This window comes from Dendrobates tinctorius, unplaced genomic scaffold (genome assembly GCF_039654945.1).
Source record: "Dendrobates tinctorius isolate UK_male_01 unplaced genomic scaffold, ASM3965494v1 ptg000102l, whole genome shotgun sequence".
In the NCBI taxonomy this organism is placed as follows: Eukaryota; Metazoa; Chordata; class Amphibia; order Anura; family Dendrobatidae; genus Dendrobates; species Dendrobates tinctorius.
This window is the reverse complement of record NW_027361770.1, coordinates 15,328,379-15,464,656: the sequence shown is the minus strand read 5'-3', so window position 1 is coordinate 15,464,656 and position 136,278 is coordinate 15,328,379. Positions and strand designations below refer to the sequence as shown.

Here is a 136,278-nt window from a genome sequence, read left to right as displayed (position 1 = left end):
TGGACCATAGAGGACTGGAGTAAGGTAATATTCTCTGATGAGTCTAATTTTCAGCTTTACCCAACACCTGGTCGTTTAATGGTTAGAAAGAGACCTGGAGAAGCGTACAATGTCTTGCACCCACTGTGAAATTTGGTGGATAATCAGTGATGATCTGGGGATGCTTCAGCATGGCTGGAATTGGGCAGGTTAATATTTGCGAAGGACGTATGAATCAAGCCGCATACAAGGTTATCCTGGAAAGACAGATAATTCCTTATGCTCAGGCAATGTTCCCCAACTCTGAGGACTGTTTTTTCCAGCAGGACAATGCACCATGCCACACAGCTAGGTAAATCAATGTGTGGATGAAGGACCACCACATCAAATCCCTGTCATGGCCAGCCCAATCTCCAGACCTGAACCCCATTGAATATCTCTGGAATATAATCAAGAGGAAGATGGATAGTCACAAGCCATCAAACAAAGAACTGCTTAAATTTTTGTTCTAGGAGTGGCATAAGGTCACCCAAAAGCAGTGTGAAAGACTGGTGAAAAGCATGTCAAGACACATGAAAGCTGTGATTAAAAATCATGGTTATTCCACAAAATATCGATTTCAGAACTCTTCCTGAGTTAAAATATTAGTATTGTTTCTAAATGATTATGAACTTGTTTTCTTAGCATTATTTGAGGTCTGCAAGCACTGCATTTTTTTGTTATTTTGACCATTTCTCATTTTCTGAAAATAAATACAAAATTTAGTGCTTGGAAATTCAAAGACATGATGTCAGTAGTTTATAGAATAAAAGAGCAATTTACATGTTACTAAAAAATATACATATAAAAGGAAAAATCAGACAAACTAAAAATTGTGCAGTGGTCTCTTAATTTTTGCCAGAGCTGTATACACACGTGGTCAAAATTGTTGGTATTCCTCCTTTAATGACAGAAAAACCCACAGTGGTGACAGAAATAACTTGAATCTGACAAAAGTAATAATAAATTAAAAATCTATGAAAATGAACAAATGATAGTCAGACATTGCTTTTCAACCATGCTTCCATATAATTTTTTCTTAAAAATAAAACTCATGAAATAGGCCTGGACATAAATGATAGTACCCCTGATAATAATGACAAAAAAGATATGTTGTTAAATCAAGGTGTGTCCACTAATTAGCATCACAGGTGTCTACAATCTTGGAATCAGTGAGTGGGCCTGTATATAGGGCTACAGATACTCACTGTGCTGTTTGATGACATGGTGTGTATCACACTCAACAACATTGACCACAGGAAGGGAAGGAAAGAGTTGTCTCAGGAGATTAGAAAGAAAATTATAGACACACATATTAAAGGTAAAAGTTATAAGGCCATCTCCAAGCAGCTTGATGTTCCTTTGACTACAGTTGCACATATTATTCAGAAATTTAAGCTCCATGGGACTGTAGCCAACCTCCCTGGATGTGGCTGCAGGAGGTAAATTGATGACAAATCAAGGAGACAGATAATATAAATGGTAACAAAAGAGCCCAGAAAAACTTCTAAACAGATTAAATGTGAACTTCAAGCTCAAGGAACATCAGTGTCAGATCGCACCATCCGTCATTATATGAGCCAAAGCGGACTTCATGGGAGATGACCAAGGAGGACACAATTGTTGAAAAAAAATCATAAAAAACCCAGACTGGAATATGCCAAATTACGCGTTGACAAGCCATAAAGTTTTCTGGGAGAATGTCCTGTGGACAGACGAGACAAAAATGAAACTTTTTGGCAAGGCACATCAGCTCTATGTTCACAGACGGAAAAATGAAGCTTATCAAGAAAAGAACACTGTCCCTATGAAACATGGAGGAGGCTCTGTTATGTTCTGGGGCTGCTTTGCTGCATCTGGCATAGGGTGTCTAGAATCTGTGCAGGATACAATGAAATCTCAACACTATCAAGGGATTCTAGAGAGAAATGTGCTGCCCAGTGTCAGAAAGCTTGGTCTCAGTCGCAGGTCAGGGGTCTTGCAACAGGATAATGACCCAAAACACACAGCTAAAACACCCAAGAATGGCTAAGAGGAAAACATTGGACTATTCTGAAGTGGCCTTCTATGAGCCCTGACCTATATCCTATTGAGCATTTTTGGAAAGAGCTGAAACATGCCGTCTGGAAAAGGCAACCTTCAAACACGAGACAACTGGAGCAGTTTGCTCTTGAGGAGTGGACTAAAATACCTGTCGAGAAGTGGAGAAGTCTCATTGACAGTTACAGGAATCATTTGATTGCAGTGATTGCCTCAAAAGGTTGTGTAACAAAATATAATTTTATCATTTCTATCCAGGCCTACTTAATGAGTTTTATTTTTTTTTTTTAATTCTGTGGAATCGTGGTAGAAAAACAATGTCTGACTTTCATTTGTTCATTTTCATAGATTTTTGATTTATTATTATTGTCAGATTCAAGTTATTTCTGTCATTAAACGAGGGGTACCAACAATTTTGACCATATGTAGATATATATACCGTATTCTTCAGATTATAAGATGCACTTTTTCCCCTCAAATTTGGTGGGAAAATGGGGGTGTATCTTATAATGCATATATACCTTACCGGTGCCGTTGCTGAAGGCCCGCAGGCTGGGATGAGGGGGTGTCAGGTGCTGCTGCCCGGGTCTCTGATGCTGCTGCGGGGGTCTCTGATGCTGCCGGAGCTCTGCCAATATTTTGTGAAAGGCCAGAGCCCCGGCAGTTCCATGGTTTCCTGTGCACCAAGATCTCGGGAGATGAGATCTCAGCGCTGAAATCTCATCTCCTGAGATCTTGGTGCCGAGATCTCCATCTGCGTATGCGCCACTCCCGGCGGACATTTTCCTGGACTCCACCGCACAGGAAACCATAGAACTGACAATGCTGTGGCCTTTCTCAAAATGTCGTCAGAGCCCCAGCAGCACAGGAGACCCCCGCAGCAGCACCAGAGACCTTCACAGCAGCACCGGAGACACCTGCAGCAGCACTGGAGACACCCGCAGCAGCATTGGGCAGCAGCGCTGGGCACCCGCAGCACCGGAGACCCCCACAGCAGCACCAGAAACCCCCGCAGCAGCACCGGAAACCCCTGTAGCACCGCCAGACACCCGCAGCAGCACAGGGAACCCACGCATCTCCAGACACCCGCAGCATGGGAGACAACTGCAGCAGCTCTGGGCAGCAGCGCCGGACACCCTCGCAGCACTGGACACCCGCAGTGGCCCACCACACATCGGAACACCCCCTCATCCCAGCCTGCGGCCTGCAGCATCACCCCACTCCTGCCTCCTCCAGCAGCAACCCTGGGATCCTGCTTCACTGCAGCCACCACTCCTGGTAAGTGTGGCGCCCCTGAGGTTTCAGTCGCCACAGAGGTACTGCACCTTCTCCTATGGTATAGTGCCCCACCATCCAGGTAGGGTGGGAACTCCTGACCACGCTCCACACCTGCATTCCACACACAGGATAGTTCAGCGGGGCCACCTAACAGCTTCAGGCTGGGGGTTAGCAGAGCACCCCTCGTGGAACCCTGCTTCGTAACACAAGATGTGCTGGGAGGCGGGTGGAGTAAGATGATACAAAAGAGAGGGAAGAGTGAGAGTTAGAGGTCAGTTGGTTAGAGGAGAGAAGATGGGTGTCTGAGGGACGTGCTGCAGCAGGTCCCAGTGATCTGGGCTGCAGGCACGAGAAAGATCAGAGAGACTGATAAGATTGATAACCTAACCTTCCATAAGAGATAGAACAGATCGGAACGAAGGAGAACAGAAGGAAGGTGGGAAGCAGGTTGAGAAAGAGAGAGAACCCTTCCAGTGAAGAGAGCGCAAAGGCCAGGGCCCGGTCCCCGAGGTTGATTGGAACTTTATGTCCGGCAACAGACACCGGAGGAGTAGTGAGCCGCTAACGCCTTGCTCCCATCATAGACTTGGGACACAACAGCAAAACGGATAGAGAGCCGGGACGCAGTGAGGAGTCCCCGAAGCAGGCAACAGCTGTTTGTCATTCAAGTAAAGACTAGGAACACCTAGAGAGAGGCATTCCAGGGTAACTAAGTACTGGAGTGCTTCGCACCTAAAGGCGCATTGGAGGAGTCGTTCAGTAAGGAACATGTTGGCGGAGTGTGGAAGGGAGAATCCTATCCTGCCTGGAGGTTGGCTGGAGCCCTGACCTGGAGAACACAGTACGGATGCAGGCAGTTGTGTGAACTGCAAACAGTGAGGAAAGCTTTGGAACAGCATACTCTGGTGTCCTCCAGTTATTCCAGCACCACTACACCTGGGTACCAGCCTCCATACCATTCTGTGCCTCTCCTCATCCCTTGCACCTACACTGCCCTGGGACTACAGCTCCACCTGTGGGGAGCTATACCATCTCTGCTGCACCACACCATCACTCCCAGCGGATCTGTATGCAGCGTTGGCTTACCATCTTTCTTGCCAAACACCACGGGTGGCATCACGAACTACCTAATAAGCTTTAATACCATAACATCACTGCCATTGATATTGGGTGCCCATGGCCACGGACCGGGTCACCGCTGCTGTGACACTTTCCCTCCTCGACACCGGCCCGGTACCGAGTACCCCCGCTGCCCTGGGTGTGTGAGGGCGACCCATAAGCAATAAGATGCATGGATTATAAGAAGCACCACCATTTTATTAAAAAAAATCCTATTTTTCTCCTCAAAATTTGGGGTGCCTCTTATAATCCGGAGTCTTATAATCTGAAAAATACGGTGTGTATATATATATATATATATATCTATCTGGATGGGGAATATGTTAGTCGGATTTCTGCGTTTACTCAGCAGGGATCCAGATCCACACGTTCTGCACTCTCCTCCTATTTTTCCACTGCAGAGGAGATTGCCTTGCAGCAAATCTCTCCTGAGGCTAAGTCCTTCTGTCCTCTTACTGGGCATGCTCATGAGACGATCTCCCATTAGAGATCGGAAGTCATGTGCTCAGGTCCCGCTCCAGTTCTCATTGGTCCATCTCAGAGATCTGGAAGCGCGCAGAAGGTCCCGGCTGCTATAAAAGGCGTGCATGGCTGTTCTGCCATGCGCTAGTATAGACTATACTTGCTATGTGTGAATGGTGACGGATGTATGACTCTGGTGACTGACTCATTTGAAACCCTTTCCCTCTGATATTACGCATGGTGATAGAGAATTAGTTTAGTAGTCAGCGCCAGTCAGTGGCAAGCCTTAAGCCACTGTGCTCACCGCACCGCTACGCTAGCGTCCGACATCGCGCTTGCTATCTGGCTTTGTCGTCGAGCGGCAGTGTCCTACGCCGCGCTGCAGCCCTTCTAGGCGTTCGCAGCAGCGATGTCGCACACACGGTAGGTCTAGAGGGACGCAGCTCCTCTGTCTTGGGTCCTGCTCCTGTGACCAGATACCGTGCCTGCATTTACCTGAGGCCTGTGTCACTAACAGGTTCAGTGTTTTGTGTGTTTTTGTTGCGGCACCTCTGTGTGTGAGCAGAGCCCGCTCTGCACACTTCGGGTGAAGTTGAACCCGTGTGCATCATACAGCCATATTGCTTGTCTGTTGTTGTTACCTAGCAGTCTGTTGTTGTTACCTAGCAGCGGTTGTTACACCTACTGCACGGTTGACCCCGAGCGGTGAACGCACTTTATTATTTATATTTATTTAGTGCGTTCCGCCGTTCCTAACAGGATATTACCCATATAACAGTGTCAGCAGCAGATTACCCCCACCCATAACCGTGTGTCATGACCACATTTTTTGCTTCAATTTTATTTTCTATTTTCCTCCTCTAAAACCTAGGTGCGTCTTATGGTCCAATGCATCTTATAATTTGAAAAATATGGTAATCATGTTAGCGGTTTATATATACTTACATATACTTCTTTGAACTACAAGTTTAAACAAGTCATACAGGACATTTTATTGTAGTCATAGATCTCCTCATTATCTGCGATATTTTATATAACAGATTTAATGTATTGTCCTATGAAATAAAAGTGCCAAAACACGCATCAGGGTGGGCGCATCCTGGGGACCCTCTTCACATGTGCATGAGGTAATACAATGTTGGATGGCTTTTTGTAGGAATAATTGATTTACTATGTACGATTCAGAAATGCACAATATTACCACTATATAGTAGTAGTAGTAGATATACTACTACTGTTGCTGTCTAATACGAGCATGGAATATTTAATCAATGCACTGACATCCTATTTATGCACTTGCACTTTAGTACTTACCATATGCTACCTCAGATTTGCACGCTATCATTAATACTCTGATTGTATGAGTACTTCCATTTTTTGTATGTTGATATACCCTGTCATCACCTGTAAATATTTTTGCAATCAGTAGTGTCCCCTGTGTTGTGCCCCTTTTCTTTGGTATTGGTTCTCTGCCCCTTTCTTGTTTTATTGCATACTTTCCAATAAACTTCTATATTTTGTAATATCTGAACATTTTTTCGGTTCTTTTCTTTTGCTGTCTAATATACTGTGTATATAGGTGTGATACTGAAAGAGAATGGTCAGTCATAATATGCTGAACAGCCATGTTGTGCTAGCAGCCATCTTGGACAATCAACTAACTTTGCTAAAGAGCTAAGCTCTCCACAGAATGTGACCTCCGTGCCATTAGTAAATATGGATGAAGTCCAGGGAGACTAATTGGAACAGCTGCAAGGCACCGTGAAAGTTAATAAGTGGCATTATATGGTACTGAGTAATGTATATGTGGAATTTATATAGAAACCAGGACCATTGTTAGTGTTTAATGAATTATATTAGCTAAAAGGAACATGGAGTTCTATAGGATTATAAAGAGGTTTATCACAATACCCATTATTGTTGTCATGTTGTATTATTGTTTGCTTTGTTCTAAAATGTATACGCAGTATGTTGTTTCCTTTTGGCTATGTATAAAAGGCCCTTATAGTGTTGTCTGGTGCCAGACCATCCTCCACCCTACATGCTGCGCGTGTAGCTGCGTGCTTATCCTAACCTGTCTTCTGTATCTGCTCTGTTGGGCTTCTCTAATAAACCTCAGTCCTCTCTAATAAACCTCAGTCCCTTCTCAGTGTCTTCTCTGACTTTTGTAAATCTCTCAGGACTTTCTAACATTACTAATGCAATACACTGTACACCTAGTAGTTAGAGCACCCGGCAGGAGCCCATGAAATGTTCAAATACCATGTCACATTAGTGGAAACCAAAACAAAGTATGTTTTCTGTTTTACTACTTCAAGGTCATGTTTTTGGGAAAAAGTGATGCAGACTTGTTGCTGGAATAGCCAATGTACACGTGATTTGGCTCTAAGCACTGAGGTCCGCTATGCTACCCAAATCTGCTAGAATGTATGCCACATTCTTAGTAAAGAAAAACACAGTTTTTTGAGGCATTCAAAAATTACGAGTTTTTCATGTGGAAACCTTTCTTTTTTGGGGGGAGTTTCCTGTAGCGGTTTTGAGATCGTTTTGAAGAGCTTTAGCCTTGTTCACATATAGGATTTTTCTTGTGTTCTTCTTTTACGAGCATTTTTCATGCAAAAATTTGTGTTTTATAGTAACAGCAAATGTAATGTGATTTCTATAATTTCATTTACTTGGTACGTCTTATTTTCCTTACATATTTTACCTGTGGTTTTCTTTTTTTTTTTTTTTAAAAAAGCAGCATGCTGATTCTTTCAACGTTTTTTGCATTTTTTCCCCACTGAAATGAAAATGGCTTAGCACCAAAAAAAAATCTAATAAAAGCATCAAAAACAACGCTTAAAAATGTGTGTGAACATATCCTTCTCATTGAGCAGTACCTAGTTTGGAGAGGTTTACATCAGGATCCACTTAAAAGAAGTCACTTTTTTTCCTCCTCATACGAGCAGCAAAAGTGGATTACTTACAGAAATGAACAGGAAAAGCTTTCCAAACATTTTTAAAGCAATTTCTGAGAAGTATACGTCTTGAAAAAATTCTGTGAACAAAGCCTTGGGAATAAATATCACACTTGCCAATAGTTTTGATTTGGCCAAGACAGTTCAGTGAACGGGAGCAGTAAAGGGTGGGATTAGCAAAACCGTACCCAGAAGTGGGAATGTTGGGGCAGTAGCAAGTGGTCCTGACGGTTTGAATTAAATAAAACTTTTTATTTTAAATGGAAAAAAACACAACCTATTATAACAAAACACTATGGTCCTGATTCATCATTCGGGTTTTCTTAAGTGACTTTTCTTTATGTTCTAATATTTGATGCCATTTTTTTGCTCCAAATCCTAAAAACTGGGACGAGTGGGCTGATGCTTTTTTTCTTTTAACTGTTTTACGCTTTTTAGAGCACAAAATAGCGCAATTCTTTAAAATGTTGCACTTTGGTCTTGAAGAGCGCAAAAATAAAATTACAGTAGATTTTGAACTCCAATATGGTGATGAGGTATAATTGCACGATAGCTTAGCTTATAGGTTCTGCTGACACAACCTAAGAGGTATGACCATGCTGAACACAGAAGAGAGGGGACCTTAGCTGCGGAGTGAGGAGAGGGTAGTCATGCTGGGCACTCAAGATACCACACAGTTATATGGATTGTTTGTTAAACTAGGGCTCCAGCCTTCAAGAAACTACTACAACTCTCATCATGCAGTATGTATTTAAGATATTGAGTTTACATGTTAGGCTGGATTCAAACTTGTATTGGATCCTTGGTCAGAAGGCTCCGTTGTAAGCTCCACCATTGGAAGAAAAAGTGTAATATGAAACTACATTATTATTTGAATTATTTTTTGACTAAAATGACCAGCAGCCTATGAGAAGTTGAACGACATTGGACTACAGTTAAAGGGCCCATCTGTGTCTTTCTTGGGATGGATCCTTTTCCCCATTATGTTTTGTTTTTCTGCTCAATAATAGGAAAATAAAAAAGTAACTGTAAACACCTGTGAGAATTTGTCTCTACTCATTAGGGTATGTTCACACAGTGCAGATTCTCCCGTGGATTTTTCTACACAAAAACCGCAGCTCTTGGCCGAAATCCCAGGTGCATTTTTGCTGTGGATTTGCTGCGGTTTTTCAATGCACTTTTTCCTAGTGATTTGTGTGCGTTTTTGTAAGCTAAATAAAGATATGTTATTTAACACAAAAAAAAAGAAAGAATTGTGATGTCATTTCTGGTCCAACCTCCTCTTTTACGTTTGTTCAACCCACACTACATTACACACACAGATAGATAGATAGATAGATCGATAGATAATAGATAGATAGATAAATATGGGATAGATAGATAGATATAGGATAGATAGATATATGGATATATCTATCTAGCTATCTATCCCATATCTATCTATCTATAGATATATCCATAGATATATCTATAGATATTTCCATAGATAGATAGATATATATATAGATATTTCCATAGATATATCTATAGATATTTCCATAGATATATCTATAGACATATACATAGATTTATCTAAAGATACTGTATTTTTGCCGTGGATTTGCTGCGGTTTTTCAATGCACTTTTTCCTAGTGATTTGTGTGCGTTTTTGTAAGCTAAATAAAGATATGTTATTTAACACAAAAAAAAAGAATTGTGATGTCATTTCTGGTCCAACCTCCTCTTTTACGTTTGTTCAACCCACACTACATTACACACAGATAGATAGATAGATAGATAGATAGATAGATAGATAGATAGATAGATAGATCGATAGATAATAGATAGATAAATATGGGATAGATAGATAGATATAGGATAGATAGATGATAGATAAATATGGGATAGATAGATAGATGGATGGATAGATAGATATATGGATATATCTATCTAGCTATCTATCCCATATCTATCTATCTATAGATATATCCATAGATATTTTCATAGATATATCTATAGATATTTCCATAGATAGATAGATATATATATAGATATTTCCATAGATATATCTATAGATATATCTATAGATATTTCCATAGATATATCTATAGACATATACATAGATTTATCTAAAGATACTGTATATAGCCATATATAATTAAAAATACGGAAAAAAAAGTGGCATAGGCTCCCGCGCAATTTTCTGCGCCGGGGGGGAAAGCCGATGACCGGGAGCCAATATTTGTAGTCTAGGAAGGGGGTAGTACTCACGGCCCCTTTCCAGGCTATGAACATCAACCAGCAGCTGTCTGCATAGCCTTTACTGGCTATTAAAATAGGGGGACCCCCCCAAAAAAAATGACGTGGGGTCCCTCTATATTTTATAGCCAGAAAGGCTACGCAGACAGCTGCGGGCTGATATTCATAGCCTAGGAAGGGGCCATGGTTATTGCCCCCCCGGCTACAAATACCAGCCCGCAGCCGCCCCAGAGATGGCGCATCTATAAGATGCGCCAATTCTGGCACTTAGCCCCTTTCTTCCCACTCCCACGGGGTTAATGACACCTTGCTATTGGAATGTTACATTAAGCCCGGTTAATAATGGAGAGGCGTCAATAAGACACCGTTCAATATTAATCTTTTGAAAGGGTTGAAAAAACACACACATAAGAATAAAGTCTTTTAATGAAATAAAACACAACACGTTTTTCATCTTTTTATTTACAGTTGTGGCCAAAAGTATTGACATCCCTGCAATTCTGTCAGATAATACTCAGTTTCTTCCTGAAAATGATTGCAAACACAAATTCTTTGGTATTATTATCTTAATTTAATTTGTCTTAAATGAAAAAACACAAAAAGAATTGTCCTAAAGCCAAATTGGATATAATTCCACACCAAACATAAAAAAGAGGGTGGACAAAAGTATTGGCACTGTTCGAAAAATCATGTGATGCTTCTCTAATTTGTGTAATTAACAGCACCTGTAACTTACCTGTGGCACCTAACAGGTGTTGGCAATAACTAAATCACACTTGCAGCCAGTTGACATGGATTAAAGTTGACTCAACCTCTGTCCTGTGTCCTTGTGTGTACCACATTGAGCATGGAGAAAAGAAAGAAGACCAAAGAACTGTCTGAGGACTTGAGAAACCAAATCGTGAGGAAGCATGAGCAATCTCAAGGCTACAAGTCCATCTCCAAAGACCTGAATGTTCCTGTGTCTACCGTGCGCAGTGTCATCAAGAAGTTTAAAGCCCATGGCTAACCTCCCTAGATGTGGACGGAAAAGAAAAATTGAAAAGAGATTTCAACGCAAGATTGTGCGGATGTTGGATAAAGAACCTCGACTAACATCCAAACAAGTTCAAGCTGCCCTGCAGTCCGAGGGTACAACAGTGTCAACCCGTACTATCCGTCGGCGTCTGAATGAAAAGGGACTGTATGGTAGGAGACCCAGGAAGACCCCACTTCTTACCCCTAGACAAAAAAGCCAGGCTGGAGTTTGCCAAAACTTACCTGAAAAAGCCTAAAATGTTTTGGAAGAATGTTCTCTGGTCAGATGAGACAAAAGTAGAGCTTTTTGGGCAAAGGCATCAACATAGAGTTTTCAGGAGAAAAAAAAAGGCATTCAAAGAAAAGAACACGGTCCCTACAGTCAAACATGGCGGAGGTTCCCTGATGTTTTGGGGTTGCTTTGCTGCCTCTGGCACTGGACTGCTTGACTGTGTGCATGGCATTATGAAGTCAGAAGGCTACCAACAAATTTTGCAGCATAATGTAGGGCCCAGTGTGAGAAAGCTGGGTCTCTCTCAGAGGTCATGGGTCTTTCAGCAGGACAATGACCCAAAACACACTTCAAAAAGCACTAGAAAATGGTTTGAGAGAATGCACTGGAGACTTCTAAGGTGGCCAGCAATGAGTCCAGACCTGAATCCCATAGAACACCTGTGGAGAGATCTAAAAATGGCAGTTTGGAGAAGGCACCCTTCTAATATCAGGGACCTGGAGCAGTTTGCCAAAGAAGAATGGTCTAAAATTCCAGCAGAGCATTGTAAGAAACTCATTGATGGTTACCGGAAGTGGTTGGGCGCAGTTATTTTGGCTAAAGGTTGTGCAACCAAGTATTAGGCTGAGGGTGCCAATACTTTAGTCTGGCCCATTTTTGGAGTTTTGTGTGAAATGATCAATGTTTTGCTTTTTGCTTCATTCTCTTTTGTGTTTTTTCATTTAAGACAAATTAAATGAAGATAATAATACCAAAGATTTTGTGTTTGCAATCATTTTCAGGAAGAAACTGAGTATTATCTGACAAAATTGCAGGGGTGTCAATACTTTTGGCCACAACTGTAACTCCTAGATCCAAGCGACGCCCTCGTCTCCTAGAAAAAAACAAAAAATAATAAACCAACCGTATACTCCCTGTCCGACGCAGTCCAATTAATAACGAGGGACCCACGATGATCTCCCCTATAGAACAGTGAGATCAGGTGATGTCACTGCTCTATAGGGTCTCCCAGTGATGAACTGATAGGAGACAATGCCTCCTGCAGTCCATCACTGAGGTTACCTGAGTTCAGAGTCTCACTTTACAGCACTGCTGTGTGAGAATTGGGGTTAGGGTTATGGGACCTCTTTCCTGGCGGAGGGATACACAGCAGAGGATTACCTCCGCCTGTCATTTCAGTGCTGGAGCCCCTGGAGAGGGTCGTATCAGCTAATGTGGCAGCTCTCCACGGGAGATCGTCGTGGGACCCTTGTTATTAATTGGACTACGGCACAAAGGTAAATATAGGTTGGTTTATTATTTTATTTTTATTACAGGTGATCGATGGCTTCGGGGAATTAGGTGTGGCGGTGAGTACATACTCTAGGTTATGTGTTGTATGTTATATGTATGTTCTGTATGCTATATGCTCTGTATGTTATATGTTGTATGTTCTGTATGTTATATGTATGTTCTGTATGTTATATGTTGTATGTTCTGTATGTTATATGTATGTTCTGTATGTTCTGTATGCTATATGTTCTGTACGTTATATGTTGTTTGTTCTGTATGTTAACTATTGTAACTCTCTACTAATCGGTCTCCCTCTTAACAAACTCCCCTCTCCAATCCGTCCTGAATGCAGCAGCTAGGATCATATTCCTCACCAATCGTTATACCGATACCTCTACCTTGTGCCAGTCCTTACACTGGCTACCCATCCACTCCAGAATTCAGTATAAACTTATTACCCTCACCCACAAAGCCCTCCATGGCTCAGCACCACCCTACATCTCCTCCCTCGTCTCAGCCTACCACCCTACCCGTGCCCTCCGTTCTGCTAATGACCTGAGGTTAACATCCTCATTAATCAGAACCTCCCACTCCCGTCTCCAAGACTTTTCACGAGCCGCGCCAATTTTTTGGAATGCACTACCCAGGTTAGTACGATTAATCCTCAAACCCCACAGTTTTAAGCGTGCCTTAAAAACTAATTTGTTCAGACTGGCCTATCGCCTCAACGCATTAACGTAAATATCCCTGTGTGGCTCATTTCTAAATTTTTTACCATAACCAGGTTCCTCGCATCATGTTCTCACATGCTTTTTGCATTTAATAGCCCTCTGTGTCTGTACTGTTACATATTTAGACTGTTAACTGGTTCATGTAGCAACAGGAACACCCGATTCTTACACTAGGGAAGGTCCAAACCATAAAAACAATAAAAGCAATTGTTACCATCCACCTTTCATGTCTCCCCTTTCCCCTTATAGATTGTAAACTTGTGAGCATGGCCCTCATTCCTCTTGGTATCTGTTTTGATCTATGTGTTTATTGCTATGCTATAACGTCTATTGTCTGTACAAGTCCCCTCTATAATGTAAAGTGCTGCTTAATATGTTGGCACTATGGAAATAAAATTATTATTGTTATTATATGTTCTGAATGTTATATGTTCTGTATGTTATATGTTGTATGTTCTATATGTTATATGGTTTTTTTTTACAATCAACATATTAGCCGGATGATGGGACGACTACTACTGTCCCATCATTGGCTAATTTGTCACTCACTGTCAGGGTAGCAGGCATAGCCCGATGGGACTTGTAGTCCCACCGGATGATGTCTGCATACACACAAACACACATACACATACAGCACCACAGACCCCCCCCGCACACCCGCTGGACAGACCGATGACCCACGGCCAGCCCCGCAGCCCACCCGCAAGACCCCGCCAGACCCCGTCAGCCCGATGACCCCCACACAGACCCCCCCCGACAGCCCGATGAGCCCCGCAGACCCCCGCACACATACAGCCCACACACACATACCTGCACAGTCACCGCCCACACACAGACATGCACAGTCACCGCCCACACTCCACCCACTCTTCAACCCTCCCTACCTGCGGTTTTGCTGCAGATCAATGCAAGTCAATGGGTGCGGAAACGCTGCAGATCCACCCAAAGAATCGACATGCTGCGCAAATGAACCCGCAGCTAATCCGCGCTGATTTTTCAGCAGCATGTGCACAGCAGTTATTAATTTCCATTGCCTAAAAGTGTACTGTACATGACTTGTGGATCTGCAGCGGATCTGCAGAGGCAAATCTGCTGCGGATCCGCGGGAGAATCCGCACTGTGTGAACATACCCTGAGCCTGTAAATTACCTAGCCTGGGGACAAGGCAGAGCTATTCTCCCTTATGCACAGCACATTTCTGTATTATATATGTAAAACATATATTTATGACATTATTTTGATCTTGTTACTTAGTGTACTATGCATGTTTTCATTAAATACTTTTGCCAGCATTCTAGATACTTTTTAGGGCAGTTGTTTTCAAGATATTTCACTGTAATGTAATATTTTTTTATTATTTACTTGAGAACAAAGCATTTTCTGGCACATTTCTATGACAATCATACAAACAATAGCAGAACACTGGGCAGAGATTTCCAGAATCTGATAAAAAAACCAACTTAATTTCTGTTGGAATTCTGTTTCACCTGGAGCCTGAGGAGGTGTCATTGGACCTAAGGTATGACGGATTAACCCCTACACAGTCCTAGACCCATCCTAGACCATTGGGTGCTTTTACATAAACCCTAACTTTGTCTTAGACCACCAGGAATACTGGCATTAACACTTTCCCTGCCAGAGACCACCAATGACACTGAAATTAAACTCTTATCTGCAACATATTACCTGGATTTCATACATGAACCACTTTATTGCCCTAGACCTCCAGAGAGGAGCCTATTAGCCTCTTTACCATCAGTGATACAAACCATGAACCTTTCTCTGCTTATACTATCAGGGTCCCAAGCATTAACTCCTTCTTGCTATTGACTTGAAGGGATATTAACATTTTACGCTTATCTGTTCTAGACCCTTTGCATATTATCATGAAGTAATTACGAAACCTAGCTAGATGAATATCTGAAATACTTTCACATAACCCTAACCCATACAACATGTTGGAGAACAAAAAATAATCTATAATGACTTCAACAAACCACTGTTTGTAAACTGAAAGTTAATAGTTTGTTATAAATGTAGCAGATGAGATAATGTTATTCTGCATAGTCCATTTTGTACATCTGCATGTGGAGGAACCAGTTACAGTAGGTTAGGGTTATAGAGGGTATTGTGATTTGGAAACCTTAAAGATATGCAGTTTTAAAAGATCCCCCCATGAAAGCTGCCATAGCTGCCACAAGTAACCTGCATTACAGCGATACCTTAAGTAAAACACAGTGTTAACACTGGTTTAAGCATCTGACATTGTTCTGAATCTTGGCACATTATTAATGATTATATAGCCATCACATTAGTTTCATCAATACCTTCTTCGTCTGTAAAATTTTAAGTCACTACTGGATTAACATATAACATATTGCATGTTGTTCCAGCAGAAAATGACATATATGTCAAGCACAAGAGAGAGCACAATAAGTCCATATATCCCGTGTCACATCAAAAGGTTAACAAATGCAGCCTTACGGGGTTCCCATTAGCAGATAAAAGGTCAACGCAACGATCAGAAGAAGGCAAAAAGGAGAGGAGAAGGTCTGGTAGGCTGCTGAAGGCATGAAAATATCTTCATATCGGTAAATGCTGACTACATGCTCTGAAACCGGAGGCGAGTCAATATCATGCCGTGTTATTGAGCCTGAAAAAAATGGGAAATGGGTTTTTAGATAAAAGTACTAGAAACAGTATAATTAGCACCCATACATTTTTAGCAAAGCAACACAGTGATGTTTTATGAACCTCGACAATAGAACACTATATAGTAATAGTAAAGTGCTGCAAAATATATTACCGCTACAGAAATAAGAATTATTATTATTATTAAGCTGTTTTTTAGCCATTTACAGCATGTTCATAAAATATTTCAAGCTCAGTAAAAATGTAACAAAAAACACAAAAGCAGTTCCAGATGCATTATCTGAATAAGCTGTCATTTGTCTAGCTCAGAAATAACACCACTAATTCTGTTCATTTTATGGTTGATATCCTGCAATTTCCAAAAGTTTTCCCATCTGCATATTCTATCACCAAGTTTAGTTGTCTGAGCTAGTGGGTGGAGGCTATGTCCCCATACACAGTACACAGAGGAATCCTGCTCTTCTGTATCTATGGAGATTTTTAATGATCTAAATATAAAAGATGTAAAGCAAGAGGAGTCTCAAAAATGTATACAGGTTTATTATACAAAAACAGATCCTGCACAGAGATTCCTAAAAACACCCTTAACGACCGCCGATACGCCTTTTAACGGCGGTAATTAAGGCCACTTAAACCACAGCGCCGTTAATTCACGGCGCTTTGGAGAAAGTAAATAGCACCCCCCAGTGTCAGATTTTTTCCAGGGTCTCGGCTGCCGGGGGTAGCCGAGACCCCAGAGAACATGAATCGGGTCGTTTTTTACCAACCCCCCTTTTGCAATCGCAGTTATTAACCCTATAACGGTGATCGCAAAAAAAAACCGCGATTTTGCAATTTCTCTTTCCTCTGATGTGATCGCACATCAGAGCAGAGAGAAATAGGGTGCTCACCACACATCTAGATAAGCTCCTTGGGGGGTCTAGTTTCCAAAATGGGGTCACTTGTGGGGGTTTATACTGTTTAGGCACATCAGGGGTTCTGCAAACGCAACATGACGCCCGCAGACCATTCCATCAAAGTCTGCATTCCAAAATGGAGCTCCTTCTCTTCCGAGCTCTCCCATGCGCCCAAACAGTGGTTTCCCCCCACAAATGGGGTATCAGCATACTCAGGACAAATTGCACAACAACTTTGGGGGTCCAATTTCTCCTGTTACCCTTTGGAAAATAAAAAAGAGCGGGCTAAAAAAATCATTTTTGAGGAAAAAAAATGCTTTTTTATTTTCATGGCTCTGCGTTTATAAACTTCTGTGAAGCACTTGGGGGTTCAAAGTGCTCACCACATATCTAGATAAGCTCCTTCGGGGGTCTAGTTTCCTAGAAGGCATCACTTGTGGGGGGTTTATACTGTTTAGGCACATCAAGGGCTCTGCAAACGCAACATGACGCCTGCAGACCATTCCATCAAAGTCTGAATTCCAAAATGGCACTCCTTCCCTTCCGAGCTCTCCCATGCGCCCAAACAGTGGTTCCCCCCCACATATGGGGTATCAGCATACTCAGGACAAATTGCACAACAACTTTTGTGGTCCAATTTCTCCTGTTACCCTTAGGAAAATAAAAAATAATGGGCTAAAAAATCATTTTTGAGGAAAAAAAGTGATCATTTTATTTTCACTGCTCTGCGTTATAAACTTCTGTGAAGCACTTGGGGTTTCAAAGTGCTCATCGCATATCTAGATAAGTTCCTTAAGGGGTCTAGTTTCCAAAATAGTGTCACTTGTGGTTTTTTTTCACTGTTTAGGCACACCAGGGGCCAAAAGCGACATGGCGTCCAATCTTAATTCCAGCCAATTCTGCATTGAAAAAGTCAAACGGTACTCCTTCCCTTCTGAGCTCTGCCATGCGCCCAAACAGTGGTTTACCCCAACATATGGGGTATCAACGTACTCAGGACAAATCACACAACAACTGTGGGGGTATGATTTCTCCTGTTATCCTTGTAAAAATAAAAATTTTGGAGCGAAAAGATCATTTTTGTTGAAAAAAAATGATTTTTTTATTTTCATGGCTCTACGTTATAAACTTCTGTGAAGCACTTGAAGGTTCAAAGTGCTCATCACACACCTAGAAAAGTTCCTTAATGGGTCTAGTTTCCAAAATGGGGTGACTTGTTGGGGGTTTCCACTGTTTAGGAACATCAGGGGCTCTCCGAACGCAATATGACATCCGATCTCAATTCCAGCCAATTCTGCGTTGAAAAAGTCAAACGGCGCTCCCTCCCTTGCGAGCTATGCCGTGCGCTGAAAAAGTGGTTTACCCCCACATTTTGGGTATCAGCGTATTCAGGAGAAAGTGCTCAACAAATTTTGTGGTTCATTATCCCTTTTAACACTTGTGAAAATAAAAAAAATTGGTTCTGAAGTAAATTTTTTTGCAAAAAAAAGTTAAATGTTAATTTTTTCCTTCCACATTGCTTTAGTTCCTGTGAAGCACGTAAAGGGTTAATAAGCTTCATGAATGTGGTTTTGAGCACCTTGAGGGGTCTAGTTTTTAGAATGGTGTCACTTTTGGGTATTTTCTGTCATGTACACCACTCAAAATGACTTTAAATATGATGTAGTCCCTAAAAAAAATGGTTTTGTAAATTTTGTTGTGAAAATGAGAAATCAGTCAACTTTTAACCCTTATAACTTCCTAACAAAAAAAAATTTTGTTTCCAAAATTGTGCTGATGTAAAGTAGACATGTGGGAAATGTTATTTATTAAGAAATTTGTGTGATACAGCTCTCTGATTTAAGGGCATAAAAATGTAAAGTTTTAAAATTGCAAAATTTTTGCCATATTTCAGTTTTTTTCATAAATAAACACAAGACATATCGAAGAAATTTTACCACTAACATGAAGTACAATATGTTATAAAAAAAACATTCTCAGAATCAGCGGGATCCGTTAAAGCGTTTCAGAGTTATAACCTCATAAAGTGACAGTGGTCAGAATTGTAAAAATTGGCCTGGTCATTAAGCTGCAAACTGGCTCTGTCACTAAGAGGTTAATAAACACCCATTGGTACAATGTAAAAAAGGGCAAGTCTGAGATAGGCCAAGGACCCTAGCCCCACTATGATACATATAATACCTGATTCAAGCTAAATAAGAAAAACAATCAAAGATTACAAAACACTGAACGATAATCACAGATTAAATAGCAAGATGCAAAGTGCAATTAGAAGCATACATATATGCATACAATTTGTACAAAAGATCATTTTAAATTTTAAATCTTATATGAAACTGTGCACCAAAATCTCCAAAAGCGTACCCTAAATACACATATGGCCACAAATCATAGACACAAATAACAACAGTTTGTACCATACATGAAAATTATAATGCTGCATATACACTAAATAGAAAACTACTATGGACTACAGAGCAGGAGGAGGAAGCAGCAGTGCTCAATGCCAGGCAGGAACTGAAAAAGCAAATCAGATTTTAGGGTGTGTAAAAAGATAAAAAGAATGCAGTGATCCCAATGTACTATTACCTCACTACAAATCATTCAGTTTTGAGCTCCACATTTTAAAAAGGATATTGGAAAGCAAGAGTCAGTTTAAGGCTATGTGCCCACGGTGCGTGTTAAAACGCACACCAAAAACCGGACTCCTTCCCAGAAATCGCGTGTTTTTTCAGCGCGATTTCACCGCGATTTTACCGCGATTTTCGTGTGCGATATTCAAGCACTTTCCAAGCGATTTGAAGCATCGCTTGGAAAGTGATTGCCAGGTTGGTCACACTCGTCAAACATAGTGTTTGACAAGTGTGACCAGGTTTTTACTATTGAGGCCGCCTATGCGGCATCAATAGTAAAAGATAGAATGTTAAAATGCTAAAAAAAATAAAAAAATCGGTGTATATTTACCTTCCGGCGTCCCGCGCTGCATTCCCGGGCCACAGCGTTCCCAGTAATGCCTTGCGAGACCTGTGATGACGTAGTCTCGCGTTGCTATAGCGATCTCGCGAGACCGCTAGTCACGCGAGACTACGTCATCACTGGACCGTGCCGCAAGGCATTACTGGGAACGCTGAGGCCGGAATGCAGCGCGGGACGCCGGAAGGTAAATATACCCCGATTTTTTATTTTGTATTCTTTTTTTTACAGTGGTATGGTACCCAGGGCCTGGAGGACAGTCTCCTCTCCTCCACACCGTGGGTAGCAACTGCACATGAGATGCTTAACTTCCCGCATGGTGGGCATAGCCACATGCGGGCAAGTAAGCGATTCTCATGCATTCCTATGGGTGCGGAATCGCGGCAATTCTTTGTGATTCCGCACAAAAGAATGAGCATGCAGCGATTTTTTCCGTGATGCGATTCCGCCGCGGAAAAAGGCGCAGCATTAGCACAGCATGTGCGGAATGCCATAGGAATGCATGGGGGGCGTTCTGTACACGATTTTTAAACATTTTCGCTGCGTTTTCGCGCCGAAAATCGCGGCAAAAACGCTTAAAAATCGCTACGTGGGCACACAGCCTTAAAGTAGATTATTAAATGAAATGGAAGGTCTCTTCTAACATGAGACTTTTGAAAAACTAGGCTTGTTTAGCTTTGATAAAAGACACCTCTGAGGTGATATCATTTATACAGTGGGGAAAAAAAGTATTTAGTCAGTCAGCAATAGTGCAAGTTCCACCACTTAAAAAGATGAGAGGCGTCTGTAATTTACATCATAGGTAGACCTCAACTATGGGAGACAAACTGTGAAAAAAAAATCCAGAAAATCACATTGTCTGTTTTTTTTCATTTTATTTGCATATTATGGTGGAAAATAAGTATTTGGTCAGAAACAAGCAATCAAGATTTCTGGCTCTCACAGACCTGTAACTTCTTCTTTAAGAGTCTCCTCTTTCCTCCACTCATTACCTGTAGTAATGGCACCTGTTTAAACTTGTTATCAGTATAAAAAGACACCTGTGCCCACCCTCAAACAGTCTGACTCCAAACTCCACTATGGTGAAGACCAAAGAGCTGTCAAAGGACACCAGAAACAAAATTGTAGCCCTGCACCAGGCTGGGAAGACTGAATCTGCAATAGCCAACCAGCTTGGAGTGAAGAAATCAACTGTGGGAGCAATAATTAGAAAATGGAAGACATACAAGACCACTGATAATCTCCCTCGATCTGGTGCTCCACGCAAAATCCCACCCCGTGGGGTCAGAATGATCACAAGAACGGTGAGCAAAAATCCCAGAACCACGCGGGGGGACCTAGTGAATGAACTGCAGAGAGCTGGGACCAATGTAACAAGGCCTACCATAAGTAACACACTACGCCACCATGGACTCAGATCCTGCAGTGCCAGACGTGTCCCACTGCTTAAGCCTGTACATGTCCGGGCCCGTCTGAAGTTTGCTAGAGAGCATTTGGATGATCCAGAGGAGTTTTGGGAGAATGTCCTATGGTCTGATGAAACCAAACTGGAACTGTTTGGTAGAAACACAACTTGTCGTGTTTGGAGGAAAAAGAATACTGAGTTGCATCCATCAAACACCATACCTACTGTAAAGCATGGTGGTGGAAACATCATGCTTTGGGGCTGTTTCTCTGCAAAGGGGCCAGGACGACTGATCCGGGTACATGAAAGAATGAATGGGGCCATGTATCGTGAGATTTTGAGTGCAAACCTCCTTCCATCAGCAAGGGCATTGAAGATGAAACGTGGCTGGGTCTTTCAACATGACAATGATCCAAAGCACACCGCCAGGGCAACGAAGGAGTGGCTTCGTAAGAAGCATTTCAAGGTCCTGGAGTGGCCTAGCCAGTCTCCAGATCTCAACCCTATAGAAAACCTTTGGAGGGAGTTGAAAGTCGGTGTTGCCAAGCGAAAAGCCAAAAACATCACTGCTCTAGAGGAGATCTGCATGGAGGAATGGGCCAACATACCAACAACAGTGTGTGGCAACCTTGTGAAGACTTACAGAAAACGTTTGACCTCTGTCATTGCCAACAAAGGATATATCACAAAGTATTGAGATGAAATTTTGTTTCTGACCAAATACTTATTTTCCACCATAATATGCAAATAAAATGAAAAAAAAACCAGACAATGTGATTTTCTGGATTTTTTTTTCTCAGTTTGTCTCCCATAGTTGAGGTCTACCTATGATGTAAATTACAGACGTCTCTCATCTTTTTAAGTGGTGGAACTTGCACTATTGCTGACTGACTAAATACTTTTTTTCCCCACTGTATGTATAAACGTAATGTATGTAATTCTCTGTTTAAAAAGCAATGGGCCTACAGTCAATCCATATATATATATATATATATATATAGTTGTGGCCAAAAGCATTGACACCCCTGCAATTCTGTAAGATAATACTCAGTTTCTTCCTGAAAATGATTGCAAACACAAATTCTTTGGTATTATTATCTTCATTTAATTTGTCTTAAATGAAAAAACACAAAAAGAATTGTCCTAAAGCCAAATTGGATATAATTCCACACCAAACATAAAGGGACACATGTCAGATTTGAAAACTGGGGTTCTATCAGGAAGGTCAAAATGGCTTCAGCAGTACAGGTATGGAGAAGGGGATGTCTAAAAAAGGCAACCCTGTTGTGAACTCTCTCTCTGGCTTCCCTCTGGTGATTACTGAAGATAGTGGAGCTGGTCAGATTGAGAGTTCTCTTTCTGGGCTCCCTCTGGTGGTTACTGGAGGTAGTGGAGCTGATCTGATTGACAGAGGCTTGCCACCTGATAATGAGGAAGACGATTGGAGATCTGGGGTTTCTGATTGGGATTTAAGACAGCTGACTCCCTCTATCCCTGCTGGTGATTTTTTCTCTGTGCCTCCTGAGGTCTGATGTCTCCTGCTCTTTCCCTGCATGTTCAGCTAAGTGGTTCATTTGCTATTCTGTTTGCATTTGATCTGGTTTTGTTTATTTCTGCTTTGCGCGGGTCAGCTAGCTCCGGCTGGGGCTGTGCTGAATCACCGCCCATATGTTACTGCATGTGCCAGTTTGCTTTGTCCCCTTTTATATTGGTCTCTTTTTGCTTTCAAAATATACCAGAGTGCTGATATAGTGGGGGCGAAGTCGTGCAACTTCAGTGTTTTTGTGCATCAGACATGTTGGACTTTTTTCAGGGTTTTTTGCGTGATTGCAGACAGTGTCTTTCCCTTCCTGTCCTGTCTAGTCAGTGTGGGCCCCATCGTTTGCTCAGTCTATTTTTCTGCCTGCGTTTGTGTTTTCATCTTGTCTCACCGACAATATATTTGGGGGCTATCTATTCCTTTGGGGTCTGCTCTGAGGCAGTTTAGATTTCATAGGAAAAAGCAATTAGTTCCAGCTGCGTGTAAAAAATTTCTTCTTTATTTCAACATTAAAATTATGTCATCTTCATAGTATGCCATACACACGGACACGGCAACGCGTTTCGATCTGTAAGATCTTTGTCAGAGCCATAGAGATACACTGATCTCAGCTGCATATATACTGCATTTGATCCAATGACATGCACAAAAACAATCACATGACAATTAACTCATTAAAATTACATAGCAATGTACAAAATAAATTAAAATACATGTTGCAAAAGAAAAATATTTATCTTTTCAACAATAATGAAGCATTAGGTAATTTCGTTTATTTAAACCATTCGGGGATCGGACATCTAGGTGATAAATCCAAAAAGCCTCTCTTGTTAACAGGCGTCGCTTTGAATCTCCGCCGCGGAAAGGAATTTTAACCTGTTCTATTCCTTGCACTTTAAAACTCGAGATGTTTCTAGCATGGTGCCTAATGAAATGCTGCGACACAGCTGATATATTACGATTCATGTTATTCGTATTTTCAATATCATGTAGATGTTCCCTAATGCGCATCTTCATTTTTCTAGATGTACACCCTATATATGACAATTTGCAAATGGTGCAATCTATCTTGTATATTACATTAGTTGAATTACAATTAATATATTGTTTTATGGTATATTGCACTTTATTTGCCGCATCAGAAATTTTTTTTGTAACATTTGCATATCTACATGTTTTGCATTTTGTAGCTCCACATCTGAAAAAACCATTACAGGTTAACCAGGTTTTATTAGTTGTATTTTTAAGAGAAAATAAATTAGGTGATAATTTGTCTCCCAATGTAGGAGCTCTTCTCGATACTATATTAATACCTGGCTTTAATATATCTGCCAATTTACTATCTTCATATAAAATGGGCAAATATCTATTAATGATTCCCTTGATTTGTGGAAATTGGCGACTGAACTGAAAACAAATATACGGTTTCTTTCCAATAACTGTCTCATTTGCGTTGCCACCAGAAAAAATCATTTCATTACATTTTTTATTTTTTACTATTTGTTGTGCTCGATTCAAAGACCAATCTGGATACATGCGATTTTTTAATTTTTTCTTTACATGTTCCAGTTCACTATCTAGATTGCTCTCTTCACTACAATTACGTTTAACCCTTGTGAGTTCTCCTACTGGTATTGCTTTAAGGGTATGTTTATTGTGACTGCTGGTTGCATGTAAAATAGTATTCCCACTATAGGGTTTATGATGTGTTTTCGTAGAGATTATTTCCCCCTCAACACCAAATAAATCCAAATCCAAAAAAGATATATGTTCCATATTATGTTCATGCGTAAATTTAATATTATATTGGTTAGAATTTACATATGACATAAAGGCAGGTATGGCAGATACATCTCCATCCCAAATTAATAGGGTATCATCGATATATCTGCCATACCATGCCACCTGTCCATAAAAAGGATTGGAATCTGAGAAAATGAATTCATATTCCCAAAACGACATAACCAGATTTGCAAGGGACGGTGAAAATTTTGCTCCCATGGCTACTCCCTTCAACTGTAAATAATAACACTGGTTGAAGGAGAAAAAATTATGTGACATCAAAAATATTACTACTTGCAAGATATAATTGATTAAATCCATAGAGTAGTTACTAAACCTTTTTAAATGAAATTGCAAAGCTCTTATTGCTAAATCATGAGGGATACATGTATATAATGATACTACATCGCAACTCAGCCATGAATATGATGACAACCACATCTTATTAGAGAACATTTGTAACACCTGTTTAGAATCTCTAATATAGCCAGGCATCCTCTGTACAAGGGGTTGCAACAATGTGTCGACCCATTGTGACAAATGCTCATGTGCTGAACCGATGCCTGAGACAATCGGTCGCATAGGAGGAATGCCGCAGCCTTTGTGTATTTTGGGTACTCCATATATGATTGGAAGCACCGGTTTTTTCACTTGCAGATATTCTGCCTGTTTTTTAGTAATAACTCCTATCTCCAAACCTTCCATGATAATTTGATTAGTTTTATCCCTAAATTGTTCTAAAGGGTTATAATCCAGTTTCCTGTATGTCAATTCATCTGACAATAACTCAATCATTTTATCATAATAATCTCTAGAATCTAGAACCACAACTACCCCACCTTTATCTGACATTTTTATAACAATATCTGTCATTGATTTTAATTCTCTTAGGGCTATAAATTGCTTGCCGGATAGATTTTTAAATTTACTATTTTTTTGATTAAACAAAATTTGCAATTCCTTCTCCACTATATCTTGAAATCGGTCCATACACTCAGATCTCGCGTGGACCGGATAAAAATAGGGATTTTTTGTGGAAAAATTTGATGACTGGTTAACATATTCCATGTCTCTATTTTTTCTGTGTCCAAATCTTGTAAAGTTACCAATGACACCTGCTCCTGAAAGTTCATATGTAAAAATTCGTTAGTTATTATCTGAGTGTTGTCATCACATTCTCCTTCTTCATTCATTGTTGTTTGTGAATCATTCAAAAAGTGTTTTTTAACAGTCAAGTTCCGCATGAACTTATTCACATCTAGTATAGTTGTGAACAAATCAAAGTCCTGATCCGGAGCAAAGTTTAACCCCAAAGATAAGATCTCAATTTGATCTGGAGTTAAATCTCTGGATGAATAATTTTGCACATTCTTAATTACTTGGTCATATAATGCTTCTTGCGGGTAGTAATTCCTACTGCGCCTGTGGTGCTTGCGACCCCCGCGCCTCTTGCGTTTTTTGAAAAATGTTGGCCTGTGTTCACACTGGTTGGTGCATTATCATCTGAAGCACTCAAGTAATTATCAGAGGAGTCCGGGTCTGATGATGTAAAGGAAACATGCGGTTTATTAGGTCTAGCTCTTGAATATTTGCGTTTTTTATGAGCATGGCTATGTTTAAGAATGGACTTAGGAGATTTATCAAAATTAGTCCACTTGCCCCAGTCATATACTTTATTACTTGTGTAATCATTAGTATCTCGCACAAATTTTTTCTTTTTTCTGGTAATAACTTCTTCTTCCAAAGCTGAGACTTTCTCATTTATTTTTGCTATGGAAGAATCAAACCATGCCAATGTCTTATATTGCAGTATAGACGAGTTAACTGTTTCCATCTCCTGCTGAATGTCTTTCAGTTTAGACTCTTCCTGCCGAACAATCAGTTTCATTAAATTCTGAGAACAATTACTTAGAATAGTATTCCATTGCTCTATGAATTCATCCGAGTAAATTGTGGTGGGAATTTTTTTAATTCGCAAACCTCTCGGTATCATTTCTTTGCTTACATAATTGTTAAGTGTTTCATGATCCCACCACAGTTTCATTTCCTGCATACGGAGTTTTTCCAAATTATTCAGACATTCATTAAAGCCTGTAACACTGCTGTCTGGCTCTTGCTGATTAGAAAAAACCTCTGCAGCCTTTAAAGACCGATCCCTGTTCAGGTCTGTGGCCATATTAAAACGTGACCTCTGAGAATGTTATCCCGTGTAGGCAAGACGAAAATATTCTTGTATAAACAATATTAGTACTTTAGATATCCATCAATAGATAATGATCTGGGAGCAAGGCAGTCCAACCATAAATTAAAAACAAACAAAAGCCAGCTCACCAAATGTAGACCGCAGACCTCGGAGCTCCGTCTGGACTGACGTGTGATCAATAGGAAAAAGCAATTAGTTCCAGCTGCGTGTAAAAAAATTTCTTCTTTATTTCAACATTAAAATTATGTCATCTTCATAGTATGCCATACACACGGACACGGCAACGCGTTTCGATCTGTAAGATCTTTGTCAGAGCCATAGAGATACACTGATCTCAGCTGCATATATACTGCATTTGATCCAATGACATGCACAAAAACAATCACATGACAATTAACTCATTAAAATTACATAGCAATGTACAAAATAAATTAAAATACATGTTGCAAAAGAAAAATATTTATCTTTTCAACAATAATGAAGCATTAGGTCATTTCGTTTATTTAAACCATTCGGGGATCGGACATCTAGGTGATAAATCCAAAAAGCCTCTCTTGTTAACAGGCGTCGCTTTGAATCTCCGCCGCGGAAAGGAATTTTAACCTGTTCTATTCCTTGCACTTTAAAACTCGAGATGTTTCTAGCATGGTGCCTAATGAAATGCTGCGACACAGCTGATATATTACGATTCATGTTATTCGTATTTTCAATATCATGTAGATGTTCCCTAATGCGCATCTTCATTTTTCTAGATGTACACCCTATATATGATAATTTGCAAATGGTGCAATCTATCTTGTATATTACATTAGTTGAATTACAATTAATATATTGTTTTATGGTATATTGCACTTTATTTGCCGCATCAGAAATTTTTTTTGTAACATTTGCATATCTACATGTTTTGCATTTTGTAGCTCCACATCTGAAAAAACCATTACAGGTTAACCAGGTTTTATTAGTTGTATTTTTAAGAGAAAATAAATTAGGTGATAATTTGTCTCCCAATGTAGGAGCTCTTCTCGATACTATATTAATACCTGGCTTTAATATATCTGCCAATTTACTATCTTCATATAAAATGGGCAAATATCTATTAATGATTCCCTTGATTTGTGGAAATTGGCGACTGAACTGAAAACAAATATACGGTTTCTTTCCAATAACTGTCTCATTTGCGTTGCCACCAGAAAAAATCATTTCATTACGTTTTTTATTTTTTACTATTTGTTGTGCTCGATTCAAAGACCAATCTGGATACATGCGATTTTTTAATTTTTTCTTTACATGTTCCAGTTCACTATCTAGATTGCTCTCTTCACTACAATTACGTTTAAAATGTCAGATAAAGGTGGGGTAGTTGTGGTTCTAGATTCTAGAGATTATTATGATAAAATGATTGAGTTATTGTCAGATGAATTGACATACAGGAAACTGGATTATAACCCTTTAGAACAATTTAGGGATAAAACTAATCAAATTATCATGGAAGGTTTGGAGATAGGAGTTATTACTAAAAAACAGGCAGAATATCTGCAAGTGAAAAAAACGGTGCTTCCAATCATATATGGAGTACCCAAAATACACAAAGGCTGCGGCATTCCTCCTATGCGACCGATTGTCTCAGGCATCGGTTCAGCACATGAGCATTTGTCACAATGGGTCGACACATTGTTGCAACCCCTTGTACAGAGGATGCCTGGCTATATTAGAGATTCTAAACAGGTGTTACAAATGTTCTCTAATAAGATGTGGTTGTCATCATATTCATGGCTGAGTTGCGATGTAGTATCATTATATACATGTATCCCTCATGATTTAGCAATAAGAGCTTTGCAATTTCATTTAAAAAGGTTTAGTAACTACTCTATGGATTTAATCAATTATATCTTGCAAGTAGTAATATTTTTGATGTCACATAATTTTTTCTCCTTCAACCAGTGTTATTATTTACAGTTGAAGGGAGTAGCCATGGGAGCAAAATTTTCACCGTCCCTTGCAAATCTGGTTATGTCGTTTTGGGAATATGAATTCATTTTCTCAGATTCCAATCCTTTTTATGGACAGGTGGCATGGTATGGCAGATATATCGATGATACCCTATTAATTTGGGATGGAGATGTATCTGCCATACCTGCCTTTATGTCATATGTAAATTCTAACCAATATAATATTAAATTTACCCATGAACATAATATGGAACATATATCTTTTTTGGATTTGGATTTATTTGGTGTTGAGGGGGAAATAATCTCTACGAAAACACATCATAAACCCTATAGTGGGAATACTATTTTACATGCAACCAGCAGTCACAATAAACATACCCTTAAAGCAATACCAGTAGGAGAACTCACAAGGGTTAAACGTAATTGTAGTGAAGAGAGCAATCTAGATAGTGAACTGGAACATGTAAAGAAAAAATTAAAAAATCGCATGTATCCAGATTGGTCTTTGAATCGAGCACAACAAATAGTAAAAAATAAAAAACGTAATGAAATGATTTTTTCTGGTGGCAACGCAAATGAGACAGTTATTGGAAAGAAACCGTATATTTGTTTTCAGTTCAGTCGCCAATTTCCACAAATCAAGGGAATCATTAATAGATATTTGCCCATTTTATATGAAGATAGTAAATTGGCAGATATATTAAAGCCAGGTATTAATATAGTATCGAGAAGAGCTCCTACATTGGGAGACAAATTATCACCTAATTTATTTTCTCTTAAAAATACAACTAATAAAACCTGGTTAACCTGTAATGGTTTTTTCAGATGTGGAGCTACAAAATGCAAAACATGTAGATATGCAAATGTTACAAAAAAATTTTCTGATGCGGCAAATAAAGTGCAATATACCATAAAACAATATATTAATTGTAATTCAACTAATGTAATATACAAGATAGATTGCACCATTTGCAAATTATCATATATAGGGTGTACATCTAGAAAAATGAAGATGCGCATTAGGGAACATCTACATGATATTGAAAATACGAATAACATGAATCGTAATATATCAGCTGTGTCGCAGCATTTCATTAGGCACCATGCTAGAAACATCTCGAGTTTTAAAGTGCAAGGAATAGAACAGGTTAAAATTCCTTTCCGCGGCGGAGATTCAAAGCGACGCCTGTTAACAAGAGAGGCTTTTTGGATTTATCACCTAGATGTCCGATCCCCGAATGGTTTAAATAAACGAAATGACCTAATGCTTCATTATTGTTGAAAAGATAAATATTTTTCTTTTGCAACATGTATTTTAATTTATTTTGTACATTGCTATGTAATTTTAATGAGTTAATTGTCATGTGATTGTTTTTGTGCATGTCATTGGATCAAATGCAGTATATATGCAGCTGAGATCAGTGTATCTCTATGGCTCTGACAAAGATCTTACAGATCGAAACGCGTTGCCGTGTCCGTGTGTATGGCATACTATGAAGATGACATAATTTTAATGTTGAAATAAAGAAGAAATTTTTTTACACGCAGCTGGAACTTATTGCTTTTTCCTATTGATCACACGTCAGTCCAGACGGAGCTCCGAGGTCTGCGGTCTACATTTGGTGAGCTGGCTTTTGTTTGTTTTTAGTTTAGATTTCACCTTTCTTGCTTTAGGCTTAGTTAGCTCTCCAGCTGTGCCGAGGCGTCTAGAATCATCATAGGTACGCTCCACGGCTACTGCTAGTTGTGTGGATAGGATCAGGGGTCTGCAATCCGCTTAGTTACCAACCTCTCTGGTTTTCTGTGGCTTAGCCTGGGCCTGCTATCCTCCTCGGTGACCCATTCATAACACAACCCCTTAGGCTATGTGCACACGTAAGCAGAGTTTTCCTGAGCAAAACCTGACTCCTTCCCAGGAAATCCGCATTTTTATTTTTCAAATTTTTTCTGTCGTTTTTGTCGCTTTTTTTACGGACTCATTGAATATAGTTGAAAATGCGGATTTTTCCACAAAATTAATGAACATGCTGTGTTTTTTTCCGTAATGCATTTTTTTTGTGGAAAAAAACGCATCATGTACACAAAAATTGTGGAATTCATTCTAATAATGGGATTCTTAATGTATGCATTTTTAATGCGAACATGTGCACACACAGCCTTAAGGTTAAAGATTCAGCAAAGAGAAATTAGCAACTTCTAGCAGCTCAATTTTTTAACCTATCTACTAGACACAGAAAATGCCTTTGTCTCTGATTTTCACATCCTCCTGAGACTGGTGTTTGTGTGCTCTATATATCGCCTTTTTCCATACCTGTTTTTTAAATACTTTTCCACTTAATAGGAATATACCATGTGTAACCAATATGACATTGCTCTACGTTTGCCTTGTTTCCAAATTATTGACATTAAGAGGAATCTGTAGTTTTTGCTACCTGTACACCAAAATCCTACCACTGATATAAAACAGACAACTCATCCTTAAAAATAAACAAGCCCTCACACAGCCATGCTGGCGAAAAAATAAAAAATATTATGGCTCCTGGAATGTGACAATGAAAAAACAAAAAACAAATAATTTGTCCTAGAAGCCTAAAATGGGCACATCCTTAAAGAGGACTTGTCACCAGGTCAAAATTGAACAGTTTTTTTCTCATATTTTATTCCCACTGCTCTCCTGAGTTTTTTTTTTTAAATCCACTATAAGGTTCCAAAGATATGGAATCTTTTAATTAGTGTTAGTCTTTATGGTCTTTACCAGGGAAACAGTGCTCACAGGGTAATTATGCACCGCAGTCTAAAGACCCACACACCTCCAGGGAATCCTGTGAGCAACGCACCCTTATACAGATGCATTATATTATTCACACTATTGTGCCACACTAAGGTAGCCTGACTGTATGCTTTGCACTCAGGACTGTATTGCAATAGTTGACATTATATTATTGTGAAGCAGCTGTTGTTCACTTGTATTAGTGGGTTGTTCCCTGCACCTTATTCCTTGACACTTTTTATAGTGAGCAGGCTGTTCCTTGTTTACTACCCTTTTGCACATTTGCACTTTATTCTTGTTGCACTTTAACACATATGTTTATTGTTGTTCTCACATTTTGTGATCCTAATTATTTTATTTGTGAGTATTTATTAGGCACATTTTTTGTATTAAGGTTGCCCATTGGTATATAATATAAACGCTATATTTTTTTTTATGGGCTTTTCACCCTGATAACTTATTGAGATATATAATCTTGTCTATTCCCTTTGTATAATTTGTACCTACTGGGGCATATATGTGAGATACAGATTAGACTTGTTTTGGGCCTATTTTTGATTTTTATATATCTATGTATTCTTTTATTTATTATGTTGGTGTGTTTTTAATATGTACGGTGCTATGTACTACCTATCATTAATAAAGGTTTTTATTTAAAACTATGTTTTATGTCCCAATTTTATAGATATAATTTATTTATATAGAGATTCTTCCATACTTACGGATTTTTGCACTGTTTTGCTTGATCACCGAATGATCTGCCATTCAAACTTCATGCAGATATACTTTTTTGATAAAGGGTATTACTATCTTTTATATCTTATTTTATAATATTTGATATTTTATCTATCACTCTTATTATCTGCTGTGTCTTACTGGGTTGAAGTCTTGACAAAGGCTCTGGAAAAGCGCTATGGCTCCTCACCCCCCCGAATGAAATACAGCAAATTCTGCAATCTCAAATCCTAATGCACCCCTCTCTTCTGAGACCCACAGTGTGCCTAAACCACATATAGCATCTACATGTTTGGCACTTCTGTAGCAATGAGAGCTAAGCAGTACTGTACATAGACTTTGCCACGTTCACAAGAAATTGTGTAACAAATTTTAGTGCCATTTTAACCCATTTCCCCAAGTGAAAATGTAAAAACTTCTGTGAGCCACCTGTGGTGTCAACATTCTCACTGGACCCCTACAATGAGGGGTGTAGTTTCTAAAATGGGGTCACTTATGTGAAATTCCGATGTTATGGGACCTCAGGGTCTCTAACAATGTGCTATGGCACCCTCAAACCATTCCAGCAAAATCTGAAGGTCAACATGGCACTCCTCTTCTGAGCTTTGCACTTTACCTCAAATGAATTTTTCAACCAAATATGGGGTAATGGCGTGCTCAGGCAAACTTGAGTAACAAATTATATAGTTGGTTTTTGCCTACTATGCCTTTTGAAAATTAAAAACTTGGGGCCAAAGCAACATTTTAGTGGGAAAAAATGGTAATTTTCCATTGACTAAGCCCAATGTTATGCAATTCTGTGAATCGTTTGAAAGATAATAATGCTCACTACATCCCTAGATGAATTCCTCAAGTGGTTTAGTTTCCAAAATGGGGTCACTTGTGGGAGTTTCGTGCAGTTTTGGCATGTCAGGGTCTCTTCAAATGTGACAAGGCATCCGCAATCTATTCCAGCCAAAATTGAGCTCCAAACTTCAATTGGCACTCCTTCCCTTCCAAGCCTTGCCATGCGTCCAAACAAGAGTTTTCCACCACATATGGAGTATCAATGTACTCATTGAAATTGCACAACAAATTGTATGGTCTATTTTCTCCTGTTACCTTTGTGAAAATTAAAAATTTGGGACTAAAGCAACATTTTTGTGAAAAAATGTATTTTTTTTATTTTTATATCTCAATGTTATAAAATTCTGTGAAGCATCTGAGGGTTCAAGTTGTTCACCACACATCTAGATAAATTCCTTGAGGGTTGTAGTGTCCTAAATGGAATCAAATGTGGGTTTATCCACTGTTTAGGCACATAAGGGGCTCTGCAAACGCAACATGGCATCCGTTATATATTCCAGCCAATTTTGCTTTCCAAAAGTCCAATGGTGCTCTTTCTCCTCCGAGCCCTGTCGTGCACTCAAACAGTAGTTTTCCACCACATATGGAGTACCGGCGTACTCCTGAGAAACTGAACAAATTGTATGGTCCATTTTCTCCTGTTATACTTCTGAAAATTAACAATTAAGGGTTAAAAGAACATTTTTGTGTGAAAAATTGAAATATTCATTTTTTCCTTCCACATTGCTTTAATTCCTATGAAGCACCTAAAGGGTTAATACATTTTTGAATGTGTTTTTGAGCACTTTGAGAGGTGCAGATTTTAAAATAGTGTCACTTGTGGATATTTCTGTAATACAGGCCCCTCAAAGTCACTTCAAACATGATGTTGTCCCTAAAAAATACAGTTTTGTAAATTTTCTTGGAAAAATGAGAAATTGCTGATAATCTTTTAACCCTTCTAACGTCCTAACAAAAAAAAAATTATGTTTAAAAAATGATGCAGATGTAAATTAGACATGTGGGAAATATTTGAAAATTGCAAAACTTTCAAAATTTTTGCTAAAATTCAGATATTTTGACAAATAAACACAAAAAATATCAACCTAAATTCTACCACTATCATGAAGTACAACATGTCACAAAAAAATCTCAGAATCACTGGGATTTGTTGAAGTGTTCCAGAGTTATTACTTCATAACGTGACAGTGATCAGAATTGAAAAAATTGGCCTGGTCAGGAGGGTGAAAACAGGATTCGGGGGAAGAGGTTAAATGGGTTGTCCAGTCAAAACCGAGAAGTCTGCAGTCACTCTGTGTGGGACCAGAGGGTATGATTGAGTTATACATACCCCCGGCCAGTGGAGGTGGTATCGTTTCATACATTTGTTTAGAGTCGAGGCCAAGCCCCGTCTACTGACTGACACGGTCGGCCAGTGGGTGTGACTGACTAGAGTGTGCGGCCTCGCTCCATACATAACTCATATATCCCCACAACGCACAGTACATGTGCTGGGGGGATTCATAAATCTTCAGTCACACAGAGTGACTGCAGACTTATCGGATTTGAGCGGACAACTTCTTTAAGGGGCTAACATTCTGTAACAATTAAAAAAGTGCCATCTGCTGAATGCTTAACACAACCCAATGATATAAATTTCCAGGGACAAGGGAAGTTCCAAATTGCTAGCTTATTGCTAGGTGGGACACAAGTGCTGGAAACTGCTGCCTCAATCGTCTCGCCAAAGCTTTGACTGTCACAGCTCTAATTAGAGGTCAGAATGTGTTAGGCACTACATGCTTACATAAGTGTGAATGTGCATACTCGGCATATGTAAATGTGCATCTACGTTTGTCCTTCCTTTTTTGCTGCACCTGTTCTGTGTAGGTGCTAAGTGATGAGCGTTACAGATGCCAGATACAAACAGAATATTTTGCACAGGCGATGAAAGCATCCAGCACATATACAGAAAATACAGCCAGAGAAGAGGTCATGTTAGTAAATCACAAGGCCACTACCAACCTATAGTAATGATGACCATGGAGTCCACTGCCTACACACAATGCAGCGACGTGAGATTTGTAGTATGGAATGATATGCTCTTGGCTAGATGAGTTGTGGTCCTGTGTTTGTGCAGTAACTTTGCTCCCATTATCTGGGCATTTATTACTGCTTAGCACTGTTACTTTATAGCATCGAATCCTAAGGTCAAGGTTTGATGGATATCGTTTGTGAACAGCAGTTTTTAGCTCTTTCTACAGATTCTTGATTGGATTCAGGTCTGAACTTTGACTTGGCCATTCTAACACCTGGATACGTTTATTTGTGAACCATTCCATTGTAGATTTTGCTTTATGTTTGGGATCATTGTCTTGTTGAAAGACAAGTCTCCGTCCCAGTCTCAGGTCTTTTGCAGACTCAAACAGGTTTTCTTCAAGAATGGTCCTGTATTTGGCTCCATCCATATTCCCATCAATTTTAACCATCTTCCCTGTTCCTGCTGAAGAAAAGCAGGCCCAAACCATGATGCTGCCACCACCATGTTTGACAGTGGGGATGGTGTGTTCAGGGTGATAAGCAGTGTTGCCTTTACGCCAAACATATTGTTTGGCATTGTTGCCAAAAAGTTCAATTTTGGTTTCATCTGACCAGAGCACCTTCTTCCACACGTTTGGTGTGTCTCCCAGGTGGCTTGTTGCAAACTTTAAATGACACTTTTTATGGATATCTTTGAGAAATGGCTTTCTTCTTGCCACTCTACTATAAAGGCCAAATTTGTGCAGTGTATGATTGATGTCCTATGGACAGACTGTCCAACCTCAGCTGTAGATCTCTGCAGTTCATCCAGAGTGATCATGGGCCTCTTGGCTGCATCTATGATCAGTCTTCTCCTTGTTTGAGATGAAAGTTTAGAAGGACGGCCAGGTCTTGGTAGATTTGCAATGGTATGTGTTAGGCGTCGGATTTCTGGCTCTGCACAGTAGGAATCCAGAGCCGTACATTCAGCGGTCTCCTATTCCGCTCCAACCGCTCAGGGCCCTGCTCAGCAATCACGGCGAGCCAGGCGTGCTGCTCAGACTTGTTCTGTGAGCCTGCATGTTGCTGCCACCTCTGGTGCAGCAATGGTAGCGCAACCTGTTCAGCAGGGAACCGTTCCAGAGGCTAAGTCCTCGTGCCGTGCTACTGGGCATGCCCGCAACTTGATCTCTAACTGGAGAGCAGAGGTCACGTGCTCAGGTCCTGCGTCGGATCTGATTGGTTCCTTCCAGGGTACTGGAAGGTCCCGGAAGTGCATGGCTATAAAAAGCCTGCATGTTGGCTCGGCCATGCGCTAGTGTAGCATATTATGCTGTGTGTGTATAGTGATGGATGCATGGACTGGTGACTGACTTATTAAGAAACCCCTTGCCTCTGATAATACGAATGGTGACAGAGTGTTGGTTAGTCAGCACCAGATTGTGGCAAGCTATACACCACTGTGCCTCCTGCACTGCACACTAGCGTCCGACGGTGTCCGGTCTTCTGGCGCCGTCGTGCAGCAGCTATAGTTAATGCCGCGCTGCAGTAGCAGCGTCCATTGGCGGTTGCGGCTGCAACGCCACTTGCTGGTCATCCTGTGAGGCTAACAGGGCCAGCGTCCTTACATTCTTTATTGTAAGGCGACTCTGTGTCTTAACGGAGCCGCTCTTAGCGTTCGGGTGACGTTAACGCGAGCGTAGTACTTTACCTTTTGGTGCATCTGCCATTGTCCAGCAGCGGTCTTACCATCTACCGCACGGTGGACCCCGGGCGGCGAACGCACCTCATATTATTTATATCTGGTGCGTTCCACCAACCCTAACATTACACTAGCGCCAGGGTCTGGCTGGTAATGGCAGACGTGCAACAGTTGCAGCGCTATATTCAGCAGCTGGAGAGCAGGTTGGCGGCTGTTGAGAGCGCCAACTCAGCTGCGAATACTGCGCTAGCTGCTGCTCAGACAGTTGCTGAGGCTGTTACACGTGTGCCCGCACTTTTGCCCACGCCGACAGTCACTCGCCTCCCGCTTCCCGACAAGTTTTCGGGTGATAGCGCCACCTGTAGGGGATTCGTGAGCCAGTGCTCAGTTCAGCTCGAGTTACTGGCTGCATGGTTTCCTACAGAGCGGGCTAAGGTGGGCTTTATTGCATCACTCTTGTCTGGCCAGGCATTACAGTGGGCTACACCGTTGTGGGAACGTGATGATCCTGTGGTTCAGGGTGCTGCTCAGTTCCTCGCGGCCCTGAAGCAGGTCTTTTTGGGACCACAGATCACACACGACACCTCTCTTCAACTTCTGTCCCTAACACAGGGGTCACTCTCGGTCAGCCATTATGCCGTCCGGTTCCGGACACTGGCTTCCGAATTAGAGTGGCCGGACAAAGTATTAGTCCCGGTGTTTTGGAGAGGGTTGGCTGGGCATGTAAGAGATGCTCTAGCTACTAGAGAAGTTCCCACAAGTCTGGAGGAATTGATTGCAGTTTCCACCCGCATTGACCTCCGGTTAATGGAGCGCGGGCTGGAACGTGCACAATCCAGACAAAGGGTTAATTTGGCTCCCACTTTCACCGAGCCGCTGCGTTATCCTGCACAGGAGCTCGTACCCTCTGAACCTATGGAGGTGTCTCGCACCGACTCCAAGCCACCACCGGTGCAAAGCTATGTACGCTGCTATCAGTGCCGACAATTTGGTCACTCGGCTAGCACGTGTCCTTTGCGGGCGAAAAAACGCCTACGTCCTGTGGTCATAGGAAGTGGTCAGTCCAACATGAAACCCTTCTCACCCAAATCGGTATTCCGGGGTACCTTAGACAGTGGTCCCTTCACCTGGGAGGCAGAGGTTATCGTGGATTCCGGGGCCGAAGGGAATTTTATGTCCTCAACCTTCGCCCAGAAACACGCTATCCCACAGGTGTTGCTGCCTCAACCACTGACCATCATGGTGGTTAATGGGGCGCATTTGCCCACTCAGGTAACCCATCAGACAGTTCCACTTGGGCTTTCTATCTCTCCCTCCCATCGAGAGATCTTGTCCCTGCTCATTTTGCCTGATGGTATTGACCAGGTGCTACTTGGTCTTCCCTGGCTCCGTTGCCACTCTCCTCATATCGAGTGGGCATCAGGGAAAATACTGGCTTGGAGCAAGTATTGTGAAGGAAGGTGTCTGAAGGGCAGTCTTCAGGTGGCTTCCACTGAAGTGCCTGTAGATCTCTCCGCGGTTCCTAAATCCTACCATCAGTACGCGGACGTCTTCTCCAAAACATCTGCGGAGACGCTCCCGCCACACCGCCCATATGATTGCCCGATAGACCTCATGCCAGGCACAGAACCTCCTAGGGGTTGTGTGTATCCCCTATCACTCCCCGAAACAGAAGCTATGTCACAATATATCCGGGAGAACCTGGCTAGAAGTTTTATCAGGAAGTCGGTGTTGCCGGCTGGTGCAGGGTTCTTTTTCGTTCAGAAGAAAAGCGGAGAGTTACGTCCCTGCATTGAATACAGAGGTCTCAATGCCATAACAGTAAAGAACAAATACCCTCTTCCGCTGATCTCTGAACTGTTTGACAGGTTGCGAGGGGCCCGGATCTTTACGAAACTAGATCTACGGGGGGCATACAACCTGATCGGCATTCGCGAGGGAGACGAGTGGAAGACAGCCTTTAATACCAGGGATGGCCACTATGAATATCTGGTCATGCTCGTCGGCCTGTGTAATGCGCCAGCTGTCTTCCAAGATTTCGTCAATGACATCTTCCTCGACATGTGCTCTACTTCGTTAGTGGTCTATCTGGATGACATACTCATCTTCTCGCCAGATTTGACCACTCACCGGGGAGACGTATGCAGGGTCTTCGACCGTCTACGGGCGAACTCTCTATACGCCAAGCTGGAGAAATGTCAGTTTGAGCAGGAGTCCTTGCCGTTCCTGGGCTACATCATCTCGGCCCAGCGATTGGCTATGGATCTGGCCAAACTATAAGCGGTGATGGACTGGCAGGAACCCCATTCACTCACAGCGGTGCAGCGCTTCTTAGGGTTCGTAAATTATTACCGCCAGTTTATACCGCACTTCTCCACATTGGTGGCTCCCTGGGTTGCTCTCACCAAGAAAGGAGCTAATCCTAATGCTTGGTCTGAACAGGTCTCCAAGGCCTTCTTGTCTATTAAATCCCACTTTGCTGGCGCTCCCATCCTACATCGTCCCGATGTGAATAAGCCATTTATACTGGAGGTAGATGCCTCTTCCGTCGGTGCAGGAGCAGTCCTCTTCCAGAAGGATGCTCAAGGTCAGAAGCATCCATGCTTCTTCTTCTCAAAGACCTTCTCACCGGCAGAGAAGAATTACTCCATCGGTGACAGAGAGCTGCTGGCCATGAAGTTGGCCTTTTCTGAGTGGAGACATCTCCTGGAGGGGGCTCGGTTTCCCTTCCAGGTATACACGGATCACAAAAATCTGGTCTATTTGCAGACGGCCCAGCGCCTGAACTCCCGTCAGGCTAGGTGGTCGCTTTTCCCGCTTCCGCTTCTCCCTGCATTTTCTCTCCGGAGAGAAGAACGTCCGTGCGGATGCTCTTTCACCCTCGGTGGTTTCTGCGGAAGAGGGAGAGGCTGAGCCTCGGCTTAATCTCCCGCCGGAGAGTTTTACGACCGTGGCTCCAGTTTCACTTGAGTCAGTGCCACCGGGTAAGACCTTGGTGCCTCCTCAGCTACGGCCGGAGGTCCTCGCCTGGGCACACGCCTCCAGGGTGGGTGGTCATTTTGGTAATAAACGGATCACCGAACTCCTGGCAAGGTCATATTGGTGGCCGCATATGGCTCGAGATGTCAGGGAATATGTGCAAGCATGCGTCTCGTGTGCTCAGAACAGACCCTCTAGACAGAGGCCGTTGGGGCTGTTATATCCCTTGCCAGTGGTGGATAGACCATGGGAGATGGTTGGTATGGATTTCATAGTTGGCCTGCCCAAGTCTGGTGGCAGTACGGTCATCTGGGTGGTCACCGACCATTTTTCCAAAATGGTGCATCTGGTGCCACTCGCACGCTTGCCTTCCGCTCGTGGTCTTGCCACTTTGTTCATTAAGCACGTATTCCGTTTGCATGGCATGCCGGACAAAATCGTGAGTGACCGAGGGCCCCAGTTTGCGTCTCGGTTTGGGAGAGAGCTCGGCAGCTTACTCAGCATTGAGCTAAATTTGTCCTCCGCTTACCATCCCGAGACAAATGGCTTGGTCGAGAGAGCCAATCAGACCTCGGTCACCTACATACGGCATTTTGTCTCTGCCAGGAAGGATGACTGGGGATCCTTGCTACCATGGGCCGAATTTGCCCTAAACAATGCGGTGGCTGATTCCGCTGGTCAGACGCCCTTTCTCCTAAACTACGGCCAACATCCACGCGTCCCTGTCCCGATGCCAGTGTCCTCCACTGACTCCAGGGTGACAGACTGGGCAGTGGAGGTCCGGGACATTTGGGATCGCACTCAGGATGCTATCCGTGCTTCTAAGGAAAGGATGAGGGCGTCCGCCGACAAGCATCGGCGACCCGCTCCAAGCTTCTCCCCTGGCGACATGGTGTGGCTCTCCACCCGAAATATCAAACTGCGGGTCAAGTCCCCCAAGTTCGCGCTGCATTACATTGGACCATTCAAGGTCCTCAAGCGAATTAGCTCGGTGGTCTATCACCTGGCCCTTCCTCCACATTTAGCCATTTAGGATGTGTTTCATGTGTCCCTCCTCAAACCAGTTCACATGGCTCGGTTTTCAGAGTCATCGGCCCGGTCGTCAGACTTATCGTTGGACAAGTTTGAGGTTAATGCGATCGTAGGGCGCAGGTTTGTCCGTGGCAAAAAATTTATTTAGTGGATTGGAAGGGTCATGGGCCTGAGGCTCGAACCTGGAAGCCGATGGAAAACATCCACGCACCGCTCCTGATCCCAGTGAGGCACAGAGGGGGAGGGGCCCTAGGAGGGGGGGTAATGTTAGGCATCAGATTTCTGGCTCTGCACAGCAGGAATCCAGAGCCGTACATTCAGCGATCTCCCATTTCGCTCCGACCGCTCAGGGCCCTGCTCAGCAATCACGGCGAGCCAGGCGTGCTGCTCAGACTTGTTCTGTGAGCCTGGATGTTGCTGCCACCTCTGGTGCAGCAATGGTAGCGCAAACTGTTCAGCAGGGAACCGTTCCAGAGGCTAAGTCCTCGTGCCGTGCTACTGGGCATGCCCGCAACTTGATCTCTAACTGGAGAGCAGAGGTCACATGCTCAGGTCCTGCGTCGGATCTGATTGGTTCCTTCCAGGGTACTGGAAGGTCCCGGAAGCGCATGGCTATAAAAAGCCCGCATGGCGTCTCGGCCATGCGCTAGTGTAGCATATTATGCGGTGTGTGTATGGTTCATGGATGCATGGACTGGTGACTGACTTATTAAGAAACCCCTTCCCTCTGATAATACGAATGGTGACAGAGTGCTGGTTAGTCAGCGCCAGATTGTGGCAAGCTACACACCACTGTGCCTCCTGCACTGCACACTAGCGTCCGACGGTGTCCGGTCTTCCGATGCTGCCGTGCAGCGGCTATAGTTACTGCCGCGCTGCAGTAGCAGCGTCCATTGGCGGTTGCGGCTGCAACGCCACTCGCTGGTCATCCTGTGAGGCTAACAGGGCCAGCGTCCTTACATTCTTTATTGCAAGGCGACTCTGTGTCTTAACAAAGCCGCTCTTAGCGTTCGGGTGACGTTAACCCGAGCGCAGTACTTTACCTTTTGGTGCATCTGCCATTGTCCAGCAGCAGTCTTACCATCTACCGCACGGTGGACCCCGGGCAGAGAACGCACCTCCTATTATTTATATCTGGTGCGTTCCGCCGACTCTAACAGTATGATACTCAATCCATTTCAATATGATCGCTTGCACAGTGCTACTTGGAATGTTTAAAGTTTTGTAAATCATTTTGTATCCAAATCCAGCTTTAAACTTCTCCACAACCGTATCACGGACCTGCCTGTTGTGTTCCTTGGTCTTCATGATGCTCTCTGTGCTTCAAACAGAACACTGAGAGTATCAAAGAGCAGGTGCATTTATACCGAGACTTGATTACACACAGGTGAATTATATTTATCATCATTAGTCATGTAGGACAACATTGGATCATTCAGAGAGCCACAATGAACTTCTGGAGTGAGTTTGCTGCACTGAAAGTAAAGGGGCCGAATAATATTGCACACCCCACCTTTCCGTTTTTGACTTTCCACAAAAATTTAAAATAACCAATAAATTTAGTTCAACTTTACAATTGTGTTCCACTTGTTGATTCTTCACCAAAAATTTACATTTGGTATCTTTATATTTGAAGCATGATATGTGGGAAAAGGTTAAAAAGTTCCAGGGGACCGAATACTTTCACAAGGCACTGTATATGGTAGAAAAAGGAGAAAGGGTCAACAAGGAGGGTAAATAATAAACATAAATCTACGTATGATACACTAGTACACTTGGGGTTATTTAGTTTGGAGAATCGAAGGCTTAGGGGTGATCTTATTACAATGTATAAATATATGCGGTGACAGTACAAAGACCTTTCTAATGATCTTTTTACTCGTAGTCCTGTGACGGGGACAAGGGGGCATCCTCTACGTCTGGAGGAAAGAAGGTTTAAGCATACTCACAGATGCGGATTCTTTACTGTAAGAGCAGTGAGACTATGGAACTCTCTGCCATATGATGTTGTAATGAGTGATTCCCTACTAAAATTTAAGAAGGGACTGGATGCCTTTCTTGAAACGTATAATATTACAGGGTATATACACTAGTTTCCTTAATATTGCGTTGATCCAGGGAGCTAGTCTGATTGCCGTATGTGGAGTCGGGAAGGAATTTTTTTCCCCAATGTGAAGCTTACTGTTTGCCACATGGGGTTTTTTTTGCCTTCCTCTGGATCAACATGTTAGGGCAAGTTAGGACAGGATATGGGTTGAACTATATGGACTTAAAGTCTCCCTTCAACCTTAATAACTATGTTACTATGTAGCAGAAAAATATTTAGAACTAGCTGAAGAGCCCGGTGTTGCCTGGGCATAGTAACCAACTGTGGTTAGTTATAACAAATTATAATGATTATATTGCACATAAAAACCGTGCATCTAATCCTATCCTGTGTGATACTGACTGCTGAGCTGTATATCTAATCCTATCCTGTGTGATACTGACTGCTGAGCCGTGTATCTAATACTATTCTGTGTGATACTGTGTGCTGAGCTGCGTATCTAATCCTATCCTGTGTAATACTGTCTGCTGAGCCGTGTATCTATTCCTATCCTGTGTGATACTGACTGCTGAGCTGTGTATCTAATCCTATCCTGTGTGATACTGACTGCTGAGCTGTGTATCTAATCCTATCCTGTGTGATACTGACTGCTGAGCCGTGTATCTAATCCTATCCTGTGTGATACTGGGCTCCCCCTGCAGTCTATGTCAGAGGGTGGTCTGTGTTGGCACGGTAATAAATTGTGTTATTTCCAGCTTTACAGAAGGACGATAACACAATAGAAATGATAAGAATAATAGGCCTCAGTTACCACAACTGTCTACAAAGTGATATACATTTGTGGCCATAAATATTAGAACAGTTCATAGATAAGGAGTGTGAATGTTTTATGGTCCTCTGATTGGCCATATCTGTCTATCATTCTCCCATAATGACAATTCTGCTTCACATCACTTGTCTTATCTATTGCATTATTTCTCTGCTGTGTTGTGTATAAATATGCGATTATTCAGATTTTGTATTAGTCTTTGCCTGATGAAGAGACCTGAGTAGTCTCGAAAGCTTGCAATTTGATACCTCTTTTCAGTTAGCCATTAAAAGGTATCAACCACTGAGGACTCTCAATTCTAAATATTCTTCTATCTACTGGCTAACACGGTACAAAGACATATATCTTTCCTGTTACAATAGTAAAAATGAATATGCTTCTCACCCTGAATTGCAGGGCCCCAGGCAAACAGATAATACCAGCTTAGGTGCAAATCAACTATCGTCTCATCTCTGGGAACATAGACAGGACGTTTGAAGCGGCAAGTTACTCGGTTGTTTTCAAATACGCCTTCTTCATCTCTAGCTGGATTCCTCTGGATCTCTTTAGCCCACTGTCCAACATTATAAAAGTGCTGTATGCGGACCCTTCCATTATCATCATGTACACAGGCCATGACGTCATCCCCTCCCTACAATAGAAACCATTATCATGAAAAAAATTGTAAAACATTAAACGTAATTATGAATGTAACAATGCACATAATTAAACAGATATTATGATATTTACAAATAAATTTCAATGATTACGTGACAAGTTATCCATTTTGGACAGGACAATCCCTTTAATACTTACATTTTATAAAACCATTATAATCAATGGTAAATCGGTATACCAAAAGATACGTACAATACATAAAAATAGAAGAACATTACAGGGTAAACAATATGCCAGCTGAGGGCAAGGAGCAAGCAAAAGTATTAGGATGTGCTGTCTGAGGGCACAATAGCACTTGTAAAATTCTACTGCAGTTAGTATAGCTGAATATATTCAATTCCATTCCAATCGGTGAAATGCATAGAGCTTTGATAATGGTTATTGTCTTAAAAAAGACAGTTGATGCTAGTGCTATCAAGAGGAGGTTTGGTTGCCATTACGAATGTGAAAACTTTCAACCCCATATACAGTACCATTATAGACCATAGTTGGTTCCAGTCCTATAGGTGAGAAATATAGAACAGAGATAGTGTTTGCCATTGCATGTCGTGATAAGCACATTGGAGAAAGGCAACTTTTTGGTGGACGCTTGGGTACCTTAGGACCAAAAAATCATTTAGTTCTTCTGCACCAGTATAACATATGGAACAAAGACTATTGGTAATGTCCCATAAGAAACAGTTGAGGTCGATTCTGTGACACTATGCAAAATACAAGATATAATTGTGGCCGCACTCAGCTGTGCATGATAGCAACATCAGTGATATGGCCAGGTGCCGCTGCAGTGGAATAATGACAATAGAAAAAGGAAAAGAAAAAGCACCACTGCAAAAAAAGCACACACTGCACCAATTAAAGTGACAACTGAAATAAGTAATTTTTATTGATACAAAAGTTATACACAATAAAAACATGATAAAATCACAAAACTACGGCATCCATGGTACCTAAAATGCATATCAATACAAAAATGTCATACGTATAAGTACATAAAATGTGAGCATATAATCCAGCGACACTATAGCACTATTGCAGTATACCTCCCTATTCCCAGGCTCATGAGGACTAAATAACCCTAAACAAAGCCCAGCCCATAATAAAGCAACCACAAACAAAAATCCATGTTATATAGTTTTCATGCTAGGACCCTAATAAGCCCAGATAGCAAGGAGAAGGGGAAAGAGAAGTTAACTCCACATGTCAGTGGTGCCAGGACATGTAGTAAGGCAACACAATATCTAAAACTGCCACCAAGACAATCAATAGTCGCAATGGAAATAAAGATATACGGATGCCATACCCAGGACCATTACCCACGCGTATCACCGTAACCTGTACGGCTTCGTCCCCTGAGAAACAGCTCAGCTAAGCAGCCTGGCAATCACCTGGAATAATGAACCCTTGGAGACAGCAGACACTTCCCAATGTCAAATTGGATAGGAGACCTGTCAATCAACACACTGACAGCTCAGCATGCCCCTGTACCAGATAGTATGGCTGAGCTGTCAATCAAAGTACTTAGAGCTTCAGCACCCCCTGTACCAGAGTCGACGGCCGAGCTGTCAGTAACTGCATCCCAGACACTCTGAGGGGTGGAACCGTGACAGATGCCCTATATCCCAATAAGGATTTTAAATTTATCCCATTTCCCTCTCAGTTAGTGGGCTATATGGAACTCTGGAATGTACACATGTGGTCAAAATGGTTGGTACCCCTTGTTTAATGACAGAAAAACCCACAGTGGTGACAGAAATAACTTGAACCTGACAAAAGTAATAATAAATCAAAAATCTATGAAAATGAACAAATGAAAGTCAGACATTGCTTTTAAACCATGCTTCCACATAATTTAAAAAAAAATAAAACTCATGAAATAGGCCTGGACAGAAATAATGGTACCCCTGAAAATAATGTGACAAAAGGAACATGTTAAATCAAGGTGTGTCCAATAATTAGCATCACAGGTGTCTACAATCTTGGAATCAGTGAGTGGGCCTATATAGAGGGCAGGGCCGGACTGGCCATCTGACAATTCTGGCAAAAGCCAGAAGGGCCTGTCTGGTCAAGGGCTGCCTTGTCTACTACGTTGCTAACAGAATCGGTGTTCTCAAGACACCCATACTTTAAGAGTTGTGATGGAGCACAAAGTCACTTATCCCAGCAGGCCACAGGTGTCATTAGAAATATCGGTCTTGTAGTAAATGTTGCTTTCTTCAATCCAGGGTAATATATCCCATCTGGTGCTTGGGGACGGGGACAGCATGGGCCTGTGTGATTTCAAATGCCAGGGCTGAATTTCAGCCCCAGTCCGTACCTGATAGAGGGCTACAGATACTCACTGTGCTGTTTGGTGACATGGTGTCTATCACACTCAACATGGACCATAGGAAGCAAAGGAAAGAGTTGCCTCAGGAGATTAGAAAGAAAATTATAGACAAACACGTTAAAGGTAAAAGTTATAAGACCATCTCCACCAAGCAGCTTGATGTTCCTGTGACTACAGTTACACAGATTATTCAGAAATTTAAGTTCCATGGGACTGTAGCCAACCTCCCTGGGCGTGGCCGCAGGAGGAAAATTCATGACAAATCAAAGAGACGGATAATACAAATGGTAACAAAAGAGCCCAGAAAAACTTCTAAACAGATTAAAGGTGAACTTCAAGCTCAAGGAACATCAGTGTCAGATCGCACCATCAGTCGTTGCATGAGCGAAAGTGGACTTCATGGGAGATGACCAAGGAGGACACCATTGTTGAAAAAAAAATAATAAAAAACCCAGACTGGAATATGCCAAATTACATGTTGACAAGCTACAAAGCTTCTGGGAGAATGTACTATGGACAGATGAAACAAAAATGGAATTTTTTGGCAAGGCACATCAGCTCTATGTTCACAGATGGATAAATGAAGCATATCAAGAAAAGAACACTGTCCCTACTGTGAAACATGGGGGAGGCTCTTATGTTCTGGGGCTGCTTTATTGCATCTGACAGAGGGTGTCTAGAATCTGTACAGGGTACAATGAAATCTCAAGACTATCAAGGGATTCTAGAGAGAAATGTGCTGCACCAGTGTCAGAAAGTTTGGTCTCAGTCACAGGTCATGGGTCTTGCAACAGGATAATGGCCCAAAACACACAGTTAAAGGCACCAAAGAATGGCTGAGGAAAACATTGGACTATTCTGAAGTGGCCTTCTCTGAGCCCTGACCTAAATCCTATTGAGCATCTATGGCAAGAGCTGAAACATGCTGTCTGGAAAAGGCTACCTTCAAACACGAGACAACTGGAGCAGTTTGCTCTTGAGGAGTGGGCCAAATTACCTGTGGAGAGGTGCAGAAGTCTCATTGACAGTTACAGGAATCGTTGTATTGCAGTGATTGCCTCAAAAGGTTGTGCAACAAAATTTTAAGTTAAGGGTACCATCATTTCTATAAAAGCCTATTTCATGAGTTTTATTTTTTTTTAATTCTGTGGAAGCATGGTTGAAAACCAATGTATGACTATCATTTGTTCATTTTCATAGATTTTTGATTTATTACTTTTGTCAGATTCAAGTTATTTCTGCGACCATTGTGGGTTTTTCTGTCATTAAACGAGGGGTACCAACAATTTTGACCACGTGTGTAATTGTCATACAAAGGACAGTTTAGGTCAGCTCCCTCAAAACAATGTTTGAGCACCTCGCTCTTTCACAATACTGTCCATACATTGTACTAATATAAGTATCCATAGTAACTTGGAGTCAAATTTTACTAGTGCTATTGTGCCAACAAACAGTAATAATAGCGTCCCAATACTTTTGCATTGATCCTTGCCCTCAGCTTGCATAAATTGTACATACCATATACTGTGACAGAGACACTGGTGAAGTGATGATGAAGAGATACGTGTCACTTGGCATGGTGTAAAACCATAGTAGTTTCCTCCAACACACTACTTGTTGAGAGTATGAAATGAGAGTTATGTTATGGGCTGGATTTAGTAGGCCTCCATAGAGCGGGTGGGAGGGGGTCCACTGTATCTCCATCTGCAGTGTCCTGACAGGACCTGTGTGATGTCGAGATCATGTGATCAATCACTTGATGCAGGAGTCACATGGTTTGGGATTAAATGGCTGACTGCCGAAGCTTTCACTGTTCAGTGTCAGCCTGGAGAGAGATCACTCCAAGGAGGTGTGTGCTAAATCTGAACCGTGGGTATTGCTGCCTGTGAGAGGGCTTGATCACTGCTAGGAAAAGGACTGCTTCTTTTGTGTCTTTGTTTTGCTGTTTTGCCCAGAGGGCCATGTTTACGTTCCCAAGCTTGGTTTATGATGACTACAATAAATACAATAAACCAAGCCTTTTCTTAAAGAGACAGTTATACCTCTATTTCCAGCCGAGTGAGTCGCTCTAACGCAATACACATAAACTATACAATACATAAACTATACTATATATACATATTATAAACATAATATGTTAAGAAGCATAAGCACAGGCAGCTTGATCTTGTCGGATCGCTGGTGCATCGCTAAATGTAAAAGGGCCTTTAGTGTTGACAGAGAAAAATTGAAAAAGAAAGGAGTGATCTGAGTGTTTCCTATCAATAGCACTGATCTGTAGTAATCTGAATACTTGTTCTTTTCAATAAACATATTTATTTCGCAGTCCTGAGAAAATCTATATTATATGACAATGGCTTTTGTTCTTTTTATGTGTTTTAATTATTTACCATTTTTTTGTCAGAAGAAAATCCGACAGCTACCCATCCGTCAGTGTCAGCACTCAGCTCAAACTCAACATCTGCCCCAATACGGCGATAGCTTAGAAAGTAATCACAAGTCTCTGCATTACACCCAGGTTTGCCGTACCTAAAAGTAAAACAAAAAGTTATGTAATTGCAAAAAGGGACAAATACTGCAGATGTAAGACTACAAGACATGGCTGTAATGGTGCTGTAACACAGATTAAACTGACACCTCTAGTGAAGAAATCTGCTTTCTTGTTCTTTAATCAGCATTTGAAGTCTTCTGTTGCTAACTAAATATCGGTGCACTGGGGCTGGACTGTACACTGGGTCTTCTTGTCTCTGTCTGTGATTCATGGCCCCTCTGCTGCCAAAGGTGTTTGAATAACTGGTCACTGCTGAGATGTCAAATAGAGGAGTCAGATCATTCACAGACCGAAGGCAGGCGGAGGGACCGGGGAATCACAGAAAGGGGGGAGAAGACCCAGAGTACAGTCCGGCCCCTGTGCACCGAAATCTAATTAGAAAAAACTTCAAATGGTAATTAAAGAACAACAAAGCAGATTTCTTCACCAAATGTATCAACATAATCAGTGATATAGCACCATTACAGTCATGTCATTTCAAAATCATGCCGACTGGTTCTTTTTAACCCCTTCACGACATATGACGTACATTGACATCATGTGTTGTGTCCCTGACTTTCGGTGTGCAAGCCTGCATCTTTCCCAGCTGATGATGGCTGATTTACAGCAGCAAGTGGACAAGTTAACCTGTTAAATGCCAATGTCAATCTCTGGCAGCGGCATTTAACACATACTGGCAGAGGGGTGAGTTATACCATTAGCCCATTGGTGCACCCATGAGGTGATTGCAGGCCGGAGGAGTAGCATATATGTAGTAATGGCCCGGATTGGGAGGTGGTCCACTGCTAACCGCGATCAGACGACACAGAAAAGAGACGGAGGCAGATTTTAGTTGCAACATGTCCGAGTTTATTGGCCGTCCTCCTGACGACCGTAGCCATACACCGCAGCTCCTTTACAGCTCTCTGTATTCAGGCCCAGGTACCTTCACCTTCCTTCAGTCGGGAGGCCGAGCGGGAAGGCCGCGTGGCGGGGGCCGGTTGCGGAGCCGCCGGCTGGGCCGGGGGACCTCTCACCTTCCCTGGCCTCCGACAGGCCACCTCGCAGCTCCTCCCGCAACCTCCGATCTTCACCCCACCATCCGGCAGGGCTGGCCTCCAGGCTCATTGGTCCCGCGGGGAGGCTCCCAGGCGATGTCTTCGGCGGCTGCTCCAGCAGGGCCCTCAGTCGCTCCTCTTCTCCAACCGATGTCTGAGGTGCTGTCAGTGGCTCCCAGGGACAGGTCTCCCGACGAGATTCGACCTCTTGATGCCACCGCCATTCCAGGCGTCCGAGACCGCGGCAGATGCAACGTCGCATCCCGTCCGGTGTACAGCAGTCGAATGGCGCCAAACAGCCGCAGCCGGTCTTCCCACCTGGGCCACTCCCACTCTTGGATGGGGCGGTGGTCGAACTCTCCACCCATCTTCCTGGGTCCAGCATGAGGGGGCAGTTTTGATGTAACCCCAGATTGTCCAGTACAGCTGCAAACGCCTGTGCCTCTTCCTGACGCTGGAATATCACAGCCATTTTGTCCGGTTTTTGTAACGCTCTGGATTTTCTGACGACAGCCAATGATCCGGAACAAAGTCTCAATTTTGTAATCCACAGGTGAGCAATTCAAGTCCTTTTAGGTACTTCTGCCACAGGCCTGCCGCTGAAGTTGTAGTATTAGCGGCAACGATCCTGCCGACTACGCCAAATGTAGTAATGGCCCGGATTGGGGGGTGGTCCACTGCTTACCGTGATCAGACGACACAGACACGAGACGGAGGCAGATATTAGTTGCAACAGGTCCGAGTTTATTGGCCATCCTCCTGACGACCGTAGCCATACACCGCAGCTCCTTTACAGCTTTCCGTATTCAGGCCCTGGTACCTTCACCTTCCTTCAGTTGTAGTGATGTTCCTCGCGGATCTTTCGCTGGGGCTGTCCTAGACCTATCTACCGCCAGTGCTTCACCTGTCTGAGTTTGTCGTCCAATCGGTACCCCCGGGGCCTCATCTGTCCTGCGGTTCTTTGTGTCAGGGCCACCCCCCCTGACTGTCTCTTCCTATCAGTCCCCTGGTCGAGCTCTCCACTGTTGTCAGTCCTCCGTGCTGAGTCTTCTCCTCCTGAGCTCCTCCCGGGACTAGCCTAGCCTGGAACCCTGTCCTGTCCTATTTATCCCCTTCCTCAGGAATTTCCCTCCTGGGTTCCTATCTCCCCGCCACCCATGACTAAGCGTTTCCGTAGCCCTAAGCTGCTGACAAGTCCTGTTCTCACGCTCCACTCTGTCATCTTGTGGTCAAGTCTAGGTACTGCACTCCTTTTCCATCTTCCCGCAGCTGTTTCCCTTCTGTCATTACCAATGTCCGTCTATAGTGCACAAACCATCCCTTCTCCCCACTGACACGTATGTCCGTCAAGTCACCTTCCTCACATATACATTTTAAAAAATCTTAATATGCAATATATATTATAAATCTGAACAATATATTCAATATATATTGACAATATTAATATTGTAAAACATCTACAACAGGATATAGATATACTGACCTAAAACATCCTTTAGTTTTTCCACAATCATCTACACGTATCCTAGCAAAAGGGTCAACTGGAGGAGCTGTGGGAAAAGGATACCCTGGAAAATATAAACAAAAGTATATTTATATTACTAATAGTGCTTCTTATTAATACTATTAATTATTACTAGTGATGAGCAAGCGTGCTCGGCACTGCTCGATAGTCGACAGAGCAGCAGGGTGCTTGGGCAAAGTCGTTAGTTGATCGAGTATTGCGGGAGCAGGAGTGCCATGCTCGAGTCCCCATCCCGCATGTTTTGCGGCTACTGACATTACTTGCCGGTCACTACTGTCATTTGCCGGTCACATTTTGTCATTGGGTCTTATAGAAGACTCAGTGATGCTTTGCTTGTAGAACCTGTGAAGACTTTTACTATCACTGCCCTGTCACCTAGAGGTGGGCGTGGGGAGCAGGGAATATTCATTTTCAATTTACATGTAATTAATTGGGCAGCAAGCGTCTCTCCCTTTCCGGTGCGGACAGCAAGAAAACCAGAAAAATGAAAGCAATAAAAGTTATATATCATGAAAGGACTGCCCAAGCCCTATTTCAGGACATCATAAGTATAGCACAAAATAATCATCTGACACATTCCCTTTCTTAAACATATTTATTAAACAAATACATAAATAAATAAAAAAACAAAGTGGGGTCTCCCCCATTTTTAATATCCAGCTCAGGGAAAGCAGACAACTGGGGACTAATATTAATAAGCTGGGAAGACTAATATTAATAAGCTGGGAAGGATAACATATCCATAGACCTTCCCAACCTGATAATATCAATTCATAACTCTCTGCTTTGCCTCTGCTGGTTATAAAAAAATGGGAGGACCCTAAAAGAAATGATGTGGGGCCCCCCATTTTTGATAAAGGCAAAGCAGACAGCTGTGAGCTGATATTAATAGGCTGAGAAGGTCCCTGGTTATCTTACCCTTCCCTGCCTAAAAATACCAGCATTCAGAAGTCCCAGAAACGGTGCATCACATTAGATGCGCCAATTCTGGGCTTAGCCTCGGCTCTTCCTGATGTCGCTGGTGCAGTGGCAATTGGGGTAATGTTTTTTGGGTTCATGTCAGCAGCTGGCGCTGACATCAAGCCCAGAGGTTAGTAACGGAGAGGTGTCAATCAGACACCCCCATTGCTAACACAACTCTAAAAATAAACATATACAAAAGTCCTTTATTTGTAAAAAAACCCTCTACCCATCAAATTCTCTATTTCTCGATTTCACCAGCTGATTTAAAAAAACAAACAAAACACCGGTCCGCCGTAGTCCACATGGAGGTCAAGCAATGATCCCTGACTCCATCCAGCATATGGAGCCCTGTTTAGAGAACAAAGCTCCATAGACTAGAGCAGCAGCCACTGTCAGGCCTCATGCTGAATTCCATGAGACTTGAAGGCTTTGATAAGTTGTGATGTCAGTAATGTTACCGCAGTTCACAGCCAACAGGTCACACATAAGGCAGCATGAGAGCCGGAATGATGAGTGGTGACCCCCACGTCATTTTTTTAGGGTCCCCCACATTTTTTATAACCAGCAAAGGCAAAGCAGACAGCTGTGAGCTGGTATTATCAGGCTTGGAACGTCTATGGATATCTGGCCTTTCCCAGTCTATTAATATCAGCCCCAAGGTGTCTGCTTTCCCTCAGCTGGTTTTTAAAAATGGGTGGGACCCCACATCTTATTTTAAATGTATTCCTTTATTTAATATGTTAAATAAAGAGAATCTGTCAGATGATTTTTTTGTAATATACTAATGATATCCTGAAATAGGCCTTTCGCAGCCCTTTCAGGATATGCAACTTTTATTGCTCTCACTTCACTGGTTTTCTTGATGTCAGCACGGAAGAACAGAGAGTCGCGCGCTGTTAAGTTAATCAGATGTAAAATGAAAATGAATATTCACTACTTCCCACACCCACCTCTAGGTACCGGGTCATTGATATTAAAAATCTTCTTGAGGGGTTTAGAGGTGGGCGTGGGGAGCATTAAATATTCATTTTCAATTTACATCTGCTTAACTGGGCACCACAGTTGAGCTCTGTTTACAACCATTTTAGTGATTTTCTGTCCCCCTCCCAGGCCTCCTGCTAGGGTCTGCTGGAAAAATGCTTGAGTTTCTCATTGCCTTCCATTATACTCGGTACTCGAGTAGAGCGCATCCGAGCGTCTGACCTGCTCTATTCGAGTATCGAGCACTCAAGCATGTTAGTGTTTGTTCATTACTAATTATTACCCACACAAATACTATTTTAAAATATTTTATTACTTAATTAGATTTAAAGGGAATCTGTCAGTAGGATCAATCCTTCTAAGACATCTATATGGGCATGTAAGTAATGAAATTGTCTGTAAAGTGTTGCAGAATATGATGGCACTATATAAGGAAAGCATAATAAATAATAAATAAATAATAGGAAGCGGAATATAATGATACCTTGATATCTGCAATCCAATGGCTTTTTCCAAAGATATCTGTTTTCCTAATATGTATATGAGCGCTTCAAGTCTATGGGTTGAACACTAATCTTCACGAGAATCTGCCTCCAGAGCTTATTTTTAATAAAAGGGGCATAACCAGTGTGAGACATTTAACTAACCCAGAACAGTAGAACTGAACTTTATCTCCTTATAAACATATTTGCTGCAGTTCTCACAGCTCTGCTGTATTGCAACAATACTGCCAGACTGGCTGCCTGTAAGATGGAAACTGAAAACACAGCTCTGCAGTGAGACGAGGAGAGCAGGCATTACATGTCTTTCTGGGAGGGGCGTAACCATCGTTGTTGCAGAAGGTAAGACCACGAGAGGGCCAATTTCACCAGGATGTGCATCCTCAGGACCCTGCGCTGCAATACACACCGCTGGCCAATCGCCGGAAGCTGACTTTGACTTGACTTTGAAGCACGGTGCATGGCAATGACATCATGCGCCGCCCGTGCTACCGATGTCAACTGACAACTCCTGCACCAGCTACAGAAGAGAATACTGGGTAGTGGGAGCGGAAGAAGGAGAGTAGAATTGTTTGTTTCTTTATAAATGTGCTGAAGAAGAATGGAAGTCACCCAGGAAGGGGGAATTATACCAGAATGGGGACAATATACCAGAATGAGGAATATCATGCTAGAATGGGGGCATTATACCAGAATGGTAGACATTATACCAGAATGGGGGACAATATACAAGAATGGGGAACATTATACAAGAATGAGGAACAATATATCATAATGGGGGACAATCTACCAGAGTGGGCAACAATATACCAGAATGGGGGAGATTATAACCAGAATAAAGAACAATAAACCAGACTGGGAGACATTATACAAGAATGGGCAGTAATGTAAAAGCATGGTGACATTACACCAAAATGAGGAACAAGATACTAGAATAGGGACAATATAGAAGAATGAGTGACAAAATACCAAAATGGGGGACTGTATACCAGAATGAAGCACAAAATACAAGAATGCAATGTGGAAAGAAAAAATAAACATTTGACGTTTTTCTCAAATATGTTACTTTAGCCCCAAATGTTTTACTTTCACAAGGGTAACAGAAGAAAATTGACCCCAAAATCAAAATTTGTTGGGCAATTTCTCCAGAGTAATACAATACCCCATATGTGGGTGAAAACTACTGTTTGGGCGCACGGCAGGGCTCGAAAGGGAAAGAGCACTATTTTACTTTTTGAACGCAAAAATGGCTGACATCGAGAGAACGGACAGCATGTCACATTTGCAGAGCCCTTGATGAGCATAAACAGAGGAATCCCCCACAAGTTACCCCATCTTAGAAACTAGACTCCTCAATAAATTTATCTAGATGTGTGGTGAATACCTTGAACACCCAGGGGCTTCACAGAAGTTTATAGTCCTAATATTTTTTATTTTCACAAGGGTAAAAGTAGAAAATGGACCCCAAAATTTGTTTTGCAACTTTTCCTGGATAAGTCGATACACCATATGTGGGGTAAAACTACTGTTTGGACGCATGATAGGACTCGGAAGGGAAGGAGCACCGTTTGACTTTTTGAATGCAAAAATAGCTGGAATCAAGAGTGTTTGGATAGCCTCGCATGTGCCTAAACAGTGGAAGATCCAAACCATCGAGTAACTTATCTAGATGTGTGGTAAGCACTTTGAAACCACAGATGATTCACAGAACTATATAAAGAATAGCCAAGAAAATAAAAAAATCACGTTTTTCCCACAAAAATGTTCTTTTTTACTTTCACAAGGGTAACAGGAGAAAATTGTCTCCAAAATTTGTTCTGCAATTTCTCCTGAATACGCCACTACTCCTTATTATAGTTTGTCTCGGCAGAGAAGTAGAACTTATTTGAGTTTTGGACTGCAAAATTGTCTGGAATAGATAGCAGATGCCATGTCGCGCTTGGAGAGCCCCTGATGTGCCTAAGCAGTGGAAAACTCCCACATGTGACCTCATTTTGGAAACTGCACCCCCTCAAGGAATTTATCCAGAGGTGTGGTGAGCATCTTGACCTCACAGGTGCTTTGCGCAATTTTAGAACATTGGACCGTGAAAATTAAAAATGACGTTTTTAACCCCAAATTTTTCATTTTCACAAAGGTAACAGGTGAAAATGGACCCTAATATCTGACTCCTGAGTACGGCAGTGCCCCATATGTGGTTAAAAATGACTTTTTTAGGCAGAATAAAGTTCAGAAGGGAAGGAGCGCCATGCCACCTGCAAACTGGAATGGTTTGCAGGTGCCATGTCACATTGGCAGAGCCTCTGAGCTGTCGGGACAGTTTACCCTCATAAATGACCCAATTTTATAAACTACACCCCTTAAAGAAATCATCTAGAGGTGTCATGATTATATTGACTCCACATGTGTTTCTCAAAATTTTATACCATTGAGTGGAAAAGAAAAAAAATTACATGTTTACCACTATAAAGTTGCTTTATGTCAAGGACATGGTTAGTGGAACCACTATGCCATGGATCATGGAGAGCCTGGAGGAGCATGATTAACCCCTTCCTGACATCCGACGTACTATCCCGTCCATGGGACCCGGGCCCCTATGCCCATGGACGGGATAGTACGTCTACCGCGATCAGCGGCGCCCACGTGGTGAGCACCGCTGATCGCGGCCAGGTGTCAGCTGATTATCACAGCTGACACCCGGCACAATGTGTCAGGGGCGGTCACGGACCGACCCCGACACGTTAACCCCTTGCACACCGCGATCAAACATGATCGCGGTGTACCGGGAGTTAAAGGGAAGCATCGGCAGGGAGGGGGCTCCCTCCTTGCTTCCCTGAGCCCCCCACGGCAGCGCAATGTGCAGCGCTGCTGCGGGGGACTCCTTTCCTCCAGGCCCCCGAATCCAAGATGGCGACGGGGGCCTTCGGGGGCCTGCAGGAAGCTGGCTTCCTCAGTGCCTGCAAAGCGCAGGCAAGAGGAAGTCTTCTTCAATGCCTGTGACAGATTGCTGATCTGTCACAGTGATCTGTGATGTGACAGATCAGCGATCTGTCACAGGACAGTGATGTCCCACCTGGGACTATGTAATAAAGTAAAAAAAAAATAAAAAAAAAGTGTAAAAATAATTTTAAAAAAATCGCCAAATAAATTAGTAAAAAAAAAAAAAAATATTCCCCAATAAATTCATTTTTTGAAAATAAAAAAAACCAAAACAATAAAAGTACACATATTAGGTATCGCCGCGTCCGTAACGACCCGCCCTATAAAACTGTCCCATTAGTTAACCCCTTTAGCGAACCCCTTAAAAAATAAAAATAAAAAACGAAGCAAAAAATAATGATTTATTATCATACCGCCAAACAAAAAGTGTAATAACGCGCGATCAAAAAGACGCATATAAATATCCATGGTACCGCTGAAAACGTCATCTTGTCCCGCAAAAAACGAGCCATCACACAGTATCATTAACGAAAAAATAAAAAAGTTATAGCTCACAGAATAAAGCAATGCAAAAATAATTATTTTTTATATAAAATAGTTTTCATTGCATAAAACCGACAAAACATAAAAAAACGACCTAAATGAGGTATCGCTGTAACCGTACTGACCCGAAGAATAAAACCGCTTTATCAATTTTACCGCACGCGGAACGGTGTAAACGCACTCCCCCAAAAGAAATTCATGAAACGCTGGTTTTTGTTCATTCTGCGTCCCAAAAATCGGAATAAAAAGCGATCAAAAAATGTCACGTGCCCGAAAATGGTAACAATAAAAACGTCAACTCGTCCCGCAAAAAATAAGACCTCACATGACTCGGTGGGTCAAAATACGGAAAAATTATAGCTCTCAATATGTGGTGATGCAAAAACTATTTTTACAATAAAAAGCGTCTTTTAGCGTGCGACAGCCGCCAAACATAAAAACCGCCATAAATAGTAAATCAAACCCCCCGTTATCACCCCCTTAGTTAGGGAAAAATAATAAAATTAAAAAAATGTATTTATTTCCATTTTTCCATTAGGGTTAGGGCTAGGGCTAGGGTTAGGGCTAGGGTTAGGGTTAGGGCTAGGGTTAGGGCTTGGGTTAGGGCTAGGGTTAGGGCTGAGATTAGGGTTAGGGGTGTGTTGGGGTTCGGGTTGGAATTAGAATTGGAGGTTTCCACTGTTTGGGCACATCAGGGGCTCTCCAAATGCAACATTGTGTCTGATCTCAATTCCAGCCAATTCTGAGTTGAAAAAGTCAAATGGTGCTCCTTCCCTTCCAAGCTCTGCCATGCGCCCAAACAGTGTTTTACCCCCACATGTAGGGTATCAGCCTACTCAGGACAAATTGCAAAACAATTTTTGGGGCCCAATTTCTCCTGTTACCCTTAGGAAATAAAAAATTGGGGGCAAAAATATCATTTTTGTGGAAAAAAATGATTTTTTTATTTTCACGTCCGAGCGTTATAAACTTCTGTGAAGCACTTGGGGGTTCAAAGTGCTCACCACACATCTAGATAAGTTCCGTGGGGGGGTCTAGTGTCCAAAATGGGGTCACTTGTGGGGAGTTTCAATAGTTTAGGTACATCAGGGGCTCTCCAAACGCACATGACACCCGCAGACCATTCCATCAAAGTCTGCATTCCAAAATGGCACTGCTTCCCTTCCGAGCCCCGACGTGTGTCCATACAGTAGTTTTCTCCCACATATGGGGTGTTAGCGTACTCATGACAAATTGGACAACAACTTTTGGGGTCCAATTTCTCCTGTTACCCTTGGGAAAATGAAAAAATTGGGGACTAATTGATCATGTTTGTGGAAAAAATACGATTTTTTTATTTTCATGCCCGGGCATTATAAACTTCTGTGAAGCCCTTGGGGGTTCAAAGTGCTCACCTCACATCTAGATAAGTTCCTTAGGGGGTCTAGTTTTCAAAATGGGGTCATTTGTGTGGGGTTGCCACTGTTTAGGTACATTAGGGGCTCTCCAAAGGCAACATGACACCCGCAGACCATTCCATCAATGTCTGCATTCCAAAACGTCACTACTTCCCTTCCGATCCCCGACGTGTGCCCATACAGTAGTTTTCTCCCACATATGGGGTATCAGCATACTCAGGACAAATTGGACAACTTTTGGGGTTCAATTTATCCTGTTACCCTTGGGAAAATAAAAAAAATGGTGACTAAAAGATCATGTTTGTGGAAAAAATACAAATTTTTTATTTTCACGCCCGGGCGTTATAAACTTCTGTGAAGCACGGGGGGGTTCAAAGTGCTCACCACACATCTAGATAAGTTCCTTGGGGGGTCTAGTTTACAAAATGGTGTCATTTGTTGGGGGTTTCCACTGTTTAGGTACATCAGGGGTTTTGCAATCGCGACATGGTGTCCAATCTCAATTCCAGCCCAAAACGTCAAATGGCGCTGCTTCCCTTCCGAGCTCTGCCATGCGCCCAAATAGTGGTTTACCCCCACATGTGGGGTATCAGCGTACTCAGGACAAATTGCACAATAACTTTTAGGGTGCTGTTACCCGTGGAAAAATAAGAATTGAGGGTGAAAAGATCATTTTTGTGGAAAAAATATGATTTTTTAATTGTACAGCTTTATGTTATAAACTTCTGTGAAGCCCTTGGGGGTTCAAAGTTCTCACCACACATCTAGATAAGTTTCTTAGGGGGTCTAGTTTCCAAAATGGTGTCATTTGTGGGGGGTTTCCACTGTTTAGGTACATTAGGGGTTTTCCAATCGCGACATGGTGTCCGATCTCAATTCCAGCCCAAAACGTCAAATGGCGCTGCTTCCCTTCCGAGCTCTGCCATGCGCCCAAATAGTGGTTTACCCCCACATGTGGGGTATCAGCGTACTCAGGACAAATTGCACAATAACTTTTAGGGTGCTGTTACCCTTGGAAAAATAAGAATTGAGGGTGAAAAGATCATTTTTGTGGAAAAAATATGATTTTTTAATTGTACGGCTTTATGTTATAAACTTCTGTGAAGCCCTTGGGGGTTCAAAGTTCTCACCACACATCTAGATAAGTTCCTTAGGGGGTCTAGTTTCCAAAATGGTGTCATTTGTGGGGGGTTTCCACTGTTTAGGTACATCAGGGACTCTCCAAACGTGACATGGCGTCCGATCTGAATTCCAGCCAATTTTGCACTGAAAAAGTCAAACGGCGCTCCTTCCATTCTGAGCTCTGCCATGTGCCGAAATAGTCGTTCCCCCCCACAAATCAAGTATCAGTGTACTCAGGACAAATTGCACAATAACTTTTGCAGTCCAATTTCTCCTGTTACCCTTGGTAAAATAAAAAAAATTGAACCTGAAGTATTTTTTTTGTGAAAAAAAGTTAGATGTTCATTTTTTTTTAAATATTCAAAAAAATTCCTGTGACGCACCTAAAGGGTTAATAAACTTCTTGAATGTGGTTTTGAGCACCTTAAGGGGTGCAGTTTTTAGAATGGTGTCACTTTTGGGTATTTTCTATCATATAGACCCCTCAAAGTGGCTTCAAATGTGATGTGATCCTAAAAATAAAATGGTGTTGTAAAAATGAGAAATCGCTGGTCAACTTTTAACCCTTATAACTTCCTAACAAAAAAAAATTTTGGTTCCAAAATTGTGCTGATGTAAAGTAAACATGTGGGAAATGTTAGTTATCAAGTTTTTTGTGTGCCGTATCTCTGTGATTTAAGGGCATAAAAATTCAAAGTTGGAAAATTGCAAAATTTTCAAAATTTTTGCCAAATTTCCGTTTTTTTCACAAATAAACGCAAGTTATTTGAATGAAATTTTACCACTAACATGAAGTACAATATGTCACGAGAAAACAATGTCAGAATCACCGGGATCCATAGAAGCGTTCCAGAGTTATGACCTCATAAAAGTACAGTGGTCAGAATTGTAAAAATTGTCCCGGTCATGAACGTGCAAACCACCCTTGGGGGTGAAGGGGTTAAGCAAACACCTGACTGTTCACTAGAGCCTCTGATGATGAGGTTAGACTTGGCTCCCAATGAACGCCACGTGCCACTCTTGGACAGACCAATGGATGTGCAGCAACTGGACCCAGAGGACAGACTGGAAGGAGCAGCTGGCACAGTTTGTATTAGAATGCAGCAGAGTTCGCATCAGAGTGCAGCATATAGAATTCACATCAGAGTGCAGCAGACTGAGTTTGTATAAGAGTGCAGCAGGCAGGAACTGGCAGCAGGCAGGATTTGCACCAGAGTGCAGCAGGCAGGATTTGCACCGGAATGCAGCAGGCAGGATCTGCACGAGTGCAGCAGGTAGGATTTGCACCAGAGTGCAACAGGCAGGATTTGCACCAGAGTGCAGCAGGCAAGATTTACACCAGAGTGCTGCAGGGACTGGTATGCAACCTTACACAACTTAGACTGCAAAACATGAAGGTTGCTCAAGCACCTCTCCAGTGGAGAGGAAGCAATATATATAATGCCTCTCAACCATTGGCTGCTGAAAAAATAGCAAGTGCATGCGCTTGCCCTTTAAAAGGGCGGGATCCCGGGCCCTATGGACATGGCTGGAAGTGCTGCTGGGAGCATGCAGAGCATGAGGAAGAGAGGAACCGACCGCAGCGTGGGTGAATGAAATGACACGCAGGATACCCTGCCTGTCAGAGCAGGGATCCGGCATGGTGCTAACAGTACCCCCCCTTTACACCCCTCCTCTTCAGGCCATCGAGGAATTTCCATAGATTCGGAGCATGAATGTTCTTCTTCGGCTCCCAGGATCTCTCTTCGGGACCAAATCTCCTCCAGTCAACAAGGAAGAAGGGGTCTTGCCTCTCACCTTCTTCATGGCCAAGATGTTCTCCACTTCAAAACATCATGCGAGACAGTTGGCATGGGCGTGGTACTGGGATCCTTGAAGAAGGGACTCAGGATGACCGGCTTCAGTAGAGATATATGGAAGGAATTTGGAATCCGTAAAGAAGGAGGCAGCTTCAATTTATAGGAGACCTCATTGATCTGCTTCAACACTTCAAAAGGCCCGATAAAACGAGGACCCAACTTGTAAGAAGGAACCTTCAGCCGGACGTACCTGGACGTGAGTCATACTTTGTCACCAGGGCGGAAGCACAGAGAATCCAGATGCCTTTTGTCTGCATGTCTCTTCATACGGGCGGAAGATGCTTCTAAAGTGGCTTTGGTGTCCTCCCACAACGTCACAAAATCCTTGCAGAGGAAATCAGAAGGAACTGTCACCGGGAGGGGAACCTCGGGTTGCCAACCAAACACAATGAATATCGGCGATTCTCCCGAGGCTTCACCAACGTGATTGTTGTACTAGAACTCAGCCCAGGGAAGCAATTTCACCCATTAATTATGGTGGGCATTGACGAAGTGTCGCAGGTAATTGCCCAGGACCTGGTTGACACGCTCCACTTGCTCATTGGACTGGGGGTGACAGGCCGATGAGAAATCTAAGGCAATATCCATATGTTTACAGAGAGCTCGCCAGAATCTGGAAGTGAACTGCGAACCTCAATCAGACACAATGTGATGAGGAAATCCGTGCAGGCGGAAAATATGTTTGATGAAGCTGTCAGCCAGTTCAGGATTGGACGGAAGAGCAAACAAAGGGGTGAAGTGCACCATTTTGGAGAAGCGATCCACAACTACTCAGATGATGGTGCAACCTTCGGATACTTGCAAATCTGTAATGAAGTCCATAGCTATGTGCTGCCTTGGATCAGTTGGTAGGGGTAACGGCAGGAGAGAACCAGTAGGAAGTAATCTGGGGACTTTATTGCGGGTACAAATCGGACAGGCAGCAACGTAAGCATAAATTTCCCTCCTCATGGACAGCCACCAGTAGTGGCGAGAAATCAACTGTAGAGTCTGCAGCCCCATAGAGTATAATACAGCCAGCCTCCAATAGGGTATAATGCAGCCTCCAATAGGGTATAATGCAGCCTCCCCACAGAATATAATGTAGCCCCCTTTATAGAATACTAGCTGAAGAGCCCGGTGCTGCCCGGGCATAGTAACTAACTGTGGTTAGTTACTATCATACATATTCTCCATCCCATAGTCACATGCCCATATACCCATCATACATATTCGCCATCCCATAGTCGAGTGCCCATATACCCATCACACATCCTTCATCTCATAGTCCCATGCCCATATACCCATCATACATATCCTCCATCCCATAGTCCCATGCCCATATACCCATCATACATATCCGCCATCCCATAGTCCCGTGCCCATATACCCGTCATACATATCCGCCATCCCATAGTCCAGTGCCCATATACCCATCACACATCCTCCATCCCATAGTCCCGTGCACATATACATATCCGCCATCCCATAGTCCTGTGCCCATATACCCATCACACATCCTCCATCCCATAGGCCCGTGCCCATATACCCATCATACATATCCTCCATCCCATAGTCCCGTGCCCATATACCCATCATACATATCCGCCATCCCATAGTCGAGTCTCCATATACCCATCACACATCCTTCATCTCATAGTCCCATGCCCATATACCCATCATACATATCCTCCATCCCATAGTCCTGTGCCCATATACCCAACATACCTATCCTCCATCCTATAGTCGAGTGCCCATATACCCATCATACATATCCACCATCCCATAGGCCCGTGCCCATATACCCATCATGCATATCCTCCATCCCATAGTCCCGTGCCCCCCATAAGGTATAATGCAGCCCCCCTAAAAGGGTATCATGCTGTCCCCCCTCATAGGGTATTATGCTGCTCCCCTCATAGGGTATCATGCAGCCTCCCTCATAGGGTATCATGCAGTTCCACTCATAGAGTATAATGCTGCCCCCCATAAGGTATAATGCAGCTCCCCAATAAGGTATAATGCAGCACCCCTCATAGGGTATCATGCTGCCCCCCCTCAAAGAGTATCATGCTGCCCCCCTCATAGGGTATAATACTGCCCCCATAGAGTATAATGCAGCTCCCCAATATGGTATCATGTAGCCCTCCTCATAGGGTATAATGCAACCAGGACTGACAGCGGCCGTGTGGGCTGGGGGAGCAGGGGCCCTGGTCTGCCGTCCCTGATAGCTGGCAGTGTTAGTCGCAGCCTGCGGATAACATTGCCCGCTATTAAAGTGAAATGAATATTCACCCCTCTCCATGCCCATGGTTGAATTTTCATTTCTCTTTAGCATCAGGGACAGGCTTTATCCGCAGCAGCTGGCTCCTGCCTCTTGTCAGCTGCTGCTGCTCCGGGGGCCCCCACAGCAGCTGCGTGGTGTGCCAATATTATTATTATCTACAATATAACGGGCTAAGCGTCACTTTGTCTGAAGCCTTTATAGACTGCGCAAGCGCGACGCGCCTGCGCAGTCTGCCTCCAGACAGACTGAGGCATCCAGTGGTGAGGAGTGTGTATGGTGTCGGAGATGGCGGTACGTGTACACACTGCATACCGCGATCTCGGGCGCCATACCTACATACTTACCTGACCAGGAGGAGTGTTGCCACGGCGCTTCTCTTCGGCCGGAGACCAAGGCAGGAGTGCGACCGGAATTGCCCATGCACATAGCGCGATCCGGCGCCATTTTACTGAAGACACATTTGCAGTGTGTCTTCAGCAATATGGCACCGGACAGCGCTATGGGCATGCGCGTACTCCGGCGCCAGACTTCTCCCCCGGCCTCCAGCTGAATGTGACAGCGCTGGAGCACAGGAAAGAAGGGTGAGTATAACTTTTTTTGTATGTGTGTAGTTTAATAGGGGTGAGGGGGACCATGCATACCAGGAAAGGGGGGAGAGGGGACCATGCATATCAGTAATGGGGGATGAGGGGACCATGCATACCACGAAAGGAGGGTGAGGGGACCATGCATACCACGAAAGGGGGAATGAGGGGACCATGCATACCACAAAAGGAGGAGTGAGGGGACCATGCATACCATGAAGGGAGGGAGAGGGCACCATGCATACCACGAAAGGGGGGGTGAGGAGACCATTCATACCATGAAAGGAGGGTGAGGGGACCATGCATACCACGAAAGGAGGGTGAGGGGACCATGCATACCACGAAAGAAGGGTGAGGTGACCATGCATACCACGAAAGGGGAGAGAGGGGACTATGCATACCATGAAAGAGGAATGAGGGGACCATGCATATCACGAAAGGGGAGTGAGGGGACCACGCATACCATGAAAGGAGGGTGAGGGGACCATGCATACCATGAAAGGGGAGTGAGGGGACCATGCATACCACAAAAGGGGAGTGAGAGGACTATGCATACCATGAAAGGAGGGTGAGGGGACCATGCATACCACGAAAGGGGAGTGAGGGGACAATGCATACCACAAAAGGGGAGTGAGGGGACCATGCCTACCACGAAAGGGAGGTGAGGGGACCATGCATACCACGAAAGGGGGGTGAGGGGACCATGCATACCACAAAAGGGAGGTGAGGGAACCATGTATACCATGAAAGGGGGGTGAGGGGACCATGCATGCCATGAAAAGGGGGGTGAGGGGACCATGTATACCAGGATTGGGGGGGTGAGGGGACCATGCATACCAGGATTGGGGGGTGAGAGGACCATGCATACCAGGATTGGGGGGTGAGGGGTAGCATGCATACCCAGATTGGGGGATGAGGGGACCATGCATACCACGAAAGGAGGGTGAGGGGACCATGCATACCACGAAAGGGGGAATGAGGGGACCATGCATACCACAAAAGGAGGAGTGAGGGGACCATGCATACGATGAAGGGAGGGTGAGGGCACCATGCATACCACGAAAGGGGGGGTGAGGAGACCATTCATACCATGAAAGGAGGGTGAGGGGACCATGCATACCACGAAAGGAGGGTGAGGGGACCATGCATACCACGAAAGGAGGGTGAGGTGACCATGCATACCACGAAAGGGGAGAGAGGGGACTATGCATACCATGAAAGAGGAATGAGGGGACCATGCATATCACGAAAGGGGAGTGAGGGGACCACGCATACCATGAAAGGTGGGTGAGGGGACCATGCATACCATGAAAGGGGAGTGAGGGGACCATGCATACCACAAAAGGGGAGTGAGAGGACTATGCATACCATGAAAGGAGGGTGAGGGGACCATGCATACCACGAAAGGGGAGTGAGGGGACAATGCATACCACAAAAGGGGAGTGAGGGGACCATGCCTACCACGAAAGGGAGGTGAGGGGACCATGCATACCACGAAAGGGGGGTGAGGGGACCATGCATACCACAAAAGGGAGGTGAGGGAACCATGTATACCATGAAAGGGGGGTGAGGGGACCATGCATGCCATGAAAAGGGGGGTGAGGGGACCATGTATACCAGGATTGGGGGGGTGAGGGGACCATGCATACCAGGATTGGGGGGTGAGAGGACCATGCATACCAGGATTGGGGGGTGAGGGGTAGCATGCATACCCAGATTGGGGGGTGAGGGGACCATGCATACCAGGATTGGGGGGTAAGAAGACCATGCATACCAGGATGGGGGGTGAGAGGACCATGCATACCAGGATGGGGGGGTGAGAGGACCATGCATACCAGGATAGGGGGTGAGAGGACCATGCATACCAGGATAGGGGGGTGAGAGGACCATGCATACCAGGATAGGGGGGTGAGAGGACCATGCATACCAGGATAGGGGGGTGAGAGGACCATGCATACCAGGATAGGGGGGTGAGAGGACCATGCATACCAGGATAGGGGGGTGAGAGGAGCATGCATACCAGGATACGGGAGTGAGAGGACCATGCATACCAGGATAGGGGGTTGAGGGGACCATGCATGCCAGGATTGGGGGGTGAGGGGGCCATGCATACCAGGATAGGGGGGTGAGGGGACCATGCATAGCAGGATGAGGAATAGGGTGCTATGCTTACCAGGATTGGGGGGGTGAGGGTACCATGCATACCTGGATAGGGATGAGGGGTGCCATGCACACCAGGATAGGAGGGGGGCAGCACATACCAGAATGGGAGACCATATACCAATAAAAATGCTCACCACCGGGGCATAGAACGGGTTCATAGCTAGTTATTATATATTTATATAGCACAATTGATTCCATGGTGCTGTACATGAGAAGGGATTACATACAAATTACAGATACCACTTACAGTAAATAAACTAACAATGACTGATATAGAGGGGAGAGGACCCTGCCCTTTCAAGCTTGCATGCTACAGGATGGTGGGGAAGGAGACAGTAGGTTGGTGGGTTGCAGCAGTTCCGATGTTGGTTGAGGTGATATCGGAGAGAGAAGGAGGTAGCGGGGTCATATTAGCGACATGCCACTGGCTGGGGGTCCCTGGAGCAGCGGAGGTCCTAGGCAGCTGCTGGCCCTGTAGGCCAGCAGGTGTCGGTCCCTGGGCCAGTCCGACCCTGATTACAAATAAACGTCATTGATATATCGCCACCAGGCTTGGCCATGAAGATGGAATTGTACACGTACTTCTCAAATACCGCCATATAGAAGTTAACATTACAGATGGTTCCCTATTGCAGCAACAAGTTGGAGTGGAATTAAGGTGTGAGGACTGAGGCCGATGGATGACACTGAATATAGAAATACTGTACTTGTTATGGATATAATGTATAGTCTTTCCAATATTGGCTTCCCTAATGGTAGTAATTACATATTCATGATCCACTCTGGATGGATTGGGCCTTGGTAACCATGACTATGGGGATGCCATTATTTGATTAGCTGATCATGCTTATCAATTTAGGTAAACAATGCAAGTGCTGCTAAACAGAATACACCCAAAAGAGATTCAACGGCCTACCAATGGCACTTCCCAAATACAAATGACTCCTACCAAAAATGGAAGTATACGTCAAGTTCAAATAAATCTCAATCCATCTTTATTCAAAACTAGTTGAAGAGCCCGGCGCTGCCCGGGCATAGTAACTAACTGTGCTGTGGTTAGTTATAGCAAATTATAATTATCCTCCATCCCATAGTCCCGTGCCCATATACCCATCATACATATCCACGATCCCATAGGCCCGTGCCCATATACCCATCATACATCTCCTCCATCCCATAGTCGAGTGCCCATATACCCATCACACATCCTTCATCCCATAGTCCCATGCCCATATACCCATCACATCCTCCATCCCATAGTCCCATGCCCATATACCCATCAAACATATTTTCCATCCCGTAGTCCCGTGGCCATATACCCGTCATACATATCCTCCATCCCATAGTCCAGTGCCCATATACCCATCACACATCCTCCATCCCATTGTCCCGTGCCCATATATCCGTCATACATATCCTCCATCCCATAGTCCAGTGCCCATATACCATCACACATCCTACATCCCATAGTCCCGTGCCCATATACCCATCATACATATCCTCCATCCCATAGTCCCATGCCCATATACCCATCATACATATCCTCCATCCCATAGTCCTGTGCCCATATACCCATCATACATATCCGCCATCCCATAGTCCAGTGCCCATATACCCATCACACATCCTCCATCCCATAGTCAACCATTATGACATCATAATGAGCGGCGGGGCTTGCAATCTATGATGACATCAGCGTCACCATGGCAACCATTATGACATCATAATGAGGGGCAGGGCTTGATACGCACACACTGTTTCCCCATTATGCAAATAGGGGCATTACGACATCATAATGAGGGGCGGGGCTTGACACACACACACTTTTTCCCCAGTATGCAGATAAGGGCAAAATTGTTTGGTAAATTGGAACGCCCGGGGTTAAAATTTCGCCTCACAACATAGCTTAGGACACTCTCAGGGTCCAGACGTGTGACTGTGCCAAATTTTGTGGCTGTAGCTGCGACGGTGCGGATGCCTATCCCGGACATACACACATACATGCACACATACATACATACATACATACTTTGAGCTTTATAAGTAGGCAGCTGTTCACTTTATGGTATTGATACGAAGTATATATTGAATAACTTAGATTTGCACTATTGCACTTTATTAAGTCAACTTATTAAGACTGCTGTTTTATGGTAGTGCTGCTGGTACATTTCTTGGATACATTCTTTTGATACTCTTTGAAACTAACTATATCCCTTGTAATACCTGAACTATTGTTATATTATATTTTTTTGGGATTCATTTAGGAATTGTATATAGACTATTGATTGGTCATATATATATTGTCTCCAGTATATGAGGATATCTGTATATATTTTTTCCTATGATCCCATAGTTGTGTCAACCTGTGGTGTGTAGTCCTCAATTTGCATTTGTATCTTCATTGTTCTATTTTTTATTATTAATATTTTGAATAAAGATGGATTGAGATTTATTTGAACTTGGCGTATACTTCCATTTTTGGTAGGAGTCATTTGCTGCTAAACAGAGATAAATTTTTCCATCTTTTTAATTCACAATGTGTTGGTTATGTTATTTCTAATTAGGGTGTGTGTGCCCTATGTAGCTTTACTCTTAGGGTATGTGCACACGCTGCGGATTCCGCAGCGGTTTCGGCCGCTGCGGATCCGCAGCAGTTTTAGCTGCGGTGTACAGTACCATTCAAATGAATGGTAAAAAAAAAAACGCTGTGTAGACGTTGCGGAAAAATCCGCGCGGATTTGCTGCGGTTTTGAAACCGCAGAAAGAATTGACATGTCAATTCTTTCTGCGGAATCCGCAGCGGGTTCCTATCTCCACCATTGTGGAGATGGTGAATCCGCAGGACCAAACCGCAGGCAAGACCGCAGATAATCCGCAGGTCTTTTGACCTGCGGTTTATCTGCGGTTTTTGCAAAATCCGTGCGGATTAATCCGCAGCGGATTCCGCAGCGTCTGCACACACCCTTAGGGTCAGTACGATTACAGCTATATCACATTTATATAACTTTTTATGCTTTGTCTCTCACACACAATAAAACCTATTTTATACAAAAAATATTGTTTTTGCATCACTTTATTCTGAGAGACATAACGTTTTTATTTTTCCACTGATAGAGCTGTATGGCGGTTGTTTTTTGTGGGACAAGATGATGTCAGAGATACAGTTTTTATTTACATTTGTCTTTTTGATCGCATATTATTCCACTTCTTTCCACCATTATGATGAAAAACCATATGTCACAGGGACACCATGACAGAGAGGGCCAGAAGACTGTGATATCTGGTTTTCCGAACTCCTGCATTGGTTAGAAGTACTTTACCATCTTACTAAACAGTGCAGGTATTTTCCTTGCTAGCAATGCAAGGTTTAATCTGTTCAGTTCTAGAGCTCCTACATGGATTGTCTCAGCTGTTCAGTGTTGGCCAGTCCCCTCTTATATATAAGCTCACCACTGTCACTTAGGGATTCCCAGTGTTTGTTCTTACTGCCTGGTTCAGGAGTTCGAGGTGTTGTTCGTGGCTGGAGTTGATTTCTGGAGTTTGTGCAGGAGATTGTTGCTTGGAGTTTTGTCTGTGTGCACATCCTCTTCTTCTAGTATTTGGTTTCTCCTTCTTTTAACTCCCCTGTGTCCCACTTTGTTGTTTGGTGTGTATTTTGTATGGTTGGTACTTTCATTTATCCCTTATACTTCCCTGGTTTGTCTGGTCAGTGTGATCCTATACACTTCAGTTTCCCACTATCATGGGTAGGACAGGGGACAGATCAGAGTTGATATACGAGCATAGCAAGACATGTGAACCCAGCATCTCCACCTTCAGGAGTAAACCGGGGGACAGTGATAGACAACGGCACCCCTAGTTCTAGGGATTTGGTTACCGCCCATAGTCCCAACACCATCAAGACATTATAGTTTTTGGCACATTTTGTGTTTACATTGTTCAGTGCAGGACTTAACTAGTAGCACAGTTTTGTAGGTCAGGTTGTTCCAGACACGATGATACCAAATGTGTGCACTTTTAGTGTTTATTTTTGTTTTTACATCATGCATTGTAATGTACCATTATTGAAATGCATGACACTTGTGTAATTACACAGGCAGATCTCCTTTTACACCCAGCCTTTGGCTGGAATTAACTTGCCACCGTTCATGGCTCACCAGAAAGTCATTTTTGAGGTGCCGTGACAACCATCGGCTTCCTTTGATTTTGTTACAGGGGTGCCGCTGGGGGTGAGAGAGGGAGCTCTCACAACATTCCAATTGTGGCGATCGTGGCACCTGGAGGGTTTATCAGTCAGGGTTGGTGCTGGCACTGTCATTGGCTCTTACTGCACGAACTCAGCTGTTAGCTCCTGTAGTGATCTCGGGTGTTAGATGCTGATATTTCACTTGTGTGCTTCCTGTACAATCATGCTGTGATCACAGTACCCTGAGTTCTGGGACCACTTACATGGGTTGCCAGATCTTTTTAGCAGTGACAGTTTAAAATCATGATAAACATAGCACGTCATGATGCAGGAACTGACATCCCTCACAACATGCTATGTCCGTCATTGGTTGTAAAGGGGTTAAAAACACTTCACAAAGGAAAGCTGTTTTTCAAATGGACTGACGGACAGGGCAGTCTGTGAGGCTTCATTACCAATTGAAGGGTGTAGTTGTAATACTTACATGTCAGTAATCATGTTGCCAACACATTAGATTCAAAAAATAAAAATTGGCCAACCCCTCCAAGGCTCAGTTCACATCACATTTTTTCAGATTATATGTGAAAACTACCCCTACTTGACTCTGTGAAAAATGCCCTTTCTCTTACTTCCATTTAGGGCATGTGCAGCTGTGAAAAAAAGTGTTTGCCTGCTTCCTGATTTAAAAGTGTTTGCCCACTTCCTGATTTCCTATTCTTTTGCATGTTTGTCACACTTAAATGTTTCAGCTAAAAAAAAATCAAATTTAAACATTAGACAAAGATAACACAAGTAAACATAAAATGCAAATCTTAAATTAAGGTCTTTATTATTAAGGAAAAAAAGAAATCCAAACCTACAGGGCACTGTGTGAAAAAGTGATCCCCCCCTTAAAACATAAATTAACTTAGTTTTATCACATCTTTAGGAAGCGGAGTTCAAATTCCCTAGCCACATGCAGATCTGATTATTGCAACATCTGTTCTTAATCAAGAAATTACTTAAATAGGACATGCCTGACAAAGTGAAGTAGACCAAAAGATCCTTAAACGTAGACATCATGCTACAATCCAAAATAAATCTACAACAAATGAGAAACAAAGTAATTGAAATCTATCAGTCTGGAAAATATTATAAAGCCATTTCTAAAGCTTTGGGACTCCAGCGAACCACAGTGAGAGCCATTATCCACAAATGGCGTAAACATCGAACAGTGGTAAACCCTCACAGGAGCGTCTGGATGACCAAAATTACACCATGAGCTCTGCAACGACTTATCCAGAAGGTCACAAAGACCCCACAACAACATTCAAAGACATGCAGGCCTCACTTGCCTCAGGTAAGGTCAGTGTTTATGACTCCACCATTAGAGAGAGACTAAGAAAAATGGTCTGTGTTGTGAGTTCATTCTCTGGTTCACCAGTTGTGAGTTCTCCTTCCAGACTCCCTCTGGTGGTGACAGGAGGTAGTGAGGCTGATTTGATCGGTGGAGATCTGCCACCTGAGAATGAGGATGACGATTGGACCTCAGGAATCTCAGATTGGATTTAAGACAGCCGACGCCCTATTCAGTTGCTGGTGATTCCTTCTGGCTTGTCAGCTCTTGGTTTACAGCTCTGTTCCAGTCATCTAAAGCTAAGTTTTTCTGCTAATGTTCACACTTGATTTTGTTGGTCTATTCAGTTTTTTGTTGTGGTCAGCCAGCCCCGGCTGGGGGCTGTGCTGAATTTCCACTCTTATTTATCAGTATTTTGCCAATTTGCTTTTTGTCCCTTACTAGTTTGGTCTCTTTTTGCTCTGTCTCAGAATATTTCAGAGTGCTGATATAGTGGGAGAAGTCTAGTGACTTCAGGGTTAATTTTGCTATCAGAAGTGTTGGACATTATTTTTGCAGGGTTTTTTGCAGGTTGCAGACAGTGTCTTTCCTTTCCTCTCTAGTTAGTTTGGGCCCCATCGTTTGCTCAGCCTATTTTCCTGCCTGTGTTTGTGCCTTCATCTTGTTTCACCGTCAATACATGTGTGGGGGCTATCTATTCCTTTGGGGTCTGCTCTGGGGCAGTTAGTTTTCCCCTTTTCATGCTTCAGGCTTATTTAGTCCTCCAGCCATGACGAGGTGTCTAGGATCATCGTAGGTACGCTCCACGGCTGCTGCTAGTTGTGTGGTAGGATCAGGGATCTGCAATCTGCATAGTTACCAACCTCTCTGGTTTTCTGTGACTTAGCTTATTTTGCTTTTTTCTCCTCGGTGACCCATTCATAACAGGTCTGCATGGCGGAGTTCCAAGATTAAAACCACTGATGAGCAATAAAAACATAAAGGCTTTGCAAGAAAACATCTTGGTGATCCCAAAGACTTTTGTAGAACACTCTTTGGACTGACGAGACAAAAGTTTAACTTTTTGAAAGGTGTATGTCTTATTACATTTGGTGTAGAAATAATACAAAATTTTTAGAAAAGAAACATCATACTAACAGTAAAATATAGTGGTAGTAATGTGATGGTCTGGGGCTGTTTTGTTGCTTCAGGACCTGGAAGGCTTGCTTTGTTAAATGGAATCATGAATTCTGCTGTCTACCAAAAAATCCTAAAGGAGAATGTCCGGCCATGTATTTGTGACCTCAAGCTGAAGTGCACTTGGGTTATGCAGCAGGATAAGAGATCCAAAACACACCAGCAAGTCCACCTCTGAATGGCTTAAGAAAAACAAAATTAAGACTTTAGAGATGCCTAGTCAAAGTTTTGACTTTAATCTGATTGAGATGCTGTGGCATGACTTTAAAAAGGTGGTTCAAACCCGCCAATGCGGTTGAATTACAACAATTCTGCAAATAAGAGTAGATCAAAATTTGTTCAGAGCGTTGTAAAAGATTCATTTCCAGTTATGGCAAACGCTTGATTGCAGTTGTTGCTACTAAGGTTGGTCATCCAGTTATTAGGTTTAGGGGGCAATCACTTTTTCACACAGGGCCCTGTAGGTATGGATTTCTTTTTCCCTTAGACCTTCATTTAAAAACTTCACTTTGTCTTTACACATGTTATCTTTGACTAATATTTAAATTTGTTTGGTGATCTGAAACATTTAAAAGTGGCAAACATGCAAAATAATAGGAAATCAGGAAGGGGGCAAACACTTTTTCTCACAACTGCACATGCCCTACATAGATGTAAGAGAAAGAGCATTACAAGCTTGGTAGCTGCCAGGGTCATCCTGTGACTCCAACGTACATTTCGCCTAGTGGCTTTCTCAAGGAGTATCACTAGGCAAAAAATACGTTGGAGTCACAAGCGCCAAATGGTAGGGACTACTGGTATACAGTATATAATTCTTTTTCGTTTCCTTTCTCTTTATGCCTACTTTATTATGTTAATGTTTATGATGTTTTTTTTTATCTGTATGGAAGTCTTTTCCCTATTACTATGTTATTCAGTCACTATACCCTTCATTAATATTTCTGTGCAAGTGGTCTCCTTATATTTTGTTGCTTGGCTTCCCTCCATCCTCATGTGGTTTTAATTGTTTCAAACATTTTAATATTATGACTTAATACAAGCACATTTTTATGTACTTTTTTATTTGGTTCATTCACTGTTTTGGAGTAGGTACATAGATTTTGCTGTAGTGATATTCCATACTAATGTAGTAATTACTGGTGATTTTTTTCACCTTTGTTGTTGTTTCAATAGCATCTAAATGGTTAAAAGCTGCTGGCTATACAACACAGACTGCATCTACCATGTGTGGAGGGAGTTCAGCCCATGAGCCCCTTCCACACTTGTGGACCCCTACCATAAACATTTATTCTCATTCTAATACAGGAAGGGGTTAACACTCATTGGTGTCATTTTCTAAGGTGATCACAATGTTCATTACAAAGAGAAGCTGATGTACATATGTAAATATTTTATACACTCACATATACAGTGGCATGTAAAAGTTTAGGCGCCCCTTGTGAAAATTACTATTATTGTGAAAAGTTAAGAATTTGAAGATGAAATTATCTCTAAAAAGCCTAAAGTCAAAGATTATTATTATTATTATCATCATCATCTATTTATAGAGCACCATTGGTTCCATGGTGCTGTACATGAGAAGGGTTTACATACAAATTACAGAATCGCTACTACCAATAGGTGGCACTATAGAGTTCAAGTCCTCTTTTTCTCTGAAGAGGCAATTTGCATACAAATTACAGATATCACTTACAGTAAACAAACTTTGAGTGTGTCAAGAGTGGGAGAAGAGGGTTGCATTGTCAATCCAACCCAATAGGCAGCACTTTGAACATATTTTATAAATGGTCATAAACTTGTAAATAACTCATGAAAGAATAAAGTTATATTAAAACCAAGCACACCATTGTTTTTCTTGTGTATTTCTCAATAAGTTGGATGAGTCACATGACCCTCTTCCCATTGAAAAAAATAAAGTTGGATCCAAAATGGCCGACTTCAAAATAACTGCCATGGTCACCACCCATCTTGAAAAGTTTCCTCCCTCCCATATACTAATGTGCAGGAAGTTGATATCACCAACCATTCCCATTTTATTTAGGTGTATCCATATACATGGCCCACCCTGTGTATATATATATATATATACTGTATATATATATATATATACACACTGCTCAAAAAAATAAAGGAAACCCTGGACACTCTTTCTGAGCAGACACATGGATGTTAGTGACCTTCCTATCATTTCTAAGGCTAGATTCTTACTAGCGTTCGGCAGAGCTGCGGAGGGCTGTGGACTTCCTCTGTGAAGCTCCGCCCACTGCCACACCTCCTCCATTCAGCTCCACCTACGTCTGCATGCGTCCTGCTTACCTATCTTTAACATTGGGTATGCAGGCCATGCGGATGGATGCGGATGCGTTTGCATGCGTTGTTTTGCCAATGCGGCAAACACATCTGCATGACCTCCGTACCCAATGTTAAAGATAGGTAAGCAGGACGCATGCAGACGTAGGTGGAGCTGAATGGAGGAGGTGTGGCAGTGGGCGGAGCTTCACAGAGGAAGTCCACAGCCCTCCGCAGCTCTGCCGAACGCTAGTAAGAAACCAGTCTAACTGTTGTTTATTCCATTCCACAACAGCAAGAGAAATTGAATCACAATCATTGTTAATTAAACATAAGTTTGACTGACTTGGAGTTACATTTTGTTTTTAAGTAAGTAAGAAAAAAAGTTGTAGTCAGCTTACCCGTCTGCAAAGCAATCCCCAAGCCTGCCAACGCCCAGCACGGACTGTGGTGAGCATCCACATGAATTAGGAGCAAGAGGAAGAAAAAAAAATCATGACTAAGACTATTTTTTAGTTGAAACGCGTTGATCCTCCTCACTGGTGTGCTTGGTGTTTGCTATAAGAAATTTTTAAAGAACCAACATATTTTTAAGTTGTCCAATAAAGCTTTGTAAATTGCAGCCGCCTCCGTCTCCAGCTGGATCATTTTTTTCTTCCTTTTGTTTTTAAGTGTCCTCTTTATTTTTTTGAGCAGTATATCTAATATATAAAGCTCAATGTGTGTGTGTGTGTGTGTGTGTGTGTGTATGTCCGGGATTGGCATCCGCACCGTCACAGCTACAGCCACAAAATTTGGCACAGTCACACGTCTGGACCCCGAGAGCATCATAGGCTATGTTGTGAGGCAAAATTTTAACCCCGCGCATTCCAATTCACCAAACAATTTTGCCCCTATCTACATAATGGGGAAAAAGTGTATGTATGTATTGGCATCTGCACCGTCGTAGCTACAGCCACAAAATTTTGCACAGTCCATGTCTGGACCCCGAGAGCGTCATAGGCTATGTTGTGAGGCAAAATTTTAGCCCCGCGCATTCAAATTCACAAAACAATTTTGCCCCTAGGTACATAATGTGGAAAAAGTATATGTATGTATGTGTATGTCCGGGATTGCCATCTGCACCATCGTAGCTACAGCCACAAAATTTTGCACAGTCACACGTCTGGTCCCTGAGAGTGTCATAGGCTATGTTGTGAGGTGAAATTTTAACCCGGCGCGTTCCAATTCAACAAACAATTTTGCCCCTATCTACATAATGGGGAAAAAGTGAAAGGAAAAGTGTTGGAGGCAAATTGACAGCTGCCAGATGTGAACAAGGGGGACTTAAAGAATGAGAGCGATGGCGCCAAAGAGTATATACCATACAGTTGCTAAGGTGGGGCCCTGACATGGGATACTCACCACACACGGGGATATGAACACACACACAAAATGCGCCACACACTACCACATGCTTCAACACATACAGTTGTGGCCAAAAGTATTGACACCCCTGCAATTCTGTCAGATAATACTCAGTTTCTTCCTGAAAATGATTGCAAACACAAATTCTTTGGTATTATTATCTTCATTTAATTTGTCTTAAATGAAAAAACACAAAAGAGAATGAAGCAAAAAGCAAAACATTGATCATTTCACACAAAACTCCAAAAATGGGACAAATATATTGGCACCCTCAGCCTAATACTTGGTTGCACAACCTTTAGCCAAAATAACTGCGACCAACCGCTTCCGGTAACCATCAATGAGTTTCCTACAATGCTCTGCTGGAATTTTAGACCATTCTTCTTTGGCAAACTGCTCCAGGTCCCTGATATTTGAAACTTCTTGATGACACTGCGCACGGTAGACACAGGAACATTCAGGTCTTTGGAGATGGACTTGTAGCCTTGAGATTGCTCATGCTTCCTCACAATTTGGTTTCTCAAGTCCTCAGACAGTTCTTTGGTCTTCTTTCTTTTCTCCATGCTCAATGTGGTACACACAAGGACACAGGGCAGAGGTTGAGTCAACTTTAATCCATGTCAACTGGCTGCAAATGTGATTTAGTTATTGCCAACACCTGATAGGTGCCACAGGTAAGTTACAGGTGCTGTTAATTACACAAATTAGAGAAGCATCACATGATTTTCGAACAGTGCCAATACTTTTGTCCATCCTCTTTTTTATGTTTGGTGTGGAATTATATCCAATTTGGCTTTAGGACAATTCTTTTTGTGTTTTTTCATTTAAGACAAATTAAATGAAGATAATAATATCAAAGAATTTGTGCTTGCAATCATTTTCAGGAAGAAACTGAGTATTATCTGACAGAATTACAGGGGTGTCAATACTTTTGGCCACAACTGTATACCACCCTCAGCACACATTTCACCACACATACACCAACCTCGCCACATAAAAGTCGAAACACAAAAGTCGCCACTCAAAACTCGCCACGCTGTCCCAGAGCTGTTTAAAAGATGAAAAATGAGCTGTGATTGGTTGCTATCAGCAACAGTTGTCTTTGTAGACAGTTGTGGTAACTGAGGCCTATTATTCTTATCATTTCTATGGTGTTATCGTCCTTCTGTAAAGCTGGAAATAACACAATTTATTACCGTGCCAACACAGACCACCCTCTAACACAGACTGCAGGGGGAGCCCAGTATCACACAGGATAGGATTAGATACACGGCTCAGCAGTCAGTATCACACAGGATAGGATTAGATACACAGCTCAGCAGTCAGTATCACAAAGGATAGGATTAGATACGCAGCTCAGCACACAGTATCACACAGAATAGTATTAGATACACGGCTCAGCAGACAGTATCACACAGGATAGGATTAGATACGCAGCTCAGCACACAGTATCACACAGAATAGTGTTAGATACACGGCTCAGCAGACGGTATCACACAGGATAGGATTAGATACACGGCTCAGCAGTAAGTATCACACAGGATAGGATTAGATCCACGGTTTTCATGTGCAATATAATCATTATAATTTGTTATAACTAACCACAGTTGGTTACTATGCCCAAGCAACGCTGGGCTCTTCAGCTAGTATATATATATGTGTGTATATATATATATATATATATATATATATACACACAGGTGCTTCTCACAAAATTAGAATATCATCCAAAAGTTAATTTATTTCAGTTCTTCAATAAAAAAACTGAAACTCATATATTATATAGAGCCATTACTGTTGTGAGTTCATTCTCCCCTTCACCTTTGATGTCTGATGAACTCCCTCTGCTGGTGAAGAGAGGTAGTGAAATTGATTGGGATGGGAAGAACCTGTCATCTGAACAGGCGGAGTGTGATTGGACATCTGGAATTTCTGAGTGGATATAAGGCAGCCGAAGCCCTGCAGGGCTGCTGGTGATCCTTTCTGCTCTGAGCTCTTGCTTCCAGTTTTGTTCCTGTCTACTAAAAGCTAAGTTTTTGCCCTGCTAATATTCCATGAGATTTTGTCTGGTTTCCTTAGTGATTGTATTCAGCCAGTCCTGGTTGGGACTGGCTGAATTCCATTTTTGTCTCTGACCAGTTGATCTCTTTGCTCTGTTTTCAGAATATACCTGAGTGCTGATATAGTGATTTTGAAGTCTAGCGACTTCAGGGCCTTTTTCCCTATCAGACGGTTGGGACATTTTTGGTAGGGTTTTTTGCGGATTGCAGCCAGCATCTTTTCTGTCCTGTTCTATCTAGTTAGTTGGGCCCCATCGTTTGCTTAGCCTGTCTTTCTGTCTGTGTTTGTGTTTTCATCTGTTTTTCACCGACAATACATGTTGGGGGATGTCTATTGCTTTGGGGTCTGCTCTGGGGCAGTTTAGATTTCCCCTTTCCTACTTTAGGCTTATGTAGTTCTCCGGCTGTGACGAGGGGTCTAGGGCACCGTAGGAACCCCCCACGGCTACTGTTAGTTGTGGTGTATAGGATCAGGGGTCTGCAATCCGATAGCTACCAACCTCTCCGGTTTTCTGGACTTAGCTTGTATTTATGTTTTCTCCTCCTCCGGTGACTCATTCATAACTAGAGTTGAGCGATACCGTCCGATACTTCAAAGTATCGTATCGGATGGTATCGGCCGATCTTTAAAAAAAGTATCGGTATCGCCGATTCCGATACCGGAAGTCCCATTCAAGTCTATGGGACTTCCGGTATCGGAATAAGAAAAACCCTTTCCTGCCCTTGTACAGCCTCTCTGGGGTCTGTACGGGCCTTTCGGGGGGCTGTGCCGGCCTGCCAGGGGGTCTGTGCAGGCTCCGGTGGTCTGTGCCGGCCTGCCGGGGGGCTGTGCCGGCCTGCCGGTGGTCTGTGCAGGCTCCGGTGGGCTGTGCCGGCCTGCCGGGGGGCTGTGCCGGCCTGCCGGGGGGCTGTACAGGCTCCGGGGGGCTGTGCCGGCCTGCCGGTGGTCTGTGCAGGCTCCGGGGGCTGTGCCGGCCTGCCGGGGGGCTGTGCCGGCCTGCCGGTGGTCTGTGCAGGCTTCGGGGGTCTGTGCAGGCATAGTCCGATGGGACTACAAGTCCCATCGGGCGATGCCTGCTACCATGACAGTGATTGACACATTAGCCAATGATGGGACAGTAATAGTCCTATCATCCGGCTAATGTGTTGAATGTAAAAAAAAAAAAAAAAAATTACATGCTACATACATGCTACATTCATACTACATACTACATACATGCTACATTCATACTACATACTACATACATGCTACATACATGCTACATTCATACTACAAATACTACATGCAACATACATACTACATATATACTACATGCATGCTACATACATACTGCATGCTACATACATACCACATATATACTACATACATACTACATACATACTACATGCATGCTACATGCTACATACATACCACATATATACTACATACATACAATACATTCATACAATACATACATAGACATACAGTACATATAACATAGAGTAACATACTTACCAATACTTGTCACATTGTTCCCCGAAGCCATTGTCTTTTCCGGAATAAATATTAACATAACAAACCACAAAAATACTCACCCACGATCCGAAGCAGTCCACGAGTGTGTCCCACGACGATCTTGGGTAGAGAACTGCAGCATCAGCTGATGCTGCCGTTCTCTACGGGCTGCAGGAATCCAATGACGGAAGGTAGGTATCCTTCCGCACTGTATTCCTCCGCCACTTAAAAAAAAAAAAAGTCCCTAGTCTCACTTTATGCCATTGCTGTGTGGGAAATTCCCACGCAGCAATGGCATAAAGTGAGACTAGGGACTTTTTTTTTTTTAAGTGGCGGAGGAATACAGTGCGGAAGGATACCTATCTTCCGTCATTGGATTCCTGCAGCCCGTAGAGAACGGCAGCATCATCTGATGCTGCAGTTCTCTACCCAAGATCGTCGTGGGACACACTCGTGGACTGCTTCGGATCGTGGGTGAGTATTTTTGTGGTTTGTTATGTTAATATTTATTCTGGAAAAGACAATGGCTTCGGGGAACAATGTGACAAGTATTGGTAAGTATGTTACTCTATGTTATATGTACTGTATGTCTATGTATGTATTGTATGAATGTATTGTATGTATGTAGTATATATGTGGTATGTATGTAGCATGTAGTATGTATGTAGTATGTATGTGGTATGTATGTAGCATGTAGTATGTATGTAGCATGCATGTAGTATATATGTAGTATGTATGTAGCATGCATGTAGCATGCAGTATGTATGTAGCATGCATGTAGTATATATGTAGTATGTATGTAGCATGCATGTAGTATATATGTAGTATGTATGTAGCATGTATGTAGTATGTATGTGGTATGTATGTAGCATGTAGTATGTATGTAGCATGCATGTAGTATATATGTAGTATGTATGTAGCATGTAGTATGTATGTAGTATGTATGTAGTATGTATGTGGTATGTATGTAGCATGTAGTATGTATGTAGCATGCATGTAGTATGTATGTAGTATGTATGTAGTATGCATGTAGTATGTATGTAGTATGTATGTAGTATATATGTAGTATGTATGTAGCATGTATGTGGTATGTATGTAGCATGTAGTATGTATGTAGCATTTAGTATGTATGTAGCATGCATGTAGTATATATGTAGTATGTAGTATGTATGTAGTATGTATGTGGTATGTATGTAGCATGTAGTATGTATGTAGCATGCATGTAGTATGTATGTAGCATGCATGTAGTATGCATGTAGTATGCATGTAGTATGTATGTAGTATGTATGTAGTATATATGTAGTATGTATGTAGCATGTATGTGGTATGTATGTAGCATGTAGTATGTATGTAGCATGCATGTAGTATATATGTAGTATGTAGTATGTATGTGGTATGTATGTAGCATGTAGTATGTATGTAGCATGCATGTAGTATGTATGTAGCATGCATGTAGTATGTATGTAGCATGCATGTAGTATGTATGTAGCATGCATGTAGTATGTATGTAGTATGTATGTAGCATGCAGCATGTATGTAGCATGTATGTAGCATGTATGTAGTATGTATGTAGTATATATGTAGTATGTATGTAGCATGTAGTATGTATGTAGCATGCATGTAGTATGTATGTAGTATTTTTTTTTTTTAACATTTAACACATTAGCCGGATGATGGGACTACTACTGTCCCATCATTGGCTAATGTGTCAATCACTGTCATGGTAGCAGGCATCGTCAGATGGGACTTGTAGTCCCATCGGACGATGCTTGCACAGACCCCCGGACATCAGCACAGCCCCCCGGCAGGCCGGCACAGCCCCCCGGCAGGCTGGTACAGACCCCCACAGGGTGCACAGACCACCGGCAGGCCGGCACAGCCCCCCGGCAGGCCGGTACAGACCCCCACAGGGTGCACAGCCCCCCGGCAGGCCGGCACAGCCCCCCGGCAGGCCGGTACAGACCCCCACAGGGTGCACAGACCACCGGCAGGCCGGCACAGCCCCCCGGCAGGCCGGTACAGACCCCAGGCAGTCCACACAGCCCCCCGGCAGGCCGGTACAGACCCCGGGCAGTCCACACAGCCCCCCGGCAGGCCGGCACAGCCCCCCGGCAGGCCGGCAGAGACCCCCGGAAGGCCCGAAATGACGGCGCATCATGATGCGCACACACCGCGCATCATGATGACGTCAGGCTGTCAATCAACTGAACTTCCGATTCCGATGCCGAATTCCGATATTGAAAAAATATCGGAAGTCGGTATCGGAATTCCGATACAGCAAGTATCGGCCGATACCCGATACTTGCGGTATCGGAATGCTCAACACTATTCATAACACATTACAGAGTGATCTATTTCAAGTGTTTATTTCTGTTAATGATGATGATTACGGCTTACAGCCAATGAAAACCCAAAAGTCATTATATCAGTAAATTAGAATACTTTATAACACCAGCTTGAAAAGTGATTTTAAAATCCAAAATGTTGGCCTACTGAAATGTATGTTTAGTAAATGCACTCAATGCTTGGTCGGGGCTCTTTTTGCATCAATTACTGCATCAATGTGGTGTGGCATGAAGGCGATCAGCCTGTGGCACTGCTGAGGTGTTATGGAAGCCCAGGTTGCGTTGATAGCAGCTTTCAGCTCTTCTGCATTGTTGGGTCTGGTGTCTCTCATCTTGCTCTTGACAAAATCCCCATTGAGAGGGGTTAAGGTCAGGCGAGTTTGCTGGCCAATTATGCACAGTGATTCTGTTGTTTTTAAACCAGGAATTGGTACTTTTGGCAGTGTGGACAAAATGAAATTTCCATCTCCAAAAAGCTTGTCGGCAGAGGGAAACATGAAATGCTTTAAAATTTCCTGGTAGACGGCTGCGCTGACTTTGGTCTTGATAAAACACATTGGATCTACACCAGCAGATGACATGGCTCTGGAGCGCCCCACGGGGCCTGGGGGTACTTGGTACTGGGCCCGTCGACTTCCATGGGGGACAGTGTCACGGCGGCGGTGACCCGGTCCGTGGCCCAGAGGCGTCCAGTAATAAAATAGGGGAAATTTATGTGGTATTTATGTGGTAAAATTGAAAATAAAGTTATTAGATGGTGAAATAACATGTATGTTTATATATATATGTGTAAATCTACAGTATGTAAATGAGTACGTGTAGAAATGGGGATATATTTACACATTGTATGTCCATATGTATGTATATGCGTATATACTTATTTTTTTCTTTTTTTCAGACTTAATAATATGCTGTAACAAGGTATTGAACGATTATTTATAATAGATTTATTGTTTAAATTTTCCCCCCTTTTTCCTCCATGTCCTCCCCTTTTTTTCCCTATTTTTGTTTTTTGTTTATTGTTTTTTCTATATATTTTTTTTAAATTTTTTTTACTATACTGATATAGATGCCATAATTTTTGATTATTTTTTGCTAATATACCATACTCTGTTTGTAACATGTCGCGTAAGTAATATGAGTATCATTAGGTTGTTATAATACTTTTAGTTTTAGATAGGATAACGTTATGTGCCCATGCCTGTTAGTCTCAGCCACAATTCCTTTATCTTCTTTCCTTATCTCCGTCCGATTAGCTATACCGCGCAAGCGCGGTTGTCATAACAACTTGACATATAATTACACTGAACCGCTCTTGCCACACTTCCTCTCTTCCCCACTTCCGTCCTGTTGGGCGGACAGCGCATGCGCTGGTTATGCCATCGTAGATGTGCTGAGTCGCTTTGCCACACTTCCTTGTTTCTCTTCCCCACTTCCGTCCTGCTGGGCGGACAGCGCATGCGCGAGTTGCGCTTACACATATGTGATCGCTTAACTTTCAGCTGCAGTTGATTTTGATGATTTTCATAGCTTTAAATAAATTAACCTCCTCCCCGTCTGGTACACATTTCTTCCTACCAAGACGGCGGCGTGGTCCCCTGTACTCATTGTGTGCATTTAATACAGGTCTGTTTATGGCATCTTTCTTTTATTCTCTTGGGCTATATTTTTATTTTTGGACACTTAGAATTTTCCCTTTTTGTTTTGTCCTATAGAACATTTAAGAGTGGAACACTTGATTATACAGGTATTATTCTGGCGTTCACCTTATTGTTTTGTTTTTTTATATACACTTTTACTTTTTATATGTGCGCATATACTTACATATGTAATGTGTTTTCTTCTTAACAGAAAATTATGATACACCTACTGGATGGAATTGTTTCTTTTTTCTTATTTATGCTGGCAAAAAATATCTACATAATCTGATTAAAGAATTGATTTTGTATGATAATGAAAATTTTCCCAACATACTTTGTTGATTTTATGTTATGGTTATTCTTTTTATAGATAAACCCTTGATAAAGGCTTAGTTTAGCCGAAACGTTGGGGAGTCTGTATTTTTCATGTTCCATGTTCAATAAATATTTTTCTGCAAAATTAAAAAATTTTTTGTGCCTCAGGTTACTTATGAATATATTGCTCTTTTTCCTGGTGGCTTGGTTAGCTTTCCCCATTCTCTATTATTATTGCAACATTCAGGGGGCATGCAGAGGGATGGGACTCCCTCTGCTTTCAGATTGGAACCCCCTGCAATGTTATCACGCGTGCCCGATCGTTGCCATCGTAACCCGAAGACGTCATGACGACCCTGAAGTCACAAAGCTACGAAAATCTTCAGGGTATGTGTACACGCTGCAGATTCTGCTGCTTTGTACAGTACCTTTATTTCCTATGGAAATAAAAAAAATGCAGTGCACATGCTGCGGATTTTTCCGCGCGGATTTGCTGCGGGTTACAATCCGCAGCATGTCAATTCTTTGTGCGGATTCCGCTGCAGTTTCCTACCTTCACCATTGTGAGGTGAGAAACCGCAGGGCAAAACCGCAGGCTAATCCGCAGGTAAACCGCTGGTCTTTTGACCTGCGGATTTACCTGTGGATTTTACAAAATCCGCAGGGAGAAATCCGCAGCACCTAAAAACTACGTGGGCACATAGCCTCAGAGACCATGCTCGCAGATGGTGTTAAAAGCTTTCAGTATAGATATAATGCACTGCAATGCTAGAGCATTGCAATGCATTATACCTGCAATCAAAGTAAAAAAGTGAAAATCCTATAGAGGGACCAAGTAAGAAAATAAAAAAAAATTTAAAAAAATTACAAAATAATAATAATAATAATAATAAAAAACATATTACACTAATAAATATACATTTTTATGTATTAAAAAATAAAATAAAAAAGTACACATATTTGGTATTGCCACATCAGGAACCAGTTAACCCCTTATGAATGCCGTAAAAAAAACGAAGCAAACTGTTTTATCAACTTACTGCTGAAGAAAAGTGTAATAAAACGTTATCAAAAAGACAAATATAAATAAAAAACATCATCAACATCAACAACATCATCAACTGTTTGTACCAAGGACTGTGACAAGAACAAGGGGGCATTCTCTTCGTTTGGAGGAAAGACAATTTCTGCACCAGCATAGAAGAGGGTTCTTCACAGTAAGAGCAGTGAGGCTCTGGAATTCTCTTCCTGAGGAAGTGGTGATGGCCAACTCACTGAATGAATTTAAGAAAGAAATGGATGCTTTTCTTGTGAGTAACAGTATAGAAGGTTACGAATAACATAATATTATAGGTACATGGTTGACCCAGCTTAGAGGAAGGAATTTTTTTCCCTATGGAGAAAATTGGCTTCTACTCTGTGGGTTTTTTGCCTTCCCCAGGATCAACAATGCAGAACAGCTGCACTAAAAATAGGCTGAACTAGATGGACATAAGGTCTTCCTTCAGCCTTCAAAACTATGTTACTATGTTACTATCTTGTCCTGCAAAAAACAAACTCCATACAGTTCCATCAACGGAAAAATAAAAAAGATATAGCTCTCAGAATAGAGCGATGCAAAAATAATTATTTTTTCTATAAAAGTTTTTAGTGTGTAAAAGCGCCAAAGCATAAAAAAAGATATAAATGAGGTATTGCTGTAATCGTACTGACTTGAATAATTAAGCTGCATTATCAATGTTACCACAAACGGAATGGAATAATAAAACAAAGAAGAAAAAAAACAATTCCTGAATTGCCTCCACAAATGGCGGAATAAAAAGCGATCAAAAAACGTTATGTAACCCTAAATAGTACTAATAAAAACGTCAACTCATCCCACAAAAAACAAGTCCTCACATCACTCTGTGGTCCGAAATATGGAAAAATTATAGCTCTTAAATTATGGCGATGTAATAAAAAGCTTCTTTTAGTGTGTGACAGACAGCAGCCAAACATAAAAACCCCATATAAATCTGGTATCGGTGTAATCACACTGACCCGAAGAATAAAGTCGTCTAATCACTTTCACCGCATGAGGAATGGCATAAAAAATAAATAAAACCAATTCTTCACCTGCTGTTTTGTACATTCTACCTCCCAAAGATCGTAGTAAGACTCGGAGAACATTTATCCTGCGATCTGTGCTGAGCGCTTACACCAGTGTTTACTTGTAATTCTCTGAAATACGTGATTCAGACAGAACCTATGGCGGCGGAAAATTCCCTGTAATGAGGCAGATGGAGGCACTGTGAGCACCGTCTGACCTGTGATCCGGCGGCGTTCGTCCGTCATTTTAGGATTGTATAAAGGTGCCGTCCGCCACAGTTTTGTGCACTTTTCAAAAGAAGGACACCGCTGAACAGAGGCCAGAAGGAGTCCAGAATAACTCTGCTGCCTCATTATAATGAATGGATCCATCGGGGGTTTCATCTGAATCACGTCACTCAGAAATTTACCGTATATATTCGCGTATAAGCCGAGATTTTCAGCCCATTTATTTGGGCTGAAAGTCCCCCTCTCGGCTTATACGCAAGTCATATATGTCAGGGGTCGGTGGGGGAGCAGGGGTGTCAGACCATACTTATCCCCTGGCACGTCTCTGCAGCCCCCCGCTTCTCCCACGGTCTCCCTTCCTTCAGCGGTCATGTGGTACCGCTCATTAAAGCCATGAATATGCGCATATTCATGACTTTAATGAGCGGTACCACGTAACCGCTGAAGGAAGGAAGACCGTGGGAGTGGCGGGACTGCAGAGACCGTGCCAGGAGTGAGGTAAGTATAGCCAATATTCACCTGTCCCTGGTCCATCGCTGCTCGCCGCTGTCTGCTGTGTCCTCTGTCAGTAATGTTCAGGCAGCAGAGGGCTCGGTGACGTAGTAAATGCGTGCCGTGCCCTCTGCTACCTGAAGTCACTGACAAAGGAAGCGGCAGACAGCGGTGAGCAGCGATGGACCGGGGACAGGTGAATATCTCGGGTGTCGAGTCCTGAGCCAGCGGCGACACCGGCACCTGGCCCCCAGCGACGGAGAGGTGAGTATGTAATTTTTTTTTAAATGCAGCAGCGGCATATGGGGCATAATCTATGGAGCATCTTATGGGGCACAATGTATGGAGCATCTTATGGGGCATAATCTATGGAGCATTTTATGGGGTATTTTATGGGGGCATAATCTATGGAACATCTTATGGGGGCATAATCTATGGAGCATCTTATGGGGGCATAATCTATGGAGCATCTTATGGGGGCATAATCTATGGAGACTCTTATGGGGCATAATCTATGGAGCATTTTATGGGGGCATAATCTATGGAGCATCTTATGGGGGCATAATCTATGGGGCATCTTATGGGGCATATGCTATGGAGCATTTTATGGGGCAGCATATGGGGCATAATCTATGGAACATCTTATGGGGCCGTAACCTTTATGGAGCATCTTATGGGGCCATTATTAACCTTTGTGCAGCCTTATATGGGGTGTATTTTGTATGGAGCATCTTATGGGGCCCATCAGGAACCGTATGGGGCATTATATGGGGCATATTATTCTATGGAGCATTTTAAGGAGCCATTATTAACCTTTGTGTAGCATTATATGTGGCAAATTTTTGTATGGAGCATCTTATGGGGCCATAATGAACTGTATGGTGCTCCTGATTCAATATGGATATTCAAAAACATTTAACCTACTGATGTCTCAATTTTACTTTTATTGGTATCTATTTTTGAAATTTACCAGTAGCTGCTGCATTTTCCACCCTAGGCTTATACGCGAGTCAATAAGTATTCCCAGTTTTTGTGGCAAAATTAGGGGGGGTCGGCTTATACTCAGGTCAGCTTATACATGAACGGTAGATGGAAACCACAAAGTAAGTGCTCGGCATAGAGCGCTGGATAAATGTGATCCCAAACGTTATGTAAAATGCTCCCAACAAAAGCTTCAACTCAATCCACAAAGAAAGCAAGTCTCCACTCAGATCTGTCATCTGAATCATGTCACTCAGAATTTAGATGGAAACCACAAAGTAAGTGATCAGTGTAGACCATCAGATAAATGAGATAAAAAATGCTATATAAAATGTTCCCAATAAAAGCTTCAACTCAGTCCACAAAAAAGCAAATCTCTGCTCAGCTACATCATCTGTTAATGGAAATATAAGGGGGTTCCACATTACTGGCAGCACAAAGGCTCTGGAAAAGTGAAATGGCTCCTCACCTGCCAAAAGAAATTCAGCAAATTCTGCACTCCCAAATCCAAATGCCCCCCCCTTCTGAGCCCCAATGTACATTAACCACCTTGAGCATACACATATTTGGAGGGGTATAATTTCTGAAATGGGGTCACTTGTGGTGGGATTCTGCTCTTTTAGCCCTTTTAGGGGGCTCTGTATATCCTATTCTAGGAAAATCTGCTCTCCAGGAGGCAAATAGCGCTCCGTTCCTCACTGTGTGGTCTAGCAGTACTGTTCAGCCATATATGGGGTATTTCTGCATTCTGCAGAAATTGTGGTAAAAATTTTAGTGTTATTTTCACCCATTTCCCCATGAGAAAATGTAAAATATGGGGCTAAAAAAAATTTGATTTTTCTTCACTTCCCAATGGTATAAAATTCTGTGACACACCTGTGGTGTTATTATGATCACTGAACCACTAGAAGAATTCATTAAGAGTAGAGATAGCTAGACACTGGTTTGTGTACCATAATAGTACCCTGACCCGAACCTCACTAAATTGAATGGGGGGGCCCAACATCCAGTATTTGCCATGCTGTCATGTGCATGATAAAGCTGCAAACACCGCTTCTGATCGGCAGTAAAATCATCACTGCTGGTCAGACAGCCGCGGTTTCCACGCTGTCAAAAGATTTTGATCAGAGGTATTAAGTTTTCCTATGGTGACTGGCGTCGGCTGATGGCTCTTCTGCTCCCATCAGCCGACGCCTGCTGCTGCTAATAAGAGTAAGAGCAGGAGCTGCTGATGGGAGTATTCATCACCCAGCGCTGTAAATAAATTTATATATTTTTTAAATTGACTTGGGTTCCACTATATTTATGATAACCAGCCAGGAAAAACTCACAGCTGGCGGCTGCAACCCTCAGTTGTCAGCTTCAGCAAGGCTGGTTATCAAGAATAGAGGGGTCCCCACACCATATTTTTTAATTATTTAAATAAAAAATTTTAAAAAATGCTGTTCGTCACCTCGATGACGTCACCACTAGTCACTGAGGCTACTGGTTCTCAGCCTGGACGGTCGCATCTTGGCACCATCCAGGTTGAAAACGGTTTTCCCCCAGACATGGATTACGGCGTGGTACAAAACGACAAACAGGTTAGGGATATTGTTGGGAGACGAGGGCTTCAGTGGAATTAGGCGTTAGGTGAGTATAACCGTGCTTGTTATTTTTAAATAAAAAAGTAAAAGTGTTTTGTTTTATCTACTATATAATTGTCTAATTCTGTCTGTCTGTAATGGAAATCCCACCTCGCTGATTGGTCGCGACAGTTGCTTAGTCATCGTGGCAACCCGGCCGCATTGCTTATTGTACTGGCACATTACAGACGTTAAAGGCATCACTGCTGCGTCGCTCATTACACAAGCACAGTCTTGTACATATTCTGGAGTACAATGCATTAGGTAATTACGTAACAGTAGAACAGTGACTGCAGCTCTGGGTGTAACTTGCGTACAATACATTAGGTGACAGCAGAAAAGTGAATGCAGCTCTGGCTGTAACAGGAGTATAATACATTAGGTATGAGCAGAACGGTGACTGCAGCTCTGGGTGTCAGTGGACTACAATACATTAGGTAAAAGCAGAACAGTGACTGCAGCTCTGGGATTAACTGGAGTACAATACATTAGATAACAGCAGAACAGTGACTGCAGATGGGTGTAACTGGAGTACATTACATTAGGTAACAGCAGAACAGTGACTGGAGCTCTGGCTGTAACTGGCGTACAATACATTAGATAACAGCAGAACAGTGACTGCAGATCTTGTTGTAACAGGAGTACATTAGGTAACAGCAGAACAGTGACTGCAGCTCTGGGAGTAACAGGAGTACAATACATTAGATAACAGCAGAACAGTGACTGCAGATCTGGGTGTAACTGGAGTACACTACATTAGGTAACAGCAGAACAGTGACTGCAGCTCTGGGTGTAACAGGAGTACATTAGGTAACAGCAGAACAGTGACTGCAGATCTGGGTGTAAATGGAGTACAATACATTAGGTAACAGCAGAACAGTGACTGCAGCTCTGGGTATAACAGGAGTATATTAGGTAACAGCAGAACAGTGACTGCAGATCTGGGTGTAACTGGAGTACAATAAATTAGGTAACAGCAGAACAGTGACTGCAGCTCTGGGTGTAACTGGACGACAATACATTAGGTAACAGCAGAACAGTGACTGCAGCTCTGGCTGTAACAGGAGTATAATACATTAGGTAAGAGCAGAACGGTGACTGCAGCTCTGGGTGTAACTGGACTACAATACATTAGGTAAAAGCAGAACAGTGACTGCAGCTCTGGGATTAACTGGAGTACAATATATTAGATAACAGCAGAACAGTGACAGCAGCTCTGGGTGTAACTGGAGTACAATACATTAGGTAACAGCAGAACAGTGACTGGAGCTCCGGGTGTAACAGGAATATTAGACTAGATGGTGGCCCGATTCTATCGCATCGGGTATTCTAGAGTCTCTGTTAAAATAAAAAATAGTTATATACTCACCTTCCGTCGGCCCCGGACTCTTTCTCTCCTCTCACCACGCTCCCGGCATCTTCCGGTCCCAGTAATGCTTAGCAAGAAGGGCCAAAGATGACGTCACTCTCGCGAGAGCGCGACGTCATCAGCGGTGTTTCGCGCTAAGCATTATTGGGACCGGAAGATGCCGGGAGCGTGGTGAGAGGAGAGAAAGAGTCCGGGGGCCGACGGAAGGTGAGTATATAACTATTTTTTATTTTAACAGAGATTCTAGAATACCCGATGCGATAGAATCGGGCCACCATCTAGTTTCAAATAAAAGACTTTATTCTGGCTTTGTCTTTATTTACCCTATAGTTTATAGGATTAGTAATGGATAGGTGTCTTATAGACGCCTCTCCATTAGTAATCCGTGGCTTGATGTCACCTGACAGTACAAAGATGACATCAACCCCACTTGCCACCACTACATGAGCAAAGTGCCAGAATTGGCGCATTTGATAAATGCGCCTTTTCTGGGAGGCTGCATGCTTCTATTTTTAGGCTAGGAATGGGCCAATGTCCATGGCCCCTTAACAGCCTGAGTATACCATCCCCTTGCTGTCTGCTTTAACTTGGCTGGTCAAAGAACTCAATTCTCTTGATACACGTGGATCCGTGGGATGTGCACCACAATGCATGATTAGTTCTTGTCTGTAGGCTGTGTGCCATTACTTTTCTCTCTAACTGCACAAATGTAGTTTTCCTGTCAGCCAAACATATGTCTGCATATGTTTGGGAACAGCACAGAATGCCATTACGGCCACATGTAGCTCCCGACTGCAGGTTATGCTCCTCTGGTCTATGTAATTTTTCTCATTATCAACTGTAAATTTTTAACCAAGTGAAAAATGGAAGCTAAAATTAATAACGTTCACAATTCAGCTTAATGCTATACTGTTATGTACAACCATCCCATCTTCAATACCAAATGGTCACACAGATGTTTTCTGACCTTCTTCAGACAGATATCGCAAGTCATAGAACTCAGACGCAAAGGTGCCATAAGTGTCCTGATGCTTATCATCTAGAGCAGTGTCTCCCTGGTCTGCACGGCTTCCTCTTGCGGTACTCTCATCTGCAGGGCTGGCCCCAATGGATGATAAAGAGAAGAACCAGATCCCCCAACGTAGACACTGCAGAAGCATGGCACTATAAGACAGAGAGAGAAATACCGTCACCTGTAGAGGAGACATACCGCGATGTGCACAGGTCTGCTTCATGGTGTGGAGTCAGCAGGAGAATATTCTCAGATAACATGGCCACATACTGGCAGCAAAGATTAGGGCAATGAAGGTTTGGACGTCAACATGACTATATGGCAGGATCTTACACCTCTCTCCATAGTGAAATGACCATGTCTGTGCTAGGCAATCCTAATGCTCCAGTCTGGAGGAATATTAATTGGATTCATAGGCATTTAGCAGACAACTCCTAAGTATTTATTTCCACGGTTTAAAGCAATCACTTTATGACTGGTGGTGGTCCAACCTCTGGGACCTACACCAGTCCCAAAAAGGCTAAATGAGCCCCTTTATTGTCAGGACTGTTAAGGATCCAAATGTCAGACCAGCACCAATCACAAAGCAGAGGCGTATAAGAAACAAAACCCACATTGACATTTTTTTCCTGCAAAGTACAGAAGCTACATATTCTCCTAGGTGGGTACCCACTGACTACAAGACAAGGCTGGGAATGGGAAGGGTCTGGCTATTGGTGGGGTACATGAACAGAAGTCATTCAAACCGCTGAAGCGCAGCACTACACAGCTGACATGTTGCGGAAGTGTATGACAAATACTCTGTGTGTGAGCAATTCAGAAAGGAAAGGATTATTTTAACGACACAAATAACCAGACGTATATTATCACCTCACCGTCATCAACCTTACATATTATCCATAAAAGGGGCTCAGCTGATTGGATGGGATTACTGGGTTGCAATTATAGCCATGACTGGATGAAACACAGAAAACCATCCTGCCATACTGGTGGCATCGCTCACATGCCAGTGACAATGGTCCCTGATGTCCCAGACAGCTCAGTCTGGAGCAAGGCCTCCCATAATGATCTGTACTCTGTAGAAGAGGCGTCTAGCCTACCATACCAGTCTGTACTCTGTAGAAGAGGTGTCTAGCCTACCATAATGGTCTGTACTCCGTAGAAGAGGCGTCTAGCCTCCCATAACGATCTGTACTCTATAGAAGAGGCATCTAGCCTACCATAACGATCTGTACTCTATAGAAGAGGCATCTAGCCTACCATAACGATCTATACTCTATAGAAGAGGCATATAGCCTACCCTAATGGTCTGTACTCTGTAGAAGAGGCGTCTAGCCTACCATACCAGTTTGTACTCTGTAGAAGAGGTGTCTAGCCTACCATAATGGTCTGTATTGTGTAGAAGAGGGGTCTAGACTACCATACCAGTCTGTACTCTGTAGAAGAGGCGTCTAGCCTATCATAACGGTCTGTACTCTATGTAGAAGAGGCAGAGATGCCTGCCATAATGGTCTGTACTCTATAGTAGAGGCATCTAGCCTACCATAACAATCTGTACTCTGTAGAAGAGGAAGAGATGCCTGCCATAACGGTGTGTACTCTATAGAAGAGGAATCTAGCCTACCATAATGGTCTGTACTCTGTAAAAGAGGAGTCTAGCCTACCATAATGGTCTGTACTCTGTAGAACAGGCGTCCAGCCTATCATAACGGTCTGTACTCTATAGAAGAGGCACCTTGCTTCCCATAACGGTCCGTACTCTATAGGAAAGGCACCTCGCCTCCCATAATGGTCTGTACTCAATAGAAGAGGAACCTCGCCTCCCATAATGGTCTGTACTCTATAGAAGAGGCGATTAGCCTATCATAACGGTTTGCAATGTATAACGTCAAACCAGTCTGTACTCTGTAGAAGAGGCAGAGATGCCTGCCATACCAGTCTGTAGTCTGTAGAAGAGGCAGAGATGCCTGCCATACCAGTTTGTACTCTGTAGAAGAGGTGTCTAGCCTACCATAATGGTCTGTATTGTGTAGAAGAGGGGTCTAGACTACCATACCGGTCTGTACTCTGTAGAAGAGGCGTCTAGCCTATCATAACGGTCTGTACTCTATGTAGAAGAGGCAGAGATGCCTGCCATAATGGTCTGTACTCTATAGTAGAGGCATCTAGCCTACCATAACAATCTGTACTCTGTAGAAGAGGAAGAGATGCCTGCCATAACGGTGTGTACTCTATAGAAGAGGAATCTAGCCTACCATAATGGTCTGTACTCTGTAGAAGAGGAGTCTAGCCTACCATAATGGTCTGTACTCTGTAGAACAGGCGTCCAGCCTATCATAACGGTCTGCACTCTATAGAAGAGGCACCTTGCTTCCCATAACGGTCCGTACTCTATAGGAAAGGCACCTCGCCTCCCATAATGGTCTGTACTCAATAGAAGAGGAACCTCGCCTCCCATAATGGTCTGTACTCTATAGAAGAGGCGATTAGCCTATCATAACGGTTTGCAATGTATAACGTCAAACCAGTCTGTACTCTGTAGAAGAGGCAGAGATGCCTGCCATACCAGTCTGTAGTCTGTAGAAGAGGCAGAGATGCCTGCCATACCAGTTTGTACTCTGTAGAAGAGGCATCTCGCCTCCTATAACGGTCTGTACTCTGTAGAAGAGGCAAAGATGCCTGTCATACCAGTCAGTACGCTGTAGAAGAGGCAGATATGCCTGCTATACCAGTCTGTACTCTGTAGAAGAGGTACCTCGCCTCCTATAATAGTCTGTACTCTGTAGAGGAGGCAGAGATGTCTGCCATACCAGTCTGTACTCTGTAGAAGAGGCAGAGATGCCTGCCATACCAGTCTGTGCTCTGTAGAAGAGGCAGAGATGTGTGCCATACTAGTCTGTACTCTGTAGAAGAGGCAGAGATGCCTGTCATACCAGTCTGTACTCTGTAGAAGAGGCAGATATGCCTGCCATACCAGTCTGTACTCTGTAGGAGAGGCAGAGATGCCTGCCATACCAGTCTGTACTCTGTAGGAGAGGCAGAGATGCCTGCCATACCAGTCTGTACTCTGTAAAAGAGGCAGAGATGTCTGCTATACCGGTCTGTACTCTGTAGGAGAGGCAGAGAAGTCTGCCATACCAGTCTGTACTCTGAAGGAGAGGCAGAGATGTCTGCCATACCAGTCTGTACTCTGTAGGAGAGGCAGAGATGCCTGCCATACCAGTCTGTACTCTGTAGAAGAGGCAGAGATGTCTGCCATACCAGTCTGTACTCTGTAGGAGAGGCAGAGAAGTCTGCCATACCAGTCTGTACTCTGTAGGAGAGGCAGATATGTCTGCCATACCAGTCTGTACTCTGTAGGCGAGGCAGAGATGTCTGCCATACCAGTCTGTACTCTGAAGGAGAGGCAGAGATGCCTGCCATACCAGTCTGTACTCTGTAGGAGAGGCAGAGATGTCTGCCATACCAGTCTGTACTCTGTAGGAGAGGCAGAGATGTCTGCCATACCAGTCTGTACTCTGTAGGAGAGGCAGAGATGTCTGCCATTCCAGTCTGTACTCTGTAGGAGAGGCAGAGATGTCTGCCATACCAGTCTGTACTCTGTAGGAGAGGCAGAGATGCCTGCCATACCAGTCTGTACTCTGTAGAAGAGGCAGAGATGCCTGCCATACCAGTCTGTACTCTGTAGGAGAGGCAGAGATGCCTGCCATACCAGTCTGTACTCTGTAGGAGAGGCAGAGATGCCTGCCATACCAGTCTGTACTCTGTAAAAGAGGCAGAGATGTCTGCTATACCGGTCTGTACTCTGTAGGAGAGGCAGAGAAGTCTGCCATACCAGTCTGTACTCTGAAGAAGAGGCAGAGATGTCTGCCATACCAGTCTGTACTCTGTAGGAGAGGCAGAGATGCCTGCCATACCAGTCTGTACTCTGTAGAAGAGGCAGAGATGTCTGCCATACCAGTCTGTACTCTGTAGGAGAGGCAGAGAAGTCTGCCATACCAGTCTGTACTCTGTAGGAGAGGCAGATATGTCTGCCATACCAGTCTGTACTCTGTAGGCGAGGCAGAGATGTCTGCCATACCAGTCTGTACTCTGAAGGAGAGGCAGAGATGCCTGCCATACCAGTCTGTACTCTGTAGGAGAGGCAGAGATGTCTGCCATACCAGTCTGTACTCTGTAGGAGAGGCAGAGATGTCTGCCATACCAGTCTGTACTCTGTAGGAGAGGCAGAGATGTCTGCCATTCCAGTCTGTACTCTGTAGGAGAGGCAGAGATGTCTGCCATACCAGTCTGTACTCTGTAGGAGAGGCAGAGATGCCTGCCATACCAGTCTGTACTCTGTAGAAGAGGCAGAGATGTCTGCCATACCAGTCTGTACTCTGTAGGAGAGGCAGAGATGTCTGCCATACCAGTCTGTACTCTGTAGGAGAGGCAGAGATGACTGCCATACCAGTCTGTACTCTGTAGGAGAGGCAGAGATGTCTGCCATACCAGTCTGTACTCTGTAGGAGAGGCAGAGATGCCTGCCATACCAGTCTGTACTCTGTAGGAGAGGCAGAGATGTCTGCCATACCAGTCTGTACTCTGTAGGAGAGGCAGAGATGTCTGCCATACCAGTCTGTACTCTGTAGGAGAGGCAGAGATGTCTGCCATACCAGTCTGTACTCTGTAGGAGAGGCAGAGATGTCTGCCATACCAGTCTGTACTCTGTAGGAGAGGCAGAGATGCCTGCCATACCAGTCTGTACTCTGTAGGAGAGGCAGAGATGTCTGCCATACCAGTCTGTACTCTGTAGGAGAGGCAGAGATGTCTGCCATAGCAGTCTGTACTCTGTAGGAGAGGCAGAGATGTCTGCCATACTAGTCTGTACTCTGTAGGAGAGGCAGAGATGTCTGCCATACCAGTCTGTACTCTGTAGGAGAGGCAGAGATGTCTGCCATAGCAGTCTGTACTCTGTAGGAGAGGCAGAGATGTCTGCCATACTAGTCTGTACTCTGTAGGAGAGGCAGAGATGTCTGCCATAGCAGTCTGTACTCTGTAGGAGAGGCAGAGATGTCTGCCATAGCAGTCTGTACTCTGTAGGAGAGGCAGCGATGTGTGCCATACTAGTCTGTACTCTGTAGGAGAGGCAGAGATGTCTGCCATACCAGTCTGTACTCTGTAGGAGAGGCAGAGATGTCTGCCATACCAGTCTGTACTCTGTAGGAGAGGCAGAGATGTCTGCCATAGCAGTCTGTACTCTGTAGGAGAGGCAGAGATGTCTGCCATAGCAGTCTGTACTCTGTAGGAGAGGCAGAGATGTGTGCCATACCAGTCTGTACTCTGTAGGAGAGGCAGAGATGTCTGCCATACCAGTCTGTACTCTGTAGGAGAGGCAGAGATGTCTGCCATACCAGTCTGTACTCTGTAGGAGAGGCAGAGATGTCTGCCATAGCAGTCTGTACTCTGTAGGAGAGGCAGAGATGTCTGCCATAGCAGTCTGTACTCTGTAGGAGAGGCAGAGATGTGTGCCATACTAGTCTGTACTCTGTAGGAGAGGCAGAGATGTCTGCCATAGCAGTCTGTACTCTGTAGGAGAGGCAGAGATGTCTGCCATAGCAGTCTGTACTCTGTAGGAGAGGCAGAGATGTGTGCCATACTAGTCTGTACTCTGTAGGAGAGGCAGAGATGTCTGCCATAGCAGTTTGTACTCTGTAGGAGAGGCAGAGATGTCTGCCATACCAGTCTGTACTCTGTAGGAGAGGCAGAGATGTCTGCCATAGCAGTCTGTACTCTGTAGGAGAGGCAGAGATGTCTGCCATAATCCATTAACATGAATGAATAATGTGTTATATGGAGGGAGCCAGGAATAAATCACAAGACACAGCACACACAGGACGCCTAGAGAAGCGCTCATTTCTGTGTCGATGCTGATGCTGACATAGATGGGACACAGCGTCCATGTATCATCCGCCTCTTCGGCAGCTCTATGGCTGTATGAAGGGAGATACGTGGTGCTGAAACAGCCTCTAGCAGCATCCCCGGCCCAGCGACAATACCTTCCTCCGCAGATGGCCTCAGCCCTCGGTGACTGTGCATCCACCGCCGCTTACATGGACGCCGCTGCAGTCACGGGAGATCTCTGCTCGGAGGGCCCGAAGGTTGCATCATGGTCACGTGACGGAACGAGCTGCAGGGATGTGGTGATGTGTGTGATATGTCCAGACGGCAACGGAGATGAGTGTGTGTGTGTGTGTGTGTGTGTGTGTGTGTGTGTGTGTAACCATATATTGGTGTGTCCGGGACACTTATATACTGTGTATACAGTGATTATACAGACACACACACATCTCCGTTGCCGTCTTGACATCACACTGTTGTGCGTACATGTATAATGACTGTGTACAATATACGTGTGTGTATATGTATAAGCACTGTATGTACAGTATATATGTGTGTGTTTATATGTATAACCAATATATGCATGCTATATATATGTATAATCACTGTATTTACTGTGTGTGTACATGTATAATGACTGTGTACAATATATATGTGTGTATATGTATAAGCACTGTATGTACAGTATATATATATATATATATACTAGCTGAAGAGCCCGGCGTTGCCCGGGCATAGTAACCAACTGTGGATAGTTATAACAAATTATAATGATTATATTGCACATAAAAACATTTCCCATCATATATTCAACATTACAGATTTGCAACACAAATGAACTGAACGATTACCCAAGTACTGATAGTATTTTATTTTCAACTCATTCAAGAGCCTTTTGATAAACATGTTTGGTTTTTCCTTTCGGTGCAAGGATGAACAGATTTTTGGCAGTTCCAACTCTTGAACAGATCACGTAAAGTTGACCATGAGAAAAGCATGGAGATTGCAAATCGATCCCTACTACTTAAATTGATCCCTACTACTATCAAGGACTGTCCCTGAGCATTGTTAATGGACATTGCAAATAGCAGTTGAACTGGAAACTGGAGGCATTTAAAATCAAAAACAAATCAGATGGAAGGAGTGGAATTCTTGGAATGAAAATGTCCTCTCCTTTGGCACATCCTGTTTCTGAGCTGTGTATCTAACCCTATCCTGTGTGATAATGTCTGCTGAGCTGTGTACCTAATCCTCTCCTGTGTGATACTTTCTGCTGAGCTGTGTATCTAATCCTATCATGTGTTACTGACTGCTCAGCCATGTATCTAATCCTATCCTGTGTGATACTGACTGCTGAGCAGTGTATCTAATCCTATCCTGTGTGATACCGTCTGCAGAGCCGTGTATCTAACCCTATCCTGTGTGATACTGACTGCTGAGCCGTGTACCTAATCCTATCATGTGTGTTACTGACTGCTGAGCCGTGTATCAAATCCTATCCTGTGTGATACTGACTGCTGAGCCATGTATCTAATCCTATCCTGTGTGATACTGACTGCTGAGCCATGTGTCTAATCCATTCCTGTGTGATACTGACTGCTGAGCTGTGTACCTAATCCTCTGCAGTGTAATACTGACTGCTGAGCTGTGTATCTAATCCTATCCTGTGTGATACTGACTGCTGAGCTGTGTATCTAATCCTCTCCTATGTCATACTGAGCTCCCCCTGCAGTCTGTGTCAGAGGGTGGTCTGTGTTGGCATGGTAATAAATTGTGTTATTTCCAGCTTTACAGAAGGACGATAACACCATAGAAATGATAAGAATAATAGGCCTCAGTTACCACAACTGTCTACAAAGAAAACTGTTGCTGATAGCAACCAATCACAGCTCATTTTTCATCTTTTAAACAGCTCTGGGACAGCGTGGCGAGTTTTGAATGGTAACTTTTGTGTTTCGACTTTTATGTGGCGAGGTTGGTGTATGTGTGGTGAAATGTGTGCTGAGGGTGGTATATGTGTGGAAGCAAGTGGTAGTATGTGGTGCATTTTGTGTGTGTGTTCATATCTCCGTGTGTGGTGAGTATCCCATGTTAGGGCCCCACCTTAGCAACTGTACGGTATATACTCTTTGGCGCCATCGCTCTCATTCTTTAAGTCCCCCTTGTTCACATCTGGCAGCTGTCAATTTGCCTCCAACACTTTTCCTTTCACTTTTTCCCCATTATGTAGATAGGGGCAAAATTGTTTGGTGAATTTGAACGCGCGGGGTTAAAATTTCGCCTCACAACATAGCCTATGACGCTGTCGGGGTCCAGACGTGTGACTGTGCAAAATTTTGTGGCTGTAGCTGCAAAGGTGCAGATGCCAATCCCGGACATACACATACATACACACACACACTTTTTCCCCATTATGTACCTAGGGGCAAAATTGTTTGGTGAATTGGAACGCACGGGGTTAAAATTTCACCTCAAAACATAGCCTATGTCGCTCTCGGGGTCCAGACGTGTGACTGTGCAAAATTTTGTGGCTGTAGCTGCAAAGGTGCAGATGCCAATCCCGGACATACACACATACATACATACATACACACACACATACACACACATTGAGCTTTATATATCTAACTAGCTGAAGAGCCCAGTGTTGCCTGCGCAACCAACTGTGGTTAGTTATAACAAATTATAATGATTATGCACATAAAAACTGTGCATCTAATCCTATCCTGTGTGATACTGACTGCTGAGCCGTGTATCTAATCCTATCCTGTGTGATACTGACTGCTGAGCCGTGTATCTAATACTATTCTGTGTGATACTGTGTTCTGAGCTGCATATCTAATCCTATCCTGTGTGATACTGACTGCTGAGCCGTGTATCTAATCCTATCCTGTGTGATACTGACTGCTGAGCTGTGTATCTAATCCTATCCTGTGTGATACTGACTGCTGAGCCGTGTATCTAATCCTATCCTGTGTGATACTGTGTGCTGAGCTGCGTATCTAATCCTATCCTGTGTGATACTGACTGCTGAGCTGTGTATCTAATCCTCTCCTGTGTGATACTGACTGCTGAGCCCGTGTATCTAATCCTATCCTGTGTGATAGTGACTGCTGAGCTGTGTATCTAATCCTATCTTGTGCGATACAGTCTGCTCAGCTGTGTATCTAATCCTATCCTGTGTGATACAGTCTGCTGAACCATGTATCTATTCCTATCCTGTGTGATACTGACTGCTGAGCCGTGTATCTAATCCTATCCTGTGTGATACTGGGCTCCCCCTGCAGTCTGTGTCAGAGGGTGGTCTGTGTTGGCACGGTAATAAATTGTGTTATTTCCAGCTTTACAGAAGGGCGATAACACCATAGAAATGATAAGAATAATAGGCCTCAGTTACCACAACTGTCTACAAAGAAAACTGTTGCTGATAGCAACCAATCACAGCTCATTTTTCATCTTTTAAACAGCTCTGGGACAGCGTGGCGAGTTTTGAGTGGCGACTTTTATGTGGCGAGGTTGGTGTATATGTGGTGAAATGTGTGCTGAGGGTGGTATATGTGTTGAAGCACGTGGTAGTGTGTGGTGCATTTTGTGTGTGTGTGTTCATATCCCCCTGTGTGGTGAGTATCCCATGTCAGGGCCCCACCTTAGCAACTGTACGGTTTATACTCTTTGGCGCCATCGCTCTCATTCTTTAAGTCCCCCCTTGTTCCCATCTGGCAGCTGTCAATTCGCCTCCAACACTTTTCCTTTCACTTTTTCCCCATTATGTAGATAGGGGCAAAATTGTTTGGTGAGTTGGAACACGCGGGGTTAAAATTTCACCTCACAACATAGCTTAGGACACTCTCGGGGTCCAGACATGTGACTGTGCCAAATTTTGTGGCTGTAGCTGCGACGGTGCGGATGCCAATCCCGGACATACACACATACACACACTTGAGCTTTATATATTAGACTACCTGAAGAGCCCGGTGTTGCCTGGGCATAGTAACCAACTGTGGTTAGTTATAACAAATTATAATGATTATATTGCACATAAAAACCGTTCATCTAATCCTATTCTGTGTGATACTGACTGCTGAGCCGTGTATCTAATCCTATCCTGTGTGATACTGACTGCTCAGCCGTGTATCTAATCCTATCCTGTGTGATACAGGGCTGCCCTTGCAGTCTGTGTCAGAGGGTGGTCTGTGTTGGCACGGTAATAAATTGTGTTATTTCCAGCTTTACAGAAGGATGATAACACCATAGAAATGATAAGAATAATAGGCCTCAGTTACCACAACTCTCTACAAAGAAAACTGTTGCTGATAGCAACCAATCACAGCTCATTTTTCATCTTTTAAACAGCTCTGGGACAGCGTGGCGAGTTTTGAGTGGCGACTTTTGTGTTTCGACTTTTATGTGGCGAGGTTGGTGTATGTGTGGTGAAATGTGTGCTGAGGGTGGTATATGTGTTGAAGCACGTGGTAGTGTGTGGCGCATTTTGTGTGTGTGTTCATATCCCAGTGTGTGGTGAGTATCCCATGTCAGGGCCCCACCTTAGCAACTGTACAGTATATACTCTTTGGCGCCATCGCTCTCATTCTTTAAGTCCCCCTTGTTCACATCTGGCAGCTGTCAATTTGCCTCCAACACTTTTCCTTTCACAAACACCACAGAAAGAGGAAAAAATCCTCCAAAAAATTGGTTACAAACCAGACAGGCCCAAATGCATCTGCACTAACCAGGGTGCAGCGGACCCCAAGTAAAAATGGCAGCTGCACAGGTGCATAAATACCGAATGAAACAGCCAGCCTACAATCAGGGATTGGCCGTGTGGTACACCAGTGCAGAAAAAATAATCCGCATGTGGCAGTGTTCACACAGGGAATGCAGGGCTTCTGGCTCACAACCTCTTAGTAACACCATATAGGGGGGCTGCCCAGTGCCAACTAGAGTGCATCCCGTGTGAACAGAGGCCACAAGTTTGCATTTTTTATATTTTTTCCAGGGTGCAGTTGGGCCCAAATGGTTCTGCAAACTTGCCTCTGTTCACACGGGATGCACTCTAGTTGGCACTGGGCAGCCCCCCTATATGGTGTTACTAAGAGGTTGTGAACCAGAAGCCCTGCATCCCTGTGTGAACACTGCCACATGCAGATCATTTCTTCTGCACTGGTGTACCACACGGCCAATCCCTGATTGTAGTCTGGCTGTTTCATTCGGTATTTATGCACCTGTGCAGCTGCCATTTTTACTTGGGGTCCGCTGCACCCTGGATTAGTGCAGATGCATTTGGGCCTGTCTGGTTTGTAACCAATTTTTTTGGAGGATTTTTTTCCTCTTTCTGTGGTGTTCATGTTTGAGTAGGGACTGACAAGTGTAAGAAACTTTTCCTTTCACTTTTTCCCCATTATGTAGATAGGGGCACAATTGTTTGATGAATTGGAATGCGCGGGGATAAAATTTTGCCTCACAACATAGCCTATGACGCTCTCAGGGTCCAGACATGTGACTGTGCCAAATTTTGTGGCTGTAGCTACGACGGTGCAGATGCCAATCCCGGACATACATACAAACGTACACACACTTGAGCTATTAGATATATAAAGCTCAATGTGTGTGTGTTTGTATGTATGTATGTGTGTATGTCCGGGATTGGCATCTGCACCGTCGCAGCTACAGCCTCAAAATTTTGCACAGTCACACGTCTGGACCCTGAGAGCGTCATAGGCTATGTTGTGAGGCAAAATTTTATCCCCGTGCATTCCAATTCATCAAACAATTTTGCCTATTATTCTTATCATTTCTATGGTGTTATCGTCTTTCTGTAAAGCTGGAAATAACACAATTTATTACCGTGCCAACACAGACCACCCTCTGACACAGACTGCAGGGGGAGCCCAGTATCACACAGGATAGGATTAGATACATTGCTCGGTAGTCAGTATCACACAGGATAGGATTAGATACACAGTTCAGCAGTCAGTATCACACAGGATAGGATTAGATACACAGCTCAGCAGTCAGTATCACACAGGATAGGAATAGATACACAACTCAGCAGACAGTATCACACAGGATAGGATTAGATACACAGCTCAGCACACAGTATCACACAGAATAGTATTAGACGGCTCAGCAGTCAGTATCACACAGGATAGAATTAGATACATGGCTCAGCTGTCAGTATCACACAGGATAGGATTAGATACACAGCTCAGCAGTCAGTATCACACAGGATAGGATTAGATACACGGCTGAGCAGTCAGTAACACACGATAGGATTAGATACACAGCTCAGCAGAAAGTATCACACAGGAGAGGATTAGGTACACAGCTCAGAAACAGGATGTGCCAAAGGAGAGGACATTTTCATTCCAAGAATTCCACTCATCCTATATGATTTGTTTTTTGATTTTAAACGCCTCCAGTTTCCAGTTCAAACAGAGTAGGATTAGATACACGGCTCAGCAGTCAGTATCGCACAGGATAGGATTAGATACACGGCTGAGCAGTCAGTAACACACATGATAGGATTAGGTACACAGCTCAGCAGTCAGTATCACACATTATAGGGTTAGATACATGGCTCAGCAGACGGTATAACACAGGATAGGATTAGATACACTGCTCAGCAGTCAGTATCACACAAGATAGGATTAGATACACGGCTGAGCAGTCGGTAACACACAATAGGATTAGATACACACAGGGCTGCCACTAGGAATTTCGGGGCCTCATACTGGCAAAATTTTCGGGGCCCCCTTGAGACTCCACCCAGGCTCCACCCCAGCCCCGCCCTCCACCCCTCGAACTGTCCACAGCCTCACCGCTCTCTCTTGGAAAAACTCTTCTCACCAATCACACATTAACAGTTCCCATCTCCAGATCACACACATAGCCAGCAGCTTTTGTTATGGCCAAAAGATTATTTAAATCTGCCACCACAAGGTTGACTCTTTTGGCTGGGCCCTACTCTACTCTAACCTATTAAACATTTGCTAAAATATCCAATACAATTTAGGTATATTTTTTATTTATTTTTCAATTTTTAAAATGACCAATAATATCACATCCAAAGGGACAAATACCACCACACCATGCCCAGACACCATATTACCACCACATGGTGACCAATAATACCACATACAAGGAACAAATACAGCCATACCATGTCCAGACCACATATTACCACCATACATACAAGCGGTGGATAACGCGTTTTGATCTACACACCCCAAACCGACCTTCACAAGCTTTAGGGGATACCACTACATTGATTACACCGCTTATCTTGTGCTCCCTCTCAGCTACAGTCCTGGATGGACCTATGGTTCAAGAGCACTTAGTTTTTCATATCAAACGCCTGACTTATATGCCCAAGCATCTCACAATGTGCATCATCCTAATTTGAATCCAAGGAGTTAGATACAGCACCAAAATCAATATATATTGAGTCTGGCTAATTTACCAGTCCATACGCAAACAGTATCAAGTGAGTGCACAGTGCACACCTGCACCAACCTTGATAGCAGGAATCAATATATACGAAATTTTGGACCTGCATTTAGTCACCATACTGTGACATCAGTTGGCAGACCGACGAAGGCCTGTTGTGGGCCGAAACGTTTCTGAGACTGCACATAATAAAATTTTCTTTCAAAAAGGATCATTCAAGTTGAGTGCCAAGTTGCTATTTGCTACATATATTTCCACCAGTGACAGAATAATAGCACATACAAGTGACAAATACCACCGCACCATGACCAGACCACATATTACCAGCACATGGTGACTGGATACTACAATACTGATCATTATTAAAAAAAACATATTACTATCACCATCAGTGCCATTATACACAGGAGATCTGTACTTAGTATGTAGTGTCTGTGTACAGGTAATACAGTGATCTCCAGTGACATTATACACAGGAACTCTGTATATAGTGCCAGTGTACAGGTAATACAGTGATCACCAGTGACAGTATACACAGGAGCACTGTATATAGTGTCAGTGTACAGGTAATACAGTGATCACTGGTGACATTGCACAAAGGCACTCTGTTTATAGTGTATAGTGTCATTGTACAGGTAACACACTGACTCACCAGTGACGTCTCTAGGTAAAGTCCTTCATCTTTGCTTTTCATCTTTCATCCAGCACAGATCGCCATCACGTCTTCCAGCCAGGGCTCGTCTCTGCAGGAAATAACACAGTTATCTAGAGCTCCACTTGCAGAACACATTACTTAATTTTTTTCCCAACTTCTACACTACACCAGATGAAGAAAAAAAGGTGACATAGTGTCACTCTGCACAGTAACAGAACCTCGCCCCATTTAAAACAGTATCCTCAAAAAAATAAAATAAATACATCACTGCAGTAATAATATCCTTTAATTAGCCCCTATGGTAATAATATCCCCCATCCTGTCTCCAGCCATATTTTCTCTCATCCTGCCCTCATGAGTATCCATTCTGCCCCCACATGATCTCCAGATCCTGCCCCATCTGTCTACATCGTATCCATCCTGCCCCATGATCCTGCACCATGTGTCTCCCATCCTGCCCCTGTGTCTCACATTCTGCCCCCTCCTGTGTCTCACTGTCACATTCCACCCCCTCCTGTGTCTCACTGTCACATTCTACCCCCGTGCCTCACATTCTGTCCCTTCCTGTGTTTCCCTGTCACATTCTGTCCCCTGTGTCTCACTGTCACATTCTGCACCCTCCTGTGTCTCACTGTCACATTCTGCCCCCTCTTGTGTCTTACTGTCACATTATACCCCCATGTCCATTCTGCCCCCGTGTCTCGCATTCTGCCCCCTCCTGTGTCTCACTGTCACATTCTGTCCCCTCCTGTGTCTCACTGTCATATTCTGCTCCCATGTCTCACATTTTGCCCCTCCTGTGTCTCACTGTCACATTCTGCCCCCTCCTGTGTCTCACTGTCACATTCTGCCCCCATGTCTCACATTCTGCCCCCTCCTGTGTCTCAGTGTCACATTCTGCCCCCTCCTGTGGCTTACTGTCACATTCTGCCCCCATGTCTTGCATTCTGCCCCATGTCTTGCATTCTGCCCCCATGTCTTGCATTCTTCCCCCATGTCTTGCATTCTGCCCTCACATCCTGCATTCTGCCCTCATGTCTCACATTCTGCCCAATGTCTCGCATTCTGCCCCATGTCTTGCATTCAGCCCCCTCCTGTGTCTCACTGTCACATTCAGCCCCCTCCTGTGTCTCACTGTCATATTCTGCCCCCATGTCTCGCATTCTGCCCCCATGTCTGCATTCTGCCCCCATGTCTGCATTCTGCCCCCATATCTCACATTCTGCCCCCATGTCTCGCATTCTGCCCCCATGTCTTGCATTTTGCCCCCATGTCTACATATTTGGCCTTGTGTGTCTCCAATCCTGCCCCCTGTTTCCATATTTGCCCCTGGGTGTCTCCAATCCTGCGCCCTGTCTCCATATTTGCCCCTGTGTGTCTCCAATCCTGCGCCCTGTCTCCATATTTGCCCCTGTGTCTCCAATCCTGCCCCCTGTCTCCATATTTGCCCATGTGTCTCCAATCCTGCGCCGTCTCCGTAATTGCCCGTGTGTCTCCAATCCTGCGCCCTGTCTCCATATTTGCACCTGTGTCTCCAATCCTGCCCCCTGTCTGCATATTTGGTCCTGTGTGTCTCCAATCCTGCCCCGTCTCCATATATGCCCCTGTGTGTCTCCAATCCTGCCCCGTCTCCATATTTGCCCCTGTGTGTCTCCAATCCTGCCCCCTGTCTCCATATTTGACCCTGTGTGTCTCAAATCCTGCCCCCTGTCTCCATATTTGCCCCTGTGTGTCTCCAATCCTGCCCCGTGTCTCCATATTTGCCCCTATGTGTCTGCAATCCTGCCCCGTGTCTCCATTCTGCCAGGGATACATACTGCCCCTTTCAAAAATAAAAACTTACTTCTTACCTGACCTCGCTCCTGCGCTGAAGATGGAGCTCATGCTGTGTGAGCTGAAAGGACCTGCGGTGACGTCATCTTCATGTGATCAGGGGGCGGAGCTGATAAATGCTGAAGGCCTGTGATAATGATGACGCCACCACAGGTCCTTCAGCACTTCTCTAACTTCCGGATGTCAGGCGCTGTGGCGGCTCTGCTGATGTGTGCGCTGCAGGCTCGGCCGCAGTTCACACTTGGGGCCCGACCGGCGCCCCTATGACGCACAGCACTTGGGGCCCGATGACTGGAAGCACAGGAGTGGGACCCCTGATCTGCGGGCCCCCTTCTGCACTGCTGTTCATCGGGCCCCATACGGCAGTAAGGGCTGTCATGCCCTGATGGCGGCCCTGGATACACAGCACATCAGAAAGTATCACACAGAAGAGGATTAGGTACACAGCTCAGCAGACATTATCACACAGGATAGGGTTAGTTACACAGCTCAGAAACAGGATGTGCCAAAGGAGAGGACATTTTCATTCCAAGAATTCCACTCATTCCATCTGATTTGTTTTTTGATTTTAAACGCTTCCAGTTCAAGTGCTATTTGCAATGTCCATTAACAATGCTCAGGGACAGTCCTTGAAAGTAGTAAGGATCGATTTGCAATCTCCATGCTTTTCTTATGGTCAACTTTATGTGGTCTGTTCAAGAGTTGGAACTGCCATAAATCTGTTCATCTTTGCACCGAAAGGAAAAACCAAAAATGTTGTTTATCAAAAGGCTCTTGAATGAGTTGAAAATAAAATACTATCAATACTTGGGTAATCATTTAGTTAATTTGTGTTGCAAATCTGTAGTGTTGAATATATGATGTGAAATGTTTTTATGTGCAATATAATCATTATAATTTGTTATAACTAACCACAGTTGGTTACTATGCCAGGGCAATGCCGGGCTCTTCAGGTAGTCTAATATATAAAGCTCAATGTATGTCTGTGTGTGTGGGTGTGAATGTTTGTATGTGTATGTGTATGTCCGGGATTGGCATCTGCACCATCGTAGCTACAGCCACAAACATACACACACTTGAGCTATTAGATATATAAAGCTCAATGTGTGTATGTTTGTATGTATGTCCGGGATTGGCATCTGCACCGTCGCAGCTACAGCCTCAAAATTTTGCACAGTCACACGTCTGGACCCCGAGAGCGTCATTGGCTATGTTGTGAGGCGAAATTTTAACCCCGCGCGTTCCAATTCACCAAACAATTTTGCCTATTATTATTCTTACTGGCTGCTCAGCTGTGTATCTAATCCTATCCTGTGTGATACTGACTACTGAGCCGTGTATCTAATCCTATCCTGTGTGATACTGACTGCTGAGCCATGTATCTATTCCTATCCTGTGTGATACTGACTGCTGAGCTGTGTATCTAATCCTATCCTGTGTGATACTGACTGCTGAGCTGTGTATCTAATCCTCTCCTGTGTGATACTGCAGAGCTATGTGTCTAATCCTCTCCTGTGTGATACTGACTGCTGATATGTGTACCTAATCCTATCCTGTGTGATACTGACTGCTGAGCCGTGCATCTAATTCTATCCTGCAAAGGAGTTGCGTGAAATGGTTACCAATAGGATATATTGCAGCAGAAAAGACAGCCAGCAGAGGTGGGGAGCTGTACCATTCAGGCTGCTTGCTAACATTGAATGGAGTGAATACATGCAGGGTGGATCAGTTTAGAGTTGAATGATCTGATTACCTGTGTGAAGAGAGATGGATGTTAATTCCTTGCCATGGACCTTTTTACATTTTTCTCTTTATTTACATTTTTTTATTTGTTACTTTCATTTTATTTTTCACTCCCTTTTTTTTAATTTTATTTTTAGTCAACAGTCATATTAACGGACATCTACCATTTATCCATAGGCATGAATGGAGACTAGGTCCCATTAGCTGTGACCCCCTTCTACAGCAGGTAACATTAGGTTTTTTGTATTTCCCAGATGCCTTCCTGACCTCCTATCATGGGTCCAGTGTTATAACTTTTCTGCTATTTGCTGCTGCTGCTGCTGCTGCTGTTTACGCTTTGTAATTGCATATTAATGTGTATTAATGCGCGGACATTCCAATTACTGTGGTTTATATGACATAGCATTAGAGTAAATTTCGACTGGGTATCGTAATTGACACATTTCTTGTCTCTAATGTTTAACGTTATTTCCTTGGCGATAGGTATCCCTATAGTTGTAACCATTGGCTATACATATGTCTGTCCCCATTAATGATGTGTAATGAGCCCCATATGATTCATCCGTCCTTTTGTTAGTTGGTATCTGTTTTAACCTTTTACATGCAGATTTTAATAATTTGCATACATCTCCACACAGACTCAGCTTGAAAAAGGCATGTTCGTGCCGAAACGTTGCGGAAGTTAATCTGTCTTTCAATTGGGTAATCCTTTATTTTTCCTTTTTTGTATGGTAGTGGTATTTGCCTCATTGGTCTATATTTGACAATAATATTTTCATTTAGTGCCAAAGCTTTTTTGTTATTGATTGAGTGGAGTGAATACATGCAGGGTGGATCAGTTCAGAGTTGAATGATCTGATTACCAATAGGATATATTGCAGCAGAAAAGACAGCCAGCAGAGGTGGGGAATTGTACCATTCAGGCTGCTTGCTAACGTTCAATGGAGTGAATATATGCAGGGTGGATCAGTTCAGAGTTGAATGATCTGATTAACTGTGTGAAGAGAGAAGAGAGAAGATGGATGTTAATTCCTTGCCATGGAATAACTGTCATTTGCTTGATGCTTGATGCGATGCTTTGCTGAATGCGTGTGACCCCACACATGTGTGCACCCCTTAGAATGTTTCTAAAATTTATAGGCCCCAATACAGGGACAAGAAAGAGCGATTGTGGGAGCTGTTTGTTATAAATTAGCAACAGCAGCTCAATGCATCCTGGTGTGGAAAAGATGATCAAAGACTCTAGTCCTGACTCCATCTTTATGCTATAGCACCTCTCCCATGATAACATCTAAAATGATCCCCCCATGGATATACAACAGTAAGTACTGAGAACAATGTAACAGGTGAATTATAGCAAAGGAGTTGAATGAAATGGTTACCAATAGGATATATTGCAACAGAAAAGACAGCCAGCAGAGGTGGGGAGCTGTACCATTCAGGCTGCTTGCTAACATTGAATGGAGTGAATCCATGCAGGGTGGATCAGTTCAGAATTGAATGATCTGATTACCAATACGATATATTGAGCAGAAAAGACAGCCAGCAGAGGTGGGGAGTTGTACCCATCAGTTCAGAGTTGAATGATCTGATTGCCTGTGTGAAGAGAGAAGATGGATGATAACCCCTTTACCCCCAAGGGTGGTTTGCATGTTCATGACCGGGCCAATTTATGCAATTCTGACCACTGTCCCTTTATGAGGTAATGACTCTGGAACGCTTCCATGGATCTTGGTGATTCTGACACTGTTTTCTTGTGACATATTGTACTTCATGTTAGTGGTAAAATTTCATTCATATAACTTGCGTTTATTTGTGAAAAAAATGGACATTTTGTGAACATTTTGAAAATGTTGCAATTTTCCAACTTTAAGTTTCTATGCTCTTAAATCACAGAGATATGGCACACAAAAAACTTAATAAGTAACATTTCCCACGTGTTTACTTTACATCAGCACAATTTGGGAACCAAAATTTTTTTTCGTTAGGAAGTTATAAAGCTTAAAAGTTGACCAGCGATTTCTCATTTTTACAACACCATTATATTTTTAGGGACCACATAACATTTGAAGTCACTTTGAGGGGTCTATATGATAGAAAAGTTATTAACCTAGCACTCAACTTTAGGATATTCAGAAGAATATTTATTGTAGTACGTAAAAAAAACATTTTGGTCACATTTTGACCTTCTTCAGTTACGTACTGTACCAAATACGTGGTAATAGGTAATAAACCTATTGTGAAGATTCATGTGCTCTTAATTGGGGTGGTCCGTCCCACTGCCTGTTGTAGTATGCTTATAGAAGCCAGTAGATGAGGCAAAATATGCGCGTATGCTGTTCACTGGGGAGATCCGTCCCACAGCATTGTGTTAGCCAGTAGATGGGGCAGGACGTGCCTCCAGACACAGTATCCACTGCAGCTGTCGCACGCTAAAAGAAGCTTTTTATTGTAAAATAGTTTTTGCATCACCACATTTTGAGAGCTATAATTTTTCCGTATTTTGACCCACCGAGTCATGTGAGGTCTTATTTTTTGCGGTACGAGTTATCGTTTTTATTGGTACCATTTTCGGGCACGTGATATTTTTTGATCGCTTTTTATTCCGATTTTTGGGACGCAGAATGAACAAAAACCAGCATTTCATGAATTTCTTTTGGGGGGGCGTTTACACCGTTCTGCATGTGGTAAAATTGATAAAGCTTTTTTATTCTTTGGATCAGTACGATTACAGCGATACCTCATATATGTATTTTTTTATGTTTGGCGCTTTTATACAATAAAAACAATTTTATATAAAAAGTAATTATTTTTGCATCGCTTTATTCTGTGAGCTATAACTTTTTCTTTTATCACTGATGACGCTGTGTGGCAGCGCGTTTTTTGCGGGACAAAATGAGGTTTTCAGCGGTACCATGGTTATATATATCCGTCTTTTTGATCGCGCGTTATTGCACTTTCTGTTCAGCGGTATAATGATAAAGCATTATTTTTTGCTTTGTTTTTATTTTTATTTTTTAAGGGGTTAAGTGTGACAGTTTTTTAGGGCAGGTCATTACGGATGCGGCGATACTAAATATGTGTGCTTTTATTGTTTGTTTTTTTTATTTCCAAAAAATGAATTTATTAGGGAATATTTTTTTTTTATTTAGCGATTTTTTTTTTTTTTAAATTATTTTTACACTTTTTTTTTTTTTTACTTTATTACTTTGTCCCAAGGGTGGACATCAATGTTTTGTGTCAGATCGCTGATCTGACACTTCACACAGCGCTATGTCAGATCAGCAATCTGACAGGCGCTGCAGCAGGCTTCCTCATGCCTGCGCTCTGCAGGCACTGTGGAAGCCGCCTCCCTGCAGGCCCCCAAAGACCCGTGCTGCCATCTTGGAAGGCCCCTGCTGCAGAGAAGGAGGCCCCCAGAGCAGTGCAGCACATCGCGCTGCGCTGGGGGTCTCAGGGAAGCACGTAGGGAGCCCCCTCCCTGCCGATGCTTCCCTGATTCTCCGGTACACTGCGATCATGTTTGATCACAGTGTGCCAGGGGTTAACGTGCTGGGGAAGTCAGTGACCACCCCTGACACATAGTGCCGGGTGTCAGCTGTGTTAATCAGCTGACACCCGGCCGCGATCAGCGGCATTCCCCCCGGGGGTGCCACTGATCACTATGACATATTATCCCTTCCTTGGGAATTAAGTCCCAGGGCACATAGGATAGTACATCATATGTCAGAAAGGGGTTAATTCCTTGCCATGGAATAACTGCCTTTTGCTTGATTCATAGATAATGCGATGCTTTGCTGAATGCTTGCGACCCCTCACATGCGTGTGTTAGAAAAAGGTGAACTAGCAACCGGGATAACCGCAGCCCTGAAAGGATTGTTAAGAAAAGGCCATTCAAAAAATTGTGGGAGATTCACAAGACTACTGCTGGAGTCATTGCTTCAAGAGCCACCACACACAGACGTATCTAGGACATGGGCTACAAGTGTCACATTCCTTGTGTCAAGCCACTCATGACCAATAGACAATGCCAGAAGCGTCTTACCTTGACCAAGAAGAAAAATACTGGATTGTTGCTCATTGGTAAAAGGTGTTTTTTTTCAGATAAAAGTAAATTTTGCATTTCATTTGGAAATCAAGGTCTCAGAGTCTGGAGGCAGAGTGGAGAGGCCACAATCCAAGCTGCTTGAGGCTTATTGTGAATTTTCCACAATCAGAGATGGTTTGGGGAGCCATGTCTTCTGCTGGCTTAGGTCTGCTGTTCTTTGTCAAGACCAAAGTCAGCGCAGCCGTCTACCAAGAAATTTTAGAGCACTTCATGCTTCCCTCTGCTGACAAGTTTTTGGAGATGGAAATTTAATTCTCCAGCAGTACAATTTTGAACAGCTGACATGTGCCTCTAACAGCCATGGGTGGATTTGCGATCCAACCGCAGCTGTTACCCCTTTAACCCCTTAACGACCGCCGATACGCCTTTTAACGGCGGTAATTAAGGGTACTAAAACCACAGCGCCGTTAATTCACGGCGCTGTGATTTAAGTGAATAGCGCCCCCCAGTGTCGGATTTTCTCCGGGGTCTCGGCTGCCAGGGGTAGCTGAGACCCCAGAGAACATGAATCGGTCGGTTTTTACCGACCCCCGCTTTTGCGATCGCCGTTATTAACCCTATAACGGCGACCGCAAAAAAAAAAAGCCGCGATTTTACATTTAATTTCTCTCTTCTCTGATGTGATCGCACATCAGAGGAGAGAGAAATAGGGTCCCCGATCCCCCCCCGGTACCTCTCCGTGGCCCTCCGTCCCCTCCCGGTGGTCCCACGTCCCGCCGGCATCCTCCGATGGGCGCCGCCATCTTGAAAATGGCGGGCGCATGCGCAGTGCGCCCGCCGGGAATCTGCCGGCTCCGGCTGGCAGATTCCATTCATTATTTTGATCACTATGATAAACGATCATAGTGATCAAAATAAAAAAAATAGTACATAACCCCCCCGTTTATCACTCCCTTATATAGGCCAATATAATGAAATAAAGAAAATATTTTTTTTTTCAGTTTTCCATTAGGGTTAGGGTTAGGGTTAGGGTAGGGTTAGGGCTAGGGTTAGGGTTAGGGTAGGGTTAGGGCTAGGGTTAGGGTTAGGGTAGGGTTAGGGTTAGGGTTAGGGTTAGGGTTGGGCTAGGGTTAGGGTTGGGCTAGGGTTGGGGTTGGGCTAGGGTTAGGGCTAGGGTTAGGCTAGGGTTAGGGTTGTGCTAGGGCTAGGGTTAGGGCTCGGGTCACGACTAGGGTTAGAATTAGGGTTAGGGCGAACTAGAATTAGGGTTAGAATTAGGATTAGGGATTAGGGTTGGGATTAGGGGTAGGGTTGGGATTAGGGTTAGGGGTGTGTTGGGGTTAGGGTTGGAGCAAGAATTGAGGGGTTTCCACTATTTGCCAACTTTGGGGGTCTAAAAATTGGGGTCTAAAAAATCACTTTTGTGGAAATAAAAAAAGACTTTTTATTTTCACGGCTCTGCGTTTATAAACTTTTGTGAAGCGCTTGGGGGTTCAAAGTGCTCACCACACATCTAGATAAGTTCATTAGGGGGTCTAATTTCCAAAATGGGGTCACTTGTGGGGGGTTTCCACTGTTTAGGCCCATCAGGGGCTCTGCAAGCGCAACATGATGTCCGCAGACCATTCCATCACAGTCTGCATTCCAAAATGGCACTCCTTCCCTTCCGAGCTTTCCCATGCGCCCAAACAGTGGTTCCCCCCCACATATGGGGTATCGGCGTACTCAGGACAAATCGCATAACAACTGTGCGGGTATGATTTCTCCTGTTACCCTTGTAAAAATAAAAATTTGGGGGCGAAAAGATCATCTTTGTGGAAAAAAATAGATTTCTTATTTTCACGGCTCTACGTTATAAACTTCTGTGAAGCCCTTGGGGGTTCAAAGTGCTCACCACACATCTAGATAAGTTCCTTAATGGGTCTAGTTTCCAAAAGGGGTCACTTGTTGGAGGTTTCCACTGTTTAGGCACATTAAGGGCTCTCCGAACGCAACATGGCATCCGATCTCAATTCCAGCCAATTCTGCGTTGAAAAAGTCAAACGGCGCTCCATCCCTTGCGAGCTCTGCCGTGTGCTGAAATAGTGGTTTACCCCCACATATAGGGTATCGGCGTATTCAGGAGAAATTGTACAACAAATTTTGTGGTTGATTTTCTCTTTTAACACTTGTGAAAATAAAAAAAATTGGTTCTGAAGTAAATTTTTTGCAAAATAAGTTAAATATTAATTTTTTCCTTCCACATTGCTTTAGTTCCTGTGAAGCACTTAAAGGGTTAATAAACTTCTTGAATGTGGTTTTGAAACCTTGAGGGGTCTAGTGTTTAGAATGGTGCCACTTTTGGGTATTTTCTGTCATGTACACCCCTCAAAATGACTTTAAATATGATGTGGTCCCTAAAAAAAATGGTTTTGTAAATTTTGTTGTAAAAATGAGAAATCGCTGGTCAACTTTTAACCCTTATAACTTCCTAACAAAAAAAAATTTTGCTTCCAAAATTGTGCTGATGTAAAGTAGACATGTGGGAAATGTTATTTATTAAGAAATTTGTGTGACACATCTCTCTGATTTGAGGGCATAAAAATTTAAAGTTTTAAAATTGCAAAATTTTCAAAATATTCGCCATATTTCCATTTTTTTCATAAATAAACACAAGACTTATCGAAGAAATTTTACCACTAATATGAAGTACAATATGTCACGAAAAAACAGCCTTAGAATCAGCGGGATCCATTAAAGCGTTCCAGAGTTATAACCTCATAAAGGGACAGTGGTCAGAATTGTAAAAATTGGCCTGGTCATTAAGCTGTAAACTGGCTCTGTCGCTAAGGGGTTAAATACCGCTGTCAATCACTGTCAGCGGCATTTAAATCGCATTTCCGGTATGCGCGCCGGAATTCTCACCCAACGGTGACCCTATCACATGATCCTGGGTCACCGATGGGTTGGCATGACAACCAGAGGTTTCCAGTATACCTCTCTGGATGTCATAGCTGGATTGAGTAAGTGAGCATTTCTGCTACATACAGGCGATCTGATCATCACCAGTATGTAGCAGAGCCAATCAGACAACTGCAGCTTCTAGTTTCCCATGGAGACTACTGAAGCATGCAATAAGTAAAAAAAAAAATATTTGCCCCATTCAAAATAAAACAATAAAAAAAAGTCAAATATACATATATTTGGTATAGCCACGTTCAGAATCACCTGATCTATCACTATAAAAAAAAGAATTAACCTGTTCGGTAAACGGCGTAACGATAAAAAAATTCAAAATGCCAGAATTATGTTTTGTTGATTGCCGCTACATTACAATAAAATGCAATAACGGGCCAACAAAAGATCATATCAAAATGGTGTCAATAAAAACATGAGCTCGGAGCGCAAAAAATTAGCCCTCTCGCAGCCCCGGATCACGAAAAATGGAGATGCAACAACAGGTCTCGGAAAATGACGCTTTTTTTTTTTACAAAAGTTTGGATTTTTTTTTTACCACTTAAATAAAAAAGAATCTAGACATGTTTGGTGTCTATAAATTCGTGATGACCTAGAGAATCATAATGGTATGTCAGTTTTAGCTTTTAATCAGCATAGTAAAAAAAAAATTTGTGGAATTGCACTTTTTTTTTGCAATTTCACCGCACTTGGAATTTTTTTCCCAATTTTTCAGTACATGATATGTTAAAACCAATGATATTGTTCAAAAATACAACTTGTCCCGCAAAAAAAGCCCTCAAATGGCCATATTGACACATAAATAAAAAAGTTATAGCTCTGGGAAGAAGGGGCGCAAAAAACAAAAACGAAAATACCTCTGGTTAAGGGATTAAAAGATTAACATGCTCAAATAGAGTTTCTAATGTTTATGTTAGAAATGTATCTGTTAATTCTTCCCAGAATCATATCTTTTTTATTTTTCCATCCCCATAGCAGGCCTGTTTTTTGCGGGCCGAGTTGTACTTTGAATGATACCATTTCTTTTATCGTGTCATGCGCTGGAAAATGGGAAACAAATTCCAAATGCATTGAAAAAGTGCAATTCCACAAATGGATTTTTTTTTTTATCATTTGAACTTTTGTATTCTTTAGATTATTCTCACACTTTAAAAAAAATTTCTCACTTTTTACTGTTTTTATTTGTTAGTCCCCTTAGGGGACTTGAAGCTGCATTCATTTGATCGCTTGTACTATACATAACAGTAAATGATCACTGCTATTTATTCTGAATATCATGATCTCCTTTGAGCTCCAGGCTGGCTTTCACAGGACGAACACCAAGAAGAAAAAAAACAACTAAAAGTCCAATATATAAAGATGTACATTTTATTATTAATATAAATATATCAGGTTAAAAACTAGTTGTATGTGGTCATAATTCATAAATATGGGTACAAATATATAGTACTACTCTGTATACAAAAGAAGAGAATAGGGCACTATTAACCAGGACTGTAGAATGGATGTGGAGTTCTCAATAAATAGCACTACTAAAATATATACCATAGTGACAGAGCAAAATTATATACAAGTGTATGGAAAATACTGTGCATACCAACATATATTTAGTATATATAAAGTGCAAGTGACAGAAATATAATTTGTATATGAAATTTAGTAAAAATATAAAAATCTGAAAAATACAATAAAGTGCAAAACATGCAAAAGTTGCAAAGTGTGCAAAAAAGTATATATATAACAGCATGTGCTGATGTGCCTCAAAGTAATGCTACTGATGGAAAAAATAGTACTGGGAAAAAATAATGATAGCGTGCTATAGCAAACGGGCACCACTAGATGTCACTATCTCCACATAGAATGGTTAAGTAACCAGGAAGGACTTCAGAATAAGTAGGAATTATGCCATCATAATGAAATTCAGTAACTTACAAATATAATGTCCACCTGGTCTCCTGGAAAGCGCCCACCCAACGCAGCGTTTCGGAACGTAGCCTTCGTCTACCAATTAAAATTTCAGTTAGTTCTGAAAAAAACAAGTCCTCATACCTCCCGGTCATCAAAAAAATGAGAAAAACCATGTCTTAAAATATAAAAGCAGGATGCAGCGCAGTCTGTAGGGAGCGCTAAGAAGAATGTCGCAGAGGGCAAAAGTAGGTGAGGATATAGCCTTTAGGCCAGGGTCACACTAACTGACGCAAAATACGGCCCGTAGTTTACAAGCGTAATACGGATAAATGTCCCCTAAATAGTGCTCCGTATGTCATCCGTTATCAATATTTTGCGCATGTAAGCATCCGTATGGTGAGATTTTCTCGCCAACTTGCAAAATGGACATTTAACGGTTTTGAGGCCTGCAAACTATTTAAATTAATAGCCTACACCCTATTTATTGGCTCTGTAACAGGTGGCTGCCTCCATTCTGTCCATTTTTGACCTTGCCTTGTCTAGTTGTGTTGGTGTTGTTTGGCCAACATGACAGACAGTCTGAGTTTCAACACAACTGAGCAGGTTCTCTTCAACTGGCTTTTGTCACGCCGCTTTGGTCAGCAATACCCTGTGATAGTGGATCCGCGGAGGAGGAGACGCATGTGGGTCCATCCACTTTTGAGGCAATGACTCACAAGAGGTCATTTCCACCAGCTCTATTCTCTGCGGGATCATCCTAAAAAATTTTTAAAATACTGTCGCATGAGCCTTGCCACATTTGATCTACTCTTGGAGACAGTGCGCCCTGGGATAACCTTTCAGGACACAAGGATGCGCAAAGCTATATCTGCAGAGGAGCGAATTCTACTCACATTACGGTATGTACTACACAACCACATTCTCTATGTTCATGATGTGTTGCCCAAAGTATGTGTATTTTATTATTTGGGTACCATTTTTTGGTCTCATCTTAGTCCACATATATTTAAACTTATAGACCAGAATATTAAGTGTATTATGTACTGAATATCCCGTAGTCATTATGCTTGAAAAAATATGTGTGTTAGTAGATATAGCAAATTATAATGTTTTGTATGTTTGTAGCTGTTGCTTTTCTAAATGTTGGCTTCTAAATTTTACATTTCTGTTGTTCTCTAGCTTCCTGTCCACTGGCCTGTCTTATGCTGCACTCCACCATGAGTTTCTCATTGGAAGATCTACCATTTCTGGCATAGTCAGGTCGAAATGTAGTGAAATCTGGTCAAGACTACATCAACTCGTCATGCCCGAGCCCAAGATGGAAGACTGGATGAGGATCTCAAGGGACTTTGAGGAGGAATGCCAGTTTCCAAATTGTATTGGGGCCCTTAATGGGAAACATATCCGGGTGCATAAGCCGCCGACATCTGGCTCCCAATTGTTCAATTATAAACAATACTTTTCTGTTGTATTGTTGGCTCTGGCCGACCCTCAATACAAGTTTATAATTCTCAACATTGGGGCCTATGGAAGGACGGGAGACTCTAGAGTCTTCAATACTTCCTTTATGGGTTGGCGGCTATGCAACAACCAGCTGGATCTACCCCCACCACGCCAGCTACGAGGCTCGACTCAAGAATCAGACCCTTATGTCCTTGTGGCAGATGAGGCATTTCAGTTAACGCGCAATGTAATGAGGCCATATCCCCGGTGCAACCTGGACCCCCGGCGCAGAACTTTTAACTTGCGCCTATCACGTGCTCGGCGACTGGTGGAGTGTTCCTTTGGGATTCTTTGTGCCAAATGGCGGGTCCTCCAGTCTGCCATTCAGCTGAGTGAACAAAATGTTAATGAAGTTATAAAAGCATGTGTCGCTCTTCATAACTTCACCAGGATACATGATTGTTCCTCCTCTGCTGGTGTTGTGCGTGGGTCAGACAATATGCGTAGGGCGAGACCACATGTCAGCCCTCAGCGTAGACTGCTCTCTGGTCTCAAAGTGCATGATATTTTCACTAGTTATTTTATGTCACCTGAGGGGGAAACTTCTTGGCAAGAGCATGCTGTATCTATGTTGTAAATTTTTGTTTTTTGTCTGTGTAAATATATATATATTTCAACCCCTTATGTTTCTCTCACTTTGTAATTCCCTTGGTAAGCGTATGTTAGTATGTCGTGATGTTATTGCGTAATTGAGACAGAGACGTTAAATTGATTTGATAAATTTTTACTTTTGCCATTTTTTTTTTTAAACCATATTCTTGTCATATGGTTAATTTGTAAATGCCACAAAGTGGCCTTTTTGCATATTGGAAATGTTTCAAACAACACATTTGCAGAGCCAAGAAAAAAAGACAAGACCATAATTAACCAAAAAATATTACAACATTACAAATGGTGGTAGGTCGGGGGAGGAGAAGGCGGAAGCCCAGACTATGTTGGCTGCTGGCTATTTTGGCCAACTTGGCCCTCGCCCTGTGTGGGGGCATACTCTTGCCCATGATGCTGGTAGTGTGTTGCCACCTGGGATTGTGGTGGATACTGGGCAGTCTGATACTGTAGAGGGGCCTCCTGTTGGGGCTGGTAGACCCATGGCTCACACCCCCCAATATAGCCATGTCGTCCCAACCAGGTTGGGACAGCATACAACACTGGGTGGGAACAAGTGGCCATATTGGTGAGGTTGGTTAGAGGCAGACATATGTGACTGCTGTGACCAAGGGTGGGTAGGGGGAGGAAGGGGGTGAGGTGTAGGCCCACGTGTAGAAGGATCCTCAGAGCCTGATTGAGCAAGCATGTGTGTGTGTGGTCTAAGGCGCATCAGATTCCTTGGGGAACCTGCCACCTCTCCAGAAATTCAAATACCTCATATGGGGTATTGGGGGGTGTGCTTGCGTCAATCAGGATCTGAAAAGATCCTCGAATACATAGCCTCACCTCACGAGGAAGGGACCAAAGATAACGGGCCAGGTTGCGTGAATACACCTCCTCCCCATCATCATTATTCTCTCAAGTAAGATAGTTGAGGACCCCTGTGTCCACATTTGTACGGGTATCTTTGGCAGGGATCTGGCGCCTTCTACCTCGCCGTGATGGTACAGCAGGCTGGGGGGAGCCCTCTAGGTGGGCAGTTGTGCTGCTGCTGATGTTGCCCTGATCATCCTGTATGGCAGGTGGTGCTGCAGCTGACGTTCCTGCTTGTGGCTGTGGTCCTGGTGGTGGGGTTTGTGGTGCAGGTCCAGATGCAAGGGAAGGCGCAGGGCGAGCAGGAGACGAAACTTGGCCCATGCTTTTTGGAGGGGGAGAAGATGGGCCAGCCACCTCTTACCCTCCAGCCATAGGATCTGTGATGTGCTCTGTATCTGACCCAGTTTCCCTTTCAGTAGGGTTAGACTGAGTTCTGTTATGAAATATAAAATAGCCAAAAAACCCCCCATTGGTTTGGGCCCTGTAAAGTATCTGTGTAATGTGGTGTGAGGTTTCTACTTACGGTCTCAGATCCAGAATTGGAGCGAGGAAGGAGAGGCGATCATAGTAGACATATTTTTGCTTGGTGTAGCCCGCATCACCACTCCTGGCCCGCTGCTGACGTTCCCGCCTGTACTGGTCGCGGATGCTGTGCCAGCGTCTCATCACATCTTCAACTGTAATGTGACAGAAAATATTCTACATTTCACATAATTGCAAAACAACCTTTACAAAAAGTAGCATAGTCATGTGGCCTAGTAGGGTGGCATATATAATTGGGGCAACCAGGCCAGATACCCAGGGTCACAATAGCTCAGGGGGCAAGTAACAACTCTAAAATTGGTTTCTTAGGCATTATGAGGAGCTTGTGAACAGGGACCAATTATGTCAGGGTAAAACAATGGGTCAAATCCGAATCTACAGGCCTCAAGAGGCAAACAGCCCAAGCACAGGAAGGGGGGGGCTACTTCCAAAATCCTTTTTGATGTGAAGTAATTTTCAACCCTTTTTTTTGTTGAACTTACTCATTTGCTGCTCCTCACGTGGCCGATCACCAAAATCTTGGAACATCTGGCGACATATGCGCCTCCATGCCGCCTCCTTCCTTGCCCGGTCGGCATAATGGGCATCACGTTGGTCCCATATTCCCGGGCGCTCCTGCACTAGAACAATCAGCATCTCCACATTCAGGTAGTAGGGTGCCATGATGCTGTACTCTGTGGAGGCGTGCTTCCTGGATGTCTGGAGTGCTTTTTGAGCTAATTAGCATGTCTAAGCTTCCTGATAATTGGTTGGTCCATTTCCTGTCACCTGCCAAAGTCGTGTGTATTTCTGGCAAGTCACACGTGTGGTCTGTGTGTAATGCGTTGTTTTTGCGCACCCATAGACTTGCATTGGGGTACTACGGGTGTAGTACACTGACAATCGCAGCATGCGATTGGCACGGACCGTAAAATACGCGCAAGAAATATACGGCTGATGGGAGCTACACCATAGAGAATCATTGGTCCGTGTGCAATGCGTGGTTTTTACGCCTCTCTCTCTTCTGTATTTCTCACTAGTGTGACCCCGGCCTATTCCACAACGCGTTTCAACGGCAAATCGCCGTCTTCATCAGGTGACAATCAGAGAGGGGAAGGGGATATTTAAAAACAAACAGACCAATAGGAACAACGAAATAGTTAACAATCAATTAATTATACTGTACATGGTACAACTGAATGTGACTATGGAGAAAAATTTAAAAGGGAAAAGCATGAGATAAAAATTAAGGTTAAAAAGTATAATAATAATGTGATGGAATAAAATAAAATTAAAAAAAATTAAAAATATATAAAATATATAAAAAATATATAAAAAAGGGACAACCAAATATTGTATGTGGAGTGCCCCGCAAGGCCTTAGGTTACCCGGTACCATGTCGGTCACGTTCTTTAAAGGGGATGTGTCACAGTGGCAGTGACCCGGTCCGTGGCCCTGGGCGTCCAGTAAAGATGGATGCTTAATGGGGGGGAGATGATAGGAAAATGGTAGGGAAATGGGAATTGTGATGCCATCCGTGGTATTTGGTAAGGGTAGCCGACGCTGCAATGCAGATCCTCTGGGATGGTGTCAGGGCAGCAGAGATGGCTAAGCTCTCCACGGGTAGAGCTGTGTCCCAGAGCAAGATGGAAATCAGTTGACTGGTGACGGTGATGGTGTGTGCGGAGAATGGCAGGCGAGACGCAAATGACACGAGGGACACATATGGGTGCAGTTTCAGAGTTTTTACGCACTGTTGTCTTATACGCACCGATGCCCGCTTGGTGCCATGTTCTTCGGGTGAAGGGTTCAGCCAACTCCCAGGTAGATTGGTGACACCGTTTCAGGACTCCTCTTTATGTTCTCCTTTCTAGGCAGCCTCTCTGCACTGATCTTTACTTTCTGTCCTGCCCTGCGCCATCACCAGCAGTGTCCCCAAGCCGCCAGCCAAGGACCTCACCGGGCAACGTGGATCAGGCCCCAGGATCCTCTATAGCTACCTTTTTGGGGAATAACAGTGGTTGCGGCTGAGGCATCTGAAATTACCTCAGCCTCTGGCTTGCTAGCTGAGCCTTTGATGTTCTCTACTAGTCTCAGGGGCCGGCTCCTCCACTGCAGTCTGGTCCCTCCAGAACTGGATATGGGCCCCACGAGTGGCTTCCACACTTCCCGTGCCCCAAGGACCCCTTCTTTCTGTCTAGGAGCTTCCTCAAGATGTTCCTCATGCTTCTCGGACCCTTGATCTTCCTACATCAGTCCTACCTTTCTGCTGTTCCGCCACCGACTGAATGGATCTTTCCAGAACAATCCATTTTTTCTCAGGACTAACTCCTCCCACTAACTGTCACCTAACTCTCACTGATAGGATGTTCTCTCTCACACCACCTCCTAAGCTCCTCCCCCTCTACCTAACTTTCCCACTCACCTACCAACACCCTTTCCTGGCCAGCCTGGTGTGTGTTGGGTGCAAGTGTTAGGGGTCCAAGGTGGTGCTCCCTCTTTACCTGAGGGTGGGATACCACACCTCTGGATTAGGTGCAGTACCTCTTTGGCGACTGGACCCTCAGGGGCACCACTGTTATGATGAGTCACAGTAGGAGGCAAAAACAGAAATGCTAGCTAAGTCCACAAAACCAGAGAAGTTGGCAGCTATCGGATTGCAGACCCCTGAACCTATCAACAACAACTAGCAGTAGCCGTGGGGGGTTCCTACGATGCCCTAGACCCCTCGATCACAGCCGGAGAACTGCCTAGCCTAAAGACAGAAAGGGAAATCTAAACTGCCCCAGAGCAGACCCCAAAGCAATAGGCAGCCCCCAACATATAATGACGGTGAAGCAAGAAGAAAAAACACTAACACAGATAGAAAGATAGACTGAGCAAATGATGGGGCCCAAGCTAACTAGATAAGACAGGATAGGAAAGCTGCTGTCTGCAATCCACGAAAAACCCTATCATTAAAAGAGCCAACAGACTGACAGGGAAAAAGGCCCTGAAGACGCTAGGCTTCAAAAAGACTATGTCAGTACTCAGGTATTTTCTGAAGACAGAGCAAACAGACAAAAAAGGAATTCAGCTCACCCCAGCAGGGAATGGCAGAATCCAGAGAAGCAAGGCAAACTAAAACCCAAACACAAATGCAAAAAGGCAAAGCAGAAAACTTAGCTTTTGAGGAGAAGGAATCAGACTGGTCTCCTAGAATTCCACAGAGAAATCACCAGCGAGGCAGAAGGGCGTCGGCTGCCTTATATCCAGTCAGAGATCCCCATCGCCCAGTCATCCTCTCCCAGCTCAGGTGCTTGGTAATCAGCCTCACTACCTTCCTTCACCAGAAGAGGGAGCTCATCAGACCTCAATGGTGAAGGGGAAAATGAACTCATAAAAGTACCTCCCCCTTGAGGAGGGGTCACCGAACCCTCATCCACGCCACCAGGGCGATCAGGGTGAGCCCGATGAAAGGCACGCACCAATCTTTTGGCATGAATATCAGAGGCAGAGACCCAGGAATTATCCTCCTGACCATAACCCTTCCACTTAACCAAATACTGGAGTCTCCGTCTAGCCAGACGGGAATCCAGTATCTTCTCTACCTCATATTCCATGTTACCTTCAACCAATACAGGGTCCGGAGGTGCCACCCCAGGAACTACTGGTTCAACAAACCTCTTCAACAAGGACTTATGAAACACATTATGGATTTTAAATGTGACAGGAAGAGCCAACCGAAAAGAGACCGGATTAATGATCTCCAAAATCTTGTAAGGCCCAATAAATCTAGGCTTAAACTAAGGAGAAGCTACCTTCATAGCGATATTTTTTGATGATAACCAAACCATATCACCCACCTTAAACTGGGGACCAACGGTCCTATGTCGGTTGGAAAACCGCTGGGCCTTTTCCTGGGAGAGAGATAACTTATCCACCACTTGGTCCCAGATCTGGTGCATTCTCTCCACCACAGTGTCAACACCTGGGCAGGCAGAAGGCTCCACCTGCCCTGAAGAAAATCGAGGATGAAACCCAAAGTTACAAAAAAAAGGTGACATCAAAGTGGCAAAACTAGCTCTATTATTTAATGCAAATTCGGCCAAGGGCAAAAATGAAACCCAATCATCCTGATCAGCGGAAATAAAACATCTCAAATACGACTCCAACGTCTGGTTTGTTCTCTCCGTCTGCCCATTGGTCTGAGGGTGAAACGCAGAGGAGAAGGACAACTGAATTCCCAGCTTGGAACAGAACGTCCTCCAAAATCTAGACACAAACTGAACTCCTCTGTCAGATACAATGTTCTCAGGAATCCCGTGCAAGCGAACCACCTGTTGCAAAAACAGGGGCACCAACTCAGAAGAAGATGGCAACTTAGGGAGTGGTACAAGATGAACCATCTTAGAGAACCTATCACAAATCACCCAAATAACAGTCATTCTCTGAGAGACAGGCATATCAGAGATGAAATCCATTGAAATATGGGTCCATGGCCTCCTGGGGACCGGCAAAGGCATCAACAACCCACTAGAGCGAGAACAAGGTTTAGAACGGGAGCAAGTCCCACAGGACTGCACAAAATTCCTGACATCACGAGACAAGGCGGGCCACCAAAAAGACCGACTCACCAGATCTCTAGTACCAAAAATACCTGGATGACCAGCCAATGCAGAGCAATGAACTTCAGACATCACTCTCTTCTTCCACTGGTCAGGAACATACAACTTTCCACTGGGACATCGCTCAGGTTTGTCCTCCTGGAACTCTTCCAGAGCACGTCTCAAATCGGGCGAGATGGCAGAAAGAACTACCCCTTCGCCTAAGATGGTAGCAGGCTTGGTCACCACAGGAGAATCAGCAAAGAAGCTCCTGGAAAGAGTGTCAGCCTTGACATTCTTAGTGCCAGGAAGAAAAGAGACCACAAAATCAAAACGTGTAAAAAACAAGGCCCATCTAGTCTGTCTAGGGTTCAAGCGTTTGGCCGACTCCAGGTAAATCAAATTCTTGTGGTCAGTGAGGACCACGACTTGATGTTTAGCTCCCTCCAACCAATGTCTCCACTCCTCAAATGCCCATTTCATGGCCAACAGTTCCCGATTCCCCACATCATAGTTACGTTCAGATGGGGAGAACTTTCGGGAAAAGAAAGGACAGGGATTCATTTTAGATGTTACAGGATCCTTTTGGGACAAAACAGCTCCTGCACCAATCTCAGAAGCGTCCACCTCTACCTGGAACGGGAGTGAGACATCAGGTTGCCGCAAAACCGGGGCAGATGTGAATCTTCGCTTCAGCTCCTGAAAGGAAGAAACAGCCTCCGGAGACCAATTCAACACATCAGCACCCTTCTTAGTCAGATCAGTCAATGGCTTGGCAATACTAGAAAATTTTGCTATAAATTTCCGATAAAAATTAGCAAAATCCAAAAAAATTCTGAAGGGCCTTCAAAAGTGGGCTGAACCCAATCATAAATGGCCGGTACCTTGGCCGGAACCATTTCAATAGTTGACAGAGACAAAATAAATCCCAAAAATGAAATCCTCTGTACCCCAAAAAGGCATTTTGATCCTTTGACATACAGGGAATTCTCCCTCAAGATCCGGAACACCGTCCGAACATGTTCCACATGAGAATCCCAATCCTTGGAGAAGATCAAAATATCATCCAGATAGATAATCAAAAATTTATCCACAAAGTCTCGGAAAATGTCGTTCATGAAGCACTGGAAGACAGAAGGGGCATTAGTGAGCCCAAAAGGCATCACCAGGTACTCAAAATGTCCCTCCGGTGTATTAAACGCCGTCTTCCATTCATCCCCATGCTTAATGCGGATAAGATTATACGCCCCCCTGAGGTCAAGCTTGGTAAACCAGCAAGCACCTTTAACTCTGGAGAATAGATCCGAAATCAGGGGTAACGGATACTGATATTTAATAGTAATTTTGTTGAGGGCACGATAATCAATACAAGGCCTTAATGAACCATCCTTTTTGGCCACGAAAAAAACCCAGCACCTAATGGTGAAGAGGATGGTCTAATATGACCCTTCTCCAACGCCTCCTTAATATAGGATCGCGTAGCCTCGTGCTCGGGTACAGATAAATTGAAGAGCCGACCCTTGGGAAATTTACATCCCGGGCTCAGTTCAATTGCACAGTCATAACTCCTATGAGGAGGCAAAGACGCAGACTCATTCTCACTAAATACATCATAAAAGTCCGCCAAATAGTCAGGAACATCATGCGACTGAGGAGAGGTGGAAAAAAATGGAGCCTCACTAAGGGCACACCGACAACCCCAACTCACCACAGATACAGATTTCCAGTCCAAAACTGGATTATGAATTTGCAACCAGGGAAACCCCAGAACAATGGTATCATGCAAATTATGCAACACCAAAAATCTGCAATTTTCTTGATGGTTTGGGGCGACCCGCATTACCACCTGGGTCCAAAACTGAGGTTTATTTTTCGCCAAAGGAGTAGCATCAATCCCCCTCAAAGGGATAGGCGTCCGCAGAGGTGTCATAGGAAATCCACAACGTTTAGAAAAATCCAAGTCCATTAGGTTCAGGGCTGCTCCCGAATCCACAAAAGCCTTGGCGGAAAATGTGGACAGGGAGCAGATCAGAGTAATTGCCAGAAGAAACTTAGGTTGAACACCACCCACAGAAAACGTGTGTGCAAAAAGTTTCTCTCGTTTAGGACAGACAGAAATAATATGCGAGGCATCTCCACAAAAAAACACAGCTTATTACGCTTTCTGAACTCCTGACGTTGCTCCCTTGACGAAACTCTATCACATTGCATAGGTTCAGACACTTGTTCAACAGGTGACAGCATCTCTCGTGCAGTCCTGCGTTCACGTAAACGCCGATCAACCTGAATGGCTAATGACATAGAATCGTCCAGACCAGAGGGAACAGGAAATCCCACCATAGTATCTTTTACGGCTTCTGACAAACCCTTCCGAAAGAGAGCTGCCAAGGCATTATCATTCCAGGCAGTAAGGACCGCCCACTTTCGGAATTTTTGACAGTACAATTCTGCAGAATCTCGACCCTGGCTCAATGCCAACAGGGTCTTTTCAGCCTGATCAATAGCATTAGGTTCGTCATACAACAACCCCAAGGCTTGAAAAAATGCGTTCACATTAGTCAGACTAGGATCATCAGGTTTCAAAGAAAACGCCAAATCCTGGGGATCGCCACGCAGCAAAGAGATAACAATTTTAACCTGCTGCGCGGAGCTCCCTGACGAGTTAGGCTTCAAGGCAAAAAATAATTTACAATTAATTTTGAAATTCAAAAATTTAGACCGATCCCCAAAAAACACATCAGGAGTAGGGATCTTTGGTTCAGCAGCATGTGAATGAGCAAGATAGGCGGAAATTACCCACACTTCCGCAGCGAGCTGCTCCACATGATCAGACAATTGCTTTATCTCCATTGAGAGAAAAAAAATTCCCCCTAGGGCCTCAGAGATATAGAGGAAAAAATATACACACTTTTTTTTTTTTTTTTTAAATTCTTTCCTGCTATTGAGTACCCTAGGATCTGCAGTATGGCTGGTGATTCTGTTATGATGAGTCACCGTAGGAGGCAAAAACAGAAATGCTAGCTAAGTCCAGAAAACCAGAGAAGTTGGCAGCTATCGGATTGCAGACCCCTGAACCTATCAACAACAACTAGCAGTAGCCGTGGGGGGTTCCTATGATGCCCTAGACCCCTCGATCACAGCCGGAGAACGGCCTAGCCTAAAGACAGAAAGGGAAATCTAAACTGCCCCAGAGCAGACCCCAAAGCAATAGGCAGCCCCCAACATATAATGATGGTGAAGCAAGAAGAAATACACTAACACAGATAGAAAGATAGACTGAGCAAATGATGGGGCCCAAGCTAACTAGATAGGACAGGATAGGAAAGCTGCTGTCTGCAATCCGCGAAAAAACCCTATCATTAAAAGAGCCAACAGACTGACAGGGAAAAAGGCCCTGAAGACGCTAGGCTTCAAAAAGACTATGTCAGTACTCAGGTATTTTCTGAAGACAGAGCAAACAGACAAAAAAGGAATTCAGCTCACCCCAGCAGGGAATGGCAGAATCCAGAGAAGCAAGGCAAACTAAAACCAAAACACAAATGCAAAAAGGCAAAGCAGAAAACTTAGGTTTTGAGGAGAAGGAATCAGACTGGTCTCCTAGAATTCCACAGAGAAATCACCAGCGAGGCAGAAGGGCGTCAGCTGCCTTATATCCAGTCAGAGATTCCCGTCGCCCAGTCATTCTCTCCCAGCTCAGGTGCTTGATAATCAGCCTCACTACCTTCCTTCACCAGAAGAGGGAGTTCATCAGACCTCAATGGTGAAGGGGAAAATGAACTCATAACACACCACAGTATGCAGATTAAACAATACTGCAGAGAAAAAAAATCCTGCACCGCTGCAACACCTGAGCCCAAACCACCACTACGTGTGATAACCTCGTCAAATACACCGCCCTTATGGATTCATGGGTGCCAGCCCATATGAACAATTTCAAAATCCATAGGGGGTAGAACGGGAAGAAAAAGTCAGCCGACAGCCGTTTTGCGCTCCCTTGCGCTTCTACGGGTCCTGTAGAAGCGAATGTGTCGAATGGATTTATGTATTTTTACATCAATTAAGGAATTTGCTCTTCAGACCTTCTGGGGTCATCACACAACACAGAACCAGACCCCAATCAGAGGACAATAAAACATCCAGACTCATTATCTACAAACTGTTCCAATATTTATGTTTATCCCTCTCCCATAAAGACAATTCTGCTTCATGTCCCTCTCCCATAATTACAATTCTGCTTCATGTAACTTGTCTTATCTATTCCATTATTTCTGTGCTGTTTTGTTCATAAATATGTGATTCTTCAGATGTTGTATTAGTCTAGCCTGATGAAGAGACCTGAGTAGTCTTGAAAGCTTGCAATTTGTTATTATCTTATTAGTTAGCCATTAAAAGATATCAACCACTGAAGATTCTCAATTCTTAATATTCTTCTATCTACTGGCTAACACGATACAAAAATATATATCTTTTCTGTATGGCAGAACTAGACATATGGGCTGAAAACGTAAGGCCCCAAGAATTTTTGTTATGTGCCCTAATGAACTCCGAAGCTTCATTTTGAGAACCGGTTCAGACAATGAATAGGTCATCTATAGAGATGAGCGACTTTGCCTTTTTTAGGGTCGAGTCGGGTTCCATGAAACCAGACTTTCGCAAAAGTCGCGTCGAACGAAATCGGCCGACTATAGGGAAAAGTCGGAGACCGACTGAAACACGAAACACATTGAAAGTCAATGAGAAGCAAAGTCAGCAGGGAGTGGAGGATAGTAAACACACCTACAGTGCCCATTTCAATGTTAAAAACATCAATTCTTATTACTGAAGCTTGTCAACCTTAATTTACTTCATAATAATAGTTATGCATTGAAAACTGGGGGTTATTTGGCTAAAGTTGTGGGGGGATAGGGCTGGCTCCAGGTTTTCGTGTGCCCTGGGCCAAAGAGTGTGAGTGCGCCCCTTTAACACATACCACAACTATGCTCCGATACGGCACAGAAATATAGGTATAGTACAATGACAAATACTTCACTGCTTACATGACATGACTGATCTATTTTAAATTGTACAATAGCTCAAAAAAAGGACAGTATATTACTCCATACAGTATGGCCACCACATTGTGCGCCATACAGAATGAGCCCCATATATTTCTCCATACAGAATAATTGGTCACATATAATGTTCCATACAGTATATGATGAGCTCCACATAATGCTACAGAATATGATGGTCCCCATGGACGATGCTCCAGTGTGTTATGGGCCCATATAATGCTCCATATATAATGGGCCCCATTTCTAATGCTCCAGTGTATAATGTGCCCCATAGATGCTTCCCCAGTGTCTGATCTGCCCCATTTAGAATGCTCCAGTATATGATGGGCCCCATGGATGATGTTCCAGTGTCTTATGGGCCCAAATAATGCTCCATATATAATGGGCTCCATTTCTAATGCTCTGTGTATAATGGGCCCCATAGATGCTGCTCCAGTGTCTGATCTGCCCCATTTAGAATGCTCCAGTATATGATGGGCCCCATGGATGATGCTGCAGTGTCTTATGGGCCCAAATAATGCTCCATATATAATGGGCTCCATTTCTAATGCTCCAGTATATAATGGGTCCTGTAAATGCTGCTCCAGTGTCTGATGTCCCCCATCTGGAATGCTCCAGTATATGATGGGCCTCATGGATGATGCTCCAGTGTATGATGGGCCCTAATAATGCTCCATATATAATGGGCTCCATTTCTAATGCTCCAGTGTATAATGGGCGGTGTAAATGCTGCTCCAGTGTCTGATGTCTCCCATCTAGAATGCGCCAGTGTATGATGGGCCCAAATAACGCTTCATATATAATGGGCTGCATTTCTAATGCTCCAGTGTATAATGAGCCCCGTAAATGCTGCTCCAGTGTCTGATGTCCCCCATTTGGAATGCTCCAGTATATGATGGGCCACATTTTTAATTAATCCAGGCATGGTATGTGAAAAGAGCTCCATGGAGTAATCTGAAGTGTGTGCTGCCGCATCCTTCAGTTTTGGTGTGGGTGAAGGACACAAGGAAAGGGGTTGCTCCTGACCAGAAGCCTGCACTGACAACTCAGTGCTTGCATTTTTTGAAACTTCAGAAGAGGAGGCGATAGAGCTGGAGGCTGTTTCAGCAATGTAAGCCAAAAACAGTTCCTGATGCTCCAGCTTTAAAAGCAGTCTACCTACTTCCAGTAAAGGGAGCCTTACAGGTCTTCCAGAGCTACACCATGACGCAGACTCAACACCTCCTGCCTTAGCTCCTATTATGTTTTTGGCACTACCAGCAGATGCACCACCATCACCATCAGTACCAGGTGGCCCCCCACGCCCATGTTCGCGTCCTCTTCCACCATACTTCCTCATGTTTTGGAAAATGGACCCAAAATACCAGCAGATATATGGTACTTTATCAGAAGTGTACAGCTCTATACAGTCTAGGGATAACAGTAAATCTCCATATATATTTCATGAGTCATACACAGATGCTCCCAGGCTCAGTATGGAGTACCCAATGAAATAAAAAGTTGAAAAAGGGTACAGTATCACCAGATACAAGGTATATATAGTATAGTGTTAACATTCTGAATCTCCTATATATTTCAGGAGGCAGACACAAACGCTCTCAGGCCCAGTATGGATTACACAAGAATATGAAAAGCTGTAGATGGGTAATGTAACACAAGCATACAGCTGTATATAGTGTTGGAGTAATCTTAAATATCCAAATATATTTCCGGAGTAACAGACAGATGTTCATAGGCTCATTGTGGATTACACCAGAATCTAAATAGCAAAAAAGGTTACTGTAGCAGAAGCATACAGCTGTATACAGTGTCGGCCAAATTTGAAATCTCTGTATATATTTCCAGAGTCACCCTCAGATGCTCACTCAGTCTGGGTTTGACCATAATAAAAAATATTGTAAAAAAGGTACTGGATATCAAGATGGCAAGTATAAATATTATAGGGTACAATTGAAATCTCCATCTACATAGTCCCGTAGTCACTCTAAGACGCTTACTCAGTATGGATTTGACCGTAATACTAAATGTCGAACAAAGGTACTGTATAACAAGATACAAGCTGTATCGAGTATAGAGTAAAAATTGGTATCTCCGATTCACCGTATATATAGAAGGCGTAAACCACACACGCTCACTCATAATGGATGATACCGTAATAAAAAAAATTTTGAACAAAGGTACTGTATCAGCACATACCAGGTGTATCCAGTCTAGGTGTAATTGTAAATTTCCGTCTATACTTCCGGAGTCAGACACAGACACTCACAGGCTCAGTATGTATTACACCAGAATTTAAAAAGTAGAAAAAGGGAAAGGTATTCGAAGCGTACAACAGTATACAGTGTTGTGGTACTTTTAAATCTTCGTTTATATTTCAATCTCAGTAAGCCAGTCCAGACTCTCCGCTACTGGAAACTACATGGATACAAGTACAGACGGAAAGTCGAGTGTTAGCAGAAATTGGGAATTACTCATCACAGGAAAACCTCCCGGTAGATGTTGCAGGTGATGCAGACCCTCAATTACTGTGTCTGTGGTGACAGCGAAAACGGTTCTTTGTGAAGAAAGGATTTCTTTTTCGCAGTAGTGTGGATCACATCACCGTTACTCGTCTCCATCAAATTGTGATCACAGGGAGAGATGTAGACATGGTCCTCACTGCCTATCATGATGTGTCTGGTCATTTTGGAGTGCAAAAGACAAGCCAGAGGCCGTAGGCGATTCTATTAAATTGGCGTGAGAGGAGACATTGAAAAATGGTGGCAGGAATGTCACACGTCTGTGACTATCACAACTGTGAAAGGTGATCATAAAGCACCACTGCATCCGCTTGTAAGTTGACGTCCATTACAAATGATAACTGAGAAGAAAAGCAGTCACAAAGCCCAGGAAAAGTCAAAGACATCCTTTATTGAACAATTGACACATACAAGACTAACAGTAAGGTGCAGGCTAAGAGATGGAATCAGATGGACCCCAGCATATATAAATTGCCAAGGGTAAGCTGGACCCTTATTCAGAAAAAACACACTCATAGGGCATGATGTGAATAGTGGTCACCAAAGAATTGCACTGTATATACTAGTGGGTGGAGTATAATAACAAGACTACTCAGGCCATCCTCCTAGTAGGAATACCATAATCAGGTCATATAGGGAGTAAAGGTGAAGTACCCCTGATAAATCTCCACAGACCTTGCCAGGAGAGAACCACCCACGCAAAGAAGCAAATCAAGACTCCTTAAAACATACCTCAATGAAGCGCAGTACTGCACAGGACCAGCCCCCCTTACCCTGACGCCCATTTCGGCAGATAGTGCCTTCCTCAAGGGGCATAGAGCAGGGGCAAAGTGCGCGATTTAAATACCTAACGATCCGGAAAGCCAGTACGGTGACGTCATCCGATGTACGACGCGTCCGCCCGCCCGCGCTCCATCAGGCAGCCAGGAGCCAGAAACACGTGGGGCCCCAAGTGATCCAGAAGCCGGCGCATTGCCGTGACGCGAGGCAGCAGACACAGCG

The 136,278-nt window shown here is 43.3% G+C and overlaps 1 protein-coding gene and 1 long non-coding RNA gene across 2 annotated transcripts; one reads left to right on the top strand and one right to left on the bottom strand.

Moving 5' to 3' along the window:
• Positions 1-14,701: 14,701 nt before the first annotated feature.
• Positions 14,702-99,397, bottom strand: FRRS1L (ferric chelate reductase 1 like). The gene is made up of 6 exons (XM_073587756.1): positions 99,199-99,397; positions 93,116-93,312; positions 51,757-51,841; positions 49,076-49,214; positions 44,087-44,333; positions 14,702-16,020 (listed from the first exon to the last, which is right to left on the bottom strand). The coding sequence occupies exons 2-6, from the start codon at positions 93,306-93,308 to the stop codon at positions 15,848-15,850; spliced, it is 837 nt and encodes a 278-aa protein (XP_073443857.1). The 5' UTR covers positions 93,309-93,312; positions 99,199-99,397; the 3' UTR covers positions 14,702-15,847.
• Positions 99,398-109,917: 10,520 nt separating this feature from the next.
• LOC141099735 (uncharacterized) lies at positions 109,918-115,715 on the top strand. Its single transcript, XR_012234511.1, has 3 exons — positions 109,918-110,943; positions 111,356-111,419; positions 114,499-115,715. It is a non-coding gene; the product is annotated as an uncharacterized lncRNA (long non-coding RNA).
• The last annotated feature ends 20,563 nt before the right edge of the window (positions 115,716-136,278 follow it).

Bases quoted from the DNA above. Each gene is read 5' to 3' on its own strand.
- FRRS1L (XM_073587756.1), bottom strand. From the start codon at position 93,308: ATGCTTCTGCAGTGTCTACGTTGGGGGATCTGGTTCTTCTCTTTATCA. The intron at 44,334-49,075 runs GTAAATAATTAA...TTTCTATTGTAG, and splicing joins TTTCTTCTGACAAAAAAATG to GGAGGGGATGACGTCATGGC. The intron at 16,021-44,086 runs GTGAGAAGCATA...CATTTTTTTCAG, and splicing joins CTGGGGCCCTGCAATTCAGG to GCTCAATAACACGGCATGAT.